Source organism: Balaenoptera physalus (genome assembly GCF_965194825.1).
Source record: "Balaenoptera physalus genome assembly, chromosome: 3".
NCBI lineage: Eukaryota > Metazoa > Chordata > Mammalia > Artiodactyla > Balaenopteridae > Balaenoptera > Balaenoptera physalus.
The window spans coordinates 84,701,606-84,845,784 of NC_138890.1; the positions used below are offsets into that span (position 1 = coordinate 84,701,606).

A 144,179-nucleotide genomic window follows, 5' to 3' on the forward strand; every position below is an offset into this window, starting at 1 on the left:
AATAGTAAAAGGATAAATATGAAGATGTAAAATATGATATCAAAAACACAAAATGTCAGGGAGGGGAATAAATCATGTAGATCTTTTAGAATATGTTTGAACTTAAGTGACTATCAGTTTTTTAAAAAGTAGACATAATCATAGGTCAATATATATGAACCCCAAGGTAACCACTAATCAAAAACCTACAACAGATATACAAAAACTAGAGAGAAAGTAACACAAGCACATCACTAAAGAAAATTATCAAACCACAAGGGAAGAAACTAAAAGATGAAGGAAAGAACAGAGAAGAACTACAAAAACAACCAGAAAACAAGTAGTAAAATGGCAATAAGTACATACCTAGCAATAATTACTTTAAATGCCAATGGACTAAATGTTCCAATCAAAAGATATGGGGTGATTGACTGGATTAAAAAAAAAAAAAGACCCATCTATATGCTGCTTACAAGAGACTAACTTCAAAGCTAAGGACACAAAAAGACTGAAAGTGAGGAGGTAGAAAACGATATTTCATGCAAATGGAAATGACAAGAAAGCATGTAGTGACACTCATATCAGGCAAAGTAGACTTTAAAACAAAGTCTATAACAAACAATAAAGAAGGACATTTTATAATGATAAAGGGATCAATACAACAAGAGGATATAACATACATTAACATATATACACCCAATATAGGAGCACCTAAATATATAAAGCAAGTATTTACAGACATAAAGGGAGAAATTGACAATAACATAATAATAGTAGGAGATTTTAACACCCTACTTACATCATTGGACCAATCACCCTGTAGAAAATCAATAAGGAAACAGTGGTCTTAAATGATATAATAGACCAGTTGGACTTAATTGATATTTAGAGGACATTCCATCCAACAGAATACACATTCTTTTCAAGTGCACGTGGAATGTTCTCCAGGATAGACCACATGCTAGGCCACAAAACAAGTCTCAACAAATTTAAGAGAATAGAAATTATAGGGGGCTTCCCTGGTGGCTCAGTGGTTAAGAATCCACCTGCCAATGCAGGGGACATGGGTTTGAGTCCTGGTCCAGGAAGATCCCACATGCCATGGAACAACTAAGCCCATGCACCACAACTACTGAAGCCCACACATCTAGGGCCCCGCAACAAGAGAAGCCACCACAATGAGAAGCCTGTGCACTGCAACAAACAGTAGCCCCTGCTCGCTGCAACTAGAGAAAGCCCACATGTAGCAACAAAGACCCAATGCAGCCAAAATTAATTAATTAATTAATTAATTAATAATAAATAAATTTATCTTAAAAAAAGAAATTATATCAAGCATTTTTTCCGACCATATCAGTATGAAACCAGAAATCAATTACAGGAAGAAAAATGGGAAAAACACAACACAAACACGTGGAGAGTAAACAACATGCTACCAAAAGACCCGTGGGTCAAAAATAAATCAAAGACGAAATCAGAAAATACTTTGAAACAGATAAAAATAGAAACACAACTTTCCAAAACCTATGCAGTGCAGCAAAACCAGATTTAAGAGGGAGCTTCATAGCGATATAGGCCTACCTGTACACTAGGACACTAGTACACAGCTGGAGGCAATGTAAATTGGTGCAGCTACTATGGCAAATAGTATGGTGGTTCCTCAAAAAACTAAAAATAGAAATACCACATGATCCAGCAGCTCCACTACTGGGCATATATCTGAAGAAAACAAAAAACACTAATTCAAAAAGATACATGCACCCCAATGTTCATAGCAGCATTATTTACAACAGCCAAGATATGGAAGTAACCTAAGTGTCCATTAACAGATGAATGGCTAAAGAAGAAGTGGTTTTTACACACACACACACACACACACACACACACACACACACACACACACAGTGGAATATTACTTAGCCATAAAAAATGAAATTCTGCCATTTGTAAACATGGATGGGCTTAGAGGATATCTTGCTTTGCAAAATAAATCAGAGAAAGACAAATACTCTATGTTTTCACTTATAGGAGGAATCTAAAAAATGAATGAAAATAATAAAATAGAAAGAGATTCACAGATATAGAAAATAAACTAGTGGTTACCAGTGGGGATAGGGTAGAAGGAAGGGACAAGATTAGGATAGGGAATTAAGAGATACAAACAACTATGTATGAAATAAACAAGCAACAAGGATATATTGTGTAGCACAGGAAAATATAGTCATTCTGTAATAATTTTAAATGGAATATAATCTATAAAAACATTATATCACTATATTGTATACCTAAAACATATATTATAATAAATTAGTTATACTTCAATCAATCAATCAATAAAAAATGATTTGCAAAAATATTTTAAAATGCTACTCTTCTCACTAAACTGTTTGCTTTGGAAATTTTAGCTATTTTTCATAAATATGTGTTGTTTATATTTAAATGCAATGGGTTTGTTGTTGTTTTAAAAAAATTTCTAACATGGTAAATATCAATTGATATAACCAACATAAACAAAAGCTCTTTGTAAGTTTCAATAATGTTTAAGGTCATGTAGAGTGTTTTTGAAACCAAAGAGTTTGAGAATCAGTGCACTGGAGAATTGAACTTGAAAGACTCCAGATTTGGGGACATCTTGAACAGCAGAAGGCAAAGATAAGGCATGAAACAAGGAAAGGATTAAGAGTCTACGTACTGATCTATAAAACCTTTCTAACCCTTACTCCCATTGAGCACCCAGGAATCTAGGAACAAGGATTATACCACCTCACCCCAGGCAAAAGATAGGAGAATTCTATTCTGGAGAAACTAACCGACTAAGGGGAAAGTCTAATAAATGACTCCATACTCCCAGGATCATCCTACAGTGAAGTCACCGAACTGACAGGCCCTGGCCATGCACACAGCCAAACCATCTTGTTAATGTCTCATTTAAAGATGAATGGACAGCCCAGGATCACCAACCATTTGGGGAAAGCTTCTAATGTGAAAGATAAGACCAAAACAAGCAAACAAGACAAGAGAAAGGCAATGAAGCAAAAGAAAACTTCAAAAGAAAATTATCATTGCCATCCTAAGTAATTGACATTACTTCAGGAAACAAGGAAGGAATACTTAAAGTAACAGAAGACTTGGAAATTAAAAACAAGATAGCCAAAATTTAAAAGATCAGTGGAGGTTTGGAAAACCTAGTTGAGGAAATGTCCTAGAAAACAGAGCAAAATATAAAAAGATGGGAACTAGGAGAGAAAAGGCAATTAAAGGACTGGTGAAACCAAGTCTAGTCCATTAACTAGTATTAACTTTTGATTTTAAAGCTTTTTTTTTTTCTCTTCCTTTTCTTCTTACCCCTCTGACTTCTATCTCACACTTGCGCAGTAATAATTAACCAGTACCGGATGCCTTAAGAATGTAAGCTGTGATAACATCACTGACGCACAAATCTAAGTTGTTTTCCAGGGCAAGATGACCTTTGCAGATTATGTTAACTCAGACCACCAGGTCACGGACCACAGACCAGAGACACATAAACCGCAGACATCCTGCCTCCTTGTAACTATGATTAAGAAATGTCACAAGATGATTAACCACAAGCTCCCGTTTCTTTCCCCTTTAAAAATCCCTAGCTTGAAGACCAAGCTGGAGTGGATCCCAGACTGTCTCCCACTTCCTTGCTTGGTGCCCTGCAATAAAATCCTTACTTTGTTGCAAACTCTGTCAGTTGGGCTTTCTGCGCTGCAGGCACATGAACCCATTGCTTGGTTTCACTGGTTTAGAATGTGCAGCATCTGACTTAAAGTAGTTTCACTAAAAAAGGAGAAGAAAACTAAAACACAAGAGAGGAAATTATTAAAGAAATAATTCAAAAAAATTTCCCAGAGCTAAATGACATGAATTTCCATATAGAATGGGCTCACACAAGTATAAGCCTCCAGAGAGGAAAAATGTCATAGTCAAAGGATGGGGAATCAAATCTTCGTCACAACTTCACAGGAACACTGGAAGCTCGATGACAAATGACACTTCAAAATATTAAGGAGACTATTATTCAGCCATAAAAAAGAAGGAAATCCTGCCATTTTCAAGAACATGGATGGACTTTGAGGACATTATGCTAAGGGAAATAAGTCAGACAGAGAAAGGCAAATCTCACTTATATGTGGAATCTTTAAAATCAAACAAAAACAAACAAAACTCATGTCCAAAAACCAGCTTTTAAATACCGTTTGATGAAGACCAGCAAGACTGAAATACAAGTATTCTACTTATAAGAATAAATTACAATGAATCAGAACCCCTAATCATTAACAGTTAGCTTTGAGATGGAATCATACATTCAGGAACATCAGCACATATCTATATACATGTATTCTTCACACTAGCCTAAGCCGATCAGGGATTAGCATCTCACCCGATAACTGCAATGAAGCACCAGGAGAGGTTTGCTCATACTTCTAAGACAGAGGCAGCTGCAGCTGTGAGGACATAAATCTTCAGCTACTCCTATCTGCCCCCAAAGGACTGAGTTTGTCTGAGAATGGAGCCCAAGTGGAAGGGACAAAGCTGGCGGATATAAAGAAATTCTGTCTCATTTTCATTACTTAATCCCCTAAGTAAGCCACTGAGCATTCCACTAGGACCTCTCAGTCAATCATCTATTTACCAGTTTGGAGGAGGCCAGTTGGACTTTCTGTCCCAAATGAAAAATTCCTAAATGATACAAATATAAAAGATATTTGAGGCAGAGGAGGTTTTGCTTTAGCTAACGATGATCTGCCAAGCTGTAACTCCAGCCCAGCTCCCCACAATGGGGACATTTGAACCTGAATTACAAAGCTGCCCTGTGGCTATGATTCACGTGTAGCAACAAGCTAGCATTCATCAACTGCATCCCTCATTTTAGCATCTGTTCTCTTACTACAGCAGCATTAGGTAATGTATTTGTTTCCTAGAGCTGTCATAACAAATCACCAAAAACTTAAGTGTCTTAAAACAATGGAAATTTATCCTCTCATAGTTCTGGAGGCCAGAAATCCAAAATCAAAACGTTGGCAGGCCACACTCCATCCAGAGGCTCTAGGGGAACTTCCTTTCCTTGCCTCTCCCAGCTTCTGGTGACCACTGGCATTCCTGGGATTGTGGGCACATCATTGCAATCTCTGCCTCCATGGTCACATGGCCTTCTCCCCTTCTCTCTATCTAATCTCCCTCTGCCTACCTCTCATAAGGTCACTTGTCGTTGAATTTAGGGACCACCCAGATAATCCAAGATGATCTCCTCACTCAAGATCCTTAATTTAATTTCACTTGAAAAGACCCTTTTTTCCAAATAAGGTAACATAGGACATGGACATATGTTTTGGGGAGCCATCACTGAGCACACTACAGGTCACTAATGTCTTTAAAACCTGTCACAGATCATGAAGCATCTTCTTGAGGAAATACTCTTTGACATGGTGGTTCCCAGACTCTGCTTACACACTAGAGTCACATGGGAAACTCCTAATGCCCTGCTGACACCCCATGCCAACTAAATTGCAATATTGGAGAATGAGAACCAGGCATCAGTAGTTTTTAAAGATGCCCCAGGTCATTCCAGTGGGCAACAAAATTTGGGAACCATTACTTTCATAGCAGTTCTTTGTTTCTATATATTTTCAGTAATCTTCAAGTTCAAAACTCTCCAGTTTACTTTTTCTGTTTGTTTATTAAAACTCTTAAACTTTTCCCTTGTGGTATCTGTTATTAAAATGAAGTCATTTTATAAAAATAAGACAAAAGTATATCTTACTGGATATATGGTTATATTTTCCCGTTGATTGTGCTCTGAGATCTTAGGACCTGTTCTCACCCCAGAGATCCACAAATTTGCCAGTCTTTGCCTCAGTATACATATCTCTGCCAAAGGCAAAAGCAAATTGCTTTGGATGTAATTCCTTTGAGTAGATCCTTGTACCCACTGGAATTACATATCATTTTCAAAGAATTGCTCTAAAATGAATGATTAAACATTTAGAGCTTTTAGGTCTATGAAGTATTAACCTCAGAAAAGAAATGAAGAGATCGAGTTTTGAAGGAATCTTGATATGGGTATGGAAAAGAGATGTTCATATTTCTTATATTTTAAAGAAATGGTTTGTAATATTTTCAAATGAGATCCATGATCTTAGAATCTTAGGGCATGGCATTGGTCCTGAGACATAGTGCTTTCAGGAAGATGCTAAGTTTATCTTTACAAAGAGAAGTTCAACTTGAGCCACACATGTAGTTAAACTAGCTCTTAGATATTGAAACCATGAGCCATCTTTCCATTTTTCTTATTAACTTTTTATCAAATTTGCCTACATTCCAGTGAAATATATTAGGTAAAAATATTTCCCAGTATATATCTCTCCTCACACTAAATCTTAAAGATCTCCACAAGGATACAGCCAAAAGTTATTACATAATCCAAAAGCCCAGAACAGATGAGAACATAGCTTATACTTACTAAAAGAAGGAGTTTATACATATTTTATATCCATTTCATATTACTGCAAGTGATTTTTTTCCCATAATATAAGTTTGACCCCTGGAATAAGCTATTTATCAACATGGCTAATTTTAATATGTATTTACTAGATTAATAAGACTCTTTTTACTTTATACACTAATATTTGCTAAAGACTTTAGTAAATCCCAGATACTATACTCTCTGTCTTCCAAGATCTTTTAGCCAGAAGACACAGGAGGATGCAGATTAAAATCTTCCAAGATCTTATAGCCTGAAGACTCAGGAGGACACAGATCAAAATCATCAAGAGCAAATATTTATCAAATGCCTATTTTATGAAATGTGTTTTTCTAAGAATGAGATACCAAGAGGTTTGATGCCATTTCTGGGCTGGAGAGATTTGCTTGGCCTTAGTTGAAGGATAGGACTTGGACAAGGAGAGCTGCTAAGCAAGATAATCAGTTGGAGGAAAGGACCACTGATACGAAAGTACTTGTTGTGGTAGCAGATATCTGGTCATTGTTTACCCAGCATCCTTTTTTCCTTTTCAGGTAATTGCACCCCAACTTTCTTTTGGAGATCTATTCTTCTTTCATTCTCAGTCAGCCACAGTTTACAGATCCTGACAGAAGACACAGAACTCCTGGATCAGAGTCAAAACACTTGGTTACTCACAGCAATAGCAGTTGCCAGAGTATTTGCATTTTCTTGTGTCAGTTACCTGAGCCCTGGTTCCCAGAAGGCAAAGCAAAGAGAGTGAAGGGACACCCGTACACACAGAGGGGTGTGTTGCAAGAACCCAAGCCTTTACAAGGCTGGTAAGCATACCTCCCATTTGTTCCAGAGGGAGACACCGTCTCTATCTTCCAAGGCTGTTTGCTATATAAATGTGAACAAAGAAGAACGAAGAGTGTTGCTCACCACCCGGTTTTGCTAGGGTTAAGTCGTAACCCACTGCTGATCCACAGTGCACTCTAACAGGAAACTGAGACAATAACAGGATGAGGCCCTCTGCTTTGGACAAGCAGTCCCCTTAGATAGTTAGATGTATATCTCAGGCAGAATTTTAATGACCCCAGATTCTTGCATCTTCCCATACACAGAAAAGCACTAAAATCATTCACTTGAGATATCTGTTCTTTGTGATTAGCAGTAATCTTTTGCCAAGATGTATGCTTGACTGTATGTATTCCCTAGCCAAAAATCAGATATAAACTGGTTTCTCCCCTACCTTTTCAGAGCAGTTTCCTCAGAGCTGAGTGATTGTCTGTTGGGCTATAGTCTTCAGCAAGACCCTGAATAAAACTTAAACTCACAACTCTTAAACTGTGTGTTTTCCTTTAGGTTGACACAAACATCATTGAAAACAAAACAAAGTCACTCAGTGCCTCTGCTCACAAGACATGCAGAAACGCACGACACACAAGGAGAATTGTCTGCCAATGGGTACAGTTTTTGTTTTTCAGTTCATTCTTCCCAGGAAGTATACTGAGTATGCAACCACTCAATTAAAAACTGCTAGTCATCTGGAGTTTGTTTCCTTAATTCCCGATCGAAAAGTAAGGACGAGAATATCCACATTGGATGCTGTACTTAACCATGCCTCAGAAATGCATAGAAGCCTTGCTGAGAAATTTTGTCCAAGACAACAATCCCCAAACTTTAACTCTTGGGAGAAGGCTTTGGATGTCACAGTGATAGACAGTACACAGCAATTTTAAGAAATCATCTGTTTTTTACTCAAGTGTAAAGAACAGTGTCTTCTGCATTTTGGTAAATAATCTAGTTCATTTGCCAGGTCACTTTCAAACTATCTCATTTTAAAGATTAGTATGCAACATGAAAGTAAAAATAGCATTTTCCTCATTCCTTTTTTTCTGAAAAACTAACAAAGAAAAACATTTGTGTCTGAGAGTGGTAGTTTTATTACAAATAAAAGGAATTTCTGCACAGTGTGGGCAAAAACTGAAGGAACCCATCCCCTTTAAGAAATTATGCCAGGGGGCTTCCCTGGTGGCACAGTGGTTGAGAATCTGCCTGCTAATGCAGGGGACACGGGTTCGAGCCCTGGTCTGGGAAGATCCCACATGCCACGGAGTAACTAGGCCCGTGAGCCACAACTACTGAGCCTGCGCGTCTGGAGCCTGTGCCCCGCAGCAAGAGAGGCCACGACAGTGAGAGGCCCGCGCACCGTGATGAAGAGTGGCCCCCGCTCGCCGCAACTAGAGAAAGCCCTCGCACAGAAACGAAGACCCAACACAGCCAAAAATAAATAAATAAATAAATAAATTAATTAATTAAAAAAAAAAAAAAAGAAATTATGCCAGTGAATTTTTTCAAAGATTTAGAAAAGTTCATGAGTAAGAAATGCAAAATAAGTTATAGGGAACACTTAAATATTAAAGGAAATAATACCTAACCATGAAATGACCCCTAATGTGACATTAAAAATATACATACTTAATAAAATAGATAACTAGTGAGAACAGACTGTATACACAGGGTGCTCTACTCAGTGCTCTGTGGTGACGTAACTGGGAAGGAAATCCAAGGAAGAGGGGATATATGTATACGTATAGCTGATTCACTTTGCTGTACAGCAGAAACTGACACAACATTGTAAAGCAACTATACTCTAATAAAAATAAATAAATAAATAAAATATACATACTAAGCTAATTCATAACTGGTTTATTGTCTTATGATCTTATTCTGATCTCTGAAAGTGGCATTTAATGTGATGAAACACAATGGAATTCTTGTTAATGAACTATCCATATCATAGTCTTTTTCTGCTCTTTTCTAACCAGGTGAAATAATGATTCGCCATTTCAACTAAAGAATCTGTAGATTTAGAATAAAGCTGCTGCCAAATATATAGACTCAGGACGCTCAAAATGCATCCCTAACAAGACCCCTTTGATTTATTTATTCTCAAGTTTGTTTTCACACAAGGCAATAGATAGTCCACATTTTTAATGAAAGTGAATGTTTATTAGCACTTATTAAATATTACACATATTAACCCATGTGTCTGAAAGCCACTCTCTGAAGACATTTGATTCTTCCCATCTTCAGATGAGGTCACTGATGCAACTTGGCCCAGCTCCAGTGCAGGGAATGGTGGAGCCTGGACTCGAGCCCAGAGCCTGTGCTCTCACCTCTACACCCACTGGCCTTAGGAACAGTAGCTAGTTTTCCCTACTTAGTGGATAGCAGTCAGAATCAACCCCCAAGGTATATAGCATTTCCTCAATACATTTCTAGAATTTAAAAATATCACAAGGGTTTTCTCATCTTAATTTGTTGTGTCTGTCATTTGTCATACTATGTAGTTTGTTTTAAGAGTTTTATTGATTTATTAGAGCTGTAAATTTCTCACCCTTTGCTCAGATGGGCAGAGGAAATGTACATTTTTAAAATCTTGCCTATAACTCTTCTGATAAGTGCTCACAAGCACCCACCAGCTAGTAGCAGGAGGAAGACATTTACATTTCAGTCCAATCTAGTAATCTGTCTGTCTGAGAACATACTTTGAAGTAACTCATTGATCCCTCCTGGGATCATACAGGAGACACAGCCAGACTTCCACTGGGAACTCCCAGGCTGGGACCAAGGCCAGGCTTTCAGAAATTCTCCCTTCTACCACCTCTGCCCTCAGATGGGGTGCATGCTCATGGCAGTGGACAGAGGGATCTAATGATCTGAGTGGTAACTTCTTGCTTCTCTGACCTCTACGTCAACCACCCTAGTCAGACTGGTCACTTATCCCTCTGACAGCATTTACAGCACAAATCCATGCCTGGTGTAATTTGTGGTTTGGTCTCTTTGGCTTGTTCTGGGTCTAGCATTACTCATTGGCTTACTTGGCTTACTTGGAAGTACGTGTGTCTCTTGTATGATCCCAGCCACCGGCTCTGCCTTGCAGCCTTCAGCTACATGGTAACTTCCCCCCACACTCCCCCACTCCAACCTAGAGCAAATTCCTCATCTAAACCCTTAGAAGGGACTTCCCTGGCCATCCAGTGGTTAGGACCCTGTACTTCCACTGCAGGGGGTGCGTGGATTCGATCCCTGGTCAGGGTACTAAGATCCTGCATGCTGTGCAGTGTTGCCAAAAAATAAAAAATAATTTTTTTAATTAAAAAAAATTTTTTAATTAAAAAAATCCTTAGCCAAATGTTGTGTCATTCCTAAAGAATATTAGAAGCTTCTGGACTTGTCTAGGCCATGAACCAAAGGTGAGTGGGAAAACTAAGCTTAGCCCCCCTTTTATGCCTAAAACCACTGTCAACAAGTTTAATTTGATGTGGTTTCTCCCACAAATTAGTGTGTAACTTACAAAAATAACCCCCTACCCCCAACACCAAAATGCCAATCAAGGACACAGCTCCCTGACCTTGGCATTCCCTTCAGATTATTTAACATATTTTAGCCCAGAGAGGAGTGGTTGGGATGTCTCTCACCCCCTACCTACTCTGCCTCTCTCTTCCCTCTTTATCCCACAATCCCTCATGACAAGAGGATTTCATTTCATTCTTAGGGCAGTATGTCTCATGGAATAACTGTCATAGATAGATGGGAATTTACTCTTGTTTACCTTTATTGTAGAAACTCTGATACTCTGATCCAAGTTCTCCCTGTTTGGTTCTTGATGTGCTAAGTTTGAGAAACTTGCCTCTTCCTCATAAAGTTTGTCATGCAAGCCTGTTGCCTTAATGCAAAATCCTGTTTGATATGGCAGAAATTGAACGTTGATTCTTTCTTTCTCTTTTTATTCCTACTGTAATAATCCTATAATTTCATCCCCACCCTCAGCCATATGAATCCCTCAGGCTGTAGAAGGAAAATACATAGAAGGAGACAAAAAATAAAAACACAACATATTTTTAAGAATATTATCCTAGTTGCTCTCATATTTAACATCTATAAGTATATGCATATTTTCATGATTCTTGTATGGAAATAGTGCTTCTACTTTTTTTTCTTTAAAATGTTTTCCTATTCAACCTTGGAGATGTCCTTTTATCACATATGCCACTTATGAGCTGTTAAATTGATCTTTCCCTTGATTAATAATAGGTATATATAAATCTTTACTACTGAGATAAAATTACAAGAAATAATTACATTAATGCCAGAAAGTGCTCTTCATCTTATTTTCATCATTTAGCAACAGTTTGCTTTAGGTATCATTTCATTTCCGAAGCATTTTTACAATGGTTACTGTCTATATTTTACAGTGTATTCAGTTGGTGTGGATATTCATGGATGAGAAATTACCTCCACAGTTTCTCCCAGTATCAGCAACAACAATAGCAAACCAGAAGCAAATGCCTAAGATCTTAACTCTTCTGAAAACAGAAAAATGAATACAAGGCACCAAAGAGAAGCAGCATGATCAACAGTCACTAACCATCAGGGAAATGCAAATCAAAACTACAAGCAGATATCACCTCATGCTGTCAGAATGGCTAGTGCCAAAAAGACAACAAACAACAAATGTTGGCAAGGATATGGAGAAAAGGGAGCCATAGTATGTTGGGAATGCAATTGGTGCAACCACTATGGAAAACAGTATGGAGATTCCTCAAAAAATTTAAAATAGAACTGTCTTATGATCCAGCAATTCCACTTCTGGGTATTTATCCAAAGAAAATGAAAACACTAATTCAAAAAGATACACACCCCCCTATACTCATTGTAGCATTATTCACAAAAGCCAAGGTATGGAAGAAACCTAAGTGCCCATCAATAGATGAATGGATAAAGAAGATGTGCTCCTGTAACTATAGGTAGAAAATGTACAAAAATCCTTAAGTTTATGTAAGTTCCCTGTCACATGTTAGCCCATAGCCCAAAGAAAATCTCTGTAGGGAAGTATTGATAGACGTAGCCTTCCCCCTTCCACTTTCCTGCTGGGCTTTTACTCAGAATTAGCACTTTCCTATGTTTCAGCTTCACTCTTCTAACCACACAGAGAAGTCGCCATAATTGTTCCCTTCCATCACTGCTGCCTCATTCTCTCAGCAAAGTGTGGGGGAGTAAAATAAACAGAGTTCTCAGGACTTCCCTGGTGGTGCAGTGGTTAAGAATCTGCCTGCCAATGCAGGGGACACGGGTTTGATCCCTGGTCCAGGAAGATCCCACATGCCGTGGAGCAACTAAGCCTGTGTGCCACAACTACTGGGCCTGCGCTCTAGAGTCCGCGAGCCACAACTACTGAGCCCTCGTGCCACAACTACTGAAGCCCGCATGCCTAGAGCCCGTGCTCCACAACAAGAGAAGCCACCGCAATGAGAAGCCTGTGCACCACAATGAAGAGTAGCCCCACTCACCGCAACTAGAGAAAGCCTGCGCGCAGCAACGAAGACCCAACGCAGCCAAAAATAAATAAATTAAAAAAAAAATAAGGCCACATCTCGATATAATTTAACAAGTGTTTTAAGAAAAAAAAATACTTAAGTAAACGGAGCTCTCACTTCCTAACAAAGCCTGGAGGCAGGCCCACGTCAGGGACTGTTGGGCACTTGAACCTAAGCTACCTCCTGAAACACTGAAAACTAAGTCAAGAAGATCAGTTAGGAAAGTCAAACCAAGCAACACTTTCAAAAGCTGATTGGCAACACACTAATCTGAGAAAGATTTTGTCATCAGAAAAAAATTTTTAACTAGCATTAATTTACAGGTTCTGTGCTTCAGACTACCAGGCTGTGCCCAGTTTTTCTACTCAAACATTTGAGAATATCCTCCTTTCTCTCACACTGGGACACTCTTCAAGGATGGAAAGGTTAACCCAAATAAGAATACACAATGCTCCAACCCCAAATTGTAGATGTGTAGTTTTTCACAGTAAAAACACTAAGCTCCCAAACAGACATTTGTGCTCTCACATTCATAGCAGCATTATTCACAATAGCCAAAAGTTGGAAGCAAACCAAGCATCCACTGATGGATGGATGAACAAATTATGGTATGTATGTATGTGTTTATATATATAAAATGAAATATTATTCAACCTTAAAAATGAAGGAAATTGTGACACATGCTACAACATGAATGCACCTTAAAGACATGAAATAGGCCATCCACAAAAAGGCAAATATTGGTATGATTCCACTTCTATGAAGTATCCAGAATAGTCAAATTCATAGAGACAGAAAGCAGAATGGTGGTTGCCAGGGACTGAGGAAAAGAAAGAATGGGGAGTCATTATTTAATGGGTACAGAGTTTCAATTTGGGATGAGGAAAAGTTCTGGAGATGCATAGTGGTGATAGTTGCACAGTACTGTGAATGTACCTAGTGCCACTGAACTGTACACTGAAAAATTGTTAAAATAGAAAATTTCATGTGGGATATACATTTTACCACAACGTAAACACACATGCGCGCATGCATGCGTGCGTACGCCCATGCGTGCGTACGCCCGTGCGTGCACACACACACACACACACACACACAAAGCTGTGTCCTTGCTCTGAATATAAAAAGTTCCTCAGCCATGCTCCTATACTTGCTCTGTACTACTTAGGAACTGATTTTCTTTTTAGAAAAATTGAGGCATACTTTCAGCAGTTGCAAACCCCCTTCTTCTGTCTCGAGGTCATGCTTTATGACCATGCGCGTTGGCAGCCTAATCCTCATCCTGGATTGGAGGAGGCAGAGGAGGACCCCAGGACCTCAGCTTGTCCAGCTAAAGCATCTCATTCCACTTGTGCTACCTCCCTGTTTTCCCCAGATGACGGATTCCATTCTTGGTGCCAGCTGAACTTGGTGAACTCCTTGCCCCCTCAGAAAACATCCTGACTGTGAGATGGTATCACGTGGACATGCGTTAAAGATTCTGAGCAAGTTGAAACTTTACAGTGTGAAGCAGGGAGGGAGGAGAGCCAAGATCTCCCAACGCTCATCCCAGCTCCTGACTGAGGAAGGGAAGTAAAGGGTCCTGATCATGAAGTTAGAGACTCCTCTAGGTCTCCCTTCAACACCTGTCCTTGCACCAGACCACATGAATGCCTTCAGGCTTGGACTCTGACCTGTTCTGGAAGTATTATATCACCTCTGGGCTCAAATGCCTTTCCACATGAGTTGGAGTAAGGGTTAAAAACTGAGGCAGTAAGTCCTCTTACCTGCAGCCTTGAGAAAGGGCTTTCTATCTGGAATTGGAACAGAAATAGATGTTGAGGTCCAGTCATCCAGAAAGCCCCACATACCTGATCTTCATTCTGGCCCCTCTGTCAACATATCATCTGAATGAAGGACTCAGAGTTAAGTTTCAGAGATGCACTTCTCCAATGTCATAAAATATTATTGCATGCATCCTCATATCTGGTTATTCTTTCTTAAGGGTTTTATAAGCAGCTTGTAAATTTCAAAAGAAGTTATGGGATGCAAACTTCCTAGCTGAATCAATGTAACAAATGGACTTCTTGACAAGGGTAGGTCAGTCCTGGTGTCTTTGTAGAGTTTGTACATTTCAAATATGTCTTCATTGTTCGAGTGCTCACAGTGACAAGGTCTCAGACCTGAGACCTGTTGTAGGAGATTCAAGGAAAGAGGTAAAAACAACACAATCTGAACTGGAATAGAAAAGCATCTGAGATTGATTCAGCTCAGTCTTGAATTAAACCTCTGAATTAAAGCTCTGAATTTCCTCTAAGCATTTGGCAGCAATTTCACCCACAAATGGCTTGCAGTATCACTTAATTTCCTATTGGAACTTCGGGGGAAATAATGATGCTACCAATAAAGTGAAATAATACATGTGCAAGCACCTAACTCAGCGCCTAGTAACATGTCAGTGCTTCGTTGAATTTGAAAAACAATAATAACTTCTTTTATTAAACCAGTTGTAAAACATTTTTCTATACTTTATAGCAGTGTTGAATGGGGATGATCATTTGTCTGTTGGTTGCTTCATCTGCTTCAAAGTGTTCAGCCTGTAAGAGTGGATCAATCTCAAATAGATATGACTCCTGGATGTGGGAGGGAAGGCATGCACAGGGCTCCTACACCCGACCAGCAGAAAGTAAACTTAGAGGATTCGATTCAACTCTCTTTCCTCAACTCCAAAAATGGTAATGCTTCAGAAATGGGACAAGTCTAAGTCTGGGCAACAGGATGAAAAAAATGATATGAATCCACTCTCCCTCCTCCCCAGTCCAATCCAAAATAGAATTAAAAAAGCTAAAAAGCACAGTAGACCCCATGGAATCACAACCAACTTGTATTACTGACTTAGGGAGAGAGCTTTGGCCTCCTTTCACATCATTTGCACTCTGAGTGCCATCCCAAGTGAAAAAAATTGACAGAGCAAGGCACCTTTATTGATAAAGGCTTGTTTTTTCAAAAGATTAAACCTTAAATGACAGAGCTTGGTTTATGAGTGCTAAATGGAAAAAGATTCCCAAACAGATGTTGAATTCCTCCCTATTCACAACTTGCTCAGCTTTATGACATGCTTCTTGTGTTCCCTGAACTGCTTGAAAGTTTTTATTTTTAATTTAGTCTTTTTGCTTTGAAACAGGCTTCATTTACTGTGTGCTTTTGGCATTACTTATTTTTCTAAATTTTATTTTCTAAAACACTGTGGTCCTAGATTCTACTCTACCCTGGAGCCCATTTTTATGTTTTAAAACTGATTAGGTGGTTTATTTCATTTGTTTGCTTCTGTTTCCTGATTTTATGTTTAGTAGAAATAAAGCATCATGTTAGGGTATGCCTGATGAGATAAGCTGGTGTCCTCTTATTATTGACATTCTTACTTCAGAAGCCTCTAGAACTACTCTAGAGAATGTGCAAGCAGAGAAGAGAGAAACTGCAATGAAGTCATCACTTGTGCAGGATCTGCAGAGGAGACAGAGATGTCTGAATATATTCAGAACTTCTCTCCTGATCACCAGAAGCACACTTATTTTCTAGGGTAAGACATCTTTCTTTATCCCATAACTGTGTTCTCACCTTCTTAGAACCATTTTAAGAAGAGACTGGAGCCTCGATGAATGGCTCTGAGTTTGTGTTGGAGCATACCTTCAACACTCGAGAAGTTACAACTCTGCCTTAGCCTTCACTTTCTGCTTGCCCATGGCCTCAAAGGCAGCCAGAGGGGAGAAAATGAGGCCCTCTCAGGCCTTTCCTGGATATGCTCTCAGTCCCACACATGCACATGGCATGCTAGATTACCAGAAATAAATTAGAGTTTTTCAAAACCCCCTATATATATTTTGTTTCCCAGATTTTCCTCTAAAGTTTCTGGCCAGGCTTGTTTGCCCGAACTGGCAATGGAGCTTCAGGCAGCTGAGATGTTAAAGAATTGCTGCTTATTGTTCTCGACAAATGCCTTGGGGACAGAGCATTTCCCAACAGATCAAGTTCCTGTATCAGGTCAAGTCATAACAATGCCAGTCATCTCACTAATTGTATTTTGTTTGAAATATACATAAGTATGCTATTTATGTTAAAATGTAACTAGTAATTTTTCAATGAAGTAATACAATTATTTTTTAATCTTTTTTCAGTTTTAATATCAATTGCATTAAATATTGATAGACATAATCCACAAAACAGTATCTCTTTAGAGTCCTCAATGATTTTTAAGAATGCAAAGGAGTTCTGAGATCAAAAAGTTTTAGAACAAACAGTTTAGCTAAAAATAAAATTCTAAGTCTAAAGGACTTTTCCTTTAACATTTTGAAGACACTACTTCATTATGTTCTTGCATTCCATGTCATTGAAGAGAAGTTCAGCATTAAATTTACTCTTACCCTTGTACTGTTATGACTTATCTGTTCTTTCTTTCTAGAAGCTTTTAGAATTTTCTCTGGTTCTTATTTGTTCTTAAAGTTTATGATAGTATGTCTAGGTATAGGTATCTTCTTATCTATCCTATTTTATACTGAGTGAATTCTTTCCACTTTCTCTCATTCTGGAAAATTCTCAGTCATTATTTCTTAAAATATTTACTTCTCTGCTTATTTTTTTCTCTCTTTTGGGGCCTCCTATTTTTATACAGACGTTAACACAGTTCCTTCTACTATTGATATCTCTTGTCTTTCTGTTTATATTTCTTACCCTTTTATCTTTTCCTAACCAGTGTGAGCTCCTCAAAGTAATCATATTGAGTTTTAATTCATTCTTTGTTATTTATGAGTTCCCATTTTATTCAGTTATTTTATTTGTTTATTGTGAAACATAGCAAACATAAAAGAAAGTGCATAAAACATAAACACCTAGCTTAACAAATTATTATAGAGTGAATACTCATCCAATCACCACCAAGGCTGACGCATGTGCAGTTACACAGAGACCCACACTAAGGTCCCCATGGTTGATCTAATGTCACTGTCTTGAGATTTTTAATAATCTTTAAAACAAGAGCCTCCACTTTGCATTTTTTTCATTTTGCAATGGCTCTGCAAATTATGTAGCCCATCCTGATCACCAACCATGTCAAGAAACAAAAAAATTGCCACACTTCAGAAGCCCCCAACCTGTCCCTTCCCAATTACAATCCCTTCCCTCCCCACAAAGATAATATCTATCCTGACTGTTATGATAACCACTTCATTGCTTTTCTTATAGTTTCATCACCTACATATGATCCTGAATACTGTAGTTTAGTTTTCCCTGCCTTATGAATGTCTCACGTTGTTGCTCATCAATAAGATGGAGTATACAGAAGCTACTAAAATTTAATTATGAAAGTCACAGGGAATGGAAATAGGGAATTCCTTGTTCCGGACAAGATGGCTAATTATCATAGGCTCTTACTTCCTCCTCCAACTCAACTCTGAAGATAATACATAGAAAAGAGCCGTGAATGAAGCCAAGGCATTAATGTAAAAAGAAGGGGGGAAAAGGCTACAATGTCCCAGGTGGCATGCTGCAATAGTGTACCTAGTAGATAGGGTTCCTGCACAAACACTGAAAAAAATGATCACACAAGGTATATGTCTGATAAATGTTCAAGGAAAAATACCTGGTGCAATAAAAGCACATAGTGGGGATCTGACCAAGCCTGAAATATCTGAGAAGGCTCCAGGAGTAACTTTTGCTCTGAAATCTGAAGATGTGGACTGAGGTGAGCCCTGCTGTGGGAAGGAGCACATCTCAGATGAAGGATTTTAAGACAGTGTGCAGCAAGTGAAGAGGAGGTGTCAGAAAAACCTGGACAGGCAAGCAGGGGCCAGATCAAACAGACTTTTATGCCAACAGCAAAGATTTGAAATAGGTCACTGATGTAATCCAACTTGGTTTTAAAGGGCCACTTGAGTTGCAGAAAGTGGATTGGAATGGAAAAATGGAAATGAAGAGACCAATTAGATGGCTACTGAAGTACTCCAGGTAAAATGTGAGGATGGCTTGTCCAGGGCAGTGACAATGAAGATGGAGAGAAACAGATGGATTTGAAAGATATTAAGAAGTAAAATGGTCAGTTGTGGTTGTAGAAGGTGAGGCAGAGGGATGTATCCAGATTAAGAATAACCCCTAGCTCCTGGCACATGCATCTGAATGAAGTGGGGTGCCATTTGCTGAGTTAGGAAATCAAAAATGAGGAACACCTGGAGGGGGTTGTGGAGTGGGGGAAAAGGGCATCCAAATAGCGAAATTGGTAGTTTTAGACATGGTGATTTGTTTCCTTGGAGACATCCAGTGAAAATAGTGAGTAGGAGGCAGTGTGGACCTTAAGCCTTTCACATGGCCTCTGATCACACTTGGAAGTTTATCATAGAAAAAAAAAAAGAAAGAAAAAGGCACCAAAACAATATTCTTTTCATGTACCTATCTTACTCCTTTCTCCATTTTCCAAGGAAATTAATGAAGCCAGAGGTATGATTCTTACTAGGACAGCCTCAGTCTCAAGCCATGACTCTATCTGAAGGGCACTACAACCTATAATCTCTGATAAACAAAGATTCCTGATCCCTGGACATTAAGTAATAATAATAATTATAATAAAATATTTAATGCAAAACAACTTGAGGAAGCTCTTTAAAAAGCATTGTATACATTCTGAGCTCTTGTTATTGGGTGCCTACAATTGTATTGAACATTGGGTAACTTATTGAGAATGATTATGAGACTATACACAGAGATCTTCCTTACTAAAGGAGAGGGATTATGTAGAAGAATACGACTTTGTACAGCAACAATTTTTCAAAGACAATATAAGCATCACTTTTCCTTAAAAGGCTGCAGATGTATTCTGTATGAATTTAATACTTAAGCACTAATCATTAACAACAATTCAGGAGTTCCCATAATATCACTATTCTAATAAAGCAAGATAACTTCCATAGCATCAGTGATCAGTGTTTAAATGAAGAAGACTTATTTTATCATCAAAAGTGGTGGGAGGTAATCAATCTAATATGCCAGTATGTTAGCCAAGGTCAAATCACCCTTCAAACTTTTCTTTTGTTCTAATTGCATGTCCCTTATAGACGCATGTGTTTCTGACTTGCTGCTTCTGATTCTCCTTTCATGATACATTAAATTCCCTTAGTACCAATTATTTATTAATTATCACCAAGTAAAAATTTGTTAAAAATGCCCAGAGGATATGTACTGTAGGTTCACAGCTGTAGATCCAGCAGAGCTTATGAATTCATTGTCAGTGAATTAGGAGACTTCCATATGCTCAGAGGCCATTATTTGAACGAAAAATAAAATTTCTAATTATTCCCATCCATAAAATGTCCAGCAGAATGCTATGCTATGCTAATTTTAAGAATATAGAGTAATGTAACAGGTGTCATGGGTGGCCTACCACCTAGGAGGGACAAAATCCTTCAGTGAAGGAAGCTTTCTTTTTGGCATTATCATATTTCATTACTTATGAGCTCTTACCACTGAATTAGCAACAATAGTATACTACTAGGATGCCCTCTCTGTCCCAGACTCTGAACCAGGTATTTTCTGTGAAATACTGTTTAATCCTTACAACAAGCTTATGAGGTATATATTATCTGCATTTTACAAAGACAAAACCTGAACACATTGGGAAACTTGCCCCAAGTCACACAGATAAGTAAAGACAGAGCCATAAATTAATACCTTGCCTTTGGACTACAGAATCTCTATAGGAAACAATGGTAAGGAACAACTGGTAACCTGTGTATATTAGAAATCCTAGAAATAGAAAAAGAAAACACCCAATAACAAAGATTTTCAATATGATTTTCACCTCCAGTCAACTCTTGATCATCTCAGGATACAGAAAACAGAAATTACCTAAACGATAGAAATCATAGGAAAATCTTCAAATTTGCTTCACCAGTTCCTTTTCTCACTTAGTGTAAAAAAGTGTTCGGGTTGCAGAGAACTAATGCCACAAAGATCTAACATTAATTATAGGGAAACAATAATCAAACAGAATTAAACTATGCATGTTAGAAAATGATTTCAGAAATTTTTCATTTTTCCTCTTTCTTCATGTCCAAACCAGGAATCAGACATTTCCTCAAGATATAATAGCACTGACTAGTACCACATTTTCACCATTAATTTATTTCTTGATCATTTTATTGTCAAATCTACTTGCTTTAGAATATCTCTGCCACAACCTCCATTTTCCCTTTTTGGAATTTTTGGTTTTTTATTTTTATTTTTTTTGCCTTTCCATAGAAACCTAGGCTTAATATAAAACTTAATATAAAACTCATTAACTCTCTATTGCATAAACATTGTTTCTGTAAGGTAATCTCTTAGGATCCTGGTCATTCTGAAAATTATCCTAGTCTGGGAGCAAATCTTAAACAATAAAGACTGTGTAGGTACATGGTCCCTTTTAACATCATCTCCCTTGTTTTTGGGAATAGAAACGTGCTGCAGTCAAGGTCCTCCCTATTTCTCCTTGATCCACCCATAGGATTAATCCTTACTGCATCAAGTTAAAGGTTACTAGTGGGGCTCTTTTTAATCCACTAATTTACATTTTGAAATCTGCCCCTTTCCCAATATCAGAGGATATAGGAGTCAGCTCTGAGCATCCCTTTTCAATTTAGTTCAAATGATGTTATATCTAGAAGATATTCTTTCATATGTGATGTGGAATTTAGCTGTTTCCTAGCTTCCTCTATATTTGATTCTTTTTGTTCATTTCTGTGGCTTCAGGGAGAGGAATAAGGCAAACCTACTTTTATTTTACCATCCTTCCAGAAACTTATCTAATTTGAATATTTAAATACCTTATCAAATATTCATCAAAATATTGATTAAATAATGCATATTTAAATGGATAGAGGTATATTCTATGGAATTTTTTTTTAAAAAAACAAAAATGCAAACATCTAAAGCCTCTTCTGATATTCATTGTTGAGAGTACTTACCCAAGCTTTGTTCAAAATGTGAACCTTTGACACAGGCATGAGAAATCACATCACTCACTCCCTTACTAACCACTGGCTTAATAGGAGTCTTGGTCTTCTCTACATTACACTAGGACCCTATAAGAACACAGAGATAACAGGGGGGTAACTACTTAACCTGTACATACTATAGATACATATCGACTAACTGGCATGGTGATTAGGTAGGTAACTTTGTTTGAACTATGAGCAGGAACCACAAATGATGGTTTGCACATGATTCAGGAAGAAATAACTTAAAGAGCAGCAGCAATACTTTTTAAGAGTATGAATTGCATGGTTAGGCACTACTTATTAACAGTGCCTGGACCACAATATGAACTTGCCCCAAGACCACTCGGCCTGGGTCACCAGACTACCCCATAACTCTTGTCACAATGGACTACTTATTCCTTTATATGTTGCACAAAAGTGCCTTTCCCCACAAAAGTCTCTACCTGAACATTTCCGATTCTGCCTGCCACTTTTACCCATTGCAATGTCCAATGTAAATGCCTTCTCTTCCATGAAGCCTTTATCATTGTTTTCTCCAGTCAAAATTAACCTTTCCCTACTTTGCATTTCTATTTTTCCATCTGCCCTTTACCCTCATTCATTAATTATTATTCAGCATCTACTATACGCCAAGCACTATTCTAAGGATTATGGATACAGTACTTTAAAGGGCACAATTATTGCTCTATGAGCTCATATTCAAGTGGATGATACAAAGTAACAAACAAAAATAACTGAATTTCAAGTACAGTTTGGTGCTATAAAGAAAAATTAAACTAGGTAAAGAGTTAGATGAATAGAATGACCGTATGGAAAGGGTTGGGGAAGACCCCTCTGACTAAGTGACATTTGAGCAGAGACCCACGTAGTGAGGGAGTGATCATGGTAAACTGAGGGAAGAGCCTCCCAAGCAAAGAGAACAGGTGCAAAGGCCCCACGGCAGGAATTAAATGCTTAGCATACTTAAGGAACAGCAGGAAGGCTAGCGTGGCCTAGAATGTTGGGGAGGGGGACAGTGGAAGGAGACGAAGTTTAGAAAGATAGAGGCCAGGTCAAGTACAGCCTTGTAGGCGGTAATAAGTACTTTAGTAACAAGGACTGCATCTCCAACTGCACCAGACATCTCATTATCCTTTTCTTTGGTGAACTCTCACCCTCCCCCATAGGGTTCTGTTAAATCTCCGTCACAACACCTTGCCAGTTCCCCTGCTGCAAAGTACATGACCCAGGTCAGGTCCAGCACTATCCCCTCTCATCCAGTCCCCAGAGAGTAGATGGTCATGTGACTCAAGCAAGGTCAAAAGTTTTAACAATTGCATCGCTACCTTGTGCCAGGGGCTATCTGCACTCCTTTTACCACCAGTGATGAGAGTCCTCATTGTCAACCAAATGGTGCATAATCCAGAGCCAACATCTTCTGCCAGCATCTACATTTTTGGATCACTCCTGGCACCAAATGTCACAGGTTGGACCTGGACCCAACTCTGAGAAGAATTATGGCATGTAGGAGTGTCCTTGTGATAAATACCTGAAAAGGGGAAGCAAAGAAGCAGAGTTGGGCAGAGGGAGAAGATGAGCCACAGTGCAATCTCAGTGGAGGTCTCAGCCCTCTCTACAGAAAGCCTTGAAGCTGGAATGACCCTTCAGAGTTGTCTCAAGTTGGGACAAGAGGCCTAAACATTTATACCCCAAACATCAATCAGTCACTGGGGATGGGCCACTCTGGAAAGCAGGCATGGCTTGGGCAAGGCAGTTCTCTTCAACTGAGGCAGTACCCACAAGGGGCTGACATCTGAGGGCTTTCTGCCAGCAGCCCACCCAGAAAGGGGACCTGTTTCCTTCCTAAACAGGTATCTGGGTAACATACCAGGGTGCCTACATAGAAACTATGACTAGCAGTAAATAATGGATTTTTATGATAGTGTTTTAAAACACACATACAAATACATACACAATAAAAAATGTCAATGTTCCACTATTATGTTAATGCCTAAGAAGTTTCAGCTATAAAGCCCTCAATTCAGCCTAGAGGGTTGTGATGAGGGTAATACATAATGAGAAACTGAAGTGCCTCATGTTGTCAGGGAGGGGAAAATTTCCCCTTACCCCTCGTGGTTCTTTTGGCTGGTCTAATAATTAAGCTGACACAAGGCAGATTAACAGGAGGAAAAAAAAAAAACATTTAATTTTATATTTAGGATGGTCCCATAGATATAGGATCCATAAAAGTGACAAAAGCAGGCAGCTTTTACACCTTTTAGACAAAGAAACAGTAAATTCGTGAAGAAATGACAAGACAAAGGGGTTTGGGCTTTGAGTAGTAAATTAGTAAAGAAGTAACAAGGTTTGTTTATACAGTCTTCTTGGCCCTGAATTCCCTGTCTCTAGTGGATAAGGATGTCTCTCTCCCTCTTGGTACAGTGATGGTACCTTTCACATGGGAGATTTATTTCCTGCTTTCAGGGGGACAAATGGAGATCAAAGTATCCTTCTTGCACCAGCTGTGTCTTAAATAACTTTAATTCAAAATGATTAATATGCCAAAGGGCATATTTTGAGGCAGCATGGCCTAAGCCTCATCAATGCCATACCTGGCACTCAGTAAATGTTTTCAAACTAAATCTAATAAAACTTGACCATTAATGCTCCAATTTGAAAATTCACATATAAATCCATCATCACAAACAGATGTTAATAAGGAATCTCATACTACAGAAATTCAATAAAGTTTCATTGAACAGGTCAGGGTTTTGACTGAAAACAGATGGAAAGATTGAAGAGATTTTTATGAAGTGCTTATTTACAAAGGAGTCAAGGTTAAGGAAAAACAACAAGGGGGAATGAAGTACCCAGTGACTGGCAAGAGCAGGAGGCTACTACCACCCCTAGACCAGATGGAGCAAAGGAAGGAACAAGAAGTCGCTGGAAACCAGAAAGTCCCAGCTGTAGGAGAGAGCTATCTGACAGGAGCTGTGGCTTTTAGCAGAGGATCAATGACACAGAGAACCTGCCCAGTGACCTAGCAGACAGATGTAGGGAAATAAATTCTCAGCTCTCTGTCTCCTCACCTTCCCATTTCTCGCTGTTGCCTTCCATTGGCCAAGCCCAACAAGAAGTCAGAGGACATAAAAGCCAGTATCCTGGGCACAAAGGAGAGTGATCTGTAGAGTCAAGGACTATCCATCAGAGCAACCTTCACAATTGCTTACTAAAATTTAAGACACAACATTGAGTTTTAGATATAGTTAGGTATGTTTATCAGTGTAAATGAAAAGATTATTCTGTTAAAGGACACTTTATCGACACAATATTATTAGCTTCAGTGGAAAGAGGTATGAACAGTGAGCACTTTAGTTCCTGTCTTGGCTAGAGTGTGGCTGAGGATATTACCAAAGTCAGAAAGGACTGGAGGAAAAAGAGAACAAGGAAGTAGAGGGGAAAATAGCACATCTTTTGGAGATACAGGCACTTCAAGAATTTTGGTGGGAAAAGGGGAATTCCCTGGCAGTCCAGTGGTTAGGACTTGGTGCTTTCACTGCCCTGAGCCCAGGATCCATCCCTGGTTGGGGAATTATTTAGACCTTGCAAGCTACACAGTCTTGGCAAAAAAAAAAAAAAAAAAAAAGAATTTTGGAGAAAGAAATATGGAAGGGTTATACTCTAGAGAGGTGGGTCCTGAGCACACGCCATGGCTCTTCTTCATGCCTTCGTTTAGTGGTCCGTACACAAGGGCTGCTGCAGAGAATCTGTGTAGCCACTCTGCCCAAGTGGTCTCCCCATTTGACTTGGGTTTTCTCTCTCTTCATGTCTGAGGACTCCGAACACCAGTATTTATAATATGTTCTTTATGTGTCATCAATACTCCGTATCCACACATTTACAGAGTTACCTTTGGCTGTGGAGAGAACATAAAGCACATAACTGTAAGGTACGTGAAGGGGGTAGGGAAGGTTAGTTACAAGGAAGGCTCTGGGCAAGCTCCCTCCTTAAACAAAGCCTCTCAGCGTTACTAGGACCCCTTCTGCCTCAGGGGAGAAGGACCGGCTTTTAAGTCATGATTGTAACTGAAATATAGAAATGTCTCAGAGCCAAAGAATCCAAGTCCACAACCAGTATCACCCTAGTCCCTCAGCAGCCAGAGGCATATCCTTAAAGTATGTTATGACTGAAGAAGAGCCCCAGCTCCTAGTCCCTCCCCATCAGGGCATCCTTTTGACTTTTCCAAAGTCCTGTTTTCAGTCAAAGCTCTCCCTTAACCTTTGGGCATTAGGTTCTTCATCTGTTAAAAAAAAAATCATGCACTTTGTGATTTCTTAAATTCCTTCCAACCCTAAAATGTTCTTGAGAACGTGCCATTTAAATCACTGCACTTTTTCATTCACGTCTGTAAAGTTCACGATTGAAGTTAGAAAGCACCATGCAACACCACCATCTAGTGGAAAAAAGGAAATAATACTAGGGATAATTAATACAAACAAAATGAAATTTCACAAGGAGAAAGTAATTATGTAGAACATTCCAGGTAGTATTTCTTTTTTTTTGTTTTAATTAATTTATTTATTTTTGGCTGCATTGGGTCTTCGTTGCTGTGCACGGGCTTTAGTTGCAGAGAGCGGGGGCTACTCTTAATTGCGGTTGGGCGGGCTTCTCATTGCGGTGGCTTCTCTTGTTGCGGAGCACAGGCTCTAGAGCGCAGGTTCAGTAGTTGTGGCGCACGGGCTTAGTTGCTCCGCGGCATGTGGGATCTTCCCGGACCAAGGGCTCTAACCGGTGTCCCCTGCATTGGCAGGCGGATTCTTAACCACTGTGCTACCAGGGAAGCGCCTGTATTTCTTAACTTTTTATACATTGTGGGCCTCTTGGAGGTTCCCCCCAAAATGAAAAAGTCATATATACCTAAATTCTGCATACAATTTCAGGGAACATATGGCCCTGTCCGGGCCTCTCCAATCATGCATGGGCCACAGTTTAAGAACCTCCACTGTTTACATTATTTCAACCATTGGGAAAATAAAAAATGATACTATAATCATCAGGAATCAGTAGATGCTATAACAGATCTATGTCTCCCTTAAAAAAAAAATCTAACCATAATTCAAACCTCTTTGTTCTTGGGAGGGATACATCATTGTATTAGGGTGGTTGGGAGGCAGGGTCCCACCTTCCATGGCAGAAGAGGCCAGATGCTTCTGCTTCCTACTCTTTGACAGGAAGGTTACCCACTTGGCCCATCATTTGCTCCCACCAATTTTGATTCTTGAGAGGGTGGGGGAAAGATACAGGGGAGACTGGAAAAGTCATTGAAGAAAGAAGTGGGAATCTAGCATTGTCAGTGTCCAGTGGCAGCAAAGCCAGTGGTAAGATCCTGGACTGACCTTTCCTTGGCTCAAACTCCATCTACCCACTCCCCTGCCCATTTCCATATCTTTAATCCCATCAGTTCTCTAAACTGTTTTGACATCCTTCCAATAAATTCCTTTACGGCTTAAGTCAGAATGTGTGGCTTACAATTAAGTTACACCAAACTTTTTGATTGATACACACACCAAATTCTTAGGGGTGACCCAAAAGTTAACCTTCATTCAATACAACATATTTTATCATTTACTTACCAGCACTTCTACTTAAAACAAAAGACAAAACTAAAATTTCCAGAAGCCACATCTCTAAAGATGATCAAGTACTGACAGTGCATTACAGCAGTATAGGCCAGTCTTGTATGCACACTTCTCTTAACTGATGACCCTATGTTTTGCTGTTTATACAAGAAGTCATTTCTTATTTTGTTATTTTCCCATATGTTTCACACCAGAATTTGTTTAGTACAATCTCAAATACACTTTGGAACAAGATAAAGGATTCTATATATTTACATATTCACATAAGTGTTTCTGATGGTTAACTAGGATGAATTAAGAGTAGATGAAACATGTTCTGAGAAAAATTAATTGTAACTATAGAATCGTTTTTTAAGAAACTGCCACACGAAAGGGAAAGAACCACCAACAGGTTTGTGTGTGTTTTTCAAACCCAAACAGAATAGGCCTAATTTTTAAAAAGATTATTTTCCTGATATAAAAATAAAATTTTTTGTTCACTAAACTTATTGTGATAATCACTTCAAGATGTATGTAAGTCAAATCATTATGCTGTACACCTTAAACTTATACAGTGCTATATGTCGATTACATCTCAATAAAACTGGAACAATAAATAAATAAAATTTAAAAAATTTATGCAGGTATAGCTAAGACCATTTCCATATCATTCTGTTTAAGGAACTATATCCTCCACTTGTAGCTATGTATACCTTGAAATACACAGTAGAATTGTTCATACCCTCTCACCTAGTAATACTACTCCTGGGTATCTGTCCTAATGAAATTATTTAAAATAAGAAAATATTTGCAATAATACTATTCACAATAGGGAAAAATAAATGAAATGATTTTATTCTAAAAAATGAAATGTATTGAATATTATATAGCCATTACTATGAATGAATCAGAAGTCTGCAATACCATGGGGGAAAATCATCATATATTTTTAAGTGAAAATAAATAAAATATTATACTGTACTATAAAAGAGACTAGGTAAAATTCATATTCAATAATGACTTTTTCTCATTGCTATTTTCTTTATTGATCTTAGTAATTTCTTAGCAAATATTTATTAAATGCATACTAAACACTGGGCAAGAAACTCAGCATATAAAATTGAAAGATTCCCCACCTCCAAGGAATGTCTGTGGACAGAGAAGAAGAAGGCAGACATGAAAATAATGAATCATAAAGCAATTAAAGTATCTGATAATTACTATAATTAAAATATGCAAAACAGTGAGGAAAAATTATGTCAATACCTAGGACTGGAATGTGGTAAGTGTATGTTTAACTTTTTAAGAAAATGCCTAACTATTTTCTAAAGTGGTTGTTATCATTTTACATTGGACGGAGAAATCCAATTTCTCCCTGTCCTTGCCAACATTTGCATGGACAGTCTTTATCAGTTTAGCCATTCTACTAGATACATAATCGTATCTCCTTGTGGTTTTAACTTCCTAATGACTAATGGTATTGTGCATCTTTTTCATGTGCTTATTTGCCTTCTCTGTATCTTCTTTGGTGAACTACCTGTTGAAACTGCCCGATTTCTAAATTGGGTTGTTTTTCCTATTATAGAGTTTGGAGAATTTAAGTGTTCTGGATACCAGTCCTTTATTAAATGTATGTCTTCCAAATGTTTTCTCATGGTCTACAGCTTGTGTTTTCATTCTCTTAATAGTGTCTTTTAAAGAAGAGAAGTTGTAAATTTTGATGAAGCCAAATTTATCCTTTTGTTCTTTTAGAGATAGTGGATCTAAAAATTCTGGAAAACCAAGAAAGATTTTCTCCTGTTTTCTTCTACAAGTTCTATAGTTTTAGCTCTTATATTTTAAACTTATGATCCATTAGGAGTTAATTTTTATATATTATGTGAAGTATGGATCTAAGCTCATTATTTGTATATGGACACCCAATTGTTCCATCACATTTATTGAAAGGGGTATACTTTCTCCACCATACTGCCTTTGTGCCCTTGTTTTTATTTATTTATTTATTTTAACATCTTTATTGGAGTATAATTGCTTCACAATGGTGTGTTAGTTTCTGCTTTATAACAAAGTGATTCAACTATACATATACATACATCTCCATATCTCTTCCATCTTGCATTTCCCTCCCACCCGCCCTATCCCACCTCTCTAGGTGGTCACAAAGCACCAAGCTGATCTCCCTGTGCTATGCAGCTGCTTCCCACTATCTATCTATTTTACATTTGGTAGTATATATAAGTCCATGCCACTCTCTCACTTCGTCCCACCTTACCTTTCCCCCTCCCAGTGTCCTCAAGTCCATTCTCTACGTCTGCGTATTTATTCCTGTCCTGCCCCTGGGTTCTTCAGAACTTTTTCTTTTTTTTTTTACATTCCATATATATGTGTCAGCATATAGTATTTGTTTTTCTCTTTCTGACTTACTTCACTCTGTATGACAGACTCTAGGTCCATCCACCTCACTACAAATAACTCAATTTCATTTCTTTTTATGGCTCAGTAATATTCCATGGTGTATATGTGCCACATCTTCTTTATCCATTCATCTGTCAATGGACACTTAGGTTGCTTCCATGTCCTGGCTATTGTAAATAGAGCTGCAGTGAACATTGTGGTACATGACTCTTTTTGAATTATGGTTTTCTCAGGGTAGATGCCTGGTAGTGGGATTGCTGGGTCATATGGTAGTTATATATTTAGTTTTTAAGGAACCTCCATACTGTTCTCCATAGTGGCTGTATCAATTTACATTCCCACTGACAGTGCAAGAGAGTTCCCTTTTCTCCACACCCTCTCCAGCATTTATTGTTTCTAGATTTTTTGATGATGGCCATTCTGACTGGTGTGAGGTGATATCTCATTGTAGTTTCGATTTGCATTTCTCTAATGATTAGTGATGCTGAGCATTCTTTCACGTGTTTGTTGGCAATCTGTATATCTTCTTTGGAGAAATGTCTGTTTAGATCTTCTGCCCATTTTTGGATTCGGTTGTTTGGTTTTTTGATATTGAGCTGCATGAGGTGCTTGTAAATTTTGGAGATTAATCCTTTGTCAGTTGCTTCATTAGCAAATATTTTCTCCCGTTCTAAAGGTTCTCTTTTTGTCTTGTTTATGGTTTCCTTTGTTGTGCAAAAGCTTTTAAGTTTCATTAGGTCCCATTTGTTTATTTTTGTTTTTATTTCCATTTCTCTAGGAGGTGGGTCAAAAAGGGTCTTGCTGTGATTTATGTCAGAGAATGTTCTGCCTATGTTTTCCTGTAAGAGTTTTATAGTGTCTGGATTTACATTTAGGTTTTTAATCCATTTTGAGTTTATTTTTGTGTATGGTGTTAGGGAATGTTCTAATTTCATTCTTTGACATGCAGCTGTCCAGTTTTCCCAGCACCACTTATTGAAGAGGCTGTCTTTTCTCCATTGTATATTCTTGCCTCCTTTATCAAAAATAAGGTGACCATATGTGCGTGGGTTTAATTCTGGGCTTTCCATCCTGTTCCATTGATCTATATTTGTTTTTGTGCCAGTACCAAACTGTCTTGATTACTGCAGCTTTGTAGTATAGTCTGAAATCAGGGAGCCAGATTCCTCCAGCTCCGTTTTTCTTTCTCAAGACTGCTTTGGCTATTCAGGGTCTTTTGTGTTTCCTTACAAATTGTGAAATTTTTTGTTCTCGTTCTGTGAAAAATGCCATTGGTAGTTTGATAGGGATTGCATTGAATCTGTAGATTGCTTTGGGTAGTAGAGTCATTTTCACAGTGTTGATTCTTCCAGTCCAAGGACATGGTATATCGTCATCTGTTTGTATCATCTTTAATTTCTTTCATCAGTGTTTTATAGTTTTCTGCATACAGGTCTTTTGTCTCCCTAGGTAGGTTTATTCCTAGGTGTTTTATTCTTTTTGTTGCAGTGGTAAGTGGGAGTGTTTCCTTCATTTCTCTTTCAGATTTTTCATCATTAGTGTATAGGAATGCAAGAGATTTCTGTGCATTAATTTTATATTCTGCTCCTATAGCAAATTCTTGGTTAGCTCTAGTAATTTTCTGGTAGCATCTTTAGGATTCTCTACGTATAGTATCATGTCAGCTGCAAACAGTGACAGCTTTACTTCTTCTTTTCTGACTTGGATTCCTTTTATTTCTTTTTCTTTTCTGATTGCTGTGGTTAAAACTTCCAAAACTATGTTGAATAATAGTGGTGAGAGTGGACAACCTTGTCTTGTTCCTGATCTTAGAGGAAACAGTTTCAGTTTTTCACCCTTGAGAATGATGTTGGCTGTGGGTTTGTCATATATGGCCTTTATTATATTGATGTAAGTTTCCTGTATGCCTACTTTCTGGAGGGCTTTTATAATAATTGGGTGTTGAATTTTGTTGAAAGCTTTTTCTGCATCTATTGAGATGATCATATGGTTTTTCTCCTTTAATTTGTTAATATGGTGTATCGCAATGATTGATTTGCATATATTGAAGAATCCTTGCATTCCTGGAATAAACCCCACTTGATCATGGCGTGTGATCCTTTTAATGTGCTGTTGGATTCTGTTTGCTAGTATTTTGTTGGGGATTTTGCATCTATGTTCATCAGTGATATCGGCCTGTAGTTATCCTTCTTTGTGACATCTTTGTCTGGTTTTTGTATCAGGGTGATGGTGGCCTCATAGACTGAGTTTGGGAGTGTTCCTCCCTCTGTTATATTTTGGAAGAGTTTGAGAAGGATAGGTCTTAGCCCTTCTCTAAATGTTTGATAGAATTCACCTGTGAAGCCACCTGATCCTGGGCTTTTGTTTGTTGGAAGATTTTTAATCACAGTCTCAATTTCAGTGCTTGTGATTGGTCTGTTTATATTTTCTGTTTCTTTCTGGTTCAGTCTCAGACGTTGTGCTTTTCTAAGCATTTGTCTATTTCTTCCAGGTTGTCCATTTTATTGGCATAGAGTTGCTTGTAGTAATCTCTCATGATCCTTTGTATTTCTGCAGTGTCAGTTGTTACTTCTCCTTTTTCATTTCTAATTCTATTGATTTGAGTCTTCTCCCTTTTATTCTTGATGAGTCTGGCTAATGGTTTATCAATTTTGTTTATCTTCTCAAAGAACCATCTTTTAGTTTTACTGATCTTTGCAATTGTTTCCTTCACTTCTTCTTCATTTATTTCTGTTCTGATCTTTATGGTTTCTTTCCTTCTGCTAACTTTGGGGATTTTTGTTCATCTTTCTCTAATTGCTTTAGGTGTAAGGTTAGGTTGTTTATTTGAGATGTTTCTTGTTTCTTGAGGTAGGATTGTATTGCTATAAACTTCCCTCTTAGAACTGCATTTGCTACATCCCATAGGTTTTGGGGCATCGTGTTTTTATTGTCATTTGTTTCTAGGTATTTTTTGATTTCCTCTTCGATTTCTTCAGTGATCTCTTGGTTATTAAGTAGTGTATTGTTTAGCCTCCATGTGTTTGTATTTTTTACAGATTTTTTCCTGTAATTGATATCTAGTCTCATAGCATTATGGTCAGAAAAGATACTTGATATGATTTTAATTTTCTTAAATTTACCAAGGCTTGATTTGTGACCCAAGATGTGATCTATCCTGGAGAATGTTCCATGAGCACTTGAGAAGAAAGTGTATTCTGTTGTTTTTGGATGGAATGTCCTATACATAACAATTAAGTCCATCTTGTTTAATGTATCATTTAAAGCTTGTGTTTCCTTATTTATTTTCATTTTGGATGATCTGTCCATTGGTAAAAGTGGGGTGTTAAAGTCCCCTACTATGATGGTGTTACTGTTGATTTCCCCTTTTATGGCTGTTAGCATTTGCCTTATGTATTGAGGTGCTCCTATGTTGGCTGCATAAATATTTACAATGGTTATATCTTCTTCTTAGATTGACCCCTTGATCATTATGTAGTGTCCTTCTTTGTCTCTTGTGATAGTCTTTATTTTAAAGTCTATTTTGTTTGATATGAGAATTGCTACTCCAGTTTTCTTTTGATTTCCATTTGCATGGAATATCTTTTTCCATCCCCTCACTTTCAGTCTGTATGTGTCCCTAGGTCTGAAGTGGGTCTCATGTAGACAGCAAATATATGGGTCTTGTTTTTGTATCCATTCAGACAGTCTCTGTCTTTTGGTTGGAGCATTTAATCCATTTACATTTAAGATAATTATTGATATGTATGTTCCTATTACCATTTTCTTAATTGTTTTGGGTTTGTTATTGTAGGTCTTTTCCTTCTCTTGTGTTTCCTGCCTATAGAAGTTCCTTTAGCATTTGTTGTAAAGCTGGTTTGTGGGTGGTGAATTCTCTTAGCTTTTGCTTGTCTGTAAAGGTTTTAATTTCTCCATCAAATCTGAATGAGATCCTTGCTGGGTAGAGTAATCTTGGTTGTACATTTTTCCCTTTCATCACTTTAAATATGTCCTGCCACTCCCTTCTGGCTTGCAGAGTTTCTGCTGAAAGATCAGCTGTTAACCTTATGGGGTTCCCTTGTATGTTATTTGTTGTTTTTCCCTTGCTGCTTTTTAATATTTTTTTCTTTGTGTTTAATTTTTGATAGTTTGATTAATATGTGTCTTGGCGTGTTTCTCCTTGGATTTATCCTGTATGGGACTCTCTGTGCTTCCTGGACTTGATTGATCATTTCCTTTCCCATATTAGGGAAGTTTCCAACTATAATCTCATCAAATGTTTTCTCAGTCCCTTTCTTTTTCTCTTCTTTTCTGGGACCCTTATTATTCGAATGTTGGTGCCTTTAATGTTGCCCCAGAGGTCTCTGAGACTGTCCTCAATTCTTTTCATTCTTTTTTCTTTATTCTGCTCTGTAGTAGTTATTTCCACTATTTTATCTTCTAGGTCACTTATCCGTTCTTCTGCCTCAGTTATTCTGCTATTAATTCCTTCTAGAGAATTTTTAATTTCATTTATTGTGTTGTTCATCATTGTTTGTTTGTTCTTTAGTTCTTCTAGGTCCTTCTTAAATGTTTCTTGTATTTTCTCCATTCTATTTCCAAGATTTTGTATCTTCTTTATTATCATTTCTCTGAATTCTTTTTCCGGTGTACTGCCTATTTCTTCTTCATTTGTTTGGTCTGGTGGGTTTTTACCTTGCTCCTTCATCTGCTGTGTGCTTCGCTGTCTTGTCATATTGCTTAACTTACTGTGTTTGGGGTCTCCTTTTTGCAGGTTGCAGGTTCATAGTTCCTGTTGTTTTTGGTGTCTGCCCCCAGTGGCTTAGGTTGATTCAGTGGGTTGCATAGGCTTCCTGGTGGAGGGGACTAGTGCCTGGGTTCTGGTGGATGAGGCTGGATCTTGTCTTTCTGGTGGGCAGGACCACGTCCAGTGGTGTGTTTTGGGGTGTCTGTGACCTTATTATTTTAGGCAGCCTCTCTGTTAATGGGTGGGGTTGTGTTCTTGTCTTGCTAGTTGTTTGGCATAGGGTGTCCAGCACTGTAGCTTGCTGGTCATTGAGTGGAGCTGGGTTTTAGCATTGAGATGGAGATCTCTGAGAGAGCTTTCACCATTTGGTATTACATGGAGCCGGGAGGTCTTTGGTGGACCAATGTCCTGAACTCAGCTCTCCCACCTCAGAGGCACAGGCCTGACACCCAGCTAAAGCACCAAGACCCTGTCAGTCCCACGGCTTCATTTCTATAGATTAGGGCTTTCCAGCTGGTAGAATTATAGATGTCCCTCAAGATATTCAGTCTTCTTATCCTTTGGGAAGGCCAAGCAAGTAGCTTGATCCTGGGCTCCTCAAATTTGGGCTGGCTTAAAGGCAGGCAGGCTGGAGATGTTGGGCCGCAATGCGTCTCCTCTGGATAGTGGTTCTCCAAGTGTGATCCCCAGACCAGCAGCCTCAGCCTCCCCTGCGCATTTCTGTGCCCTTGTTTTTTTTTAAAAAATCAGTTATCCTTAGATGTTGGGTTTACTTCTAGACTCTCTATTATGTTCCATTGATCTACCTGTCTATCCGTATGCCAATATCAAGCTGTTTTATGTACTATAGTTTTTTATGAATCTTGAAATCAGGTACTGTGAGTCCTCTAAAGTTGTTCCTTTTCAGAGTTGTTTTGGCTACTCTAGATCCTTTGCAATCCACATGAATTTTGTCAATATCTACAAAAAAGGCTTATGGGATTTTGACTGAGATTTTGTTAAATTAAGAGTCTGAAGAGATCTGACATCTTAACAATACTGAGTCTTCCAACCCATGAACAAGTTTAAGTCGCAATTTGTTTTTTTAAGTCTTCTTTCTCTCAGCAAAATTTTTTACTTTTCAGAGTATAACTTTTTCCACATCTCTTGTCAGTTATTCCTAGGTATTTGATATTTTTAATGTTACTATAAACGGTATTTCTTTTAATATAGAATTGTATAGAAATACACTTTTTAAAAACTGACCCTGTATCCTGCAGCCTCGTTAAACACACTAATTAGTTCTAGTAGCTTTTGGTAGTAGATAGCTAATAATTTTGCCTTCCCCAGAATGCTTATGCTGGTAATATTACTTTGATATCCCTTTAGAGAATCATTTCTCTTCTATTCTTGGTCCATGTGTTTGGGGTGAATATTTGACACAGATTTGGCCAATTAGCATAGTGATTGGTAAAGAGATAAGCACATGACCAATTGATCCAATGAGAGTCAATCCTGGAGCTTATGAGGAAACTAGTGAGACAACGTTGCTTTTTCTAGCTGGTTTAAAGTAGGACATTACTCATTTCTAATTTAAGTCCATTGTGGTTAGAGAACATACTTTGTATGACCGGAAACATTTTTAAATTTATTGAGATTTCTCAAAAATAGAATTATCATATGATCCAGCAATCCCACTTCTGGATATATTCAAGAGAACTGAAATCAGGATCTCAAAGAGACATGTGCACTCTGTGTTTACTGTAGTATTATTCACAATAGCCAAGATACAGAAACAACCTAAATGTCTATCAACAGATGAATGGATAAAGAAAATGTGGTACATACCTACAATGAAATATTATCTAGCCTTGAAAAGGAAGGAAACCCTGCCAAACACAACACCATGAATGAACCTGGAGAACATTATGCTAAGTAAAATAAACCAGTTACAGGAGGACAAATACTGCATCATTCACTTTATGAGGTATTTAAAGTAGTCAAAATCATAGAGACAGAGAATACAATAATGGTTGCCAGGGACTAGGGGGAGTGGGAAATGGAGATGAATAAGTTCTAGAAATCTGCTGTACGACACTGCGCCTATAGTTAACATTATTGTATTGTACACTTAAAAATTTGGTGAGGGTAGACCTCATGTTAAATGCTCTTACCACAAGAAAAAATAAATTAATAAATAAATGTATTGAGATTTGTGTCGTGGTCTATCATGATATTCTGTGTGCACTTGAAAAGAGTGTATATTCTGCTGCTGTTGGGTGGTAAGTTCTATAAATGTTAATTAGGTCAATTTGGTTGATAGTGTTCTTCAAGTCTACAATATATTTGCTGATTTTTTGCTTACTTTTTCTATCAACTATTGAGAGAGAGGTATTGAAATCTGACAATATTGTGAACTTATCTTTTCAGTTCTATCAACTTTCACTTAAGTACTTTGAAGCTCCTTTAATTAGGTGCCTAAATATTTAGGATGTCAATTGATCCTTATATTATTACTAACTGCCTGTCTTCATCCCTGCCTTTATAGTCATTGCTCTGAATTCTACTGCCATTCTAGTTTTTTGTTCGTTTGTTTGTTTACTAATAGTAGCATGGTATAACTTCTCCCATTTTTTAAAACTTTTAACCGATTTGTTTTCATATTTAAAGTACATTTCTTGTAGACATCATGTAATTGAGTCTTGATTTTTTTTATCCAGTCTGACAAGCTCTCCCTTTTAACTGGGATTTTTAGACATTAATATGATTATTGCTTTTGTTAGGTTTGAGTCTATGATCTCATTATTTGTTTTCTATTTATTTTGTTTGTTTCCATTTGTTATTTCCATTTGTTCTTTCTTTTTTCCTCTTTTCTGCCTTCTTTTGAATTTTTACAAGTCTGGCTAGTGAGAACAGATACTACTACTGGCCCTTTATAAGCACCAGTCACTATTCCCTTTAATCCTTTCAGATGGTTCTTTTCCTGACCTCAGGCAGTTTCTGTGCATGCATGACCTGATCGGCACTCTGATGAGTATTCCAGGGAGACCGACAGATCTCTGGGGTTTGCCTGCTATGCAGATCTACCCTCTCTGCTCTTCTGTTCTATGAACTCTAGCTGCTTTGGTTTCCCCACTCTAACCTCTGTCTCTTCAACTCAGAAACCTTCAAGTTCTGCTTCAGTTCCCCTCCCTATGCCACAGCCTGGAAACCCTCTGAGGCAGTAAGCTTGGGCAATTGTAGGACTCACCTTGTTTGTTTCCTGTGTCTCAGGGATTACTGTCCTTCACCTGATGTCCAGTGTCTTGAAAACTGCAGCTTCATGTATTTTGTCTTTTTTTTTTTTAATGTTGTTTCAGGAAAGAAAGTAAATACAGTCCATGTTACTCCCCATCTTGGTTAGAAGCGCAAGTCCTCACTACCCAATTTTTAAAAATTACTCTAAAACACCAATAATCGAGACTTCAGTATTGGTGAAGGACAGATATATAAATCAATGGGACATAATAGAGAGTCCAGAAATAGAGCCAAAGAAATAGGCAAACTGATTTTTGTCAAAGGTGCAAAGACAATTCAATAAAGGTAAAGTCTTCAACAATGGTGTTGAAACCACTGGACATTCATATGCATTAAAAATAAACCTCAACCTAAATATCACAACTTGTACAAATATTAACCCAAAATGGATCATGAATCTAAATATAAGACATATAACTCCAGAACTTTTAGAAGGAAACATAGGAGAAAATCTTCATGACTAAGGATTAGGCAAAAGACTTCTTAGATATGACACCTAAATCATGATTCATAAAAGAAAAAAAACTGTTTTTTTAAAAAAATTTAAAAATACAAAAAATACTGTTAAGAGAATTAAAAGCTACAGAGAGAGAGAAAAAAATTTTTAATCACATATCTGACAAAGAACTTGTATTCCAAAAACATAATGAAATCCCCAAACTCAACAGTAAGAAAACAAATGATTTAATTTTTAAATGGTCAAAACACTTGGACAGGCACTTCACCAAAGATGGAGGGTGACTGCTAGAGGCTGAATGTTTGTGTGCCCCCAAAATTCTTATGTCGAAATTCTAATGCCCAATGTGATGATATTAGGAATCTTTCTGGGACCTTTGGCAGGTGATTAGGTGATGAGGGCTGAGCCCTTATGAATGAGATTAGTGCCTTTATAATCCCCTTCTACCATGTGAAGACACAGCAAGAAGTCAGCAATCTGCAAGCAGGAAGAGGGCTTGCACCCAAACTCAACCATGTTGGCACCTTGATCTTGGCCTTCCAGCCTCCAGAACTATGAGAAATACATTTTGGTTGTTTACAAGCCAAACAGTTTGTAGTATTTTGTTATAGCAGCCTAAAGAGACTAAGAGAGCACATGAAAAGATGGTCAACATTAATAGCCATTAGAGACATACAACTTAAAACGATGATAAGATACTATCACACACCTAATAGAATGATGAAAATAAAATATACTAGGAACAGTAAGTACTGTCAAGTATGTGGAGCAACCAGGTACTCTAAGACATCGCTGGTAGGAATGCAAAATGGTATAGCCACTCTGGAAAACAGTTTGGCAGTTTCTTATAAAATAAAACATACACTTACCATATGATCCAGCAATCCCAGGCCTAGGTATTTACTCAAGAAATGGAAACATATTTCCACACAAAATACTGTACACAAATGTTTAGCTGTTTTACTTATAATCACACACACACACACACACAAAATGGAAAACAATCTAAATATCCTTTGACAAGTAAATGGTTAAAAACAAAATGTGGCACATTCTTTACAATGGAATACTACTCACGATAAAAAAGAAATGAACTTTGATATACACAACTTGGATCACTCTTAAAGGCATTATGATGAGTGAAAGAAACCAGACCCAAAAGGTTACATACTGTATGATTTATTTAAATGATATTCTCAAAAGGAGAAAACTAGAAATGTCAGAGAACAGACCAATGGCTGACAGGTGTTAAGGGTACATAACTACAAAGGGATAGCATGACGGAGTTTTGGAGGTGAGGGAACTGTATCTTGATTGTGGTGGAAGTTACATAAATCTGTACATGTGTTAAAATTCATAGAGCTATACATCTAAGAAAAATTTGATTTTACTGTTTGTTAATTCTACAAATAAATTTTTTTTAAAACTTACAGTAAACTTAACACTAAATGATGACACAACTAGTCGGCCAAACAGATATTCTGAGAAGAGTAGGCAGAGTGAACAGCTAAAACTAGTCTCTGATGCTGGAAGGTGCCTGGTATATTCAGGGAATAGTGAGGAGGTCAATGTGGCTAAAGTGGAATGAGCAGAGGAGGAGAGTAGAGTAGAGAAGTTCAGAGATGTAATGGGGGACCAGATCATAAAAGGTGCTTATACCATTATAAGGACTTTGGCTTTGAGCGAAATGGGGAGCCGCTGAAGGGTTTTGAGCAACAGAGAAATATGAACTGATTTAATGTTTTTAAAGGACTACTGATTTTTGTGTTGAAAACAGATTGGTGGCAAGAGGAACAGGAGAAAAGGGAAGACATCTTAGGAATGATGGTGGCTCAGTCCAGAGTAGTTGTGACACATGTGGTGAGAAACAGCTGGAGTCTAGATATATTTTGAAGGTGAAGCCAAGAAAATTTTCTGATGGATTAGTTTGAGAGAAATAAAGGAATCATGGATGACTCCAAGTTTTCTGGCCTGAACAACCAAAAGAATGAAACTGGCATCAATTGAAGATAGAACAGCTTTAAGTGGAATAGATTGTGGGGAAAGAACTGTAGTTCAATTTTGAATATACAGAATTTGACATTTTATTACACAGCCAAGTAGAAGTTCATTTTTGGCTAGAAAGACCATGATGCATCCAGTGGCCTTGGCCATACTGACTGCACTGTGTGGTCCTCTGGGTAGAGAGGAATCATGGAGAATTCAGGAGCACAGTGAGGATCTGTGCTACGGGAAGCTCACTCGGACTGAGAGGTGTGGTCACTTGTGAATTACGTGTCCAGTTTTTCACCCTGGTGTTGATTCAGGGGTGAAGTTCATTTGACTTATTCCTCAACACTTTCTCTGTCTCAGGATATAAGATTTTAAATGGTGAAGAATGAGTCTCTGAGGACAAATTCTTAAATGAACATGTCTTTTCTTGAAGTACTCATTTGAGATTATTCTTTCCTTATTGTCTATCTTTGCTGTAATGGGTAGAGTGAAGCTGGGTTGTTCAGTGGATGCAATAATTAAGTACCATAATGCAGTATCCTGAGAACAGAAGGTGGATGGCTACATATTCTATTAATAAGCAAAGGATTTTATATTAAAAACACATCTTGGGATTTTCCCCATTCCCCTATCGTAATAAGGCAATTTTTTTCAAGGGGGAGGTATTGATATGAGGTCATCACCTTCTATTGCAATTTAGTATTCTTCAAAGTGTATGAAATTCATTAATATCTCAAGGGGTATTGTTGATCGTTGTTACCTTAGTCCTATTATATAGTGTCAGAAATAACAAAATTTAAATGATTTAACAGAATGTCATTTAATAAGTATGTTTAAAGTTCATCTCTTCCAAAAAACAGCATTTTAATTACATTCAAATTGTGTTTATCTTAAATATCAACAAACTCATCATTTACATACAGGGATATATATTAGAAAACAGATGAAAATTAAAACAAGTTCTATTTTTTAGAAGTTCTTACTTCCAAATTAGGACACTGTGAACTGCTAAATATGTACCTAAACAAAATGTATCCATTATCAGAAAACCACAACTTGCTCTAATAGGAAAAGAACTGTAATATGTATGTAGTGGAACATAATTCACATAGGCTCAATTTACAGGTATGTTTCAAAGTATAAAACAAACAAAAATCCAGTACCTACATATACAGGCAAAAGTCACAGCCGACATTTTAAACTAATGCACCAACATATAATGCTTTCCCAGAGAAAGTAGAAGAGTTCCCAAGGTTTTATGTTGACCCATGATTTTTCACTTCTTTGTTCTCAAATATAGAAGCAGAGGACTTAGAGTTTTCTTTTTGTCTTTAAATCAGATTCATGTTGGTTTTTTGTTACATGGCAATGACTCAACTGCATCATGAGAAGTGCTATCAAACCTGGTCTATTTAGAACTCAGTAACCAAGACATTTCTTTGATTTCTCCCTGAACCTCCATTTCCCTTCACAAAGTGTCTAAGGAAACTTCATAGACAATTGTGGTAAAGAGAGCAAACCAAATAATTCTGAGATGGCAAAGAAATATATGACAGTTGGCACTAACATGGGTTTACAAAAAGTTACTCTCCATTTATTAAACCACAAATGCAAAAAAAGAGAAATCTTACCTGGAAACATAAGTAGAATAAAAAGTACTAGAAAACAAATAGAAGGCATTTAGAATTGTGGTGTTTGGAAGCTTCAGTTTGGAAGACATAGAGAAACCAAGCTACCACTAACTGTTAAGAGCATTTCTTTTCAACTTGTATAACCTGCTTCAATTTTTAACTTGTCTAAATCAAGTTTCTCTAGCCAAAACAAAGAGATCATAATCACTGTTTTTATATCAGAGATGTGTGACGATTGTAATGTAGGAGAAAGGAAGGTTTAGGACACATCAGGTTAAAAGACGTAGCACCAGGAATAAAACTAAGCACTTAATCTGATCTGATCAAAGTCAGGGAAGAATTCTGCCTTTCTTCAGTTTTTACTGCATTTCATAGTTGCAGAAAAAGAACATTCTTTCTTTTTTTTTTTTCTTTAATGTGCCTCAGGTTAAAAATGGCACAATGAATAGTCTTTAATCAGCACACCCTATTTTTAAAAGGGACATTTTTAGATTTTGGTCATTTGCTTTCCTTGCTTGTTTTTTAATGATAAATCTTTAGAGTTGACTCTTCTAAAATGTTGCTCAGATGGACAGATATAGTCAGACCTTTCTTAAAAGTAAACAATTTACTCTGCATTAAAAAAAAATCACCAATAAGAGTTCTAAGTCAGTGTTTCAAACAAATGAAATGTTTAACTTCAAATTAAGTATGTTTAACTGCTATTGTGTTAAATAATGAAACTACTCTATTTCATTCAATTATAAACATATTAATAAACATATAATCATTCCCTATGATCACTATAAAAATTAAATTATCCTTTTCTCTTTTATATGAAGATGGTGGTTCTAAAGCAACACTTTCAACCAGAAAAGCCCATTCAGAATAACACACAACCCCATCTCAGTTTTTGGAAGTCAGTGCATTCAGTGGTTATAAGTAGGCATGATGTTCTTCTGAAGCTAAGAAGTCTGGAAGGGTTAAAAAAAAAAAAAAAAGAAGAAGAGGAAGAAAAAGAAGAAAAAAAGAAAAGATAAATAATCTGAAAGATATCCTTAACGATCACAAATACTGCCAGTACTCAAAGTCAAGTATGGTATTACCTGAATGTCAATCAGTTGTGGTTTTTTCTCCCAATGAAAGGCGTTCCCATAACTGGAGCAACTGTTCACCAACCTGAGGTTCTAGTTCCTAGATAAACCAAAAGTCAGAATAAACACAAAAAGGACTAGACTGAATTTTTTATCATCAAAACCTATACTGATAAAAATGTAAGATAATCAACTCAAATTCCATGTTTCTACAAGAACATGCTAAAATCCTGTGTTCTGCATTGCTCTAATTCTTTTCGTTAAGATTCAGAGTTGACTTCCAGATTTCCAAGATTGTAGTTAACCTGCAAATATTGCAACTATCTGTGACAAAATGGTGAGAAATTTCCAGGGAGTTCTTCTGCAATTTTTTCTATCTGGAAATAATGAATTTTGTTTTCATGGAGATTTAGCAAAAGCACTCAGCTTAAACTTCCAAAGGTTTATGGTGAAACTTAGCATATTAGATGTTTGGGGTATTTTTCTCAAGAAACTATCTTGGATGACTATAAGGAATGTGATTTATTTCAAAATCATTATTATAGAATAAAAATGAAAATATTTTTATATAATTGAAAAGAACATTTATAGTCCCCTTGTGACATCATGTGCACTTAAAAAGAACCTTAACACTTTTCATATGGTGATTTGAACTGAGTCACACTTGTTCAAATAAAGTATTAGATGTGACCTTAGGCAAGACTAGATAGATTCTCTGAATCTATTTTCTCCTATAAAATATTTGGCTAATAACTCATTTTAGGCCTAAGAATTGAACTACCTCATATAAAGAAGCTAGCACAGCAGTCAATATATCAATATATGTTAATTCTCATCACCTTAACTAGTTTAAAATACATATCAGCAGCATCATGAAGGCAAAGCAAAGCATAATAGAAATAAAACAAGCCACAAAAATATAAAAAGGTTATTATTTATGTTATATCATTAGTTAAAGCCATAAAAAACTTAGATACTGTTGTTATCCTTAGACTTTAGTGAAATTACTTCAGAATTACACTAGGTTTTGATCGTATCTTTAGTTAAACAGGAACCTCCAAGAATTGACTTATGAAAGATTTTATATATGCAATGACAGAGAGAAGTCAAATTTACAAAATGTTAAAAAAAACCAATGAGCTCTGTCAGGCACATTTGAAAGTAGGCTTTTAACTAGCTCTTTTACAAATCTGAACCATTATCTCCCCATGTGCACATACAATATACAATTTGTATTCTTGCATTTGCTCCTCAAACAAATCACTGAATAACAGCCAAACAAAACAAAAAGAAGAGTGGAAGAAAAATATTAAATGCCATTGTATACCTGCCCATCTCTGCTTATCTGGACTTTCTTGTTGTCATTCCAAGGATTGAGTAAATGGTGTGCAAACTGAAAGGGAAGACTTTCTTTTCGTATCCACTCCACCTTAAACACTCCTCCTAGTCCAGCTGAACCCCAGTCCTGACTCTTCTCCCTTCCTATCTCAGAAGACATTCTAGAAAATCCCTGTGGGTAAAATGAGGGGAAACAGTGAAGGTGTGGATAACATTAAGACTCTGAATTCAATTTATCTGAGAAACTCTGAGTTTTTTTTTTTATTTTAAGGTAAAAATGTAATATAAAAATAATAGATATATAACAAAAATCCAGAAAGCCACTCATTGTTTTTTATAAAAAGATGAATTAGCAAATTTTAGAGGAAAGACCAATTCCAGCCTTCTAATATAATTTCAAATACAAACAGATATTTTCTAAATAATATATCATAGTTCTAAACCCACATTTATTCCATTATAAATGGATACAATCTAACTTCTAGGTTTTTAGTTCCAAAAATGATAATAATATCAAATAATAAATTCATTATTTTATAAATTCAGATATACATCAAGTAAAGATGGGTTAAGAAACACACTCAGTTGCCTGACAGTCAAAACTAACCTCTTTGGCCTATTTAAAATAAACATTTTATCAAAAAGTCACGCTTCTCATTACTTTTAATCCACCTGAGAAATAGTAAATCTAAAGTTGTCTCAGAAGGAAAAATTGTTTATCTGGAAAGGCTCTGGTAAAACAAGGCAAAAGCAAAGGGATCCCTATACATCATTCCTTTGAAGAGGTGCAATATATTTCTCATCCTCTGTCAAGCACAATGCATTCTTGCATTCCAATGCAATAAAAAGCCAGCTTCTTTATAACCTCCATGATATAAATGATCTAATCTGCAGACAGAACAATGCCCTTTTACTGCTTCAGGATGGCTCACCTGGAAATGTCCAGATCCTTGAACAGAAAATACCAAGTAAACCATGCTGCTTTCCCAAAAGGCTCGGTTTAGCTTCTGCTCATTACTAGGGGTTGTAGACCAGATACCCTTCTGTTGAGAAATTTCAAGGTTTCTCAGATTGCTACTCTTCATTATGAAGTATCGAATAGGCATGTTTGGTCTTGGTGAAGGAGATTTTGAGCCCTAAAAAAGAAAGTATAAATTCTTGAAAGGTAATTTGACCTTTCAAAATCAATAGACTCCATTAAACATCTTCATAAATATATAAACCAAAATATTTTACCAAATAGTCAACAAATGCAAATAGCTCTATCATGCCTGAAAACCTACAAAAGGCTCAATCAAAATGAGGTTAAAGAGCCAAAACCAAGTACTCATTTTCAGAGTATTCAAAATCCCTTATCAAGAAAGGATCCTGGTTTGCCAACTTTGATTTACACTCCAAATGTACTTTCAGAAAATATTTTAATAAACTTGCAAAGTCTGAAAACAAAACAAAAATTGCTCCAGCTTACTGCCTGGATACAGTTTCCAGGCGACAATGCAGGAAGTGAAACACAAACAGAATCCAATGGTCTCACTGAATTGCAGACATAGAACTTAGAGATTAGAGGCCAAGGTAACTAGATTTTCCATGGCAGTGTACTATATAGAAGGAAGCTTCATAGGAAGAGAACTCCCGGGGAACTGCAGAAGGGGTTCCCACAAGTTTTTGGCTAAGTAGTGACCTGCACTTAGGTAAGAAAAAATGACCTGAGGCCAGGAAAGATCCAAAGGAAAATAGTTCTTAGAGCTCACACATGGTTGGGAATATTTCATCTTATTCCAGACAGAAGAGAAAGAACTTGTAATACATAGTGCTATTAGCCCACAGAAGGATCATACCTTAGTACTGGAACTAAATTAGTACCAGAATAAAAACTGCCCTGGATCCACCCTAACACTGCTTAAAAGCAAATCCCGAAAGGATTACACTGATTGCAACTAACTTAACTGTGTATCAGAAAAATGTCTAACACTATTTAAAGAAATACAACAAAAATCTAGCAGCCAAACAAAATTTTAAGGAATGCAAACAACAGGAGAATATGACACACAACCAGAAAAAAATTAATCAACAGGAACAGAGTGAGATCTGACAGATGATGAAATTAGGAGATAAGAATTTAAAGCAGTTATCCTAAATCTATGTGCTATGTTCAAGAAGGTGGAGGAAACATAAATGTGATGAGTGGGGAAATAGAAGGTATTTTTTTAAAGACCCAAAGGAAGTTCTGGAGATGAAAATATAATATTTGAAGTAAAAATACACTAAAAAGAATGCACATAAGATTAGACACTACAAATAAAAAAATCAGTGAATTTAAAGATGTAGCAATAGAAATGATCTCAAATGAAGCAAAGAGACAAAAACAACTGAAAAAAATGAAGAGAATATCAGTGACCCGTGGAACAATATCAAGTAGTCTTACGTTTGTATATCTAGAGTTCCAGACAAGAAGGGGGAGAGGTGACATATAAAAAATATATGAAAAATAATGGTGTTAAATTTCCCAAAATTGATGGAAACTATAAATATACAGATTAAAGAAGAAATATAAAGAGAACCAGACCGAATCATATCAAAATCAAATTGCTGAAAACCAGTGAGAAAAAGAAAATCTTAAAAGCAGCTAGGGAAAAAAAGACAAATTATGTATGGAGAAAGAAAGATAAGAATGATAGTAGACATCCCATGAGAAACTATGTAAACAAAAGCTAGAAGAATTCATTTTCTGCAGATCTGTACTTAAAGAAATGTTAAAAGAAGGTTTTCAGCCAGAAGAATATGATCCAAGACAGAAATTCGTGTCAGCACAAAAGAATAAAAAGCACAGGAAACTGTAAATATTGAGTAAATATAAAGGACATTTTCCTGACTTTTGATAAAAAGATAATTGACTATGTAAGTAAAAAACAATACATTGTGGCATTTATAACATATGTTGAAAAAAAATGTATGAAACCAATAACATAAGGATTGAAGGGTAAAATAAAAGTACACTGTTGCAAGGTTCTCAAACTGTAACTGAAAGGGCATAATACTGATTCAAGATACATTAGGGTAAGGTAAAAATGACTAACTAGTGAATTCTATCAAACATTTAAGGAAGAAATAATACCAAATCTATACATCTCTTCCAAAAAATTGAAGTGGAAGGAACACTTCCCAACTAATCTTTAAGAGGACAGCATTACTCTGAAACCAAAACCATCCAAAGATAACACAAGAAAAGATAACTAGAGAATAATATCCCTCATAAACAAAGATCCCTCATTTAACAAAATTTTTGATTGAACAAAAACAAATCTAGCAATATTTTAAAAGGATAATACATTATGACCAAGAGAGGTATAAACATTAGAAAATCAATCAATGAAATCCATTATATTAACAGACCAAAAAAAAAAAAGAATTGTGTTATCATTTCAATAGATGTAAAAAAAAAAGAGCACTGAGTATAATTCAATGCTTATTCCTAACAAACCTTCTTAGCAAACTAGATCCAAAAGAAAACATCCCACTAAATAGTGAAAGACTTAAGGCTTACCTTCTAAGGTCAAGACAAAGAGGAGGGCTCTCAACATCTTTATTAAATATTTTATTGGAGGTTCTAGCCATAGATATAAGGCAAGAAAAGAAATAAATGGCGTTCACTTTGGAAAGGAAAAAAGTAAAACTACCTTTATTAACAGCATGATTGTCCATGTAGAAAATCCTGAGAAATCTACATAAAAAGCTAATAGAATTAATAAGTGAAGTAAGGTCATAGGATATAGGATAAATATACAAAAATCAAATGTATTTCTATATGCTACCAATGAACTGAAACTTAAAATTTTAAAAAAACAACAGCATCAAAAAGATAAAATATTTAGGAGTAACTGTAACAAAAAAACTGTAATATATGAACTCTGAAATTTACAAAACACTGTTGAGAGAAATTAAAGAATATCTAAATAAATGCAGATATGCTTATGGATTGGAAGACTAAAAATTACTAATTGTAGATTTTCAAGTTGACCTATAGATTTAATGCAATTCCACTCAAAATACCAAAAAAATTTTCTGTAGAAATTGACAAGCTTCTTCTAAGTTTATACAAAAGCACAAAGATTGTAGAAGAGCCAAAACAATTTTGCAAAAGAAGAACAAAGTCAGAGAAAAATCATTAACTGATTTCAAGACTTACTATGAAGCTATTACATAATCAAGTCACTGTAGCACTGGCAAAGGAGAAGTATGCAGATCAATGAAATAGAATAGAGTCCAATAAGTAGAAAACATATTTATGGTCAATTGATTCTTGACAAAGGTGCCAAGGTAATTCAATGAAACAAAGATCTTTTCAACAGATGGTTCTGGAACAACTGTATAGGCAAACACCAAAAAATTATCGTTCACCCACCCATATAATAAACAAAAATTAACTTGAAATTAATTAATTCAAGGTATATGAAATAGATCATATACCTATCAATACATGTAAAAGTTCCAACTGTAAAATCTCTAGAAGAAAGCACAGGAGAAAATCTTGGGTTAGGCAAGGACTTCTTTGGACACCAAAAATATGAACCCTAATACAAAAAACAGATGAAACCAAAATAGAAAAAAATAGATTAAATGGATTTCCATCAATATTTGTTCTTTAAAAGACAACTGAATCACTTTGCTGTACACCTGAAACTGATACAATATTGTAAATCAACTATACTCCAACATATAATAAAAATTAAATTAAAAATATAAAAAATAAAATAAAGTAAATAAGCAACAAGGATACATTGTACAGCACAGGGAAATACAGCCATTATTTTGTAACAACTTTAAGTGGAGTATGATCTATAAAAATATTGAATCACTATGTTGCACACCTAAAACTAATATACTATTGTAAATCAAGCATACCTCAATAAAAAATAAAAAAAACACTCATAAATAAATAAATAAAGTGATGGGTTACATGTTCAAAACATAAAATTAAGACTTGTATCCAGAATACTAAGAAACTCTTACAACTAAATAAAAAAAGACAACCAATAAACAATGTAAAGAGGTTAACAAAATATGAACAGATATTTCACCAAAGAAGATTCAGAAATGGCAAAAAAGCACCTGAAATTATGCTCAACCTCCTTAGTCATTGGGGAAATGCAAATTAAAACTACAGTGGAGTATCACTATATACCCACAAGAATGGCTAAAATTAAGAGACTAGTAATGTTAAGTATTGTTAAGAATACTGAACAAATGGAATTCTCATAGATTATTGAAGGGAATAGAAAATAGTACAGATATTTCGGAAAACAGTTGAGTAGTTTCTTGTAAAGTTTCACTTACCATACAACCCAACAAACCTACTCCTGGGTATGTACCCAAGATTAGAAAACATATCTATACATAAAGATTTGTACCTGAATATTACTCATAATAGTCAAAAAGTAGAAATGATCCAAATGTCCATCAATGGTAAACAGATAAACATACTGTGGTATATCCATACAATGGAATACTACTCAGCAATAAAAAGTAATAAACTAATAATACACTCAATAATACAGATGAATTTCAAAAGTGAAATAGCCAGTAATAAAGATCTATATACATTCCATTACAGGAAGTTCCAAAAAAAAAAACCTCTCAGAACAAAGAGCAGTTTAGTGGTTGCCAGAATCTAGGGGTGATGGGCATGTTCTCTACATGACTATAGTACAGTTATATGATTGTATACATTTGTCAAAATTCACTCAATTGTACAGTTTAAATTGGTGAATTTTATTGTGTAAATTATGCCTTAATAAAGGCACTTTAAAATTAAAAACAAAAAACAAAAAAATCTTAAAACCTAAGAATGCAAATCTTTAAAAACATTTCTTTTCCTCTTATTTAACAAGAGTATTTCAGCAGACATTTTCACCAGAACCACATCATATAGCTAACGAACACTAATCAAATACTCAGGTACTAACAATGCAGGAAAGTAAAAGTAAACATATTCTAAACATTTGAAATCATTCGTATTACAAATTTTTTAAAAGATACATAGTTCTCAATTCTTTATCAACATTTCCTATCTTCCTAACCCCATCCAGTCTTGTATTTTTTAATATAACCATTGAATTGGAGAGATTAAGAATTGAAAGAAACTATTGTTCTTAATTCTGAAGGTATAAACCAAAATTAATTTAAGAAAATCTTCTTGTCATTTGTTTTTAACAAAAAAAGGTTCTAAAGATACAGAAAGGAAATCATGAACTGCCTAGCTACATGCCATCAGTGAATGACCTATTAGGTTTAAAACACCCCAAGATGATAATAACCCAAAATACTTGGCAAGCAGGAAAAAACTAAAAAATTTACTCAGTTTGTCAGCTTCTATTTATATCTAGAACAGAGGCCATGATTAATAACTTAAAAACAGAATTATTTTATAATTTTGTTTAAATATGTAACATCAGATTTGCTACAAATCCTTGATACTCTACCTTTCCTGAGGATGGAGGAGAAGGACTAGCACAAGGACTTGGATAACTATTGCTGTCTGTAGATTTCACAGAAGACTGATCTGACCTGTCATCAGTGCTTCGTTTAGGATGTAAAATTCCTCTATCTTTGTACTTCTGAGGTGGGTGCAGTGCTGGAGATGGAGATTCCATCAATACTCTTGAGTGAAAATGAGGAAGCAAAGATCAGTTATACATAAGTTCATAATACAAAGCAGAGTCCATTTCAAACCAAAGTTCCAATGACACTTTGATTTATGGAATAGTATTTAAAAAGGCAATTTCATTCTTCAATTACATTTAGATGAAGGAGTTGTACTATTACGATATACTTACAAAAACAACATTTAAAACAATACAAAAATACATTTAAAACAACCTACAAAAATCTTTAACTTAATATTAAATACCCAAGTATTATTCCCTTACAAAACTCCTAATCTCTTTTAATGTCAGCCTAGGAGAAGTCCTTAACAATTATAATGTCTTATATTGACATTTAATGTCTTTTAACATTATAAAATTAATTAAATATATCTGTGCTAATGGCCTTTACTAGAATATCACCGACTCCACTTCCGTTCCACTTTCATATATTATCGTAAAGCCAAATACAATAGATTTCAAAAGCATACTAAAAATTACAGTATGGTAAAGTGGAAATAAGACTGGACTAGAGTCAGAAGATTTTTAGGACAGTACTAAATTTACAACTAACGAGGCAGGTGATCCTGGGCAAGTCTTAATTTATCTGAGCTTTAATTTCCTTAACTGTTAGATAAAGGGATTAAACTAGATAAATGCTAAGATTCTTCTGTTTTAAAATTCTATCAATAAATGCAGCAAAAACGGCAGTCAGGAATTTTATAATTTTTTAAAAAGTATACATCTTAGTGGAACAACCAGACATTAAAAAAAAAGACATTAAGTGCTTCCTAAAGTAGTGCAATATAAAGTTCATAGCACTACCTATAAAATATTCTTGCCAAAACACTGGATCTAATCAAGCCCTGAGAGCTAACCACCAGTTTCCATGAAATACATAGGGTATAGCAATAAAAAGAGACAAATACAGAATGTGGTACATCTAATACCACTGACCTCGTTCCCTAAAAAAAGTCAACAGAGGAACTAACTGCTCTAGATCACAAGAGATTCAAGAAACAAGACATGCTAATACAATGCATGAGTCCTCCCTAGATGTTGTTTCAAATAAATCTATAGTTTGAGAATTGGGGAAATGATTATTTTATTGGGACTGATAATTGGATTTTGATTATGTAGGAAAAATGCCTCTATTTTTAAGAGATGCATATTTAAATACGGAAGGGTAAAATGACATGATGTGTGAGACTGATTTTTGAAATATGTAAACAGAAAAAGGAAGCAAGAAAAAAATAATTGGGGTAGATAAAGCAAATAGGTGAAAATCTTGGTAAACTACTGAATCTGAAATATGGAATTCACCATGACATATTTACTTTGCTATGTTTAACAATATTTATAATAAATAAACAAAACAAAAAAGGCCAAGTCATCAATAGTACATAAACTTCCACTGAGTCTTGCAATTATAATTATTCTGCCTTCAAAACAAGTTAAAATAGCTTATCCCCACAATTTGCTTCTTTCAGTAAGTATCTTAGATCCAATACTATTTCGTTCACAAATAAATAAAATAGCTAAAGCCTAAAAATATTAACAAAAATATATAATGAATAAACATCTGAATAATTAATAACAACTTGATAAATGTAAAAAACCAACTTTTCAGGGTTTTTTTCCTCTCGTGAATTGACGTTCAATGAATTATCAAGTTACACCTCTAAAATTCCATCATTCTTTCCCTGGTACTTTATTTACCTGAAAATTAGGTAACAGAACTTAACTGAGTATAATACCTTATTAAAATAAAAATGATGTTTTCAATAGAACTAAATGTCTACTTTTGTGGTTTTCAATTTGATCTTTGACTCTGTGCTCTATTCTAAGCTTTTCTCTCATACTTGGCTTCCCCTCCAAGATTTCATGCACGTAGAAACAAAGCATTCGTGTAAACCCTTCCAACCTAAATTTTTATTTAAGAGGAACAAAGAGTTCTGATAACTCATTTATATCTCATTTTTCTTATAGAAAAGATATGTTTATCCTTTGTAAATGAGCAAGTCATTATTTAGAAAATGACAATTAAAAAACTGGTTTAATTTTAAGTTGTGATGAGGGCAACTTCTATTTTTAAATAGCTTCTTAAACTTTTAAAAAATAGTTTCAATAAAATGCTTTTATTAAAAGAAATTATCTAATCTACATCTTGCCACGTTAGCGTGAAAACTCTAACTATAAATCCCTTTTCTCCAAGAAGTAATCCTAGAAAGATTATGACTTCTCCATTCAAAAATAAATCTTCCTAAGAGTCCTCATTCTATTCCTCACCAAGCTACATCAATTCCAGGCCTTATCTATTAATGCTACCACAAGTCTAAAAGCAGATGAAATTCTGTATCTCATTGTTCAACAGACAAGAGAATGAAGAATGCAAGGCTACAACTTGTAAGGAAAGGAAAATGGTAGACACTGATATCACAGGTGGAAAAATGAATTTATAAGATAATCAGTTTCTAAAGCATAACTAATATTACACTTTATAATTCTGATTTTCTTCTTCTGTATTTCCAAATTTTATTAAATGAGTATGTATTACTTTTATAAAGAAAAAAAATGAAGGTTTTTTTTCCTAAAAATGTATGTGTGTGGTATGTGTGTATGTATATAGACACATATGTGTGCAAAAAGTCTCTGTGAATATAACAGGTTTTTTACAGATTAGTCTATAAATAACTCTACCACATAATTTCTATGCAAATGTATTCACACATTCTAAACAATCATTGTTCAAGTAAACATTTAGAACAATCTTTTTAAAAAGTGAGGCGTGTCTAAGTAGAAAATGTGTTTTTTACTATTTTCCTTTCACTTGGCAGTGTCTACATCAGAGAAAAAGGTTCAGGGACGCATATTATGAGAAGGTTTTCTAAGCAACTGGTTGAATTATTCCTAAAATGCAATATATGAAGAACTTGGAAACCACCATGTATTATTCCTTTTTAACTGAAGTATTAACTGATAACATGCCTTTATGCTTCATTCAAATAAGTAAAATCTGATCAAAAGAAGGCAGGTACTATATACTCCATCTGATCCTTGAAAAACAATAAGCACTACATATCTTTTATGTTTCCATTGTTCCTATTTTCAGGTTTTTAACAATGAAATCATATTCTTACCACAGGGACTATCTACCATACTGCCAAAACTAGCATTCCAAGCAAGAATTTTGTCTCTGTTATCAATTCTAACCTGGTTTAAAAAAAAAAAATTTAACTGATATAAAGAAATTTAAATTTGATTCTAACAAATATTTTTACAACCAGAAACATTTCTGAGTCATGACCAACAATTCATTATAACCACTATTATACCACCAAATACATTTTTGGATAAATAATTTAATATAAGAGCTCTCATTATTATTACTAATCATATAATAAACAAAAAATCACATCTAATTGCCAAATGCTAGAAAGGATAAAAGAATTTAGCTAAACTAAAAAATTTTGCCAAGCAAGACAGTAAATTTATTTACTTTTTTAATATATGTATGCCTCCCCTCAATAAAATGTAAACTCTCTGAAGAAAGAGATTTTGTCTGTCTTACACATTGCCATATCCCTCACACTAAGAACAACAGGCATTCAATGTGTCCCTGTATGAACGAATGAATAAAGTATTTTTCTGTAGGAATACTAGTCAGTGTTATTAATATCTAGGTAAGGCTTGTGGGGAGGCTGTTCTTCTAAATGGCCACAGCCAACGCTTCTCGTTGTGAGGTATCTAGGAAAGATATGGCTTGACATATATCAGCTAAAATACATAATAAAAAATGTTGCTATCTTTTTCTCAGACCCTAAATTTGTAAATTCTGGAAATTAAACGTTTTAAGCTTTTCCTGACAAAAAATTTCCCTGTTAAATAACTCAAGACCCCAGGAGTTTGAAATCCTTAATATTATCTAACACTTGAAAGAATTATCTTTTGAAAGTAAGAAACTCTTCCCATTTTATTGCGACCTTTTTGTGTATCTTAGATTATAAGAAAGTAATTTTTAAATATTATAAAAGCATGTGATTCTATGATAAATAACTATTTTCCTAGAGAAAATATCTCGTTTTGATAATGTTATAAATTTACCTTTCTGCAGTAGTAGACTCAGCAGAAAATTCAGTATCTGCTGAAATTTTCCTACTATTATTTGACCTCCAAGATGATGCCAAAGGAAGTTCTTCTGAAGACATAGGCTTTGGCCTTTGGCCAATTCCAGATGGTTGTTGTAAACCTGCAGACTGTTCTTCAGTGCTTAAAACAGCTATAATTGCTCTTATGGTAGCTTCATCAACTTGAGACCAAGGTTTGGATGGAGCTCTCATTCGGCGTAAAAATAAGCTATGCCACTTCTGTCTAAGCTGCAGCAATAAACTGGCTGCCTATAATAAAATGGTTTCTTCAGTTCAAATAGATACAAGCAAAATATCTATCACACTTGCAGGACAACGATTTGTTTATTAGTTAAGGTCTGAAACTGTTTCCAAAGAACACGTTTCACATTTCATATCATTTACTATCAATTTCAGCCTTTTTGTTGCATGAAAGAAATAAAATTTCTTATTTACCATTTTGAGGCACTAGAGACCCAAAATCAAATGAAACAGCCCAATGAGAGAGAAAGTAAACAATGTGTGGTAGAGTGTGATTAATACTGGAAAAGTAACAGCAGGGTAAATAAAGAAAAATACATTTAGTTCCATTCATACTTTATTTTACTGCCAAATGATGATGTCCATAAGGCAGCTGAATTCATAGGTCCAGAGAAAAGCCTAAGCTAGAGATACAGATAAGATGTACCTGGAAGTTATCAATGCATAAATGGTTACTAAATCTACACACAGAGGTAAGGTCCTTAGAGATTGTGCAGAGACAGAAGAACAGAGTAAAGAACAGACTACTAGAGAACATCTAACATTTAAGGCACAAACACATACAGAAGAGTTAGTGAAAGAACCTAAGAAGGAATGACCTCTCTAGATAGAAGAAGAATCAGGAAAGAGTAATGTCATAGAAACTAGTGTCAAAGAATTTGGGACAGGGGTGAGGAAGAAAAATGGGAAAGGGCAGAATCAATAAAAAGAAGGGTATGGACAATAGCTAAATATGAGAGAAAGGTCAAATTTATCAAGGACAGCAGGCTGGCTTTGACAACCTGGAGGAGACAATATTGACCTTGGCAAGCACAGTTTCAGTGAAGTGAAAGATCGATGGGAATGGAAATGAGACTGCAGTAGGTTGACGTGATAAATGAATGTATGGCAAAAAAGTAAACCTAGCCAGTATCGACTTTTAACAGTTGATACTGTCCCAAAAAAGGATATAGAATGATCTTTAAAAGTAAAGATGGAATTAAGGGAAGGCTTTATCAAGAAAAATTTTAATTTGAAAAAAAAATTCATCTTTCCTACTCCAGAGAAATATGAAAAGAGAAAACAGGATGAACTCACATCTTTCCCTTATAAACAGAGTTTATAAAATAAAAGGATTTCTTGTGTACCCAATACTCAATATTTTCTTATATACACAAAAATATTCAAATATTACCATGCTCAAATACTTAGCCACACCTAGATTTTTCAAATCCTCTACAGAGAATAAACCCCAATATGGCAGAGAATGTATGAAAACTGAAAAACAAGCTGTATTCTCTCATACTAAGGGCTCAATTTTAAAGATATAATTTTCATCACACTGTGTATCACTTCATACAATTGAATAAAAGAAATCTATCACATTACTAAAAAGCAACTTACCTCTGGCTCTAGTTTGAAATTGAGCCACTCATCAAGTTTTAAAGCTGCCAAATTAGCAGTAGTTCTATCTTCCATTTCACTATCACTACTGTCATTAGGAATACCATCGGCTGTTCACACATATTGAAAGGAAAAAAATTTCACTTTTACTATCTTATATCACAGACAAAAAAGTAAGTCAATATAGACACTCTACATTTACACAAATCCTCCTGATATACTAACAATTTGTGTGGGGAGTTCTCCAAACACAACAGGTCACAAATTAAAACTCAGTATCTGGCCATTGTTTATTTCTCTACTCAAATTCTAAATATCAGAATTTTTCAAATTTTGTCAAGAACTCTCTTCTTTTTAATATCATTTACAAGCTGATGATTTCCAAATTTGTATTGCTAGTCCAAACTTTTTCCCTGAGCTCCAGATATGGATAATAAATCCACTGACTCCAAAAGAAAAAATCTTACTTAGGATTCCGTAGCCATCTCAAATTTAACATGTCTAAAAGGACCCCTGACTTCTCCCCTACACAACCTGCTCCTCCCAGCTTTCTGAATCTCAAATAAGTGGCACCAATTATTCAACAAGCTGCCACAGCCAAAAACCCAAAAGTTAATGATTCCTCCCTTTCACTCACCACCCACATTCAATCCAGCCGTTACTAGTACATCCAAAATAATTTTAAATCTACTTATTTTCATATCAGATGCCACCACTGTAGTTCTGAGCCATCATTATCTATCATAAGACCACTGCAAAAGCCTCCTACTTGCCTCTTCTCTTCCATTCTTGCTCCTTCAAGCAATCCATTCTCACAGCCAAAATGATTTTTTTGAACATAAATCACACCATGTTACTCCCTTCTTAAAACCCTTGCATTTCCCTTACAAGTCCATGCCTTTCTTTCAACCTTAGATCATCCCACTTTCACCTTGATCACTGTGGTCCCAATCATACAACCTTTCTGTCTGTTCCTATATCATTTCCTAGTGCAGAATCTTGGTCCTCGCCATCTTCTTCTACCTAGAGCATATTTCTGCATCTTCACATGGCTGATTTCTTCTCATACTTTAGAGCTCAGCTTAAATCTCATCTCCTCAGAGCAACTTGTCTAACGTCCCTTTCTAAAGTAGGTCACTCTTAAGGAGACCCTCTTCATTTTCTTCAAAGTACCATGCATGTTATTTACTTTTTTGCTATATGTCAACACCCACTACCATGTAAACTCCTGAAGACAGAAATACTTTGTATATCTTGTTTTCTGTTATATCCTCAATTCCTAGCACAATAACTGACATGTAATAGTTGCCCAATAAATATCTGCTGAATCACCAAATAGCAAAAAATTGGAAACAATTAAGATGTCCGACTATAAAGGAACATTTCAAATGCATTATGTCACTATAATGTGATAGAATATTTTCCAGCCATTAATATGAAATATTAAAAATGTTTTCTATATTTTGTGAAATGAAAATAGCAGAATATAAACAGTATGGGTAAAATAACCTAAAATATGTAAACATACAGAAAAAATTGTATAATATTAAAAAGGGTTTGCATAAGGGTAGTGGGATTTTTTTTTATGGGTATCATTTCCTTTAAACAATTACTTCTTTTTTTCTTTTTAACATCTTTATTGGAGTATAATTGCTTTACATTGTTGTGTTAGTTTCTGCTGTATAACAAAGTGAATCAGCTATATGTATACATATATCCCCATATCCCCTCCATCTTGCGTCTCCCTCCCACCCTTCCTATCCACCCCTCTAGGTGGTCACAAAGCAAGGAGCTGATTTCCCTGTGCTACGCGGCTGCTTCCCACTAGCTATCTATTTTATATTTGGTAGTTAATCAATTACCTGTTTTTTATGTTAAACTATCATTTAAATTCAAGTGGAAAAAAAAAACAGACTATCAACAAGATTAATCAAAAATGCACAAATGAATATCAAGTTACCTTAGAAATCAATTTCAAGAACAGTGGTACACTTCAGTAATTTTTAATTAGTCTTAATACATCAAAAGGGAGCTACTACCACATAAATTTTTATAATTTCAAAATTTGTTTGGTTTAATAAGAAGAAAAAATTTTATTTCAAATAGATTTGTATTTCCTTCAATAATATATTTACCTCGAAAATATGAAGGTTCCTGAAGAGCATTACTTGCCAACCTAGCTGGTCCACAAAATATCAATACAGTGACAGGTGTCACTGCTGAACAACATCTAATATTAGCTATTCTATGAGCTCTGGTCATTTCATCATAAATAAGCCAATCTGTGGGCAGTGCCTGAATTGCTGCAGCTTGACCATTAGCTGGAGGAATCTATTAGGAAAATAAATTTTAAAAATGTTTAGTAAATTTATCACTTAATTTACTGGTAATATTTTTAAAATGTACGAAGTCCCTCAGCAAAATAGATGTTGTATATTAGTACCCAAACAAAAATTAAAGCAAGTCATTGCTCATGTAGTTTGTACAAAAGTCCTCATTACTTAACACATTACCTCTTCCAACTTTAAGACTCAACCAAAATATTGTTCCAGTGTTGAATTATACATACATAACTAATTAATTTCTTAAAGCAGGTTGGCATTGGGAGCATTTTTTTATTGATCTTCAACTATCTAAATTAGATTAGTTACACCTCAAGGCCTAAGAGCATTCAAAAAGTTTTACCTTTTTATATTGAGGTTGACTGAGAACTGAAGTGGGATGAAATCGTACTTTTTTCTCCTTTGGCCCTGTCAATACTACATTCTCTCTGTCCACATGGACTAAATGAGGATACATGCCTGCAACCAATGCAGCTTTAACGACAGCCCAGTTCTCAGAATTTGTGTTAACATCTCGAATGTCACCACCACCTCGTGCTCTCACAAAACCTAGAAAGAGGAAAGAAACCACACCAACTTTTTCTATTGCACAAAATATACTTTTAAATTTGGGTTTTTAACAAAAAATTGTATAATCCATACAAGTTTAATGATTCAAATGCCACAATAATTCATAAAATCTCCTCTGAAAAGTTTAAAATACAGAGTCAATGTTCTAAGAAAGTTTAAGTTTGCTTAGGCTAAAGTAAGCAGAAGATTCATTGAGGAGTTAGGGACTTCAAAAACAAATACATATTCTTGCAATAAAGTTCTTCATAAGCTGCTATCAGAAACATACTAAAATCATAGCTGAAAACCTAAACTATTCTGCTGAATGGTATTAATAACATCTTGGTTGTGACAGAAACTAATCCTGGAAGTGAAGTCAAGTAAATATAAAGTATTCTTGCTTGAATTTCAAAAGTCCTTCATATTTCCCCATATTTGAGACAACTCTAAATCCTCTGGTTCATTCCTTATATTACTTTGGCACTTCAGCTATTCCATAAATCCAGGCTCAGGTACTTTTCTTCCGTTTCCTCAATGTACTATGCCACTCAAAAAGAAATTCAAAGGAGCAATTCTAAAATGAAATAGCAAAACTGGCATTCTCTTTAAAAAAAAAAAATCAAATGCCTTCAAGTGATTACTAGTTGTTTTATGTTCCAAAAATATAAAGGCCAGCTTTCATATCAATCTACTTAAATTTTTGTAATTTCTCTTTCATAGAGCTAAATATTTATTAATAGTGATAAAATATAACAAGTACAATCTCTAAATTGATTTTTGCCAACAAATATATTATAAATTGCTCATTGCCAACAGTATCAAAAAGCATTCATATATTTCTCAACTATAGCTTCTACAATATCATTTTTTTAATCAACAAACAAAAGCTGAGGTCATGCAGAAGTCTACAAAGCAGTTCATGAACATAAGATATACAACATGATAATGTCATAAAAATAATATAAGATGGCATTAGTTAACACTAGAAATACTATAAGGTCTAGGCAACTCTCAGTAGTTTAAATAGGTTCTTTGGAGGAAAACTTTACCTGATGCTCTAAGTTGACCAAGCAACTGAGTTCTCATGCCTATGATTATTTCCATAGTAGCTTGTGAAAGAAAATTCTTTTCACAAAAGGCTCGCTCCCACCCATCACTTCGAGCTTTCTGCCATGCCTATAAAAATATAATTACATAACAAGATACATTTCTTAGGAAGCAAAGTAACTGAAAATCACCACAATAACCACTCAAGGTCAATTCTCCTTTTTCTAATTATTTTATAAAATCTAAGACTATGAAAAACAAACAAAAACAAACTCATAGATACAGAGAACAGATTAATGGTTGCAAGAGGCAGGGGCTTAGAGGAGTGAGGAGGGTGGATGAAATAAGTGAAGGGGATCAAAAGGTACAAACTTTGAGCTATAAAATAAATAAGTCCTGGGGATGTAATATATAGTATGGTGACTATGGTTTAAAACACTGTACTGTATACTGGAAAGTTGCTAAGAGAGTAATTTTTCGTTTTTCAACATCAACATTTATTTTTTTAATTAATTTTTATTGGAGTACAGTTGATTTACAATGTTGTGTTAGTTACTGTTGCAGAGCAAAATGAATCACTTATACATATACACATATCCACTTTTTTAGATTCTTTTCCCCTATAGGTCATTACAGAGTACTGAGTAGAGTTCCCTGTGCTATACAGTAGGTTCTTATTAGTTATCTATTTTATATATAGTAGTGTGTATATGTCAATCCCAATCTCCCAATTTATCCCTCCCCTCCCTCTTTCCCTCTTGGTAACCATGAGTTTGTTTTCTACATCTGTGACTCTATTTCTGTTTTGTAAAAAGTTCATTTGAGAGAAATATTTTTTTTTTTGGCTCCACCGAGCAGCACGTAGGATCTTAGTTCTCCAATGAGGGATTGCACCTAAACCCCCTGCATTGGAAGCGTGAAGTCTTAACCACTGGATCGCCAGGGAAGTCCCAGAGAGTAATTTGTTTAATAAATATTTTTATTGAGACATAATTGACATATAACATTAGTTTCAGGTGCATAACATAATGATTCAATATTCGTTTGTATTGTGAAATCATCACAACTCTAGTTAACAGACTAGAGAGTAGACCTTAAAAGTTCTCATCACAAGAAAAATTTTTTTAACTATGTGTGGTGATGGATGTTGACTTATTGTAGTGATCATTTCACAATATATATAAATACTGTCATTAGGTTGTACACCTAAAACTAATAGAATGTTATATGTCAATAACATCCAATTTTTTAGAATAATTTTAAAATAAAATCTAAGACTTTATGACCAAATAGAATTTATCATTTTTAATTTATACTCAAATGCTATGAAAGCAACTGAGTTTATAAAATCCCAATGAAAACAAAGTATCAGGTAACCTAAATACCTAGCTATGTAAAAATATTTACCTTTACAAATGTGCCTGCTAAGTTTCCTCCACTGAAGTATAGGAGATTTTCAATTAAGCCGTCATAATACCATTTATATCTAAGAAACCTGCCACTCCAGGCCTCTAAAAATAATCTTTATATCACCCTCCTAATCTGTCTGAGAATGGAAAGTAGGATTCCTAGAAATCACCTATATGTAGTATAATGGAGCTCTCTTTGAAAATGAGTTCTCTTGCTTTGGAATATAACTGAAAGACAAAAGCAGTAATTTACCTTCTCTGTTTTTGAAGGAGCTGGGGAAAAAACAAAGAATAGATAGGAATTCTACTCCAAATCTCCCCCCAGTTATAATCACTCAACTGATCTACTATAATATATGGTATCTAATAGACCAAATTAATAGCAATGCATCAACCACTATTCAATAATGCCCACAAAAGACCTTACAATTATTTTTTTAACTGTATATACTGGAAAAATCCTGTATGCCTGGAAAAGAGTACTTTCTGCAAAAACACAATTTTTTAATATATAGATACAGCCTACATTCAAGAGAATTGAAGGATAAATAACATGTCTACCTTTTCAAGAAATAACATATTCTTCCCCCACATAGCTGAATTTCTAAATTATACATCATTTCCTTTACTCAGGCTCACACTATCCTTATCTTTTCTTTCCCATTTATCACTTTCCTCAATTTTTCACTATTATTATCTTAAAATTTTTAAGTGATTTTTAGATTTTGCTTTATAAAATTAAATTCTTAACATAGTGTCTTGAGCACACAAGAAAGGAATGCACTCTAAAAAATCAATAAATGGATATTAAATTCAAGATAATTTTCTTCTAAGTTTTGTTCTATATACTTTGAATAATATACAATGTTTCTTAACTAAAATTTTAGAGCATTCCTAAACAAGATATGATTAAAGATAAGGAATTTGGGTTTATAAAAAAGAAATATACATATAAGTATAAATAAAAATAAAAATATACATATACATAGTTCTACAAGGAGAAAACTGAGAAAATGAAAGAAAAAAGTAGAGAAAAACATGATAATTTTAACATATTAACAGTTTTGGAAGGTATTTTTCTGAGCAATTAATAAAATGTGACTTTATAATGAAACAAAATTAACAGAATCATATCTATTTTTTAATTTGTTACACTTACCCTAGAAATGTGTTTAACCAGCAACACTTCAAAAATAAAATGACAATAATAGTACCTGGAATGCTCTGAGAAGTGCCATGTGGTCACTGAAAGTCCCTGCAGTGAAACGTTTCCTACAAAGCATAGCTGCACGTTTTTGAGAGGCCTGCGTTGGCAGGACAAAAGGATCTCGATAGGCTAGTGTGCAGGCAATTGTAAGGATGGGGTCCAGACACTTTAACACCACAGCACACAGGACCATTTTACCAAGATGTGGTTCTACTGGCAAGTCAGCCAAATGATATCCAAGTTCAGTGAGATCTTCCCATGCATCCATTGCATCTATTGTCTAAATAAAAGGATATAAAATAGAACTTGACATGACCAAAAACTGTTTAATGAAACCACATACTTAAAAATCCATAAGTAAGATACAAGAACATAAATTTTCTTTTGCTACTGTACCTCATAAAAAATATATTTTGTTTCAAATATATTACGTAAAAATGAACTATACCTACTGTGTTACTATAATTACCACGAGAGTATTATTCAAAATACATAATATGAAGATAATTTTTTTAGGTACAAAATTAGTTAAGACATCTTCTCAATTGGTTTAAATTTCAGGTAAAATGAAACTATTAAGACACCAACCTTAAGCATGTGCACAGCATTTCTTACAATTAAAGCTGGTGGAGGTTCAGGAGCTTTCATAAGGAAATCAGCAATAGGACAATTAACTGGGGCTAAGAGCTTGGTATGTAAACAAAGTTCCTGCAAATAAGAACAGCAAATAATTTTGAAATACTGAAACTTATAATTGATATTTACTTTTTAAAAAATCTTGGGAACTATAGTTTCCCAGCACAGACTAGTAGAGTCTCTGATTAAAATGAACAGCAGAGGGAACAATGTCTTTCTATGAAAGATGGGCTCATACTTTAGTGTGAGAATTTTAATAACCATCCTCCATCAACTGCGGGCAATGTCTCCTCACACACTTCTTATATATAACAATAACAGTCACTGTCCAAAAATCTTTTTTTTCCCTTTATATTACATTCTAGAATCTTTTATCCATTCAACAAATATTTAAGTGCTTGCTAGATGCCAGGCACCACGTATCAAGTTGGAGAAAAAGAAGAGGATAGGCAGACACTGCCCCCATGGATTTTCACTGTGTGTGAAAAACAGAATAATTATATAATTAACTACTTAATTACAACTGGGATAAGTGCTATGAAGGATACAGGGAACTAAAGACGTAAACACAAGTTCAAGAAAGAGTAGGAGGAGGCAGCCATGGGAAGTCAAAGACAACTTCTCTGAGGAAATGACACTTAAATTAAGATGTACAGATTAATTAGGAGTTAAACAGAAAAGGAATAAGGGGGCGGTTTCAATGGAGAGGGGATAGCACATATGAAGGCCCTAAGATAGAAGGGAACAAAATGTGCTTCAGAAATTGAAACTACTGGTATGAGCAGAGAGAAGAGGAAAGGCAAGAATTAAAAAATTAAAACTGGAGACACAAGCAGGAAAGACAATTTAGGCTTTTGTTAAGAACTTTGCATTTTATCCTAAGAAGAATAGAAAATGGCACAGAGGCATGAAGAAGTGGGAAGTGATCCAGGTACCTGGATGCCAAAAATATAACCCAGTGTCTCTTTAAGGTTCGGAAGCCAGCATCTAGCTCAGCACACCAGAGAATCAAATTAATGCACTTCTGATAGTGTTCCCTAGAAAGTACATAGTGTTTGGCTGTTCCATGAAGTCAGAAAACCAAAAGGAAAACCATTCATACAGGCCAGGAAATCTCAGTGAACTCAATTCCAAAACTACCAAGGTAAGCTCAGCATCTTAAACTGAGATTTTGGTATTATCTTTTGTACTTTAAATGATTTGTTTTCTACTTCTCATTGAGAATTTAAAAGGTGAACACTCATGTGGTTGACAGACTCCTAGAATGTTATATTAAAAAAACAATATATCTATAAACCATACTAAAATTCAAATGCACTCAAGTAATTCTTTTAAATTTTGGAGGCTTTTGAGTTAAATTTTCTTATACAGAAAAATATATTAGTTATATATAACCACGCTCCATAATATATATTTTATAATTTTATTTTATAAATTGATTTTTTAAAAGCCCAATCAGTATAAGTTGAAATGGTCCCTCCTCTCCTCCCTCACCCACAAAGAATAGGCTTTTAGATAGAGTTAAGTAAATTTCCACCTGTAATGGCATTCTCAAAAGTTCTGGAGTCTGAAATTCCAACATATTCTGGAATCGAAGTCTACTGAACAGCCGGAAACAAATTCCAGGTCTGCATCGCCCTGCCCTTAAAATTAAAACACAAAATTTAGGTTCAAACAAGGAATAAAGACTATAATAAGGAAACTGTAAAAGCAATATGATTTAGGAGACAGAACAATGAACCAGTATCAGGACATCTGAGTCTGAACCTCTACTCTAATACTGATCCCCTAACCTTTGAAAAGGTACTTCACATTTGTGGGACTCAATTATTTCATTTATAAAGTGAGATTCATGAATGACAAGTAATACTATCTGACAAGTAATACTTCTAAGACAATGGTAAAAATTTACATACCATACATATATATATATATATATATATATATATATATACACACACACACACACAAAAATAAAAGTGAGTAAAAAATAAGGCATGAATAAATATATGGTAATTTAAATTTAATCAATTTTACAGAGCTGATACTAAGCACTGTGTTTAGGCCCACTAAACACAGAGTTGTGGAAGTTATGCATTACACAACTCTAAGGGAGTGTCATTTACCCCACAGTCATAGAGACTTGCATAATTTTCTGGAAAGCACTAGAAATACATCTTGAGGAAAAGCACTTTTAATTTCATCCAAAGTCCCTGTATCAGCTAATAGCAAGGCTGAATATGCCAAGTGACAGAGACACAGAAATATCCCTACGTATCCTCACAAAGCTCATAATCCAAAGAGACAAACCTAACTATAACACAGTGTGATACAAGTTAGAAAATCTGACATTGTTGGACCATTCCTTCCTTCAACAAATATTTCCCTCACTACATACCCATTAGCTTTCCCACCTATCCAGCCTCCTCTGAAAGATTTCTATCCTTCCCAGTCCTTAAATGTTGATGTTCCTCTGAGGTCAGACCTTAGCCCTCTGCTCTCCTTATTCTGCTCTCTCTCAAGTGATATTAATAATCCTAACTTCAAATTCCATCCATCTAGGTCTTCTTATCCTAATTCTAGACCTGTATTTCAGAAGGCTCTTAGCTCCACTTGGATTTTCCACAGTCAACTCAAACAACACAACCAAAAATTAATTCTCCCCACATAACCACGCTTCACATTTTCCCCAATAATAGCACCACCATCCACAAAATTTTCGTAGAAACCTGTAAGACATCCTTCATTCCACTCTATTACTTACCCCCCACCCCCTGGACATACAATCACCAATATTACTCTCCTGAATATCTCTTGAATTAGTTACTCACAGGCACACCTCAGAGATATTTCAGGTTCGGTTCCAGACCATGGCAATAAAGCAAACATTGCAATAAAGTGAATCACAAGAATGTTTTGGTTTCCTAGTACACAGAAAAGTTATGTTTACACTATACTGGAGTACATTAAGCGTGCAATAGAATTATGTCTAAATAAACAATGTGCATACCTTAATTTAAAAAATACTTTATTATTAAAAAACGCTAGCCATCATTTGAGACTTCAAAGTCACAGCCTCTTTGCTGGTGGAGAGTCATGCCTCAGTGTTGATGGCTGCTGACTGACCAGCTGAAGGCTGCAGGCTGTGGCAATTTGTTAAAATAAGACAATAATGAAGTTTACCACATCAACGGCCTCTTCCTTTCATAAACTATTTCCCTGAAGCATGCCATGCTGTTGGATGGATAGCATTTTACCCACAGAACTTCTTTCAAAATCAGAGTCAATTCTCTCAAACCCTGCTGCTGCTTTATCAACTAAGTTTATGTAATATAATCCTTTGTTGTCATTTCAACAATCTTTACAGCATCTTGACCAGGAGTAGATTCTATCTGAAGAAACCACTTTCTTTGCTCATCCATAAAAAGCAACTCCTCATCTGTTAAAGTTTCATCATGTGATTGCAGCAATTTAGTCACATCTTCAGGCTCTGCTTCTAATTCTAGTTCTCCTGCTATTTCCACCACATCTGCAGTTACTTCCTCCCTCAAAGTTATCCATGAGGGTTGGAGTCAACTTCTTCCAAACTCCTGTTAATGTTGATATTTTGACGTCTCCCCATGAATCACAAATGTTCCTAGAGTGGTGAATCCTTTCTAGAAGGTTTTCAATTTACTTTGCCCAGATCCATCAGAGGAATCACTATTTATGGCAATTATAACCTTACAAAATGTATTTCTTAACGAATAAGACTTGAAAGCTGAAGTTACTCTTTGATCTATGGGCTGAAGAATGAATGTTGTGTTAGCAGGCAAGAAAACAATATTAATCTCGTTGCGCATCTCCATTAGAGTTCTTGGGTGACCAGGTGCATTGTCAATGAGCAGTAGTATTTTGAAAGGAGTCACTTTTTCTGAGCAGCAGGCCTCAACAGTGGGCTTAAAATAGTCAGTAAACCATGTTGTAAACAAATGTGCTGTCATCCAGGCTTTGTTGTTCCATTTATAAAGCATAGGCAGAGTAAATTTAACATAATTCTTAAGGACCTTAGGACTTTTAAAATGGTCAATGAGCACTGGCTTCAACTTCAAGTCACCACTTGCATTAGCCCCTAACAAGAGAGTCAGCCTGCCCTAGGTGGCATTTTCTTCCAAGAAATGGCTGTTTTCCAAGGAAAATCTGTTTAATGTAGCCACCCTCATTACCTTAGCTAAATCTTCTGGATAACTTGCTGCAGCTTCTACATCAGCACTTGCTACTTCACCTCCACTTTTATGTTATGGAGTTGGCTTCTGTCCTTAAACCCCATGGACCAACCTCTGCTAGCTTCAAACTTTTCTTCTGCAGCTTCCTCACCTCTCTTAGCCTTCACAGAATTGAAGAGAGTTAGAACCTTGCTCTGGATTAGGCTTTGGCTTGAGAGAATGTTGCGATCTTCTTTCCAGACCACTAAAACTTTCTCCACATCAGCAATAAGGCTGTTTTGATTTCTTATCATTCATGTGTATTTCATTCAAGAACTTTTCCTCCACATTCACAACCTGGCTAACTGGTGCTAAGAGGACTAGCTTTCAGCCTGTCCTACTTTTTGACATCCCCTCCTCACTAAGCTTATTCACTTCTAGCTTTTGATTTAAAGTGAGAGAAGTGAGACTCTTCCTTTTACATGAACACTTAGGTGCCGTTGTAGGGTTATTAATTGGCCTAATTTCAGTACTGTGTCTCAGGAACTAGGGAAGCCCAAGAAGAAGGAGAGAGATGGGGAATGGCTGATTGGTGGAACAGTCAGAACACACACAATATTTATGGATTAAGTTTGCCTTCTTATACGAGCACAGTTCGTGGTACCCCAAAACAATTACAATAATAACATCAAAGACCACTGATCAGAGATCACCATAACAAATATAATAATAATGAAAAAGTTTGAAATATTTCAAGAATTACCAAAATGTGACACAGAGACAAGAAATGAGCCATGCTGTTGGAAAAATAGTGCTGATAGACTTGTTGAACACGGGGTGCACAAGATTGCCATAAACCTTCAATTTGTAAAAAATTCAGTATCTGAGAAGTGCAGTAAGGGGAGGTATGCCTATATTTCTCTTTATTTCAACCACCACTATAATAATTCAGGCTACTCTCATCTCTCCCTTATTGTAAATGACAGGATTAATGAAAAGAGTCTCCTACTGGGGTCCTCCTACCATCATTTCTGTCTCTACCTATTCATTCCTCAAAAAGGTGAAAGAATACTATAACCATGTTATTAAGAAGAAAAAGAAGAGAGAGAAAATACAAAATGGTCCTAAAGGACCAGTCTGCAACTTACCTCTTTCCACTCATTTTTCATTATTCTCCTCTAAACTAAACTCCATCCAAACAACTTTGTCACTCTTGCCTTTAGGCCTCTGTGAATGTTTTCCCTCTGCCAGAAATGCCTTCCCAAATTACCTATTTAATCATATTTGTCTCAGATTCTATCTTAACTCCTCTAGAAGCATTATCCAGTTACAGTGCAGATCACATAGTATTAAAATTGCTTAATTTATTGGATTCCAAGATGGACTGCAACATTTCCCCATCTCAAACTTTACCCATCAGACCATAGTTTATTCATCATTGCATCCCTAACACTTGCACAGTGAAGGCTGCCAAAAAACATCTGTTGAAAAAGATGACAAAGAAAATTTCTATAATTTCTGATTTTTATCCCTGATAATATACTATTAACATGGTGTAAGTCCAGCTCAATGTGCCAAGCCACACTTGTCATAAGAAGACAACTGACACAATAACAACAACAAATAACAACAACAAAGAGCATTCTATGAAGTTATAAAGTACAGAAATCAATGTATCCACCGTCTTCAGTAGACAGCACTCTTAAAGTCAGTATCTGATGTTTTCTTGTTAGTTAAAATGCAAGAAAAATCAGTCAAATAATTACTGAAAAATATGACTCTTTTTAATCTTGCCTTTTTAAAAATGAAAAAGTAATGCAAGTATGTGCTAAAGTAAATAACCGAAATACAAAAAATATAAAATAAAAATTAAGTCTCCTTCCTCCAAGAGCCCCACAAATCCTCCTTCTCAGAGTCAACAATCATTGTTTTGTAATGGTTATCTCAGCCTTGACAACATATGTGTGTCTAAATATACATGCAAACATACACATGCACAGATATTTTTTAGAACAAGAAAATACTAGATACATGTTTTATACCTTACTTTTTTCAATTAATATGAGTTTCTGAGAACTCATTCCATATAAAACACATACATCTATATATTTCCCTTTAACAGTTACTTAGTATGACATTGTGTGGCAATAATATAATTTGCTTAATCACTTCACTACTTATGGATACTACAGTGTTCCTAGACTTTTCACTACTACAAATAATACTGCAAAAAACATTCGTAAACATACATCTTGGCACACATGTGCAAGTATACTCAGGATAAATTATGAGAAGTGGAATCCACTGCTAAAGGGGAGATCTGCATAAACAGTTTCAAATCATCCTCTGAAGAAGTCACATCAATATACACTCCCATCAGCAAACTGTGAAAGCCTATTGGCCCATGCTTTTGTCAACTCTTGTTATGTGTGTTGTTAAAAATTTTCATTGATGCCATTCTGATAAGTAAAAAATAGTACCTCATTAATTTGCATTTCTTTAGGTATATATGAGATATATGTGGTATATGTGAGGTTAATGTAGTGGTCTTTATTTAATTGATTTTCATGGAGCTTTTTTTGTATTGTACAGAAATTAGTCCTACATCTTACACTGCTTTTATTTTTGTTCTTTAAGTTTCTTATGTCTTCTGAGTGTAGATCATACTAGAAAAAAACTTTTATTTTTAACATAACCTAAATTCGACTTTTAAAATAAGTATTAAAATGGTCTGCTTTGCAAAAATAATATAAAAATTAAGACTAACATGAAAGTTTTAACATTTTATAGAAAGTAGAATATACATTAAATATGTAATACATATGAAAATGTTTCCATTTTATAGGCAATTGAATCAATGTCCATTAAATATACATTACCTGCCTTTTCGCTGTATGGCACTAGCTTTGGAAATCCACACCATTTTTAACATTGTAACAAAATTCAGTGCATCAAAGGATTTCTGTAATATTTAAATCACCTTCATGTTAATACAATAAAAGGTACTTAAGAAGAAATAGCAGAAAACATTATGAATATATTTTAGCACATCAAGTTTAATTCAAAGTCCCTTTTGATTAATTAGAACAGGGTACTGATTTAAAAAAAAAAAAAATCCAGATTTCTGGTCACAAACATTCTAAGGAAAAAGAATGAAAACTAAACTTAGAAGAGCTGTAAAACTTCCTCATTCTGTGCCTTGCTAAGTTATCTGTTTTTCTCTGCTACACTTGGATAATGGCAGTCAGTTCTCATAAGGCATCAAGATTGGAGAGAACTGATCTATTCCTTGAGGTCATTTTCTATCAGATTTACATCATTGTGGGTAATAGGAGTGACCAGGGAAAGACGTTTTCTGAAATACTTTCCAGGAAGCTGATTGGAAGAATAACAATAATCACTAAAGTAATTCTATTCCCAACTGAATAATTTTTAACCCCTTCCATTTTACCTCCTGCTGAACTACTAATGCAGTTAGCCTAACCAGAATGTTACAACAGAGAAAGTAAAAAAGAACCATTACTATCCCCATACTTTCACTTCTAAAGTGGAAACTTACGTAGAGAAATATTTTAAAAGAATTCATTGCTAGAATATATACATCAATCATTCAGTGACTTTACACTTTCCTTTTCATAAAATAACTACATAGAGCAAATACAAATGTGTTCTCATAATTGTTTAATTATGGGATTTTTAGAAAAGATGCTGCTTATTTTGTTTTTAATAAAATGTTATATTTAACAATTTTGTATATAAAATAACTTTTGGCACTACCATCACAGTTTACTTGATAAATAACACCTAAAGGTAATTAATATTTTCACATTAAAAATTATCATCTATATCCACTAGAACAGACATAATTTGCTTTCCCAACATGGATAGCATTGCTCTCCTTGAAAAATCAACTACCTCTATCACTTTCAATTATTTCAGTGAAAGGATCGACCAAAATTAAGGGTGCTGAGAACTGCTGGGCATTCCAACACTAAAAGGAAATAAATGCTGCCTTTTATTTATATCAGGAGTTGGCAGTAAATATTTTAGCCTTTGCAGAGGGGGTCTGTTGCAACTACTCAAATCTGCCACTGGAGTGTGAAATCAGCCACAGACAATGGGTAAAAAGTAGACATGGCAGTATTCCAACAAAATTTATTTTTACGAAAGCAGGTGATGGACCCAATTTTACTGCTAGCCATCATTTGCTGAAGCCTGGTTTTATGTTTGTTTTTTTTCTATCAGCATGGTTCTCTTGAACTAAGTATCTTTTGAATACCTACTATATGTGGAGCACTGGAGATATAACAATGAACAAGAGGGACACGGTCCATGCCCATGAGTAGAAAGAAAACATACAAAATATGTAATCAAATTCCCACATTGACAAAATTTTCACTGTAACTAGCCAAATCCTTTATTTTATTCCTAATATTTAGTGAGCAGAGGCTAAATTTTTTGTATAATTTGCTAAAATAACAAGACAGATCCTACAAACTGAATTGTTTAAGGTAGAATATTTACTTTAGTGAAATCAACATTTACTATGTTAAATTCATCCTAGAACCAGAAATTTTCCCATTAAAATGAATTCTGCTTATAAAAGCATTTATTGTTATGGAGCTTAACCTTCGTCATTTAGGTAAAAATACAACTTATCCATACATACCTCTTTCACTTTACCAGAATCAATAACAAAGACAACGTCATTGACTGTGATGCTGGTTTCAGCAATATTGGTGGAAAGGATCTGCAATAGGATATTATGTTATCGTTAATATGAAAGCAAAACCAATGACTAATAAAATGGAAAAAAGAAGATTTTATGAAGCTTACTATTTTTCGAACACCTGCAGGTGGGTTTTTTAATACCTTCTTTTGATCGGACGTTTGCATATTTGAATGAAGCATAAAGACTTGGTATCTGTTGACAATTAAGAGAAAATATATTGTGGTACCTAACTGTTATTTAATGCAATAAATATAAAGCTTTAGCTTTTACCTATGAGTATTGTCAGCGAACCGCCTGTCATCAAACAGGATGCGATCCCTCAGTCCAACAATTTCATCATATCCAGGCAGGAAAATCAATATTGCACCTTGAAGAAGAATGACTTTTTTTAAACATTAAATCTCTTTGTAAAACCAGAATCAATCAAAACAACTAACTATAATGAACTACATCATGTGTTTTCAAGTACTGATAAACTCTAATACTTATAAGATGACACAAGAGATTATTTGTGCATTATTATCAATAAAATTGTATAAAAATTTGTACACACACAAAATACTAAATTTAAGTCAAAGAATATATTTTTGCTTCATTTCTTTTAGACAATACTTATTTACCAGAATCACAACTATGGCAGATATTGTATAGAAGATGCATGATCAAATCCAAGTCTACTTTTTCATCATCAAAACTATGATGATAAGCTTTCAGGAGCTCTCTGTCTTCTGCACTGAGATCACTCCCATTTGTTTGAACCAAAGAACTTTCATCTAAATTTCCAAATTCCAATGAAGCACTAGAAAAGAAAAATACAGACCAAGTCAAATTTCATTAAAAGGAGTAACCCTTAAAGGCCAATGATTCCCATTATGTCCATGTTCAAATTTTCAATGTACTCTAAAGAGGGTAAGTGACAATTAATACTCTAACTATAATGTAATTCATATTTTGGTTTCAAGTATATTATTCAAAGTAAAATTTGGCAATAAGTGTTTTTAAAAAAACTCTATCTGAAGACATTCTCCAAAGGAAATATACAAATAGCCAATAAGCACATGAAAATACGTTCAACATCATTAGTCATGAGAGAAATGAAATTCAAACCACGAGATACCACTTCACACCCACTAGGATGACTATAATAAAAAAGACAGATAATAATAAGTGTGAGAGAGGATGTGAAGAAATTGGAACCCTAATACACTGCTAGTGGGAACATAAAATGGTGCAACCACTTTGGAAAACAATGTGGTAGTTCCTCGAAACTGTTAAACATAGTGTTATCATATGGCCCAGCAGTTAGACTCCTAGGTATACAGACAAGAAGAAATGAAAATATATGTCCACATAAAAATCTGTATACAAATGTTTATACCAGTACTATTCATAACATCCCAAAAGTGTAAACAACCTAAATGTTCATCAATTGATGAATGGATAGACAAACTGTGGTCTATCCATAGAATGGAATATTACTCAGCCATTAAAAAGATGCTACAACATGTACAAACCCTGAAAACATTATGCTAAGTGAAAGAACCAATCACAGAAGATCACATATTATATGATTCCATTTATATGAAATGTCCAGAACAGATAAATCTATAGCAATGGGAAGTAGATGAGTGGTTGCCTAGGGCTGCTAAAGTTGGGGGAAATTAGAAGTGACCTCTAATGAGCACAGATTTCTTTTTGGGGTGATGAAAATGTTCTCAAAATTGGCTGTGGTGATGACTGCATAACTCTTTGAACATACATACTAAAAAACACTGGATTATACACTTAAGTAGGTGAATTATATGGTATGTGAATTTTATCTCAATAAAACTTAAAAAAACACAAACTTTTGGTCATCATTTACATTTTCTTAATAGGTTGTTTCTAATTGTTCATTATTATGAACAATATTCTGGAGAATAGTTCATATATTAAAAAAAAACACTCTACAGGTATCAGCTTAAAATGACTACTAATTCAGTTATCCTATACTAAAAGCAGGTTGATTATGCTATTTCCCGAAAGCCAAAATCAGTAGAAATTACTGAAATAACTCCCTTGCTTCTTCATCCTGTATGTGAAAATATAAAACTGCCATCACTAGTAATTATCAATATGATTTCTAGAAAGTTCAGTTCAGCCCAATCTTTCTTAAAGAGCTTAGCAGAAAAATAACATAAGATTGCTTTCAGGGACTTCCCTGGTGGCGCAGTGGTTAAGAATCTGCCCGCCAATGCAGGGGACACGGGTTCAAGCCCTGATCCGGGAAGATCCCACATGCCACAGAGCAACTAAGCCCGTGCACCACAACTACTGAGCCTGCACTCTAGAGCCCGTGAGCCACAACTACTGAGCACACGAGCCACAACTACTGAAGCCCACACGCCTATAGCCCATGCTCCGCAACAAAGATAAGCCACGGCGATGAGAAGCCCGTGCACCGCAACAAAGAGTAGCCCCCGCTCGCCACAACTAGAGAAAGCCCATGTGCAGCAACAAAGACCCAACGCAGCCAAAAATAAAAAATAAATAATTTTTTTTAAAAAAAGACTGCTTTCAATAGGAAAAATATGAAACTTCTGCAACATTATAATTGTAGTATTTAAAATTTTTAAATCCAATTTAAAACATTCCAAGTTTTTTGTTTTCTTATTTTTACCAGGTAAATTAAGGAGGTATTATGTTCTTTGTTTAATGCTATAAACTTTAGATATCAAGTATCAATAATCCAGCAAACATAATAAATTTAATTTAAATATTTGAAATTTATAGTTGATAACATCATGATCTGTGGAATAAAAAGAAAGCTGACTTAGCCAGGATAATTAAAATATTATCCAGATAACTGTTTTACATGGTAATCTGTAGTACCTATTCAGCTACACCTAACACCGTAACAATATCTGGAACATTCGAAGTGTTAGCATTAAAAGGATTGCAAGTTCTGGTGCTATTAATGAAATGATAATAAAACCCACCACACCAGAATTAGCATTTGGATCTGCCAAGACTTTGAGACTCTACATTATCATTTAATGAAATTAAAATGATAAAACTAATTTCATATTTCAAATGTTTACTTCATCTAATATCCGAGACTTCATCTATAGATTTAAATACAAAAACCCAAGTCAAATAAAACATTTTATATGTTCTTGAATGATAGATGTTTTAATATATTTTAACTTCATACTCTATTATTTTTTTGACAGTCTTATAGGTTGAAAATAGATAAAAGCTATCAATGTACTATAAAATATATTTTCTTTAAATTTCTTCTAAATATCTTTTTTCTTTAAATGTCTAATCTAAAATCTATATAAATATCAAAATTTATCTAAAATAATTATCTAAAAGAAGAATTATAATAGTTTCATAGGATTTTGAAAGTATTGCCCTTTTTTTTTTTAAATCAAAGTAATACATGTACATAGTGTTAATAAACAAGGGTTTTATAGAAGTTATAACAAAAACCCCTCTCCACTCCTAGTCACACTGCCTAGGACCTTTTTCAATTCTTTTAGCCATTTCTTTTGGTATTTACTGACGTATTTCTAAGCAACATGCATCATCTGCTATTTATTGATTTAACAATTTAGTAATTATCTGTGAATCTCCAATTAATGAAAAATGAGGTCACCACCCCCATCCCCATATAGTTTCCACACACACAAACCCATACAATTTTGTTTTCTGTGTACTTAGCACTAATTCTTCCCAAAGTGTCCAACAAATTCATGAAATCTTTTTAATATGATCAAAACCATCAGGAAATCCTTTTTACCCCAGAGGGCCCTTCCTCCTGGAGCTCTCTGTCTTCTGTTTCTATGAGACTAGACCTACTGGGCAGCTGCCATAGTAACAGCCCTGTGCACCAACATACTAAGCATTTCTTTCACTTATCTCCTGTGCTGGATCTACTGTGTTCTTCTCTGTTTTATTTCACTCCTCATTTTTGTAGAACACATTCTCTAACAGCTTCCTCATAAAAAAATACATAGGAAATAAATTTTCCTATCCTTTTTCTACTATTTTCTATTTTTTTGTCTTTTTTCCTACTTTGTCAGCAATTTTTTTCAACTTTATCTTGCAACCCTTCTGAATTACTTTTCTGCTATCATATTTTAATTTTCAAGGGCTCTTTCTTTTTTATTCATTCTTTCAAAAATAATCACTGAACATCTATATCCAGACACTGTCCCTGAACAAAGGAAACAAGGAGCTTACTAAATTCCACTGGAGAGAAGAGACAGACAATAAACCAATAAATACAGTAAATAAGTAAATTATATAGTTTATTAGAGGATGGTAGGTCCTATGGACAAAAGAAAAAGTAGAACAGGTTAAAGAGGATTAACTGTGGGGGGAGGCAGATTGCAATAGATAGGTAAATTTGGGTAGCCCTCATGAAGATGAAATTTGAACAAAGATTTGTGTTCTGTTCCTTTTTTTTTTTTTTTAAGCACACTGTTTTCTGGTTCATGAATGTTATTTTCGATTACTATTTTTGAAGTTTTCTTCTGGTCACTGATGCTCAGTTTTATTCAACTTCTTGGGGTTTTTTGTTGTTACTGTTTATTTGATGTTTGAGTGCTTTTTCCACTCAAATGCCTGGTGATCAATCCTTGGCAGTTTGTTTATTTTTAAAGAGTAAAGCACAAAAACCTCCATGTGTACAAGTGGGGAAAATTGAGTTATCTGGTTTAAAGATGGTCATTTCATTGAAGGAATATCAAACCTCTTAAAGTTCTAAATCTTTTCTCTAGGCTTGGTCTGTTTTTCCAGGAAGGAATTCTCAAGTATTCTGCCGAAGAACATAAGCTTCAAACAGGAAAAGGCGATAGGGACAGCAGGGGAAGGGATTGGATGGTATCTCAACTTTTAGTCTTTAAGTAGCCTTTCACTTAAACCCCTTTTCTGTTTGATACCTTACTCCCACTCTCCCACTGTACCTGGTCACCCCAAGTCCAAACTCTAAATGGTTTAATTTTTCAATAAACTTCCCACATCCTGCTACAGTGGGAAAGCGATATCACCTGAGGGCAGGGGAGAAGGGAATCTGAAATTCCAAATATTCCTCATAGAGAATTTCAACTAACTCTGTTATTGTTTTAGCCCTTTCTTTCATTGTTTCATTCAGAAGTAGTTGAATGAGCCTCTAAGAAGTTCAAAGCTAAAATGAGGTTGTTTCTCACTGGCACTTCCCTCTTTAGGCACTCAGGCTTCAGCTTTCTTAGCTTTGCTAAGTCAAACATCAGTAATCCATTAGCCATATATCATCCAAAAATTTACTAACATCTTTCATCAGTTGCCATATCCTCTTCCATTCTCTTTGACTTTGTTAGTTTACACATTTTATATTCCTTCCTTACCATTTTAGTGAGGTTCTGGGGAAATGCAGAGAGACAAATACCATGTTTAACTGGAAATTCCCCTTCTTCTTTTTTAAGATAAAATAAAAAATAAGATAAATATTATAATACAGTGGATCTTACTAGCAACCTACAAAATAACTGAAAGCTGTTATTAGAAAAACTCCTTAGAACTACAAAAAAAAATCTGGATAAGAGACTATAAATAGCCTTCATTTGTCACATTCTATGATTTATATGGCTAAGTTTCTTAAAAAGGAGTCAGGATTAATTAAAAATAGTATAAAGTGTTACCTGTAAGATTCTAGAAGATCCACAATTTCCGTCTGCCCAAAGTGTTTAGCCCAATCTAAAGCCATCCTGCCAAAATTCAAAGATATCAAATTAAGAAAGAGAAATAATATTCTCAAAATTATAAAACTAGTTACTCAAATTTATTCATTCACCCATTAAAGTAGAGATGTATGAGCAATTATTACAAATAGCTTTTAATATAAAGACATATAAGAAATCAAAAAAGATATGTGTAGTTATACAAAGATATACAAAGAATGAATGCAATTTAAAATTACCAGCCATTTGATGCTTTAATATGAACATTGGCTCCCATACTAATTAACTGTTCTACTTGACTTGAAAAACCTCGTCCTGCAGCAACCATCAACGCTGTTGCACTGGTTTCACTGTGTCTGTAATCCACTAAAAGAAGGAAAAGATACATAAATGTTAAATTTCCAAATTACTTTGGAAAATCATTTTAATTTTCTTGAATGTTAGGAGAATTAACCTGGGACTTGCTCCTTTACCTAAGTATATAACAGCATTGTATAACCTTTAACTCAGTTGATCCAAGAAGATCCGATACTGATGTGTCCTTAGTATAAGGAGGATGAAATAGGTACTATCAGTTGGAAGGCAGGAGAAGGAAAGATAGTTGTTAATTAAAACAGAAAAGGAAAGCTACTAACTTTGTAGAATCCTTAAGTAATCTTCCTAAATCTAGATATTGCCTTGACCAAATGACAAGATATAATTAAAGAAGAATTAAAAAGTTAATTTTCATCAGTATCTGGTAATGAATGCTTAAAAGGGAAAATGAAAAGTTCAAAATGATTTTTTGATGTCCTTTCGTTTTGCTTTTATTACCCCATCATGCCAGGTTCTTACTATCTTAGATGCTTAATGAGAATAACACTGGCAGGAAGTTTACTTCCCATAAAACCCCTCCATGAGAAAAAAATTAAACTTTTATTGAATTTAAATTCCTTCTTAGAATATATTTCAAGCAATGCAACATACTATAATTACTGAGAACTAATTTTCATAAATTACAAAATTACAAAATTTCAGAAAGAAATCACCACTGGAAAAAAACCTCTGTAGTAAAATTTAAATAATTACAAAAGGAAAATTTTAATTTTCCATATATACCCAATTATCCTCATTATTTAACAACCCTCTAAAACATGGTATCCGTTATTAATATAAGCCAACGGTTCTTAAGGTGGGGAGAGGGACCTATGGAGAGAATTACTTCAGGCTTTTTATTTCTGAAAACACAGATAGCTATGCCTTACTCCTAGATTAAGATTCAGTAGGTCTGGGATGGCCAGGAACATGCATTATTACAGAGATCTGCAAAGATTATGATTTGTACTCACTATATGCGAATTACTGTTTCAACGGAATATTCAATTAGGGGTATGGATAAGTGTGGGAGTTTGAAAACATCCAAAAATTCTTTAATACTCTTCCCCTCAAGGGGTGGAGCCTAATTCCCTTCTCCTTGAGTGTGAGTTGGACTAAGTGACTCATTCTAGCAAATAGAATAAAGTGGAAAAGATGGTGCGCAACTTTGGAGACTAGGTCATGAAAGGTACCTATAGCTTCCTGCTTGCTCTTTCTTCTTCTCTTCTGAATCACACACTCTGGGAGAAGCCAGCTGCCACATTCTGGGAAGAATAAGGCAATGCTATGGAGAGGTCCAGATGGCAAAGAACTGAGGCCTTCAGCCAAGAGCCAGAGACAAACTGAGGCCTCTAGCCAACAGCCATGTGAGTGAGCCTTCTTGGAAGCACATCCTCCAGCCCCAGTAAACCTTAAGATGACTGAACCCCTGCCAACAGCTTAACTACTACTCCATGAGTGACTAGGAACCAGAACCACTCAGTTAAGCCACTCCCAGATTCTTGACTCTCAGAAACTATGTGAAATAATAGATGTTTTAGGTTGCTAAGTTTGGGAATCATTTGTTATGCAGCAATAGATGATTAGCATCCAGCGTTCCATAGAATGCCTAGTCTTACTAAACCAGCTAATTACTACCTGGTTATACAAGATCACAGAGGGAAATTGATATGATTAAAAAAAAAATCTACCAAGCCCAAGGCTTCCTGGATCACATGAAGTATTTTCAACTCTGGTGCCAATTAAGAGTTGAGATTTTAGAAGAGAAATAAAAACATGGGAAGTAAATTACTGCTCATAGAGATACCATAACATTTTAGTTTACTACATGCACATGGCCTAAGACATTAGAATACTGGGCTCTGGAAAATGTATAATAAAACTATAAAGGAGAGGGACCTGGGTCCACAGGATGACCATTATCAAAGTAATAGTCTAGTACTCTCTAAAGAAATATCTAGGAAGAGGGTCAAAGAGAATACAAAAATACTTTAAAATGTTTCATAAATATTTTAAAGCAACATGTCTCAGAGTTCAAATTTCCTAACTTATGGATAGAAACCTAAATGAAGTAGGCATTGGGCCATATGAGTATCTGTTGGGACTGCGTTCCAAGCATAGAAAACAACAAAAACAAAGGCCCAAAGATGGGAATGGGCCAGCATATATGAAGAGCAAGAAGACAAGAGTGGCTAAAGCACAGTGAACAAGGAAAAGAGTAGTAGAAAATGAGATAAAAAAGACTGTCAGAGACTAAATCAGGGAAAGAACTTTGATTTTTATTCAAAGTGTAATTGAAAGCCATGGGACAGCTGAGAGAAGAGAAGTGGCATGATCCAATTTCCTTTCAAAAGGATCAATCTGATTGTTCTCTGGAGAACAGACTAGTAACATAAGAATAGAAGCAGTTAATAGGCCACTGTAATAGTCCAGGAAAGAAATGTTGGCTTTGACTAGGATGGCAGCAGTAGAGGAAGTAAAACATGTGAGATTCGGGACTTATTTAGAAGGTAAAACTAACAAGATTTGCTAATGGATTATATGTGGGGTATGAGAGCAAAGTCAAAGATGATTTTATATTTTGTTGCCTTAGCAACTAGGTGAATGGTAGTACCCTAGAGTTAGATTCAGTGTGCCTGGGATGGCCAGGCATATGCATTTTTAAAGAGGTCTACAACTGATAATGATCACTAAGGGAACACTAAGGAAAAAGCAGGTTGAGAGGGAGGTAGAAAAACAGAGAATCAAGTTGTTTGGGGAATATCTAGTTTTATTCCCCTAACGGACTTCCAACCGGAGATGTCAAGTGGTGAGGTGTATTGAAGTGAGGGGGGAGTTCAGGATTGGAGACGTAAAATTAGGAGTCATTTTAAATAAATATTTAAAGCTTCGACTAGATGAGATCCATCTAAGGAGTAAGTGTAAATAGAAGGTCTGAGGATTGAGGCCTGGGACATTCCATATTCAGAGGTCAAGAAAAAGAAAAAAATCCTGCCAAGGAAACCAAGACATACCAGCCAGGGAGATGAGAAGAAAATAAATCAAGTATGGAATATCAGAAGTTAACTGAAGAACATGTTTCAAGAAAGGAGTGATCAAGTATAGTAATAATAATGTTGAGAAGTTCAAGTGAGGGAATAAACTACTTGACATCTAAATCCCTTCCCGTACTGACCTTTTATTATCATCATTCTACCTTTTGCCTAAAAGCCTTCAGGGTCCTAAAACTCACCCCTGATTGCCAATATCCATTATAACCAACTAACGAAATCAGAATAAATCATTAGCGAAAATATGTCATGTGACATAACGCAGGTACATGTGAATCAGAACTTGAACCTATATAACTAAAGGTATACTAAAATTTTCCATTTACTGAATGAATAATCTAGAGCAAAAGTTATTAACATTTTCCCCCTGTTTTGAAATAACAAATCTCTTTGAAAATCCAAGATATTCCAGGGGTAAGGGTGATGCATAGGGGGGAGTATATTTATGTCACAAATTTTATACACATAAAAATACTTTTGCATATAACTGTCATATATTCACAGACTCCATGAAACTATTCTGGAGACATTAGGTTAAGAGTCCCTGATTTAATACAATACTTATTTATTCTACTATGCTAATAAGAAGATCCTGATTTGTACATTTGAAATAAGTACTCCAAAAGAACAAAATATTGGTTGTGAACAAAAAGTGAAGTTTGAATTTTATGAATTAAGCTATACTTCTATCATAATAAATAACTTCAAGGGTAATAAAAAGAAACTTAAATAAATTATACTTACCACTAACATTTTCAGTTAAAATAAGGTGAAAGACCTGAGCAAATGCATCAACATCTTTATGCAGCCATATGTCAGAAAGACAAGCATCCATTTCCTTTATTAACCATGGTTCAAGGCAATTCATATCTTTTTCTGTCTTTAAAAAGAAGCAAAGATTATAAATTACTTAACAGCTTAACCTTTGCTTGCAGAGAACATGAGATGGCCATAACCGCCACAAGAACTACTAACCATTCGGTATTACAGCAAATGCTTTGACATAAAAGTTTCTCATCTCATCACAAACATAATCACTCACAACATTGTATCTTGTTTTCACATTCATCTTTTATCTGAGAATGAGCCTGTCAACAAAGGAGTATGATACAGTCACAATATTAACTGTGCTTCTGACAGAATGTTGCTAAATGTACCCATATATCAGTGGTCTTATGTCCCAATTGCACAACAGAGGAAACATCACCTGGAGCTTTTCAACACCGAAGCCACGTCCCACCCCAGAGCAAGTACTTCAAAATCTCTGGGATGGAGGCCAGATTCCATAGGACTTTAAAAGTTCCTGGGCTTCCCTGGTGGCGCAGTGGTTGAGAATCTGCCTGCTAATGCAGGGAATACGGGTTCGAGCCCTGGTCTGGGAAGATCCCACATGCCGCGGAGCAGCTGGGCCCGTGAGCCACAATTACTGAGCCTGCGCATCTGGAGTCTGTGCTCCCAACAAGAGAGGCCACGATAGTGAGAGGCCCGCGCATAGCGATGAAGAGTGGCCCCCACTTGCCGCAACTACAGAAAGCCCTCGCACAGAAATGAAGACCCAGCACAGCCATAAATAAATAAATAAATAATTAAAAGTTCCTTAGGGGGGCTTCCCTGGTGGCGCAGTGGTTGAGAATCTGCCTGCTAATGCAGGGGACACGGGTTCGAGCCCTGGTCTGGGAAGATCCCACATGCCACGGAGCAACTAGGCCCGTGAGCCACAATTACTGAGCCTGCGCGTCTGGAGCCTGTGCTCCGGAACAAGAGAGGCCGCAATAGTGAGAGGCCCGCGCACCGCGATGAAGAGTGGCCCCGCTTGCCACAACTAGAGAAAGCCCTCGCACAGAAACAAAGACCCAACACAGCCAAAATTAAATAAATAAATAAAAAAGCTTCTTTCCTTCTGCCCCATTTAAAAAAAAAAAAAATGCTATCCTATTTAAAAAAAAAAAAAAAAAAAAAAGTTCCTTAGGGGATGTTAATGTGCAGCCAGGCTTAAGAATCACTAATTAAGGGACTTCCCTGGTGGCACAGTGGTTAAGAATCAGCCTGCCAACGCAGGGGACACGGGTTCAAGCCCTGGTCTGGGAAGATCCTACATGCCGCGGAGCAACTAAGCCCATGCGCCACAACTACTGAGCCTGTGCTCTGGAGCCCGCGAGGCACAACAACTGAGCCCACATGCCACAACTACTGAAGCCCGCACGCCTAGAGCCTGTGCTCCACAACAAAGAGAAGCCACCACAATGAGAAGCCCGCGCACCACAAAACAAAGAGTAGCCCCCACTCGCCGCAACTAGAGAAAGCCCACACGCAGCAATGAAGACCCAATGCAGCCAAAAATAAACAAATAATTAAAAGAAAAAAATCACGAATTTAAATGGTCAAAATGCTGTTCACTGAACCAAATGGATGTTCCCTGCACTAAATAACAATTTTTAAACATTCTTTAAAAGTACACATTCTTTAAAACTATAGTTCATTTGGATGCATCAGAACTTTAAACACTGGGAGAAAACTGCAAGCATATCTGCATTATGTAGCTTCTCATGCTCAAAAGAGTTTAATTCTTTTTCTAAAAAGTGCATAGTCCCAGCCATCTCACTAATCACCAATGCTTTTTTAAGAATTCTAAACCAGAATCAAAGACCAGAAGGGACCTAGGAAATACACTGGTTCCAGTTTTCAAACAGACTCCAAGGAATCCAAAGTAGCAGAAGCCCCACTTAGGGGTGGGGATGGAGAGTGATGGATGAGCAGGCAGTATTTCTACAAAATATTTCATTTGTAAAAGATATTGTAGCAAAATAGAAGGGAGAAAAGCAGAAGAGAAAAAGAAACTGAGGTCTATAGTGGGTAATTGATTTTACAGAGTCACATGGCTTTGTGGTAGAAACATCAGTCTTGATTACTTGCCCTAATACCAACAGGCTTTTCTCAGTTTTTTCCTAACTTAGCTTATCTTGCATTGCTTAGCTCATAGGTTCTTAAACTTTTGAGATGATAAAATATCTAGCAATAATAATGTATGTATATATACATAATATCTACAACTATTTTCTTCACAAAATTTATAGAAAATATTGAAATAATTTTAACTCAGAATGAAACAATAAAAGATGTTGCATTATTTGAAAAAATAAGTGTATAGAAAATTATTCTGAAAAATGTGTTGTAGTCTAAGATAAACTAAGGGAATTATGCCTTAATAATGTAATAAAAAATATAATCTCATAAAACGTTCTTTAAATTACACAATTTTCACTCAAAATAGCAGTGTGAAACCACTGAGGTCTTACCAACTGACTGAAGACGGCATCACCACCATCATCCAATAAATCATATTCTTCAGTCACATTTGGGACAGCTCTCTGTCTCTGAGATTCAGGCTTGAAAGTATTCTCTTGAGCTGAGTACCATTCTGTAAGTGTGGTTTGTTGTCTTTCCTCTAAATTAATTACCAAAGAAAATAAGTAGATAAATTCTTTGCTTTTTGAAATATATTTCTTTGTTTAAAAAAATTAAGTGAAACTGAAAATACCTAAAAGTTGGCCTTATTTTAAAGTTACTTTTTAAAAATATATTAATTAGGAACATTCAATAAAATGTGTTACGCTGAACCAAAAGGAGACATGAAACTGCTTTATAAAACCTCATCTATTCATCTACTAGTAGGAAGTTTACTTCTAAATAAGGACATAATTTAATGAACAGTATTTTAGCCATATAACAAATACTGTTTAAATCAATGACTAATATTCATATAGCACTTTGTAGAAAATCATTTATTGAATTTCTACCACCATGCTAGCTGTTTGAGACACAAGTTATATTCAATTTCCATCTTCAAAAGTTTTGAGAGCCAGAAGTTTTATAATTTACATATTAGTGATTCAGCACTGCACTGTGACACAGGCATTGCTAATTGCTTTTTTCAAGTGAAGAATCCAAAGAAGTTAAGATTATTTGTCCAAGGTTATACTAATTAAACAAAGGAATCAAAGCTTGAAGCCAAGTCTTCCATCATGAATAATGTAGTTAAAAGTAAGCAAAAGGAACTTAACCTTAATTCATAAGCTGAGCTATAGTATAAATCATAAGAGATGTATTAATAGGCAAGTCATGTTAAATTCAAAGTACTGATGCAATTCATAACAATATCAAGATGTGAAAAACTCAACAATTATACCAAAGGTGAGCCTGTTATTACTCATATGCTACTCTTTTCACTCCCTCACCCACTCCCCACTCCCACTCTGTAACACATGCTGGGGACAGCCAGCTCAAATCTTCTGCCTCCTTAAAATAGTGGTTGAATATTTGGATACAGACACACTCAGCCTCCTCATCTCTGGCATCCCCTTTCAATTCCTCCCTATAGATTATAACTTCTGGACATAAACCAGAATGTAGAACATCCATATGGGACAGTATTCTAATATAATATTCTACAACTATACACAGAGAGAAACACTTTCAAGTGTCCTTGTATCTGCATAGTATAAGACTGGAGTACTCCAAAAAGTCAATATCAATAGTAATTTTCTTTTATATTTGTTTGATAAAAAGCTTACCTCGTTGTTTTTCCTTTTTGTATTTTAACATTTCTCTGTTTGTGTATCCAGTAGTTCTTAAAATGTCTTCCAGAAACATTTCTTTTACTTCAAATGGTCTTCCCTGTACTAAATAGGAATTTTTTTAAACAGTCAATTTGCATCTTAGAGATAATTCACGTAAAAACATGAGATTCTCAAATTAATAAATCTAAGTATTAATCCAAGGCAATTCCATAGGTCAAGTGATCCTCATATTATCCTTTAAATATAACTCTGATCTATATTTTAGACAACTGTTCATTTGCATGTTTTTTTCTAGTGTTTACTATTTACTTGATTGTTTGGCATCATGCTAGGCACTAGGAATATAAATGGTAAGCAGAAACAGAGTTCCTCCTGCTCTCTTGAAGCTTGAAGCTTGCAATCTAGCAGGGGAATCTGACACTAATCCAATAATCCAAAACATCAATGTAAAAATAAAGTTGTAAAAAGTTCTATGAGAGAGAAGTACAAGATACCATGACAGTACATAATAGGGGAATTTGAAGGAATCAAGAAAAGCATCCTCACTGCGAAAAATGAGAACCAAGAGAAGGGGGTGAACAAAATGACTAAGCTACGCAGAGAGGAAAGAGTATACTATGAAGAAAAAAACAGTATGTACAAAGCCCCTGTGGTGGGAAAGAGTATGATGTTCTCAAGGAACTAAAAGGCCAAGGGCAAGCTAGTTGGAACATGATGTGAAGAGGGGTGTGAAGAAGGGATTGTAGTTCAAGATGAGGCAGAAGAAATAGATAAGCCTTATTAAGGGTTTAGGTCTTTATTCTGAAGTAAAGGTTGTTCAAAGTTTCAAACTCATAAGAGTATTTAACATCATCAAAATTCCACTTCAGAAATCTGGCTGAAAATTCCACGTTGGCTGCAACATGGGGAACGGATTTAAAAGAAAGCAGAGTGGATGAAACAGACCAAGCAGGAGCAATTACAACAGTTCAGGCTGAAGAGGACAATAACCTGAAAATGGAAGGAGACAGACAGACTCTAGATAGATGGGAAGTAAAATCCACAGAACTCAGCATTAGATTAGATATGGAAGAATGATAAGGAAGTGTCAACCACAGTTCTTGAAAGTCTGGCTTACAAAACTCAATGGATAATGTTGTCATTTTCTGAGGCTGACAAGGAAAGCTAAAAGAAAAACAGGTTGGCTTGTGGGAACTGGGGTTTGGTTTTAGACATGTCAAATGTTAGGTGCCAAAATGACCTTCAATTAGCAGATGCATAAATTTTATGTGCCTTACCACCCAGTAATATTATGAGCAAAAAGACTTACAGGTTTGTGACTTAGGTGATTAGGTCAATGGTATGATTAACCAAAACAGGCAACACAAGAGAAGCGGATTTTTTAGAAAGGATTAAGTATTCAGTTTGGGCGTATTAGAGGTGAACTGCTTATAAGCAACCAAGTCCAAAGCTCTGGAGAACAGTGTGAACTGGGAAATAAAGATTCAGAAGTCATCAGTGCAAGAGAAAGTAGAAGCCAAGGGCAAGAATGAGATCTTCCAGGAAAACTAACTGTGCACCCCCAGTACCTAGTAGAGAACAGCATAGAGCAGGAAAGAGAGAAAAAGCAAAGAAATCAAAGGAGGAAGGGAAAGGGAAGGGGATGGGGAAGGGCGGGGAAGGGCAGGGAAGGGAAGGGAGGGGAAGGAGGAAAGGGAAGGGGAGGGAAGGGAGGAAGAGAAAAAAAAATGGATCATGAGAAAAATCCTCAAAAATATCAATATTTAAGCACCATGCAAAGGAAGGGAAGCCCACAGAGGAGACCAAGAAAGTACAGGCTGTAATACAGAATGAGACTTAGGAGGTAGTTCTGGCAAATAAATTATGGGATACGAGCATTTCACAAAAAAGGGTAACGATTATGAGAAATATATGGAAAATATAAGTAAGATTTTTATGTAAAATTAAATCAGTTTCAAAACAATACTGGTAAGAATGCACAAATGAATAGCCCCATAAACTGCAGAAATGTGAATCATTTCAGCCTCTTGAAAAAGTAAAATGGCAAAACCATCTTACTGTTAAAATTAAAAATAGATACATTCTTTTACTCAACAATTTCACTTTCAGGAATCTATCCTTAGAAATAAGAGCACCAATATATAAGAATATATGTAGAAGGATGCTCATAACAACGATGTTTATAAGTAGGGGAAAGGGAGAATCCAGGACCAATCTAATGTCCAAATATTAAGAAATGGTTAAATAAATCATGGTACATTTATATTAGGAAATATAAAAGCAGCTTTTCAATATAATGAACTACATCTAGAGCTACTAAACTGGAGAACTGTTCATGATATACTGTCATATGAATAAAGTAAATTGCAAAACATTGTATATGGCATGTGCCCATTTATGTAAAAACCATTTTCTATAAACCCAATATATATGTATATATTTACATATGTTGTATGAGCATGGACAAGGTGAGACAGGATATACACTAGGCTTCAACATCAAGTAATCTCAGGGAAGAAAAGATATGAAATGAAAAGAAGACAGGTGACTGTGAACTTTTTCCCTGAATGTTTGTACTATTTCACTGAGGTAAACACATACAACTTTTTCAATTTTTGAGGAGGAAATTAATAATTTTTTTAAAGATTGGTGGAAAAACCAGATTTGATTAAAGGATAAGGACAAAAGTTAAATGGCAACATATTTATAAGTACATGGGAAGTAAACATGGGTGTATAGACTACTCTTTGAAAGAGTCTAGCAATAAAGGCAAAGCTATAGGACAGAATTTAAAGGGTAATACAAAATAAAGCATATCTCCTTTTAAGACTAGAGAACTGGCTCACTACACAATACCAAAGAGTTGTAGATGGAAAAAGAGAGGATGAAAATATATAGAGATGACTGATTAAGCATATCTCAGAGAAAACATAAACGGATGCTCTATACATCAGAACATTCCCCAATTTCTATTATAATAAATAAAATCAAGCCAAAAATGTATTCTTTCATAAAAATCCTAGAAGAAATCTGACAGTTTAACTTACTGTATGTCACTGGACAACTCCCGAAATATCTCATAAAAAGATTTACATCTAAGGCAGCACTAGAAAGAATTAGTTTCAAAGTTGGGTGCTTCTGCAACAAATCTCTTAACTTTGTAAGTAAAAAATCACTAAATCGATCCCTTTCATGTACTTCATCCTGCAGTAAACAAAAACAAAATCATGGAACAGTTAAAACATAAAAATAACTAAAGTCTTTAAAATTATGGAACTACTGGGTTTCACACTAATTCAAGTTAAATATGGACACAGCCAATTAGTGAAAATTTTGTATTATGGACAATTTAGAAATAATCAGACATTAACGACCTACTATGGGTAACAAAACACTGCCCTTTTTCCCACAAAAACTACAACAAATGCTGAATTAGTGGAGTCTAATTTAATGTAATTTTAATAAATACAAAATCTATTTTAATATGCTCCCGTTAGCATCAGAACCAGGTGCGTCCTGTGGTTTGAATGCACAGAACTAATAAGTTTCCAAAAGCTGCTCTATCACAACCTTATAAAACTTAATCTAAGTTTTCTGACACAAACTGGATAAAAGCTTAGAATTCTTTAATAAGGTGGTAATTCATCTACTTATTTCATCAGCAGCTAGTTAATTTAGCAGCTTAACCATGAAGTTAAATGACTTTAAAGTATGCCTCTAAGATTTGGAAGAGAAATCAGATGACTAAGCACAGAGAAAAAAGAAAACTTTCACCATTCTGGAGAACTCTTAAAATACATGTGCCATTTTCATATATAAAAAGCACTTTTTAAAAAACTATCTACTTATTTTATTCTCACTCACAAAACCTGATGGTAAGAATATCTTTATTTAATATAAAATATTTATTTCTAACAATTATGGACAATAAAAAGTAACTTGAGGGACTTCCATGGTGGTCCAGTGCTAAAGAATCCACCTTACAATGCAAGGGACACGGGTTCGATCCCTGGTCAGGGACCTAAGATCCCACATGCTGCAGGGCAACTAAGCCCACACGCCACAACTACTGAGCTCCTGTGCCTCAACTAGAGCCCACATGCTCTGGAACCCGCATGCCACAACTACAGAGTCCACGTGCCCTGGAGCCTGCACGCCACAACTAGAGAAGAGAAAACCTGCAGGCCACAACTGGAGAGAAGCCTGCTCCACAACGAAAGATCCTGCATGTCTCAACGAAGATCCTGCGTACTGCAACTAAGACCCTAAGACCCGACACAGCCAAAAATAAATAAAATAAATAAATAAATAATAAATAAATCTTTAAAAATAAAAATAAAAAATAAAAGTTAAAAAAAAAGTAACTTGATTAGAATAGCCTGTTTTAAAAAAATTGGTCCTCATTTATATCCTATTCTAAAAATTTAATTAGATATTTAAATTTAAATATTCTTACCACAATAACATGTGTCACAGTTGACAATGAACTATCTCCTGCCATCAGAGTACGAAGCAGTACCCCATTGGTGCAAAATGTCAGAAGTGTCTTTGGAGAAACCCTTTTTAAAAAATCAAAATAAATTTCACAATTACAAATCTTTTATGTAATTAAAACAAGGTCATATATTAAATGCTAGTGTCCTTTGTACTTTAATAAGTGTTACTAATATAACAGTGTACTAGTATATATGTTTTATTAGCAAAGTTATGTGAAATATGTATTTTATGCCTGATAATCTCACAAATTTATTATTACTAACAGCCTTTTATTAATTTAGTAATTATTTTGTTAAAGAACTTAAATAGATATTTTTTAAAGATCTTAAACATTTTTTACTTGGGGGAAAAAAGTATATCATAAATGAGATTCGCTTTTTGAATCACTATATCCAAATAACTGTGAGCAAACAAATGGTACTACTTCTCAAGAAGGTACTACTAGCACTACTACTACTACTACTAATAATAATCAATTCATTCACTAACATTTACTGAGTGCTTACTATAAACTTCACATCAAACCTGTGCTCTAGATGCTTTCATTAGCCGCATTTTATAGATGAGGAAACTAAGACTCAAAGAGGCGAAATAACTTGCACTTTATCATGAAACTATGAAACAGGATTTCTATCTGTGGCCCAAACTCTTTTTCAAGCTATTTATTTATTCAAAACCTCACTAAGTTTAGACATGAGCTCAATGTCCTATTATAAACTTACTTGGAGCAAAATGATCATCTAACTTTTCAACTAACACATGCTCTATATTTAGTGAAATATAAATATTTAGTCTTTTCTAAGAATGATAAAAAGCTACAGGTGGATTGTCTTTACCTGCTTTCTAAACGGATCTGGTACCCAATTGTCTGACCAATCCTTTCTCTTCTCTCTGCAGCAACTCTTTCAGCCACAGCAATAGCTGCTAATCGTCTTGGTTGAGTACAAAATATACGGCAGGGGATACCATTTTTAAAGCAATCATCTAAAAGGAACTGAGGAATCTGAAACAAATTTTAAAGTACTATAAGATAACATAATTGTATATCCAGAAAATCCATGTCAATCAACTGAAAAACCATCAGAACTAAAAAAAGTTATGTAACATGTCCAAACATAAAATAATCATAAAACCAACAACTTTCATGTAACTGTTAATAATCAGCTAAAAAACGTAATTTAAAAAGATCTTGTTCACAATAGAAACTAAAACTAAAACACTTAAAAACAAAATCATAAAGAAATAGTTAAGGTTTACATGAAAAAGATTATAAAACACTACAGAAAAACCATTATGAAACACTACTGAAAAACATAAAAGATGGGAATATACTAGAAAAATATGACATATTCCTGGATAGGAATAATCAGTATTACAAAAATGTCAATTCTCCCCAAGTTATCCTATAAAGTCAATAAAACAACAATCAAAATTCCATTGGACTTTTTTAAATAGTGAAAAATATAAAGAAGCCAGAAATAGCCTAATACCAGGATTGCAGACACTTTTCTATAATTAAATTTAAACAGGTCAGAAAAATTTTAAATAAAAAGTAAAAGTCTTCCCCACCCATACCACTACCAATAGTCCTCTCCATGAAAGTAACCACTGTTAAGTTTCTTATAAACTCGTTTGGGGAAAAAAAAAGTTTATACAACTTAAATTATTTGTGTATATAAACAGGTTTTTATTCACACAAAGTCATTATTATACTTAATGTTTGTAATTTGCAGATGTCACTTAATAACATATCAGATCTACCTAATCCATTTTAATAGCTGCACATTCCATCTTATGGATGTGCTATAATTTAACAAATATGACTATACATTAAGTAATTTCCAGTTTGTTTAGGCTTGTTATTTTTGATGCTGTTGCTTACTATTATAAAGAATGCTGCAGTGAACATCTATCTTCACATACTTATGCAAAGACAAATATATGTGGAATCAAAGAGCATATAAATTTAAATTTTCATAGAAAAATTATCAATCTGCCCTTCAAAACAATTTATACTTTTACCAACAGAGCAGAAGACGCTGTTTTCCCAACACCTATGCAAATGCTGGATTTCATCAATTTTTAAATTTCAGCCAATTTAATAGTTGAAAAATATAATTATTGTTTTGATTTCATTTCTTTAACTATGAGTGAAAAGGACATCTTTTCATGCATGTCTTACCCTCCAGGATTTTTTAAACTTGACCAGTTCATCCGGAAGCATAAATGCAAACAAACTGCTAAGAAATATCTAAAAAGAGAAGCTAATAAAGAGGAATATTATGCTACATACTGTAAAACTACAAAATGCAAAAAGTGAGAACTTGGTGTAGGAACAGATAATTAAAAATACATAACAAATATTCCAGAAATATACCCAGGTACTATAGAAATTTAGTATTTGATCAAAAGTAGTATCTCAATACATGCACCCCAATGTTCACAGCAGCACTATTTACAACAGCCAAGACATGTAAGCAACCTAAGTGTCCATCCACAGATGAATGGATAAAGATGTGGTGGGTATACACACACACACATACACATATATATAAACACACACACATACATACACACACACACATATGTACACAATGGAATATTACTCAGCCATAAAAAAAAGACTGAAATGTTGTCATTTGCAGCAATATGGATGGACCTAGAGAATATCATACTAAGTCAGACAGAGAAAGACAAATATTATATGATATCACTTATATGTGGAATCTAAAAAATAATACAAATGGGTCTATTTACAAAACAGAAACAGACTCAAAGACATAGCAAACAAGCATAAGGTTACCAAAGGGAAAAGGGAAGGAGGGATAAGTTAGGAGTATGGGATGCATAGATACACACTACATAAAATAGATAAGCAACAAGGATGTACTATATAACACAGGGAACAATATTCGATATCTTGTAATAACCTATTATGAAAAATAATCTGAAAATAATTATATATATATATATAACTGAATCACTTTGCTGTACACCTGAAACTAACACAATATTGTAAATCAACTACACTTCAACTTTTAAAAAGTAGTATCTTAAAATCGGGGGAAGGGATTATTAAATGAAAATTGTATTGGAACACTAGATACTAACATAAGGAAAAAAGTTAGATTCCTACCTGATATGACACAATAAATAAACTCCAGATGGATTTTTAAAACTACAAATATAAAAGTATTAGAATAAAATATTTGTAGGAAAATGTTTTTTAATCTTGGGGTAGAAAATGATTTTCTGAGCATGGCATGAAGCCCTAAAAAAAGACTGACAGATTTGACTATTTATAAAAATGTAAAACTACTAATCAAGATACCATAAGCAAAGCTAAAAAAGCAACCAAAAAATTGGGAGAAATTGTTTTTAAGATATCTAACACATAACAGCCATGCATCCATAATGTACAAAGCACTATTAAAAATAAATCCAAAATGATTAAACCTAAAGAAAAATAAGATATAAATAAGTACCTCACAGAATATAAATAGATAATAAGCAAACGAAAAGATACTCAACTAAGAATCAGAGAAATGCAAATTAAAACATTATTTTTTGCTTATCAGATTGATAAAGGTAAAAAAAAAATTATATCCATTGTTGCCTAAGTTTTAGAGAAATGGGAACTTTCAATACATTCAGTACTATTTTAATACGATAACTCTTTTTTGAATTAACAGACAGTAACTAGTTAATCTAGCTACTAAAATTTTAAATGCAATATTTTTGATCCAGCATTTCCACTTCTAGGAATTTATCCTATTAAAACATTCCCACAAATTAGAAAAGAAATATTAGGATGCAATATAATAAAGTAAGTACAGAGTAAGAATCCTGCTCTGCCACTTCCTAGTTATGTGAATTTGGGTAGATTAACATCTGTAAGTTTTAGTTTTTATTCCTCATCTGTAAAAAGAGATAATAACAAGCCTACATATCTTGGGTTAATAAGAGGTTTAATTAAGATAACTGTTGTAAAACTTCAGCACGCAGTAAACAGTCATTTATTTTATCACTGTTATTACAAAAATGCTCAGGAATGCTACTCAATTGTTTAAAAAATGAGGTCTATCGCTAGGTACTGACACAGAAAAATATCCAGTATCTATTAAGTGAAAAAGGCAAGATGCAAAGCGTATACATATTATTCCATGTTTGTTTTAAAAATAATCTATATCAATACTGTAAAGAGAATAAAAACAAAACAAACAATCCCCCCAAAAAACCCAGAAACACATACTCCAAGTTTCTGACAATAAACCAGGGAAAGAGCAGGGGGCAAGAGAACTAGAAATCTTTCACTTTCCATAATATTTTCTATAATGTTTGAATTTTATATAATGAACATGAATAATGAATATGAACATTCAAAAGGCAAATAATTTCCTCATGCTACCAAAGGAAAGATGAAAATGTCTAACGATATTAACTTCAAACTATGTCATATTTGTATTTCATAGGACAGGAACATTAGTAATTTTACTTGAACTCCTTGAACAAGATACAATTATTTCTTAGGTTTAAACCCATTTAGATTAATAGTTTCTTTTGAAAAACAAAGAGAATAATATTTAATTCCTAACTAAATTCTCCAGATCTTTTTTCATACCTAGTAAAATGATACACATAATTGTGAAAATAGACATCCATAATTCCAGTATGCAAATATCCTTAGGAAGAACACTCAAATAATTTAAATAAAACCATATTTGTTATATTTTATCAAAACTTTCATAATCTCTATTTGATATAATTAAAATGGCTACAATTAACATCTACTGGCAAAACTTTCTAATACTAAAACAATTATAACAATCTAAGACATCTGAACAGATTCTTTGGCATGACTCCATGGAATTTCACTTAATCATAACCATGTTGAAGAAAAATCTTATACATTGTCTTCATATAAAAATTTCATCACGTTTGTAATTAGTTTTATAGGCTCAAGTTTTAGGTATAAAGAGTTATACTTCTGTGAAAATGATTAAGTCCCACAAGTAAATAACTGGTAAATTTTATAGTCAACCTCTCCTACCACCTTGCCTTATTTATTTGACTAACTTTATGAAACCAACCAATATAAGCATAGGAAATCTTAAGCAATTGTCAAAAGCAAATTTATTTGTCCATAAAAGAAAAGAAGAAAATGTAACATTATACTCACTATTCTATCTGCACCTCAATCAAAAGCAAAGTAATTTTACTGTTTCAACATGCTAACATGTTAAAGAACATAAACAAGAAAAGGTCATATCATCGTACCATGCTTACTTCCAACCTTGTCAGCCTATGAGTGAAACTTCATAACAATGATGTACTATGATTCTAAACATCCAAGTCAAACATGTCATATTAATCTCACTTTATGTTAACTCTGTATTAACACTTCTTGTTGTTATCAATATTACTTTTAATTTAGCTGCTACGTAAAAACACTATGCTAGGCACTTCACAGACATTATCTCTAAACCCCACCTTGAATGGTAGCAATTGTTAGTACCATTTTATAAATGAGGACTCTGGCTTCAAGAGTTACAAGTCTAGCCTAAAATTTCACATTCAATAAATGTGAGAGCTGGAATCTGAACTGAAGGTCAAAGTCCATTTTCCTTTCATGATACCAAATCACAACCTCACCTCTGTTTAAATAAAGCCCTTATGTACTAATTTAAAAATAAATATTTTTAAATATTACCTTTCTACAAATTCTCAAAATGTACTTCCAGTAATAATTTATTTCTGAAATAACCATTAAAATAAACAAAAGTTCCTTTTTCGTTTTTTGTTAAAATACATGTAGTGTAAATTTGATATAAAACTACCACGAGATAAAATAATTTTTTCTTCTATAAACAACAAAGAAGAAACAAACCTGTGTAGTCTTTCCAGACCCAGTTTCTCCTACAATCAAAACTACTTTATTTTCCTTAATTATTTTAACAATTTCTTCTTGTTTCTCAAACACTGGCAGAGACTGCCTGAAAGAATCAAATTCAGATTCTCCTCTTTTCACTGGAATCTGAGGTATGCCATTGTTGAGTCGCCCACTTGTCTTGCTCATTTCCCGGTTTTCTTTGAAAATAAATAAGAGAACAAAAAAATTTATGATCAACAATAAAAAGAGTTAAAAAACAAAAATAAGTAATTTCTAATGTAATTCCTTTCAAGTGTTTCTTCCCTACTCAGTCTAAAGTTAAAAAGCAATGCCTCAGCTGTTGTACTGCCACACAATATTCTTAGAGAATATGTTACACATTTTTATATCAATTAGAAGGCAAATTTCCCAAAAGTATTTCTGGTGCTCAATGTTTAAAACTGAACAAAAGTCAATCATTCAAAAATCATTAAAAATAAAACCCAATTCTGATATCCTAAAATAATTTTCAGGCTTGTTTCTATCAATTATAACACAGAAAATTATAATTTTAGAGTAGGAAACAATGTATATTATACTTATAAATTCTGTTACATACAATATGAAAACACATATGAAAAATAAAAAACCCTCTATGCTTAAAGTTAGCATGTAAGATTATGTGATCAAACAGAATAATATGTGTAAATATAAGGTCCTAATGCTTAACAAATCTCCTAATTGTGCATTTTAGCCAACATCTACATTTAAGCAGATAGGAATACAAAAGTCATGATGTGTTTATACTCTTCACATAACTCAAAATATTTTTATGTGCATGTATTTTTAAAACTCCTTGATAGCTAGCACCATGCATTTCCACATTCTGCAAACGTACTCCACCAATAGAAATTATGCAGGTTCTTTCACTGGAGATAATAAAAGAAATAACTTTCTCATTAGAAAAGTTATTTTTCCAAATAGTAAAATTACTTCATTTTATAACCTAAATATATTTATTTATCTACCTTTGAGCAAGTTAATGTACTGAAGACTCTGTCCTGTCTCTTCCCAGAAGCTAAAGTCCCAATTCAAAATCCCACTCATTAGTGTGTCACGGCAGCATAACATAGGAAAGTTCAGATTTTGGAGTCACATCCCAGCTTTGTGGTTTACTGGCTGGTTGAGTGGCCTTGAACAAATTTAACTTCTCTGAGCCCCAGTTTCTTCACCTGTGAAATAGGGGAAATTCTTACCTTGCAAGGGTTGCTATGAGGCTCTATGTAGAGTTTAGTATACTGTCTAGCACACAATAAGTGCTCAATAAATGTTTAGCTATTACTGTAACACTTTACAAAAAACCCTGTCTAACTTAATGACATGCCTTAACACTGCATTTCATTCCAAAATCTTCACAACTCTTAATCATTTCTAACCAACTATTCAAATTGAGAAATCATATTTCATGTTAGTTTTTAAAAATAAATTTTAAGTGGAAAAAGAACAGTCAAGAAATAATAGGATAAACAAGGAAGCTCCCCAGAAAATACATACCAGCTTCAACTGCAAACACATTTCCTCTTTCTGTTTTAGGCAGAAGTTCAGTACGCTCTTTATTGGTGACAGGAAATCTTTGAATTAGGCTCCTAACAGCATGTTTTGTATTATGAGTCAAATTACAGGTCATCATTGCATGAGCTGTTTCTGATCCATCTTTCTTCTTCACAGTTAGGTATCTACTTGCTCCCTTTCTGAATATTAATAAAAATCATTTATTTACTATATATAGTCAATTTGTTCACATATGATATATGACTACTTAGAAAACATGTCTCAAGCAAAACACTGAAAAAGATCAAAATGCTTTGGGATAAGATGCTGGAAATCCCAGAAAATTCAGTAAAGAGGAATTTAGTACTAAAGTGGCCACAAGACCATTTTCAATTAAAATTTCAAAATGCTGCAAATCCAATTTTAAATCAGCACAAAAAAAGGCTTACTTACCCTAAGTGTTAAAGTTTGTCTTAGCAGGCTTCATGGTGGATGAAACATCACCAGTTAATACATGCTGGGAAACATATAGAGGGAGAAACTCAATTTGAACAACAGAATCTAAAATTGATAATGAAAACATTATGGTGGTCCAATGATAACAGTGGTCCAGACTAATATATCCCACTGAATGTTTCTCCAGTATGCCGGTAATGTCACACTCCCATGAAAACCTGTTAAGAAAGCCAAGTTTAGTGGCTGGACCAAAAAAACACAAATCAGCATTACTGATAAGTATTTTCAGATGTATACTGGGAAAAAAAAAAAGAAGTTTTTCAAAGCTTCTGACTCTAGCCTTCAATTATAAGGTAATGATGATTTATAACTGTTCTCAAGTTACCTGATGTAGTATATTTACTTCTTTAAATGGTCCTAATTATGTCTTTGATGACTTCTGTAGCTTCAGGAGTACTAAGTACAATGTTATACACACAGGAAGTCCTCAAATGTATTTTGAATGATTTAATAATACATGTCTATAATCTAGTACAATGTCGTACTGTAAAGAGCCTGGGTTATGAAAGCACACAGACTTGGATTTGAATCCTATCTCTACCACCTACTAGCTGTGGGACCACAAGCAAATTATTTAATAGCTCTGAGCCTAAGATGATGATGATGATGATGATAATAATAATAATAATAATAATAATAATAATAATAATAATAATAATACCTGCCTCAAAGGACTCTTCATATGATTAAATAAGATAATGTATGTAAAGGGCAGTATCTGCTACAAAGTACACACTAAATAAATGAAAGCTATTATTATAATTATAGCCAGGAAAAAAATATCATTTCTTGTACCAAAAAAAGTTACACAAAACATTTCATAAAATGTTTTGCCATTTGTTAATGCCACTATCATATTACAGAAATGAGCAACAAAGCCACAAATACAATGAAAATTATATATAGAATTTTACTAATTCTAAATTAAATTTTAGAATTTTCCTAATTCCTAAATCTAATTGAAATACTTTCAACAATATCTTCACTATAGAGTGACATGAAACTGAAGATTAACCTATACAGCTTTAGCTATCTAAGTCTTCTAAGTGAGGCTTTCAATTTACCAAGATTTTTAATTTCTGGAAACTCCTCAATGAATTATACCCTTTCTATGCCATCATCTACTCCTGAACAAGTGCTTAGTGATGCTTAAATGATGGCATAAAGATGAACTTATTAAAATTTAACTGATCTAGAAATTTTAGTCATTTTCATGGTAAATCAGAATTATTGGATTCTAGAGATGTTCTCTGTAGTAGGTTCTTTTCCCATGGACCTTTCTGAAACTTCAGTACAGTCATGATAGACTCAATCATTCATTCCCCTTCTGTTCCATGTACTTCATAAAATTTTAACTATAGAAGGCCAGAAGTGTGCTGAAATGAGCGCTAGAGAAACAGTCAGGAGGCTTGTGTTCAGCTAGTAATAATCTTTCAATTAACTAGCTATGTGATCAAAAATAAATCATTTTCCTTCTCTGACACAGAATTTTAAAACCTCTAATATTTCTATCAGCTCCAAGATGCTTTAATTTTCTCAAAAATCATCTCAGGAAAGTTTTGCTATATTTCACCTTTAATTTTCTTTTATTCATTCATTCAATCATTCATCATATATTGAGTACCTACTGTATGCCAGGCACTATGCTAGAAGCTGTGATTACAAAGTTGAGGAAAATATACTCTTTCCTCAATAAGCTCACAACAAAAATAACGGGTCAGATTGAGACTTTCCTAACATAGGTTGCCTAATAATAATTCAGCATTAATCTATAACAATAACTCATACTAAGCAAGTGTGAGTACTTAGTCATTACCATTTACAATTTACTAAATTCAGTTTGAACCCAGATGGTGGGACAGAAAGAGAATATCAACTTGATAGTTTTTACGTTTTGGTAAAAAAATTCTACTATTAGTGCTATTAGGCTATTAGTGCTCATTCCTACCCCATTCAGCACCACAGTGACACTGATATATAATTTTAAAAATTAGTGAAATTTTGGCAAAATATTCACCTCATTATTGTGTGGATGAAAACATTCAATACAGTAGAGTTGTCCCACTATGTAAACTAACACACTGAAATCTCCTCATCATGCTTTCATTCCAAGGTAACCAACACTATAATTTGATGAACATCTAGTCGTTCCCTTTACACAGCAAAATTGACTAGAAACTACCTGCACAACATGGAAAAGATGCTAGATAAATGAACTCCACAAGAATTTTTAAAAATAATAACATGCAAGCCCTATATGCCATATTTAAGTATAAAAGTAAATGGACTAAAAATACAGATAAGAACATCATAACTTCTAACTTTCAAAGGGAAAAGTAATCATGCATGTTATAATGAAGTTATGACATTTCAATAGCTTCTTCTTTTTAAAGAAAAATGATGATATAACTAATCAAATTTGATGCAATTTTAATATTAATAAATGTTTCATTTACACAGCATGTTACTGTATAATTTACCTCAAATACAACCATACACCTTGCTATTCCCCACTTTACAAACCTGAGAACAGTTTAAAAATCTGCTAAAGAGCCAAAATCTGAAATCACTGCTTAAAAAGCTCACAGCCGCCAAGGAGCTAATGCCTCTAAAAAGATAATACACATTTGTTTGATGTCTAGTATATACCTAATTTCATTTCCCTTTAATTTATACTTCCACTAAGCAGACAGATGCAAAGATCTAACTCCAAACCATTTTATCCTCAATACTGTAATACAAAATTACAAATTTATTAAAGTTTGAATCATACAAATTTGTGCTTTTTCACGATTACCTAGAAAATAATAAACCAAACGAGTTAATTTTGTCACTAAACACAATTATTTTCATGTGATGCTGTTTGTGGTAAATTTTTTTCTTTTTGTGACTTAATGGACAATAAGCAACTTAGAGATGAGCCTTATCCAATATCTCTGTCTTAACTCCTCGCAGTTCCTAAAACACTGCTATGAACTCACTGTGAAAAACAAAAATTAATTAGCTAAACATTAACTATGTTTGATTGCTGGCTCTGCCACCTGCTAGCTGTGTGATCTTGGGAAAACTATCTAATTCTCTAAGCTCGGATTGCCTCATCTGTTATACAGGCACCAGGTACTGAAAAAACAGAACCTACCATACAAGACTGTTGTGAGGATCAAATAATCTACTTAAAGCACCTAGCACAATGCCTGTTGCACAAGAGCACTTAATAAATGTTAGCTGCTGTTACTATTATTACTGCGCACTGTAGGGGTTTATTTAATGGATATCCAAAACTTCACTAACAGGGTTCATCACTTTTAACCCATTTTTCCTGTTTTAGCTAGGGGAAGAGAGGTGGAGTGCAGTATGCAATCTCCCATGGCAGGAGGTAAGGGAGGCAGTAACTCAGATCTGAAAGGGGGTCTTGTTGTAGGGTATAGCCTCCTGGTCAGGGTGAGTAGAATACCTGAATACCTATTAAGCAGCACCTTCAGCAATCACAGGATAAAAAACCTGTACTTGGAAAACCTACTTTCATACACTTTATATTTTCTCTTTCCACAAGTTTTTAACAAAGTTCATCTTGTAAATTTCTTTTTGTCTAACTTGGACTAAGAAGAATAGGAAAGAATTTTGTTTTATTCATGAACAAATTAAAGACTCAAAAAGTGTGCTCTTAGAACCAAAACACAGTGACATAGGTTGAGGAAAAACAGAACAAATTACAAGGAGGTGAAATTTTGGGTATGGGAAAACTTGACTGGAATGTCTAAGAAAACGTTAGGATATAGTGAAGAACACAAAATGGGGGTGTTACTCCAACAAGAGTATTTTTACCAAAAGATGAGCAATTATAAAGAAAATAATCAATTCAAAGTAAATTCAATTCTCTAAGAGGAGATGAAAAACAAAATCCAACACATGTGGCTTCATTTTGAAAGAAAGGAGATATAAAAAAATTAAAAAGTGATCAGAAAAAAAAAAAACTGTAAATTATCACACAGTAAGTCTGGAATCTGTTTTTAAAAACCTTGTAAGAAACTCAAAATAAACTACGGGATCACAGAATCTTAACCAACACATAGAGGTTAACTCCTTCATTTTTTACATTTAAGAAAACGGGCCTTTAAAGTTAAGGGACATGACCAAAGCTAAAGAACAAAGCAGTGAGAGACTGGGATTAGAATCCAGGTTTCTTGCCCTTTCCTCCACACCTCTCAAATAGGTATTATGGAATCATAATACCAGGCACAAAAAAAAAAACAAAAACCACACAACAGAAAGACTAACTTAACAATTATTAACTAACTTAACTATCCTAAATTAACAAAGTTAATTCTAGGAGGTTAAAAATAAAAGATCTTTACTCAAGAGTGAACAGAAAAACCCATACAAGTCAGGTACAAATTCTCATATAAATGAAAAGAAAGGATTTAAGAAATATATTCAAAGTGATTTAGTTCTTTATATATGTAAAAAGAAGGAAAGGCATTTGAAAATGACAAGGACCACTAGAAAAACATTGTACTAAGTTTGCTCAGAGATAAAAAGGGATTGGGAAAGAGCTAGGACATTTACTAAGAAGAGGATTTACGGAGCATTAGATATAGGGAGTAGGGATGAGATAATAGGTGGGGTTGCCTTGACTCCCTTAGCATCTCTTTCCTGTTTCCTTTCTGTCTCTTCAACGTTTCTTCATCCCCATTTTTTTGTCCTGATAACTTGCTCTCCCTTTCCCCCCCAGATTTTTTTTCCTCTCTGGACCATCCCTTAAAGGATCATGCTACTGAACAAAAGTAGAGGTAGTCTAGTCCAATGGACTGCTTTTCTAAGAGTAATTTCTAAAGGTCATTTCCAAGTTCACTGTTTAGAATTAAAAACCCATGTAACCACAGAAATGATGTAGCTGCAGAATAGTGCGTTTATAACAGATATTTTCTAGTGCAGGCCCATAATCTCTTATCTACTACCCTTAAATCCAAACAGCTCTGAAAAGTGGCAGACTTCTGTAAGTCTGCAGCAACTTCATTAGGCAGCAAAGCCTGGTTAAATTAACATGAAGCTATTTATGATTTTTATTTTCCTTAGTGTGAATAGTCATACATTTTTCAGCAAGAAATATAACATACTGCTAATATACCCTATTGCCTTTCTGAAATCTGAAAATCTGCATCTCAAAACATATTTGGCCCAGGTGTTTTTGGATAAAGGATTGTGGCCCTGCACCTTATTTCTGTTTTCAAGTGCAATATTTTACCTATCCAGAGGACTATAATATGGGTGGAACCTTCCCAGGATGCCAACACTGGTTTTAGTGACGTTCAAAGTGCACATGCACCTAAGCTACATCCCTTGTCTCAGTCAGTAACTGTATCATCACTATGGTGGACATTCATATGCAAGACATTCCAACCTCAGCTACTTTCACCTTAGGACCTTCTATTTAGTTATTAATATATTCACTTAATTAAGGCTTTGTTTTCCCTCTTCTTAACCTAAAAACTGGAAACTGTAATTTCATCTTTTTTTCCCCCAATCTCAGTGGTTCTCAACCAGGAGCAATTTTGCTCCCAGGGAAGATTTTGGAAATGTCTAAAGGCATTTGTGCCTGTCACAACTGGGGGTGGAAGTGTTACTGGCATGTAGTGGGTAAAGGCTAGGTATGCTACTAAACATCCTACAATGCACAAAATAGCCCTCCCCAATAAAGAATTATCCAGTCCAAAACGTCAATAGCACCAATACTAAGAACTCTATATCAATCCCATCATTCTTATTCCCAAAATGAAATAACTCCACAGAATTTTAGAGTTCTTCAATATGGATGGCTCAAATGACCTTTCCCCACTATGGATAAGTGATCTTCAAAAAATATGTATGTTTCCTCCTGTTCAGTTTTATTTAATCAGTTCTAATCATCAGATTCATGACTTGGTATGAAAAAAACAAGCATGTGTTCTAAAAGCATACCATTATAGTACAGTAGCATTAAAAGAGGTAAGTTCTGTAAATAATTGTACTTATTACTTTTAGTCCAACCATTCTTCAAGAAAAAAGTTTTGGTTTCCATAAAAGAAGAGAATACCTTTCTCAATGCAATCAACTTCAACTTTTAAACCATTCTCTTTACATCTTAAAATTTACCTTCTTCTCCCACTCTCCCCCAATCAGGGAAAACAAAAAAAGGGGGATAGTAAGAAAAGCAAAGAGCTGAGTTTGGTACAGACATGAATCAGATCATCTACACACAATATAATTAAGGATGTGAATCTAAGTAAAGCAGTAATAACTATTTAGTCAAAAACATTTCTCTTTTTTGGTAAATAATTTTTTCAATTAAGAAAACTTATCAGCTTACCCTTTACTTTTAGAAACCAAACCAAGAGACTGACTCAATCGATGAATAAAGGCTCTTTCCGTACTGGTCAAAGAAGAAGGAAATTCCATTTCTACATGGAAAAAAAACACAAAGCATCATTTGTGGATCGGCAATTTTCCTTCAAGGTACTTCAATACACATATATATTTATAAAATATGAAAAATCATATAAACATATAATCAAATTTATTATATTTTATGTGAAAAGAAGATACAAGCATTCCTAGGAGATACTGTGGGTTTGATTCCAGACCCTTGTAATAAAGCGAATATCGTAATAAAGCAAGTCATACAAATTTTTTTGGTTTCCAGGGCCTATGTTGGTTTGTTGGTTTCCAGGGCCTATGTTATGTTTACACTACACTGTAGCCTATTAAGTGTGCAATAGCATTCTGTCTTAAACAACAACGTACACACGTTAATTTAAAAATCCTTTATTGATAAAAAATGCTAACCATCATTTGACAACATGGAGTTGCCACAAACCTTCTATTTGTAAAAAAATACAGTATTTGCAAAGCACAATAAAGTGAAGTGCAATAATGAGATATGCCTGCACTAATTAACCACTGAACGTCTACCAGAATTCTGATATTAATAACATTTAAACCTAAATGTGATAAAGGACCCTGATGTTCACCAAAGATTAGTCCTCTTACTTGTGCTGAAATCTTGAGCTCCTGAAGAACATATTTTACTATCTTAACTTACTTGCTTAACCAACAAACTGTTTATTTCCTTCAAGGATGAGGTATGCTCAAGTAATATGTATGCTCAGCATCAGATTCCATTGTCTTCGCCTTCAAAAACTGCACAGAATCCCTATTTCACTGTCTCAGACTGGATATGATGCTGTATATTTCTGGGGCTTCACCTCTGTTTAATGAAAGTTCAGAATCACTCTGTCCAGGTCCTTTTTTGGGAGGAGAGGGAAGGACTCTAAGCTTCCAGAATAAGGGGTCCTCTACTTAGAGCAGCAAATCGGAATGAGCTCTCAATATACTGTACTGATCACACAGGTCAGCTGCTGGTTCTGCATTGTGTGACCCAAGACAAGTAGCTTTGCAACCTTAAGAGGTATGGAAGACGTTTCGTCTAACTGAACGAGTTTCTTTTTTTTTTTTTAAGTGTTTAGAGGGATACTTCCGGGATGTAAACAAAGCACTACATACTGCCACTGCATTTATTCGTCTGATTTCCTTCTGCTCCTCTACTTCCGAACTCAAACTAAACGTACCTCGATTAAGGCTACCACCACCTCCTTTAAAAAAAAAAAAAAAAAAAAAAAAGTAGGGGCTTAACAATACCTAAAAGTTGTGGCAAAGCTACCGAAAGGCCTCTCCCTGGGGAAAGAAATGCCTCCTGCAGTTGAGCAACCTGATTTTCGTGCCTTCGGACGAGGCAAGTGCCCCGTTACCCGGCTGATCCGCAGGACGCCACGGGGCTCTTCACATCCCCGGGCAAGGCTCAGAACTCTGGCCCCAGCCCCGCGCCCACCTCGCCCGGGCCCGGTGGACCGCCCCCGTCTCTCCTCCCTTCTGTGAGGCAGCCCCTTCCCACGAGGGGTCGGGCTTCCGGGAGGTGGGGCAGCCGGCGGGGTCCATGTCGGGAACCTCACCTCTCTGGTCCCCGTATCGGAAGCGCTCCAGAGCGATATTGACCGCGATCTTCACCTCCTCGTCTATACGAATGTCCTTCAGCCCCTTGGCCCGGCCGCCGCCCGCAAGGCCACACGGCGCCGGGCAGCTGCCGCCGCCCCTTCCAGGAGCCGACGGCCGCGGGGAGACGCTGCTCGGCCTGGACATGGCCCTGAGGAGATGTTCTCCTCGCGGTAGAGCGGCCAGGCCTGCTGGCTGACGGCCAACGACAAGGAAAGTGGGCCTCGGGGGCCTTTGCCGGGGCCAAACGGCTCCACAGGCTATCTGCGCTGGATCGGGCTCACCGGAAAACCCCCGGTGTCCACAACAGGCGATGAGGCGCCGGCGCCACTAGAGCCCCAGCCGGACGGAGAGCGCGGGCGTGATGACGTCACCGGGGCCGGCACCAGTGACGTCAGCGCGCAGGCTGTCTCTGGCATCCTGGGCGCTGCACCCCGATCTCCAGCTCCCTGTCGATCTGGTTCTCCCTGTCGTCTCCTGTCCCCACGCAACCCCCACCCCCGTCCCGAGGGGCTCTTGTTCAACCACTTATTCAGTCGCTCGCTATTTGGTTAAATCATTAATTCATTCGGTAAGCATATGTGGGCTTCTACTATGTGCCCTAGATATACATTGGGGAACCAGACAGAAAGGGCTCCTGCCTTCGTGGAGTTTACATTCTAGTGGGGGTGCAGTTGCCAGATTTAGTAAACAAAAATACAGGATGCCCAGTTTATTGGAATTTCAGATAAGGAACACAATTTCAGTATAGTTATTTCCCATGCAATATTTGGGAGCACACAGAGTAAAGAATTATTCGGTACCTGAATGCAAATTCAACTGAGTGGCCTTACTTTATCTGGCAACCCTATATGGGAATAACAGACAGTAAACAAAAAAATGATTAAAGGTAGTTGTAAGTGCTATGTGAGATGATGAAATAGGAAGATGCAACCCTTTAGTTTGGGATGTCAAGGAAGATTATGAGAATGTCCATTTGCTTGTATACAATTCCACTAACATAAACCTAAACCCAGCCACCCTAATTGCTTCCACTCTAGTCTTCCTATTATCCATTCTCCAGAAAGCAACTAGAGTGATCTTTTTAAAAACACAGTTGGCTTTCAGTGTCTTTGGGTTCCTTATCCACTGCTTCAACCAACCACTAAACCAAAAAAAAATTTTTTTTTAATTCCAGAAAGTTCCAAAAAGCAAAACTTGAATTTACTGTGCACTGCAACTATTTACATAGTATTTACATTGCATTAGGTATTATAAGTAATTTAGAGATTATTTTAAGTACATAAGAGGATGTGCATAGGTTATATGCAAATATTACTGCCATTTTATACAAGGGACTTGAACATCCTTGCATTTTGGTATCCTCAAGGGGTCCTGGAACCAAGCCCCACAGAGAGACAACTGTACAAGCCAAGTAGGTTAACACCCCTACACAAAGCACTCCAATTGCTCCCCATTGCAACTATAAAACACCCTCAATTCCTTACCATGACCCTGAAGACCCTGCCTAATCTGGCCTCTGTCTACCTCGCACCATTCTCATCCTCACAGTGCTCAAATGCACTAATTTCTTTCTGTCCCTTGAACACACCAAGCTTATTACCATCAGGGGAACTTTCCACTTGCACAGTTTTCTCCTGCACATGACAATCTTCCTCCCAGTACTTCACATGGATGCCTCTTTCTCCTCATATAAGCCAGGATTCCATCCCTTACCTAGATAGGCTCTCCTACATCAACCCATTATCATTTACCACTGTTTGAAATTATTTTGTTTATTTCTATATTTATTATTTGCTCTTCCCACTATAACATAAGCTTTTTAGGAGCAGGAACCTTGTTTATCTTGTTTGCCACTGTTTCATCAGTAGCTAGAACTGTATGGTCATACAATAAATATTTATTGGTTTTCCATATTGTAGAATCTGGAATTAAGATTTGTCATCTCTATCCTCTGAAAACTTTCTTCATAATCCTTGGGATCCTAATCAATTTGATTGGCTACTAGAAAGAGTTCTGGATAAGCAGAAATAAGTCCTGTGTCCTGGTCCTGGCATGGTTACCAGTGAACTGTGTGAACATTTTCTACTATGTTGATCCTAATTTCCTTAGCTGTTCAGTAATAATGCCTGCCATTTATTAAGTGCCCAGGGGCACTGTCTTTATTTTTCCAATCCTCACAAAACCATATGAAGTAGTTATATTACCTCATGATACAAATGAGTAAACAGGCTGGATGAGGTTAAAAACTGGTCCAAGGCCATGCTAGTGATAATTAATGACGTAATGGAAAAAAAGCCCAACTGATCATGAGGCCTAGCTTCATTCCAGGACAAATCATAAATAGAAGATAATACCTGGATGCACCAAACATATTGTGATAAAACTGAAAACATTTTATGTGGGGTCAGACACATATTGCTTTCAATCTCACTCGATAACCTCTTTGTTCCACACTTTATTGGCTCCATCATTTATTAGCTTTGTGACTTGACTACTTACTTTGCCTTCTGAGTTTCTGGTTTTCCATTTGTAAAATGGGTATATTTAATATTCATTTTATAGTATTGTGAATTTGACATAATATGTAAGTATTAGGCATTGATCTAATGTGTGCTTCTTCTTTCTTTCTTTCCTTTCTTTTGGAATAAATGCCAAAATATTTGTATTCCTAGTACCTAGTAAACATATAGAATATGTTCATTGAAATAAAAGAGAATATTCACTTAAGTTACATAGCAGTAAATTATAAAGTCAATCAGATTCTACATTATCTAATGTTTTTGCATACTCCTAGAAATTTCTGGTGCTTAGGGTGAACACTGCAATTCTACTTTTTACATGTGCTTCAGAAAAAAATTAAAAATAAGGAAAATATGGAATATTTACAAATGATTTCAAGTTGAACTTAGTGTCAGATAGACCTAAAGTTTTAATCTTTGTTTTTACCACTTTATAGTTATGGCCTTGTGCAAGGATTTAATCTCCCTATGCTTTAATTTAGCCATCCATAAAACGTATGTGATAAAAACACCTATATCACAGCATTATTATGGGAATTAAGTTAGACTGTATTACCTTTATGCAGATGAAGTATTTAGTACAATTCCTGACTCATCCTTAGCATTCAGTACTAACTAGATGCTTTTGACTTCAAGTAACAGGAAACCCAAGACAAAAAAAGGCCCAAAATAAGGACATTTATCATCTTACATAGCAAGAAGTCTTGGGATAGGGTGGTTCCAGGAGTGACTAGTTCAACATTGTACACCAATGCCCTCAGTCATGCAGAATCTGTTCAGCTTAGCACTCTGCCTCCTAAGAGTGTTTGACACTCCCCTTTTGGCTGCAGATCCAAGTAAGCACATCATCACACTGAACCAGATAAAGGCAAGATAAGTGCCCCCATCTGATGTTTCTTTTCAAGATAAAGAAAAACTTTCCTAGAAGTCCCAGGCATAGACATCCTTATGTCTCCTAGCCAGAACATGGCTAACCCAATAACCAGCAAAGAAAAATGGGATTACCATGAAAGGTCTGGTCTTTTTTGAACCAGGTGGTCACCTAGAAGAGAATGGACAAAATTGGGGTTCTCATAGCAAGTAAAAAGGGATGGAGAATGACTACTGGGTAGGCAACCAAAGATATTATGGCAGTCAATAGTGATGTTCCTCAAATATTTCTGGTTTTCTTCCTTCCCAGGGATGTCCCAGAACTGTACTTCCTGGCCCTGTTGCAGTTAGGTGGGAACATAGGATTAGTTCTGGCCAATGAGGAGTGAGTTGGAGTGCTATGTTTCACTTTCATGTTGACCTCACTTTTCACTGCAGTTAGGTGCAAACAACTAACAAAACATGTCTAAGAAAGAAAAGTGAATTTATCTTATTACAAATTATTTAAAAACCCCAAAACTACAAAAGAACATTGCTGAGAAAAACTTAAAGACAAACAAATGAAAACATATACTGTGTTCAGGGACCAGAAGACTCAGTAGTGTTAAGATATCACTTCTCCTCTCATTAGTCTATGAATTCATCATAATCCCAATCAAAATCCCAGCACAATTTTTTTCTAAAGTAGTAACAAGCTGATGCTTCATATGGAAATGCACTAAAATAGCCAAAACAACTTTGAAGCAGAAAAAAAGTTTCAGGGCTAACACAACCTGATTTAAAGACTTATTATAAAGCTGCATTCAACAAGATAGTGTGGTACAGACATAAAGGTGAACAAATAGATCATTGGTACAGAATAGAGTGTCCAAAAATAGACCCACATATATTTGGACAACTGACTTTTGACAAAGGTAAAAAAGATAATTCACTGGAGAAAGGCTGGCCTTTTCAACAAGTGGTGCTGGAACTGAATGGCCAAATGCAAATAAAATTTTAAAAATAATCCCAAACCTGCCCTCACCCCATACACAAAAATTAACTCAAAATGGATTATAGGCATTACCTAAATATAAGAGGTAAAACTACAGAACTTCTCGAAGAAAACATAAGAGAAAATCTTTGTGACCTTGGGTTAGACAAAGATCTTTTTAGATATAACAACAAAAACACAAACCATTAAAGGAAAGAATTGATAAATTGGATTTAATCAAAGTTAGGAATTTTGCTCTTTGAAAGACATTGTTAAAAGAATGAAAAGATAAAACACAGACTGGGGGGAAAATATTTGCAAATCGTATATCTGATAAAAGGCATGTCCAGAATATACAAATAACTCTCAAATACCATAATAAGAAAACAAACAACCCAATTTTTTAAACTGGGCAAAGTTTGAACAGGCACTTCACCAAAGAAGATATATGGGTGGCAAATAAACACATTAAAAATGCTAAATATTATTCATCATTAGAAAAATGCAACTTAAATCCACAAAGGGATGCCACTACATACCTATCAGAATATCTAAAATTAACTGATTTTACAAAGTATTAGAGAGCTAGGTGAGGAACTGGAATTCTCATACACTAGTGATGGGAAAGAAACCACTTTGGAAACAGTATGGCAGCTTCTTTAAAAAGTAAAACACACTTTTACCATAAAATCCAGCCATTCCATTCCTAGGTATTTACCCAAGAAAAATGGAAGCATATACCTGTACATAGACAAGAACACAAATGTTCATAGTAGCTTTGTTTGTAATAGCCCAAACACAGGAAAGAATCCAAATATTCATCAGCAGGTGAATGCATAAACAAATGGTGATACATGCATACAATGCAATACTGCTCAATTATAAAAAGAATGAACTGTATTGTTACACACAGTAATATGGATGAAACTCAAAATAAGTATGCCAAATGAAGGAAGTCAGACAAAAAGAGTACATCTATATAATTTCATTCATGTAACACTCTAGAAAGTGCAAACTAATCTATAGTGACAGAAAGCAAATCAGTGGTTGCCTAGGGATCACATGGAGAGGAAGGAATTTCAAAGGGACATGAGGAAACTCTTTGGGGTGATGGATATATTCATTACCTTGATTTGGGTGATGGTTTCACTTATATATACATATATCAAAGCTTTTAAAATTATACACTGTGAATATGTGCTTTTGAATGTCAATTATACCTTAATAAATTTGCTTTTTAAAAAAAAACCCTACAAGACTCTGAGTCTAGTACTATTTTTTCCTACATAATATCAGAAGACATATTCCCTCCTTTATAAAAGTCATTCTTGGACCTCCAGATAAACAGAGTTGTTATGTGATCTTTTATGTTTTAAACTGAAATATAAATTCAATCCAAACTGAATGATCAAATATTCTGTATTAATTAAATATTCCCTTATACAAGGTACTAAATTGCAGGTCTGTTTAGCTCAGATAATTAATTTATCTAAAGTAAATATGTCTAATTACCCACAAGAAAATATCTCGGATATGGTTATGCTAAAAGGGGAAGAACGGCTATCTTGGAAGGCAGAATATTATAAATCCCAGAAGATACATTAAGACTTTATAAGAAATTAGAAAGTAAGCCACAGAGAACAGCCATCTCCTTTACTAAAGTAGAAACGACCACACAACTCCTAATATATCCATACAGAATTTGAATTAGCAACTCAGTATCAGTTAAAGAATAATTATTGTTCCACCATGTTAGTCACTTTCCTACAGTACCTCACAGGATGTCACAGAGTTAAAAATAATGATAATTTAGAAACTAAAACCCAAAAACCTAACCCAACAAACAGACTTACATACATAAACACTCAGATTTCTATTTGTCTTAGAGATTAAGGTGAACAAAATGTGCCCTGAATCGAAACCTTGAGTCTATTTATTACACTCAAGTTTTGGTGTTTTCCCACTGACTTCATTATTTACATATCAAAAATATTCCCAAATAATAATAATAATAAAATTGTTGTGCTCAGCCCTAATTAGATAATATGATTTAATTGGAAGAAATCTAGCTGCTCCTTAATTTTGACAAGTTATTGAGTCTCTCTAGTACTTCTCAAATTTTTCACTTCCTGGCACACAGAAAATTACAATATTTGCATGGCACTGTGGCTATGGCAAAGATGCTAGTGCTCATAAATTTTCATGTTTCTCCTCTTCTTTCTAAGCACACTAGACCACATTTCTCCCATATTCTCCAATGTTTCTGTCCCTATTTTTGCCGTGAAATTGTGATGCCAAATAGCTGAGTGCCGGTCAATGGAATGTGGACAGAAGTGATTTATCCTACCCCTCCTGTGATTCTCCCTCTTCTCCAGTGTGCAGCCAGATTTTGGAAGAAGGAATTACAAACAAGGAAAGAGGGAAAGCCAGAATGAGGTCTGTGGTGTTGGACTGGAATTAGCAGTATCAGTATGAAATCATGGCTTTTAATATATATACACAGAGGGATAGGTAGAGAAATAAAAATAACTGTGTAAGAATGTATGTGTGAGTGTAAACACTGAGATCGCCTAGAAGCAGACATCCCAATATTATTGTGTACATCTAGCACTCAGATCCTAGTTTCCAAATTCCATTCTCCAATAAAAAGAACCAAGGCTCCCTAAAGAAATGGTTGACTCCAGGGCTGGGACAGGACAGAAACAAGATGAACCTGAAACACTTTTATGTGTCAGAAGGTAAGGAATTGCTCAAAACAGGATACAGTCTTATCAAAAGAACACAGGAGCCAACCTCAAGGAGCTCTTCCCTAGGGGCTAATGCTGGCACAATCTGACTAATAAAATAGTGATAGTATTGGAATATAACCCATAAAATAAAATAAACATCCATGAGCCCACAGTAATATTAATACATAACTGGATGTATAAGTAAAGGAGGGATAGGACAGCTCTTCCTTACAGAAGGATTCTAATTATAAATGGTGATGGGAAAACTGGACATACACAAGCAGAAGAATGAAACTGAACCCCTATCTTACACCATGCACAAAAATTAACTAAAGATGGACTAAAGATTCGCACATAAGACCTGAAACCATAAAACTCCTAGAATAAAACATAGGGAGTAAGCTTTTTGACATTGGCCTTGGCAATGATTTTTTTGGATTAGGCAACAAAAGCTCAAATAAACAAGTGGAACTACATCAATCTAAAAACCTATTCTGCAAAGGAAACTATCAACGAAATGAAAAGGCAACCTATGAAATGGGAGAAAATATTTGCAAACCACATATCCCATAAGGGGTTCATATTCAAAATATATAAGGAACTCACACAATAGCAAAACAACAAATAACCCAAGTAAAAATGGGCAAAAGACCTGAATAAGTATTTCTTCATTTGTATGAAAACATACAAATGGCCAACAGGTACACGAATGGTGGAAATGTAAACTGGTACAGCCACTGTGGAAAAGAGAATTGTTACTTCTCAAGAAATTAAAAGTAGAACTACTATATGATCCAGCAATCCTCCTTCTGGGTAGAAATCCAAAGGAAACAAAACCATTATCTGGAAGAGATATGTGTATTCCCATGTTCATTGTAACATCTTTCACGATAGGAAACAAAGTGTTTGTCAGTGGATGAAAGGATTAAGAAAATATGGCATATATACACACACACACACAATAAAATATTATTCACACTTTTTTAAAAAATAAGGAAATTCTATCATTTGCATCAACATGGATGAACCTGGAGGACATGATGCTAACTGAAATAAGCCAGACAGAGAACGACAAACACTGCATGTGGAATTATAAGCACTTATATGTGGATTTGTTTTTTTTAAGAAAGAAAAAAATGTCAAACTCATCAAAACAGAGAATAGAAAGGTGCTTGTCAGGGGCTGGGAGGTGGAAGAAATGGAGAGACTTGTGGGGAGGAAGAAGTCATGTACTAACATGCCTGTGAGTCACTAAAAAGGATCCTGAGGGAGTTCCCTGGCGGTCCAGTGGTTAGGACTCCAAGCTTCCACTGCAGGGGACACAAATTCGATCCCTGGTTGGGGAACTAAGATCCCGCCTGCTGCATAGCACGGCCAAAAAATTTTTTTAATTTTAATTAATTAATTTTTAAAAAGAATCCTGAGCCCTGCCCTCCTAGAAGAGAACAAAAGAGAAACTCCAGATGGTCTGGGAGATCCTCTAAGAGCCTGACCTGTGCAGCTTTCCCAGGTGGATCCCCAAGGAGGCAGCCTGGGAAAGTGGTGGTGTGGGCTGTCTAGGCGGGGGGCGCTCAGTGTGGTGTAGAACAGCAGGGGATTCCTGGTGTCCAAAAGGGGCCCAGAATTGGCAGAGACATACATCAGACCTGAAGGTTTTGTGCAGCTGGGAACAAGGAATGAAAGACTCAGAAGTGACCAATGTTGTTTGACAACCAAAGAGAGAAACCCTTCCCACATTTCCTGATGCCTTGATACCCCTTAAGTCCTCCAGAGTTTAGAAGCAAGCCTAGGGGTGGACTAGGGGCCACTGAACTGACTGAGATTAAGTTAATTACAGAGAAAGGAAGTCCTGCATATCAGAATCTGTGGAGTGAAATTTGTCCCCACAACCTGAGTTAATTGTGAAATTTCTTCCAGCTCAATCATTTATTACATGTATAATTACACAGACATCAAAAATATATATTTTGCTAATACTCTGTATATCTATCTACCTTCCTATCTACATAAAGGTATATTAATAGGTTGGCCACAAGGTGGTACTAGAAAATGATCTTTTGCTCTAGGCCCTCCTTGACCATCACTGGTTTTAGTATACAACTGTGAACAACTATAATCGCAGTAATCAGAGTAGAGGTTGAGATGGCAGACACTGGGTTCATGTGAGGCAGTGTGCATATTTAAAAATCATAAAAATAAACTCTCTCTCTGAAAGTTTCTATCAACTATTTTGTATTCTTCTTCTTTTTCTTATCCACTATCATGTCATCATAGACTATTCCAATTGTTACCTGAAACATCGAACACTATATATTCAGCACTCAGGGAAAAATTTAAATACACATGGTGTTTTAGATCTCAGAGTGTAAATTTTAAATGATTATTTTTACAGGATGTGCCTCAAAATTATCTGGGACACCCTTAAACCTCTCCCAAATACTAAAGCTCAGCACCAAAATGAGAACACAATAGACCAGCAAATGCGCTGTGTAACTAAAACAGCACCAGCTATCTCATGCTGAGGATAACCGAGGAGAGGAGGAAGGTCACCTCTTCCAGGTGAAGTCTTGCTACGTTTTTTTTTTTTAAGTAGATGTAATTTTAAAGAGATGCACAGTAAAAAAGAGAAGAGGTATGGAAAAGCTCGCAGTTAAGAACTTTCTAAGCAAAGGGGTGGTGGCGAAGACAAAGTACCATGTCACAACCCTGAAGACTACCCACTGGGAACAAGGCGAGGCAGGTTGAAGGAAGCAAGGGAGAAAGCAGTGACCTGAGGGGAGACGTGTAAGTCTAGTCTATGGTCTGGGAGCAGAGGAAATTGATTTTACAGGGAAGCAGAACCACTATGTGGCTTGAAGATAGGAGTGATAAAAATATGTCCACTGGCATACATCCTTGTAGAATTGTAAGGAAATGAAGCTGTTAGGAGGCCTGTCAAGAGTAGGCTTTAAAAATCAAGGATTTAGCTGTGATTGTAAGAAGAATCAGATAAGAATCTATGAGAGGAGATGCAGCAGGGTGAGGAGAATGAGTGCCCCTAAGTTTCTCCCTCAGGAGAATGTTCAAAAGAACTCAGATATGAAGAGGGAGAACCTGTCTATTTGTGGAGCCCTCTCCTGGAAACCACTTTCTGGGACCTTCTGAAGAGAAGAAAACATCAATAAAACTACTGACAGAAAAAAAATTTATCACTAAATATTTACTGTTTCCATTTTATTAAAGAATCTAGTTTTTAAAGCTTAGGCCAAATTTACCTTTACATGTAGTCGAAGAAGAATTAGACACATTTTTCTCTACCTTAACAGTATATTGACACTCCACAAAATAATGACTTTACTTTCCCCATGGCACACTTAGTACTTTGTAAATATAATACTTTGTCTCTCACTGATATTTTTCTTTAAAATCTTCACCAGCAAAATCCCGGTAATCACTGAATCTGGGTAACGATTATAAGAGTTCTCTTTGTACCATTCTCTTTACTTTGGAACATGTTTGAAAATGCTGATAATTTTTTTAAAAGCCTTTCCAGCTCCAACAGGTATCAAGTTAATAAACCTACATCACATGTAGGACAGGTTAAGAGAGTAAAAATTGCTTTAAGAAATGCAACCGTCTTTGGTGGGGCTAATGGCAGACTCTGGGAGGGCTCACGCCTAGGAGTACTTCCCAGAACTTCTGCTGCCAGTGTCCTTGTCCCTTGGTGAGCCACAGCTGCCCCCCGCTTCTGCAGGAGACCCTCCAACACTAGCAGCTTCAACCACCAGAGGGCAGACAGCAGAAGCAAGAAAAACTACAATCCTGCAGCCTGTGGAACAAAAACCACATTTACAGAAAGATAGACAAGATGAAACGGCAGAGGGCTATGTACCAGATGAAGGAACAAGAAAAAAACCCCACACAAACAACTCAATGAAGTGGAGATAGGCAACCTTCCAGAAAAAGAATTCAGAATGATGACAGTGAAGATGATTCAGGACCTCGGAATAAGAATGGAGGCAAAGATTGAGAAGATGCAAGAAATGATTAACAAAGACCTAGAAGAATTAAAGAAGAAACAAACGGAGATGACCAATACAATAACTGAAATGAAAACTACACTAGAAGGAATCAATAGCAGAATAACTGAGGCAGAAGAACGGATAAGTGACCTGGAAGACAGAATGGTGGAAATCACTGCTGTGGAACAGGCTAAAGAAAAAAGAATGAAAAGAAATGAAGACAGCCTAAGAGACCTCTGGGACAACATTAAACACAACAACATTCGCATGCTACGGGTCCCAGAAGGAGAAGAGAGAGAGAAAGGACCAGAGAAAATATTTGAAGAGATTATAGTCGAAAATTTCCCTAACATGGGAAAGGAAATAGCCACCCAAGTCCAGGAAGCGTAGAGAGTCCCATACAGGATAAACCCAAGGAGAAACACGCCGAGACACATAGTAATCAAATTGGCAAAAATTAAAGACAAAGAAAAATTATTGAAAGCAGCAAGGGAAAAACAACAAATAACATACAAGGGAACTCCCATAAGGTTAACAGCTGATTTCTCAGCAGAAACTCTACAACCCAGAAGGGAGTGGCATGATATACTTAAAGTGATGAAAGGGAAGAACCTACAACCAAGATTACTCTACCCGGCAAGGATCTCATTTAGATTTGATGGAGAAATCAAAAGCTTTACAGACAAGCAAAAGCTAAGAGAATTCAACACCACCAAACCAGCTCTACAACAAATGCTAAAGGAACTTCTCTAAGTGGGAAACACAAGAGAAGAAAAGGACCTACAAAAACAAACCCAAAACAATTGAGAAAATGGTCATAGGAACATACATATCGATAATTACCTTAAACGTGAATGGATTAAATGCTCCAACCAAAAGACACAGGCTTGCTGAATGGATACAAAAACAAGACGCATATATATGCTGTCTACAAGAGACCCACTTTAGACCTAGGGACACATACAGACTGAAAGTGAGGGGATGGAAAAAGATATTACACGCAAATGGAAATCAAAAGAAAGCTGGAGTAGCTATACTCATATCAGATTAAATGGGCTTTAAAATAAATAATGTTACAAGAGACAAGGAAGGACACTACATAATGATCAAGGGATCAATCCAAGAAGAAGATATAACAATTATAAATATATATGCACCCAACACAGGAGCACCTCAATACATAAGGCAACTGCTAACAGCTATAAAAGAGGAAATCGAAAGTAACACAATAATAGTGGGGGACTTTAACACCTCACTTACACCAATGGACAGATCATCCAAAATGAAAATAAATAAGGAAACAGAAGCTTTAAATGACACAATAGACCAGATAGATTTAATTGATATTTATAGGCCATTCCATCCAAAAACAGAAGATTACACTTTCTTCTCAAGTGCACACGGAACATTCTCCAGGATAGACCACATCTTGGGTCACAAATCAAGCCTCAGTAAATTTAAGAAAATTGAAATCATATCAAGCATCTTTTCTGACCACAATGCTATGAGATTAGAAATGAATTACAGGGGAAAAAACGAAAAAAACACAAACACATGGAGGCTAAACAGTACGTTACTAAATAACCAAGAGATCACTGAAGAAATCAAAGAGGAAATTAAAAAATACCTAGAGACAAATGACAATGAAAACACGACGACCCAAAACCTATAGGATGCAGCAAAAGCAGTTCTATGAAGGAAGTTTATAGCTATACAAGCCTACCTAAAGAAACAAGAAAAATCTCAAGTAAACAATCTAACCTTACACCTTAAGAAACTAGAGAAAGAAGAACAAACAAAACCCAAAGTTAGCAGAAGGAAAGAAATCATAAAGATCAGAGCAAAAATAAATGAAATAGAATCAAAGAAAACAATAGCAAAGATCAATAAAACTAAAAGCTGGTTCTTTAAGAAGATAAACAAAATTGATAAGCCATTGGCCAGACTCATCAAGAAAAAGAGGGAGAGGACTCAAATCAATAAATTCAGATATGAAAAAGGAGAAGTTACAACAGACACCGCAGAAATACAAAGCATCTTAAGAGACTACTACAAGCAACTCTATGCCAATAAAATAGACAACCTGGAAGAAATGGACAAATTCTTAGAAAGGTATAACCTTCCAAGACTGAACCAGGAAGAAACAGAAAATATGAACAGACCAATCACAAGTAATGAAATTGAAACTGTGATTAAAAGTCTTCCAACAAACAAAAGTCCAGTACCAGATGGCTTCACAGGTGAATTCTATCAAACATTTAGAGAAGAGCTAACACCCATCCTTCTCAAACTCTTCCAAAAATTGCACAGGAAGGAACACTCCCAAACTCACTCTATGAGGCCACCATCACCCTGATACCAAAACCAGACAAAACCAGACAAAGACACTACAAAAACAGAAAATTACAGACCAATATCACTGATGAATATAGATGCAAAAATCCTCAACAAAATACTAGCAAACAGAATCCAACAACACATTAAAAGGATCATACACCACGATCAAGTGGGATTTATCCCAGGGATGCAAGGATTCTTCAATATACGCAAATCAATCAATGTGATACACCATATTAACAAATTGAAGAATAAAAACCATATGATCATCTCAACAAATGCAGAAAAAGCTTTTGACAAAATTCAACACCCATTTATGATAAAAACTCTCCAGAAAGTGGGCATAGAGGGAACCTACCTCAACATAATAAAGGCCATATATGACAAACCCAACGCAAACATCATTCCCAACGGTGAAAAACTGAAAGCATTTCCTCTAAGATCAGGAACAAGACAAGGATGTCCACTCTCACCACTATTATTCAACATAGTTCTGGAAGTCCTAGCCACGGCAATCAGAGAAGAAAAAGAAATAAAAGGAATACAAATTGGAAAAGAAGAAGTAAAACTGTCACTGTTTGCAGATGACATGATACTATACATAGAGAATCCTAAAACTGCCACCAGAAAACTACTAGAGCTAATTAATGAATTTGGTAAAGTTGCAGAATACAAAATTAAGGCACAGAAATCTCTTGCGTTCCTATACACTAATGATGAAAAATCTGAAAGAGAAATTATGGAAACACTCCCATTTACCATTGCAACAAAAAGAATAAAATACCTAGGAATAAACCTACCTAGGGAGACAAAAGACCTGTATGCAGAAAACTATAAGACACTGATGAAAGAAATTAAAGACGATACCAACAGATGGAGAGATATACCATGTTCTTGGATTGGAAGAATCAATATTGTGAAAATGACTATACTACCCAAAGCAATCTACAGATTCAATGCAATCCCTATCAAATTACCAATGGCATTTTTTACGGAACTAGAACAAATCATCTTAAAATTTCTATGGAGACACAAAAGACTCCAAATAGCCAAAGCAGTCTTGAGGGAAAAAAACGGAACTGGAGGAATCAGACGCCCTGACTTCAGACTATACTACAAAGCTACAGTAATCAAGACAATATGGTACTGGCACAAAAACAGAAACATAGATCAATGGAACAAGATAGAAAGCCCAGAGATTAACCCATGCACCTATGGTCAACTTATCTATGACAAAGGAGGCAAAGATATACAATGGAGAAAAGACAGTCTCTTCAATAAGTGGTGCTGGGAAAACTGGACAGCTACATGTAAAAGAATGAAATTAGAATACTCCCTAACACCATACACAAAAATAAACTCAAAATGGATTAGAGACCTAAATGTAAGACTGGACACTATAAAACTCTTAGAGGAAAACATAGGAAGAACACTCTTTGACATAAATCACAGCAAGATCTTTTTTGATCCACCTCCTAGAGTAATGGAAATAAAAACAAAAATAAACAAATGGGACCTAATGAAACTTCAAAGCTTTTGCACAGCAAAGGAAACTACAAACAAGACGAAAAGACAACCCTCAGAATGGGAGAAAATATTTGCAAATGAATCAACGGACAAAGGATTAATCTCCAAAATATATAAACAGCCCATTCAGCTCAATATTAAAGAAACAAACAACCCAATCCAAAAGTGGGCAGAAGACCTAAATAGACATTTCTCCAAAGAAGACATACAGACGGCCACGAAGCACATGAAAAGATGCTCAACATCACTAATTATTAGAGAAATGCAAATGAAAACTACAATGAGGTATCACCTCACACCAGTTAGAATGGGCATCATCAGAAAATCTACAAACAACAAATGCTGGAGAGGGTGTGGAGAAAAGGGGACCCTCTTGCACTGTTGATGGGAATGTAAATGGATACAGCCACTATGGAGAACAGTATGGAGGTTCCTTAAAAAACTAAAAATAAAATTACCATATGATCCAGCAATCCCACTACTGGGCATATACCCAGAGAAAACCGTAATTCAAAAAGACACATGCACCCCAATGTTCATTGTAGCACTATTTACAAGAGCCAGGTCATGGAAGCAACCTAAATGCCCATCGACAGACAAATGGATAAAGAAGATGTGGTACATATATACAATGGAATATTACTCGCCATAAAAAGGAACGAAATTGAGTCATTTGTTGAGACGTGGATGGATCTAGAGACTGTCATACAGAGTGAAGTAAGTCAGAAAGAGAAAAACAAATATCGTATATTAACGCCTGTATGTGGAACCTAGACAAATGGTACAGATGAACCGGGTTGCAGGGCAGAAGTAGAGACACAGATGTAGAGAACAAATGTATGGACACCAAGGGGGGAAAACTGCGGTGGGGTGGGGATGGTGGTGTGCTGAATTGGACGATTGGGATTGACATGTATACAGTGATGTGTATAAAATTGATGACTGATTTAAATAAAGAAAGAAAGAAAGAAAGAAGAAATGCAACCACTTTGTTTGAATCGATCATCTGAAAGTAGTCAACTTCATCCAAAAGTAGTCAACTTCAGCAACAGTTCCAGAAGAAAAACCAGCCTGGTAACCTCTGGTTGAGGAATAATGTTTAAGAATAATGCTTTCAAATGTTTTGAGGATTTTTCTGTCATGCTTACTTTGGCAAACTTTGGCAAACTGGCTCATGGCTAACTCTGGAAGGGAAGGGGGCTACATGATTAAAAGGAGATTGTATTAGTCAGCTCAGGCTGCTGAGACAAAATATCACAGGCTGAGGCTTAAACTAGAAATTAATTTTCTCATAGTGCTGGAGGCTGGAAAGCCTAGAATCAACATCCAGCAGGATCCAGTTCTGGTGAGAGCTCTCTTCCTAGCTTGCAGACAGCCACCTTCTCACCACATGCTTACATGGCCTTTTCTTGGTATGTGTGTGTGGAGAGAGAGAGAGCAAACTCTTTCAAGTCTCCTCTTATGAGGGCACTAATTCCATCGTGAGCGCCCCACCCTACATAGCCTCACTGAACCCTAATTACCTCGCAAATGCTCCATCCCCAAATACCACAGCATTAGGGATTAGAGCTTCAACATGTGAATTTGAGGGGATGCAAACATTCAGTCCATAACAGAGATGGAAGGAATTTCAGAGTCATGTGCTAAAATTCATGTTGACTCCAACTGATTCAACCCTCCGCAAACTATTGTCTAACCTTAATCCCTCTATATCACCTTTCCTATAACAACTAATCCATCACTCAGGGTAGTGGAGCCCAAGAAGTGCAATAGATTCACATTGGTGTTTGGACTCTTCTTCAGCCCCTTCCTCTCCTCCTGCCCACAAGATCTACCTAATGGACTACTTCCATAAAGTTTTGAATCAGCGCTAAGGACTGAGTATCCTTCCAGGGACATTTCCATTTTAATAAGGGAGTCTTAAAGAGAAATCTCCAAAGTGCAAAGAGATAAATCTCTTCTAGTGTAATTCAGGAAGTGCTATAGCTAGTGAAGAGTTTGCAAATTTGGGATTCCATCTTATTATGCCCTAAATCATCACATAGAAGTAATTATTACTCTCCTTGTGAGACTGACTCTTATCTGAAATTAATACAGTATTGTAAATCAACTATACTTCAATTTAAAAAAAAGAATGAGGGTAATGCATGAGCAGAGAACAATTCTGCCTCACTGACAATTTGCCAATATAATGGGTATGGGTGACTGAAACTTTAACTATGGCAAATGAATCATGGAATTTTAGAAATAAAGGGGATCTTTAGAATTCAACCGAATCATTTTACATATGAGGAAAGGAAAGTATAGCTTAGCTGGATGGATTGTCCAATACTGTATGGTTACTTGAAGACTCAAGACTAGAATGCCTTTCTACTACATCATTTCACATCAGTGCTCCAGTTCTGCCTCATATCATTAGACATCAAGATCAGCCTCTGGCAGTACAGAGGACCTGTTAATAAGGAGGTAGATGAGGGGGACCATTTCCTCACCAGCAAGGTTTTATATTCCTAGCCCTGAGCAAGCAATTCTGCAGGTTTCATGCTGCGTTGGGCCTCAAAGATTAGTTTGTGGCTTCCTGTTAGAGCAAACCACATGTGTTGAATTGCCAGCTGTTGCCACCTACCTTCTCTAGTCATAATTCACAACATCGGGTACTTTCTAGGTAGGTATAGGTCTTATTGCCTCCTTAATTATCAATGCACAACTGAAATAACAAGACGAGTCTCTTCTTACCTACATAGACTTCTGGAAAGGTCTGACATTAAAGAGATTTGTGGAGTCCATGGAGAAATGCTGGATTTACTAAATATTTCAGACACAAATCTACTGTCTCTCTTAGATCTCTTCTGATTGCCCAATGTGACTATGGTTGATATGCCTCTCCTAGAGAGCTTGGTCTCTCTTGACTTCAGGACTTGGCTGTTGGGAGCAGTTAAGAATGTGGAAAAAGTGTAACCCATTCATTGCTTCCATGTTGATTTGAGGTTATGGAGAAAAAGGTAATATCAGCCCTTGGATGGATTAATTACAAGGAAGACTATTAAAGGCATTTGAGATATTGTGGAAACTTTCAAACACAAAGTAAACAGAATAGTATAATGAATCCCCATGTACCCATCACCCAGCCTCAAAAATCAGCCATTCTTGACCCATTTGTACCTCCATACATTTCCCACTCTTATTCAATTTTATATCTATATATAACAACAGAAACTTATTTCTCATGGTTCTGGAGGCTGGAATTTCAAGATCAAGGCACCATCATGGTCTCCTTCTCTGGTGAGGACGTCCTCCCCAGTTCATAGCTGGAGCAGTCTCACTGTATCCTCCCATTGTGGGAGGGGCTTATTGTTTTTTAAAGTAAAATGTATACATACTGAAATGCACAATTAGCTATATAATTTGGAAATGGATACGCCCATATAACACACGCCCCTATTATCTCCTTCTGGTCACATTTAAAATATGTAAATGTATAGATAAGGAAACAACTTACAGGTTTTTAGCTTTTCTCATTTTCAGATCATGAAGCATTGCTGTGGATGTTCCTTATTTTGGGAATTCTTCCCTTTAGCCTTCCCTCCTCCTATTTCAACACTGCAAGATCAACCCTTCCAACTCCACTTTTGTTTCGAACATTGTTTGCCTCTGCACGTTGGCTCCAGATTTCTGTCTAGCAACCTAGGTTTGAGGATCCAAATGAGATTTTCTGTAATTTCTTCATTGGTTTCGCCTATCTCAGATAAGACGGCTGCTCCAACCCGCTCCCAGAACCCAACAACCTAGCTCACTCTTGACTGCTTTGCCCCGGAGGAGAGAGAAATGGAGCAGTCCGGCCTTCTAGGCCCGCCTGGAAACCACCTGGAACTGAGACGGGGCATAGGAGGAACAGAAATAAAATGCATTCTTCCTTGATTAACCCAAGTATGATGAACAGAAGGTGAATGAGATGGACAGGATTAAGAAAAATGTCTCAAGCCTTTCCTCATCAAAAGAAAGGAAAGAAAAGTAAGGCTTCCTGGCTCAGAGTGTCAGGGTAATTGTTCTTGCTACAAGTATCTTCTCCCTAAGGTTATGTATTTTGGCCAGATATACAACCAAATACACTCTTTTTACATTGTATCCCAGAAAAAGCAATATGTGTACAAATGAAAAGGTTTTCTGAAACAACATAAGACTACTAGGTTAAATACATTCAGATATTTTCTATTTCTTTAGCTCATTTAAAAAAAAAAAAAAAAGCTGATCACCATCCACGAAAATGATTTGGCATTTTATGGGTCACAATCTAAAGTTTGAAAACCATCGCCCTATGGGCTTTGCCTAAGATGTTGGGTTGGGGTGCTTCTCTCCGGGGCTCTTGGTCTCACTGTTTCCTTCACGGGGGGCCAGTTTGAGCCCTCACAAAGCATGGTTGCTCAGCTTAAATCCGGGATACCTAGGCTCCTTACAAGAGATGATATTTAGCTAGGAATTATTGAAAGCTAACCAACATTGAGTAACTGCCAGATAGAAGGCTCCCCTTCACAGCCTGCCAGTCTCGCCATAGCTGGGGTGGAGGTGGCTGGAGAGCCAGTCGCCATCTGAGGTCAGGAGAGAGCGATGCTGATGCACAGCCGTCCACGCACTCAGTCTGCTCCAAGATTCCCTGGTGTGTTTGCCATACCCTTTAGCTGCAAGAAGACATGCAAGCCTCTTACATACAAGAGGTGCTGTGTGTGCAAAGAAAATACCAGACTGCTTCTCCAGAGATTTGAATCTAAATACTGGATAGCTAACTTCCTATATCTAAACCCAGACAAAAAAAAAAAATAGAAAACATTTTAAAGGAGAAGGTCTGATGATAGCTATCCAACAATAAAGGTCCTGGTAATACTATGATGCATAGCCTGATCCATTTTTTCTAATAAAAAATAATAATAGTTAAGTTCCACTGGGCTCTTCCTAGTGATCCGTATAATATGCTTTACATGAATTATGTCCTGGAATTTCACAATATCCCTAGGAAATAAATAACACTACCATCCCCATTTTACAGATGAGGAAACCCAAAGGCAAAACAGTTAAGTAATTTGTCCAAGATCACCCAGGAAGTAATCAGCATAGACAGGACTTGAACTCAGGCTATCTGATTCTGTGTGGACACAGAGATGTGCCACCCAATCCCCCTTCAAGAGAGGACTTGTTGTCCAGCTGCTGGGAGTGTCATCAGTGGCAGCCTGCAGCTGTCAAACTGTTCAGGGGTTGACTCAGCCTCAAAGAAACTCCTTGACCAGAGTCATGACTTTCTCAGAGCAGCCGAGACCCAGTGACTGATTGAGGTGGAGATATGAAGGCCCAGCCATGACAGACCAACATAGGACAACTCTAAAAGATCACTTTAACTCCAGAGCTTCCTATCAGATTGCCATTAGGCCCATACCAAGCTATACTTCTCCCTTTACCTAATCTTGTTTCCTTTCTCTTTTTCCCACAGTCCTTTCAAGGACAGTCCTTAATAGATATCTTGCACACCATATTCTACCTCCAGGTATCTTCCCTGAGAACCAAAACTGTAGCGAGGAAAAAACTCTTCCCAATGGGCAGAGCTTCAAGTGGTCATCTACTTTGTATAGAGAGAAATGGCCCAAGTTAGAATATATACAACTCATAGGTAGTGGCAAATGGTCTAGCCAGCTGGTCAGGAGCATGAAAGCAGGAAAATTGGAAAAACAGGGAGACAAGAAGGACTAGATAGAGACATATGAAAGGACACGTGGGAGTGGGCAAAAGATGTGAAAACCTTTCTATCACATTTTATAATCCACCAAAGAGGATCAACCACAGAAGAGGCACTAAGCAACAAAGTAGACAAAATAACTCAGCCAGATGACACCAACCAGGCCCTGTCATCAGCCACCCCATTGCCAGCACAATGGGCATATGAATGAAGCAGCCATGGAGACAGAAACGGAGGGTATGCCTGGGCCCAGCAATATAGGCACCCACTTAACAAAGGCTGATGTTGCTGCTACTGCTGCCAGATGTCTAGCCTGGCATTAACAGAGACTAATACTAGAGTTCCAATATGGCACCATTGTTTGAGGAGATGAACTGACCATCAGTTCACCTGTTGGTCAAGTTGACTACACTGGGCCACTATTAGTTTGAAAAGGCCTGTGATTCATACTTACACTAGACACATGTTCTTGGTATGGGTTTGCCTTTCCTACCTGCAGGGCTTCAGCCAGCATTAGTATCCAAGGGCTTACAGAGTGTTTGCTCTATGGGCATGAGATCCCACATAACACTATGTCAAATCACTTAACTCACATTACTTGAAGCACAGGAGGGGGCTTATGATCATGGGATCCACTGGTCATATCACATACTGCACCACCAAGAAGCTTCTGGAAAGAGAAGTAGAACAGCTTCCTGGAAGTACAGCTAAAACACCAGCTTGAGGGTGATACTTTATGAGGACGGTGGAACCCCCTCCAGGACACAGATATACCTTGAATCAAAGGCTTCATATAGTGCTGCATCCCCATTAGGAAGACTACATGGGTCTAGAAGCCAAGGGGTGGAAGCAGAAGTGACCACACTTACCTTGACTCCCCATGACCCCTTTGGGAAATGTGGGCCTCCTGTCCACAAAGCTCTTGCCTTTGCAGGGTTAGAAGTCTTGGTCTTCAATGGAAGAACTCTTCCACCAAGGGATACAGATATCAGCAGGCAAGAAGAAAAGTCAACATCTTTGCTGAGGTCATTGACGCCAGTCATTAAGAAGAGGCAGGGCTATAGTTATACAATAGGGGCAAAGAGGAATATGTTGAGTGATTCATTTGGGCACCACTTTGATACTACCTTGTTCAGTTATTCATTTGGGCACCACTTTCATACTCCCTTATTCAGTTATAATTAAATGAACAAGTGCCACAATCAGAGATGAGGATCTGGGTTGTGCCACGAGGTAAGCCACTGAGGCCAGCTCTCTGAGGGTAAGGGGAATCTAGACTTGCTAGTGGGGGAGGGGGACAATGAGTATCACTTGGGACCCCAAGACCTGCAGCAGTGCTCGGAATTGTACTTTTTCCCATCACTTCCTCTAAGACTCCCCCAGATTAAGAGACCCACCAGAATCCAAAAGGAGCTGTTCCCAAATAGCTATGAAGAAGTGGATCCAGATGGCTCAAAGAGTGAACTGTGATGAACATGGAGATGCACCACGCAGTTCTTCCTTCAAGAAAGGAGCTTATTGTCCGAGCTTCTAAGAGCGCTGTCAGTAGACAACATTCAGCTGTCAGCCCGTCAGGAACCAACTCTGCCGCAGAGACCTCACCAAGGTCACAACCTTCCTGGGGTTTAGATCCAATGGGATGTGGCTCTCCATCCAATAACTGATTGAGGCAGAGGTAGAAAGGTGCAGCCATTTCATTTTAGTACAGGACAATATGGTGGACCATGTGGTAAGCAGAATGATGCCTCTCAAGATATCTACATCCTAATCCCTAGAACCTATGAATATGTTATGTGCATGGCAAGGGGGCTCATAGAAGGTGGGAAGTGAGGGGCAGAGGGAGGCAAGGATTCTAGGGTTTCTGGCTTGGAAGACTAAGTGGATGATGGACATAATAAGAGGAACCAGCTGTGGAGAAAGAGAATAAGTTTAGTTTGATGTGTTTGTGCAATATTCAAGTGAAGATGTGAAGCCACCCAGTGGGAGGCTAGATATATAGATCTAGAACTCAACTGAAAATTACGAGCTGCTGATATAGATTTGGGGATTATTAATATATGAAGATACCCAGGGATAACGGGTAAAGGGATCAGAAGGAAGTAGAAAAGAGGATCCTGGGAAGTGCCAACATTAAAGAGAAAGGCAAAGCAAGAAGGAGAGCTGGAAACCAGGAGAGAATGTTCTCAAGCCATGGGATGAAATGATTTTAAGAAAGAAGGTGTGGCTGTCCATGTTGAAAGGAATGGTTCTCATTTTGGTGAGAAACTTAAACAGCTGTGGAAAATTACCACAGATCATAGAGTAGAACACTGTGGAAGCCCATCTGTTTGATGTTTTATTCAGCTCAGTACACATTTATTAGACCACTCCCCTATCCCTAACGGTGTCTTGGAGAAAAGTATAATCTAGATACAGTTTGTGCTCAAGAAGCTTAAGATCTAAGAGCAGACCCTGAAGTCAAATATAAAAATGACTGCGTGTAAGAAAAACCAGATATATTGGACGGAATTCTTCAATTTTCATTTGAGTATTTATATTTTTTAGATAGAGGCTTTGCCTCTGTTATGTCAAAAATATGACCAACGAATGGAAAGATTAATTTAAAAATTAGACTCTGCAATATCAATTTTCTTTAAAAAAGCAGTTATTTTGGAGTTATATAGATACAGTCATGATATATTCCTATTTGGGATTATACCACAGTTTGATTGGTCATTTCATTATATAGTATCAGATCTTGCCAACATTTAAATGCTTCCAAATTACGTTTATTAAAAAGTCATATGTCGTTATTAAAGTTTTGTAAAGGGACTTCGAAAAAATTTTATAAATCAAACAGTCTGTTTCTGTAGGGTCTATTTCTCCAGTACTTAGATTTATCACATTCCTACATTTTACACTGAAGAGCATTCAGATAGAAATCAAAGAACCCCATTATTAACTCAATTACCTCTGAAGAAACTGCTGAGAACATTTATCAATATTAGTGTAAAGGGGAAGGAATGTGGAATCAGGAATTGGGAAACTGGGTTTTCAGTCTCAACTCAATCACTTACTATTTGGGTAACTTTGGGCAAGACACCCAACTGCACTGAATCCGAGTGTTTTTAATCTATAAAATGGTAGTCACAGTAGAATTGCACTGAGGCTATAACAAGGTGTAAAATTCACTATATTAAATAAATGTGTAGAATTGTTCTACAAACTATAAATTCCTATACAAATATTTATCATATTATCATTACCATTTCCTTGAGAGAAAGGTTAACATGAAAAAAAATGTTCAAATATGAACTCCCACTTGAGGCTTATACATGCATACTTGCATGGTGTTTAAATGGTGTATAGAATCATTGCCAAGTTGTAGACAGAATCACCAAATAACCAATCCCTTTTGGTAGTAAATGGAATAGAAATAGCCACTTGGGGCATTTTGCTGATCTTAATGACCAGATATCACTCTTTGGCACTTGACATTCATGACAGATATAAGAAATTAATTGATACCTAAATAAATCAATTATGTAACTGAGATCTTAGAATTTTTAAAATCATCTCATATGTAGAATTACATGAATATATGTGATATATATATGAATGTTTATCCTAGCTTGGAAATAGATGATAGATATAAGATAGATATTATATTCATATAGCATAACTATCTCAATTTTCATCAACATTTTTACCAAATCTTTTGATTTAAGAGATTGAAGGAAAAAATAAAGATGTGAACAGAAGAATAGCATTTTGAATAATTTTGAATATGAGGCAACATTTTTACCACAGAATCTTTGAATCTTAGAGTTGGAAGGAATCCTAGATTTTGTATAGTCACACCATCCACTAAATTCCTTATCAGTGGTTTTCTGGCCTCTGCTTGCACAGAGAATAAAAGAGTAAATATTCTACAATGTATCTCATTCTTTTTTTTTTTTTAACAGTTTTTCTCTTCCATTTTTAAACAAAATTAAGAAAATTCTTCTCTATATTGAACTGAGATATCATCTTAATACTTTTAAAACTTTCTGTCGACATTTTATGGGGCAAGAAAATCATTCATTCATTCATTCATTGAACATTAATTGCCCGTTACCAGCTGGCATTCATACAAGTAGACCCCACTCACAAGCCAAGGTGCAGTCAAGTTGGAGATAGGTGTAACTCAATTGTAATTGATTTTGTCCAACACCAAACCCCCAGCTTCATCGGAAAACCTCTTTCCCTACAACAAATCTAATTGCCTCTCCTAAAATACTTCCCTCAGTTGATTTTTCAATTTAATCATTATCACATTTTCCTGTTACTTCCCCAAACCAAATATTGAGGTAAAATAGGGATATCCAGAGTGTAGCAGGCAAACAAAACAATTTCTATCCTTTTCCCTTCTAGATTTTCTCTAGCTCTATGTAAAATAAAGAGGAAAATGGATAAACCTGTGATCATTTTACTTGCCCCTCAGGACACAGTGCTCTGAAACTTTAGCAAGCATATCTTCTGTTTGTATTCAGGCTATGCTACCAGAAGGCTATCTGACCAATCGGAAGTTCACCCAACCAGTCAGGAAAAATTCTACACTTTTAGGGGCCAGGGAAGGAGAACTGCTCAAGAGCAGAGGGAAGAGGAAGGAGGCAGAACTCACAGCAGACGTCAGCTCTGCACAAACTAGCTGTGGGATTCTTCCTGCCTCAATCTCCTCATCTGTAAGGGTGGTAATAAGGAATCTTTAAAGCACCTTACAGCTTAAAAAACCTACAATTTCAACTTTTATTTGAATAAAATCAAATAAATTTGGAAAAAAATGCGTTTTCAACATTCCGACATATGGCAAGCTCATTAAGAACTTTTCAGCTTGTTAATATCTTAGAACAGATTTCTTGACACACATTCAAACTAGATATTATTGGAGGAGGTCATCGAGTGGACGTGACTGCCTGGTGACCTGTAAGCTGAACCCAGGCAATCAGAGGCTCCCCACACTCTTCTCCTCCTTGGAATATACATTCCGCCCACCATTCCCACAGCTGGAGCCATTTTCAGGGATGCAGCCTTGAGAGAGTAATGTGTTGTTGAGACCATGTGGATGGTTATGTGACTGAACCCAGTTAAGGCCCCCATATAAGCTCATATTCTGGCTATCAGGTTCAGAGATCTACTGGTCTTGCAGCCACCCAAGACAAGCCTCCTACGTAAGTTTTCTTGCTTATGAAAACTGCCACCTGCCAATCTGGAGTGGTCTGCCTCTTTCTTCAGTTTCTCCTTGTCCTCCTTGCATGGGGGCCAGTTTACAAACCAACAGATATGTAATATTGTTCTTAATAAGATTTCAGCTCCAATGAAGCTCCTCATAGCTCTTTCATCCTGTGACTGACCGTTTATCCCATTTATTCAACTTCTGGTGATTTTCCCTAAAAAATAACTCTATTTTAAAATTTACTTTAATTTCCCCAAATGATCATGCAGTAAATTTGACTTTTTATGTTTTGGAGTAGAATTCTATGAGATTTAACACATGGATAGATTCTTGTACCACCACAATCAGGAAACGGTACTGTCCCATTGCCCAGAAAACTCCCTTTATAGTCACACCCTCATCCCCTAGCCCCTGACAACCGCTAATCTGGTTTCTATCTTTGTCTTTTTGAGAATGTTAAATAAGTAAAATCATACAATATGTAACTTTTAGAGACCAGTTTCTCTTAATCAGCATAATGCTTTCAAAATTTTTCCAAGTTGTTTAGTACATCAATAGTTTGTTCCTGGGCTTCCCTGGTGGCGCAGTGGTTGAGAGTCTGCCTGCCAATGCAGGGGACACGGGTTCGAGCCCTGGTCTGGGAAGATCCCACATGCCGCGGAGCGACTAGGCCCGTGAGCCGCGATTGCTGAGCCTGCGCGCCTGGAGCCTGTGCTCCGCAGCAAGAGAGGCCGCGGTGGTGAGGGGCCCATGCACCGGGATGAAGAGTGGCCCCCGCTTGCCGCAACTGGAGAAAGCCCTCGCACAGAAACAAAGACCCAACACAGCCATAAATAAATAAATAAATAAAATTAAAAAAAAAAAAATAGTTTGTTCCTTTTAACTACTTAGTCGTGTTCCATTGTATGGATATACCACAGTTTGTTTATGCCTTCACTCATTGAAGGACATGGGATATTTCCAGCTATTAGCTATTACAAACAAATCTATCAATATTATGAATATCTGCAGACTTTTGTGAGAACGTAAGTTTTTATTTCTCTATGGTAAATACCCAGGGGTGGGGTTGCGGGGTCAGTGGTTAGAGTCTGTTTAACTTCATACAAAACCACAAAACTGTTTTCCGGAGTGACTGTACTATTTTGCATTCCTACCAGCAATGTATGAGAGTTCCAGTTCCTTGTCAGCACTTGGTATTGTCAGCATTTTTTCTTTTAGCCATTCTGATAGGGGTGTAGTGATATCTAATTGTGGTTTTGTATTTGCATTTATCTAACGGCTAATGATGTTGAGCATTTTTCGTGTGTTTATGTTCACTATCCTTATATCCTCTTTGGCAAAGATTCTGTTCAAGTCCTTTGCTCATTTTTTAATTGGGTTGTTTGCTATCTTATCGTTGAGTTTTGATCTTTTAAAAATACATTCTGAATACATGGCCTTTGTCAGAAAGGTGATTTGCAAATATTTTCTCCCCATCTATAACTTGTCTCTTTATTCTCTTGGTGATATCCTAAGCAGAGCCAAAGTTTTTAAATTGCTGAGGTTCAAATTATTAATTGTTTTCTTTACAGATCCTATTTTGGTGTCATTCTTAAGAACTCTTTGCTTAACCCTAGGTCATAAAAGATTTTCCTTAGAAAATAATTTTAAAGAAAGAAAATGTTATATGCCTAAGGACATTCTTTATGGCACTATTAGTGAACAGTGAAAAAGTGGAAATAATATCATGTTGCCACCATAGAGCAATGGGTACATAAACTATTCCCCTATCATCATAGGGCCATGAAAAATATTTATGGAGAGTACATAATAACATCACAGGGAAACAATTATGGCTTAAGTTAAAGTAAGATACAAACGCTTTGTGCCATATGCCACAATTACAGAAAAAACAAAATACTGCTTAGAAAAAGAGATAAGAAGGAAATATGCTCAAAATATTATCAAAGGCTACAGTGATTCCAGGCCTTTTCTATATTTACTTATTTTTTTTAAATAGGTTCATGAAATAAATCAAATAACAAAATTTTATGTTTAAAAATCCATTTTTGACATTTTGTCTCTGCTGTGAGACCAAGCACTGTCCTATATTGAATCTGACTGCTCTGTCCTTGAGGGTTGACCAGCTGGCCAAGGGATAGATGTTTGAAAAGAAAGATCTTCCTGCCCTGGCTGGAGGAGAGTTTCCCCAGAGTTGGGGCAGGGAACGTGGGGGGTTGGGCGAGAGCAGGAGTACACCTCATAACACATGGAGACAGAGGTTGTAGCCTCCACACTAGCAAACTCCATTCTCTTTTCTCTCTCCAGTCCATTGTCTCAATTTACTACATTCCAAGAGCTCTGGAAAGAGTCTCCATTTCTGTGTGGATCATAGTGATTCAGTCACTATTGAGATCCCTCTGTGTGTCAGAACCTGTGTCCTGGAACACCAAGAGGACGGAGGCACAGCCTCTACCCTGTAGGACCTCAGCATCCAGTGATTCCAACTGCCATCCTACACAGGCAAGCCCCTTGTCACTGCTGCAGCTAAATAAGCTCTCTTCTGCTGGACATGGGCTGCAGTTTTCAAAATTACCTTTCACTTAACATCTCCCCGAGTAGCTACACGATTCGCCTTTCTTGGTCTCCTGCCCTGAGCTGTAAAATTGCGTTGCACTTTGTTTCTTAAACATAGTTGCCCCATTTCACACCAGGGCACTGATGGCTCCAGAGGAGATAGGTAATCACCATACTCTTCTCCAGGAGGAAATCCCCAATCCTCGTGGATCAGGAGTAGAACTGACAGGCTTTCTGGGCCGATTTATCCCAATTCCCCCCTTTCCACATGGCAATCTAAGCAAACTGAAAAGCCTCCGTCCACCAGGCCTGACAAAGGTAATTTGTTCTGAGTTCATCTTAAAATCCTTAGGACTCACTTGAATATTTCACATAGGAACTGCTAGAGCCACCCGCAGTGTCAGAGAGAGGAAACAAAGCACGATGGCACAGAGTCACTGTTCGGAAGGCTGTCACAATAGATTACAAAGTGACAGACCTCCCACCAGAGGGAGGCGCTTTCGGACATGACCTGTGGCTACCTACGCCTTGGTCCCTTTGACCTCAGAGTAGGGCTGTGCTAATAAAAAAGGGAGAGGCTCATTAGCTTTCTTTTCCATTCATGCTTGTTTTGAAAACATTACATGCCTTGCAGATTACATGATAATTATACTTAAGGGCTGCCAAGGAGCTTCAGGAATAATTATCATAAGATTTGCAGGTTTTAGAGCTCATGGTAACACTTTGGTGCTGGGAGGCCTTCTTTAGTGAGTCACAGCAATTACCCTACTCTCACAATCTTAGATTGTTCCTTGAGCCCTGTGAGAAGACAAGGAGGCTAAATATTCAAAGAAGGCAGGGAGATTTGGGGGATGTGAAGCTCCACAGTGGTCCTGACTAGAGGGCTGGTCAAATCAGAGCCTTTTACTGGATCCACGTGAAGGCCAAGAATTAATCAAAACTAAAACCTGCTCAGGGATCTTTCTTGCAATAGACACAAAAGTGCCTACTCCTTCCTTATTCTTCATAGAAGCCTCCAAATGTGATTAAAAGTAACAAGCCAGTCATTTTCACCACTCAACTGAAATTGCTCGTGATAATGTTTCTAACAATGACCACCTAAGTGGTAAAGCCTTTGAGAATTTTGCCTTCTCAGCAGGTGAAGTTTCAGCAGATCATTCCTCTCCTGTGTGATCCCCTTTCCTCCTGTGGTGCTCTAGCCCCAGCTATATTCTACTTCTCTTTAATTTCTCTGTTGATTCCTTTTACACTGTGTCAATTTCTGTGCTTGACACATAGTAGGTGCTGGGTAGTTGTTTACTAAACTGGTGGTGATCAAATACTGCCCAGGAATTGTATTGAATGTGTGTGCATTACTGTTTAAGGAGCGTGTGCAGTGTTAGAGAATGGTGTCTTGTTGTCTGTCACTCATTTATTCATCACCCAACACCTATTTAACACCTATTAAGTGACAGACAACAGGCTGGGCACTGGTGTCACCACCAGGAACAAAATAGGTAGAAACAGTATTTTTGCCTTTGGGGAACCTGGTCTAGTGGGAGATGCTGATAAATAAAAAGGTAATTAAAACAGAATCCAATAAGAGCTATGTCTGGGAAGCAAAGACCACTGTGGGTGCTTGTAGGACATGCCCCAACTCCAGGCTTGGAGGAGGAGAACAGGTCTCCCCAGATTTTTAGGCTGAGACCTGAAGGATCACTAAGATTTGGAGAAGGTTAAGAGGAAGTGTGTTTCAGATAAGGAAAATAGCCTGTGAGAGAGCCTGGAGGCAAAAGCGAGTTGAAAGACTTTGCGGGAATGAAGGGTGAAGGCCAGGGAAGAGGCAAGTAAGGGACAGATTAATTCAGGGTTTTGTGCATTTAGGAGAATTCAGGAAAATGAACGAGGAGGGTGCAAGCAGTTTGTGTTCAGGACACTCACTTTGCCTGACAGGGAACTGGGTTACCGGTTTACAAGGATCTCATAGAATTGAGAAATACACCAGTTCAGCCACAGTGAGAAGAGAGAGGAGAGATCAGTGCTGGATGAGACTTGGTCTTTGAGGCTTTATAGGTAACTTTGGGAATCTTCACAACTGTGCCTTGTGTAAGATGACAGGGTAGGTGGACAGCCCCTTCCCTTGCAAGATAATTAATGAGTTTCCCACAAGAGGGCGCCCTTGCAGAAGAAAGTCCTCATTCATCCACTCATATCCTTTGTGCCTGATGCCTAGTTTCTCAGAAGAAACTAGGCCCCTCAGAGGAGACCAGCAGGAAGACATCCCCTGATGAAGACAGAAATTCCCTGGCTCCCTTAAATTCCTGTGGAGCTGAAGCACAGGTGTTCCTGTGAGTCCAAAACAAAAGACTCCTATTATCACCTCAGGGCTCTATTTTCTTATGTCACATCACTCTTTAGGAGTCTCATACTATTTACAATAGCTCCAGTTAAATTTGTACTTATCCTCTAAGCAATGAGCTGCCTGCCTTTGGCATCTAGAAGGATTCAAAGTGAACCTTTTGGCTTCCTTCAGTTTTATACCATACACATCACCATCAGGTCTGCTACAAGACCAGGAGATTGTGCCTTATTTGAGGTGACATACTATAGTCATGTAGGTGTCTCTAGAAATATGCCCATCACCTTAACGTCGCTTGGTTTCTTAGTGATATTATCTTGGAATTTCAGCCCATTTCCTCAGGAAGTGCTATTAACAGTACAGGATGCAGCATTTAGTCTAATAAGCAGACAACAGTGTGGGTGTTTTAAGCCCAGGCTACGTCTTGGCTGACTGCTTAAATTAAAAAGAATAAATGGACCCTATTTTTTCTTGCCTAAGGGCCCCTCAATGGAAAGGCACTCCCCTGCCCCCGCAGGTGTTGACATAATAATATACGGCAGGTAGTGAATATTATCTGGCGTGCTCCTCGCTTGCCCAGACCCTTTCCAAGGCTCTAGGAGGGTCTTAGCAATTTTGTATTGTAATTCTGTTTTTTTTTCTTTAATGGGGTTTCCCCAATTATATAAACTTCAGGCTGTCCCCACAAAATCTAGATTTCCCCAGATATTACTTACATGAAGCCATACCTAGGACCATCCTTTCAGCAGCAGAACACCTGTCAGTCACTGCTAGATTGACCATGTCTAGGACAATAGCAATTGTTTCAAGTCTCACGCATTTCCACCAGCTTTTCTCCCCTGGTCTTTCTTTAAGGGCCTATTGTATCAAAGAGAAGGAAGGAAGTGACTAAGAGAAGGAAGCTATGCCTAAGTCATTGGAAAAGTGTATTTGTCAAATGACACAACCTTTTCCCAAAGTAGAAGTTTCAGGTGAGGCTAAGGAAACACGAATCTTAGGAGTTGAATTCGTACTCTTCTGCCTATGGATTGTGCTTTGAGCTTTTACAGATTTTCCCAGGATCCCCTATATTCCCAAACTCAATTCATGGTCCATCTACCTCTCTGTTTCCTTTTTCTTCTGTGCCCCCAGAGATATGCATGCCTCATTTTCTGCATAGCTGGCTTCATTTCCATCTTCGGCACATGAGAGTGTCTGCGATGGCTGCAGATAAATTACTTCTGTCTTCCTGGAGTCATTCCCATCCCTGCCTGTCTCAGACAGCTCCCTTCCAAATGATTTTATTCTGTGTCATTCCCCTCAGCCACATAAGCTAGCAAGGCTAACGGAGACAGTGAACTTAGCCTGCTTCTCGTCCGTCCCCGCCATGGGAAATCATTTCCAACGGCACTGACTCTTCACAGTGGAAAAGCAGGAAAGAATCTGGTTCTTTGTGGTCTCAAGCCCACAGTGGCAGAGGCTGACTTACTATGAAACTTCCAGCTTCAGGCAAAGCGGGGAAAGAGTGCAGGGCACGTGTAAAATACAGGAATGCCCACATGTGCACACACATTGAAACATGCCTTAGGTGTTCACGGTGATTGATATGCACATGGGTACAAGCCCCAGTTTCAAGCTCTTTCTACATATTGGATATGCTCTTGTGAGGGAGCCCCCCTTTTTTTTCTTTGACATTCAGTTAAACTAAAAGCAAAAACTGCCATCTGTACTGCCTTTGATACAGTAGATTGCTAAAAGCTGTTCCCTGTCAGACCTCTTCTTTCAGCCTTGGCAGGGAGACACATACACATATGACACTTCTCTCATCCACATATGAGACACAGATTTCTACAGGGTCATAGGTCCTCTATGAAACCATCAGGCTAAATACTAACTTCTTCCCAGTGGCTGGCTTGCCTTCTATGGCCATAGCAGAAAGGAAGGGCTTCATTTTGCTTTCAGGTTTTCTGTTTTGTGTGTTTGTGTGTTTTGTTTTTGCCGCTGAGGGCACCAAACATTCTCTCTGATCCTCAATTGTGTTTCACATTTTTCATTAACACTTGCATTTAAGCAGCTCATTCTAATTCTTTCCGTTGTTCCTGTTCTGTGTGAACTATCTGCTGGCAGTTGCCATGCCAACCCCAAATCCTGGGGTCCTGCTGCTAGATCACAAGCTGCCATTAGCATATTTTTATTAGCACCTGATTGCCCTCCAAAGACCTTCCAGTAGCTGAACCCCATTAGCTCAGAGTGTCACGAGATTTGACTGCATATTTACAGACTGGATCAGGAAGAGAACAGGCTGAACTGCACAGCCCTTCTCCAGGCTTAGTTTCCATAAGTGCCAGGTTGGTTCCCTGGGTCTCATTCACAGGGAAGATCATCACAATTGTGTGGTCCTTGCAGGTATCAGTTCTTGCTTCCGGGAGGTGACTTACAATACTGTGGATGCCTCAAGCTGGTGGAAGACTTCTCTCACTTGTATTGCAAAATAGGCTGCTCTCCACTGTCTAGGGACACGGGCAGGGGGGATGATGCTACCATCTTGCTCTTTCTAACTTTCACCAAACAGAATGGAGCAGGCAATACTGATCAGAAGTCAGTTTCTCTTCAAAAAAGAGTTAGGGAGCAGAGAGTGAATGAGAAGTGTTTCAATAATTAAGAGTTAAGAAGACAGATTATGTCAAGGTATGTCCTTAAGAGCTTTTGAAATTAAGTTGCTTTGAAGTTCTGAAGACTCTCAGCAGCCAGTGAGCTAGGTAAGAGAATGTTGTCACCTAAAGTGAAGACAAGAGGAAGTTTAAAATTGCTACTAAAATCTGAAGAAAGCGAAAAGAGTTAGGTTAAACTGTAGGTAAAAACAATTTAGTGAAAAGGGACCTTGCAAACTCAGATGCTTATGGAGACAAGACAGATAAGGCAAATGGATGAAGTGAAATGCTTGGAAGATGATGGAAGGCATAAGGGCCCTCAGTTTCCGTGCTGTAGAAACACGAGTGACATAAGGACTGGAGCAATCGGAGTGCTGACTCTATCTGGAGTGAGCGTCACTCCTACAGGTAATCAGGAGGGCCCAGTGCTGCCAAATCTTCAGAGAGCTGAAGCAAAGTGAGAAATATATATTTTTGAGGAAAGTTCCAAATTTTAAAATATTGAGCATATAATAATTTGACTTGATTAAAACATTGGGCCACCCAACACTGTGTAGGGCAAAAAAAACCCCACTTCTTGTGTTGAATATGGTCCACAAGCTGCCAGTTTGCAACCCATTTTAAAAGGAAGCCACGCTTAATCCTAGAACTAAGATATCATTAAAATAAAAATCCAAATTCCTAACTAAGGAACTGTATTTTGATAGAAAGCATGCTAGATGAGGTCGTATGTTGATCTGTATCCCCGGGGAAATTCTCATGAGCTTTAATATTTGGTTCATATAATCAAGCAACGCTAGAAGAATGGGAAGGAAAATGAGCAGTACAAAAGCTCAAAAGATAAGACAAAACAAAACATGCTTGGCTGGTAACATCATAGAAGGCTTCAAGGAAGAGGCAGGACTTTCACTGTCCTTCAAGGATGGTTGGATTTGGAAAAACAGAGATGAGAGGGGAAATTTCCTGGGTAGAAGGCACAGTGGAACCACAAACCCAAAGGAAGAAATTATAAGGTGCTTTATTCTCCATTGTGCAGACTGAAACATCACAGAGGCAATGCTGGGCTAAATAAATAGTAAAACAAAATGAAGAAAAACATTACTGCTCACTTACAGCCCTTAACTTCACATATTAGGTCTGAGAGGCGTGAAAAACTGAATTTATCTTGGGAATGCAGACTCGGGTATTTGAATATGTCTGCCTGGAAAGCTGACAATCTGAAAGGCATTGCATTAGTGCTCAGAGTATTTACTTAAATTATGCTCATGTGGATACAATTTCAATTTTCTTCAGAAGACTTGTGTTTCTTCATTTTTTTATTACCACTATATACTGCCACTGTAATCACAAGCCTAGTTGTGAATTCCATTTGTAAGCCTGGGATCTCAAGCCTGGATTTTCTTCAAAGACTTAAAAGTTTACTTGCCCATCGAGGTCAGTTCTTTGACACTTGCCACCTGTGGTCCTCTAAGGGCTTGGTGGTTTCAACATTAATTTGATTAGTCAATAGACTAAATATTATGATAGTCTATTCGTTGATGGAGAATTTGGGTCTGTTAAGTATAACGACTCTGGCTTTCTCATATAACTTGATTACACATCTGTTTCTGCAGAGCTGCTTCCTACAGCCTTCTCAGGCAAAGTCAGATGCGGGAGGGAGGGTGGAGTTAGTTCATCCCCAGTCAGGCTATCCTGGAGAAAAGTCTGCAAGGGTGGGAGGGGGCCTGGAAGGGTGCCAACAGGGGCTTGCATAGGACTATCAGGAGGAAGAAAGCTGATTAAAAGTCCAGTTAAGTTAAGTCAAAAGAATAATAAATCAAAAAGTTCATCAGGCTAGAGGAGCTGAGTGGGACATGAGCCAAAGGATCAAAGTGAGGGTCAGAAACAGGATGATTGGAAACAAAGCCAACTCAGGAACTCACCCTGGGAAAGCTGAGACAATGCTCTGGCATATTGTAGGCACAGATGGGTGAGCCCAGCTGGACAGGACCTGTGTTATGACAGTACCGGAGCCTGGATGGAACCTCCGAACCTGATGTGAAGAAAACAATGTTGAGAGACAATTCTGCAAGCACTAGTTTTGGAGCATTGTTTCCCTAGCCTGTTGAACGAAAGATTTGCACTGACCATCTCTCATGTCCGTGTGAATGACAACGTTCTCTGATGCCATCTGGCTAAGGCACCATTAGGCTCAGGCCCCTCCTGGGACCAGCCAGTCCTCCCTCAGCCTTTGCAAATCTGTCTCTGGTGAACATGCCAATCATCAGCACCGATCCACCTGCAGGTAACATCTGAGGAAAGCAAATAGCCGGAGAAGAGCCCCTGAACACCCATCCTTCCTCGGCAGGGGAAGGTACCTCAGTTAACACCTCCTGCAGGAATGAAACGCCTGTAGAGACTGCCTTTCCATATGCCCCAAGATCAGGCCCTAGGATCTGGAGAAATGCTTGTAATGGGAATGTGCCATCCTATAAATTCAAGTACACAAATCAGGCTGAAAGAAAGCAAGGAAAGTGCATGCCAAGTTTGCCTGTGGTCACATAAGCGAGCCTTAGCTGTTTCCTGAAGATAGGAGCTGGAAGTCTCCTGGGTAAAGCTGACTGAGCTCACACATTTCACCCTTGGCCTACTTTATTTATCTTGAGACCACTGAAGCATTCAGTCTAGACCATACAGTATTTCCAGTATCTCCTGTTACTTCTTTCCCAAGCATCTGGTTTTTCTCAGGCCCCACATGACTCACCCTACATGGCCTCGTGCTGGGATCCAAGAACTCCTGCAGAATGTCCTACCCATGCTTGGGTCACTGCAGACAACTGCTGAAGTCCAGGGTCTGTCCTGCAAGGTGACCTGTCAAACAGTACAAACCTGAGTTTTCTTTCTGGACAGCAAGTTTGGGGCCTTTGACTAGGACTTTATACTGGACTTCAGAATTCGGGGAAGGGAACAGCCCGGGAGCTCCTGCCCTGGGAACTCTGCCTCAGGCCTCGCATCTGGGAACTTCTTGAGAAAGAAGCCCCGAAACTCCTTGGGAGGCCCCAGCTCCCATACAAATTGCCTTTCACATCGTTCATGTCCATTGTGTCACGGTGTTTGTTATTTTGGTTTTTCTTCACTTCTACAATGTTTAAAAACCCACCCATCAACAAGTGTGAGTAGCTGCCACATAGCTGTGCTAAGCTAACTGCTTTGGTGAAGGCTTCCGATCTCAAGAGGTGAGATAATAAAAATAATTCATAAAAAGGAACATTGAGTAACACAAGGCTGTGTGTCATGAAGGTATTCATGTGAGTGGCAGACAAGTTCTGTAAAGATGGAGCCTAAAGGGAGAGCAGTGGATGCTTCCGAGTAGAAACAGATTTATAGTAGGCTTTGTAGGATGGGTAGAAATTGAATGGTGGATGGATACTAAAGGCTTTAATGCAAGAAAAATTATCTGAATTTATTCAGATACATAGAAATAGTGAACTAAGTAAAGCATAGGACAACAGACCAGATTGGGTTGATTTATCATTTTGTCTCATTATCTTGTATTACCTTTTTATATGATGCAAGATAAGGAATTTGATTTCTATTTGATACAGATTCAGATAATCCCTAGGTACTTACTTACATCTGCCCTTTGGGTTTAAGGATGACACTCCCAGTTCTCATAAACTTTGGCCAAAACACCATATGCTCCTTCAATATCATCATTTTCTTTCGGCCAACAATTTTATGCTATTGTGCTGAATATTGTCTATTTGGGATCATTCATTTCCAACCCAGGCTTCGCCCAGT

The 144,179-nt window shown here is 36.3% G+C and overlaps 1 protein-coding gene across 5 annotated transcripts; it reads right to left on the reverse strand.

Moving 5' to 3' along the window:
• Positions 1 to 25,128: 25,128 nt before the first annotated feature.
• On the reverse strand, positions 25,129 to 107,374 carry YTHDC2 (YTH N6-methyladenosine RNA binding protein C2). 5 transcript variants are annotated; one of them, XR_014262230.1, is made up of 31 exons: positions 106,961 to 107,374; positions 105,322 to 105,412; positions 98,463 to 98,659; positions 96,927 to 97,126; positions 91,876 to 92,042; positions 90,999 to 91,101; positions 89,590 to 89,746; positions 86,537 to 86,644; positions 85,262 to 85,410; positions 82,710 to 82,845; positions 78,801 to 78,927; positions 78,523 to 78,588; positions 73,477 to 73,655; positions 73,127 to 73,223; positions 72,961 to 73,051; positions 72,794 to 72,874; positions 71,004 to 71,086; positions 65,478 to 65,583; positions 63,893 to 64,012; positions 63,312 to 63,584; positions 60,691 to 60,817; positions 59,436 to 59,641; positions 58,886 to 59,081; positions 56,751 to 56,860; positions 55,084 to 55,376; positions 50,818 to 50,995; positions 45,271 to 45,474; positions 44,328 to 44,510; positions 43,013 to 43,100; positions 37,801 to 37,883; positions 25,129 to 25,728 (listed from the first exon to the last, which is right to left on the reverse strand). XR_014262230.1 is itself a non-coding variant. In XM_082456967.1 (30 exons), exons 1-29 carry the CDS (start codon positions 107,145 to 107,147, stop codon positions 43,020 to 43,022), a joined length of 4,296 nt encoding a protein of 1,431 aa, XP_082313093.1. In that variant the 5' UTR covers positions 107,148 to 107,373; the 3' UTR covers positions 25,129 to 25,728; positions 43,013 to 43,019. The 5 variants fall into 5 exon arrangements, 4 of the variants coding, with proteins under 4 accessions (XP_082313093.1, XP_082313094.1, XP_082313092.1 ...); XM_082456967.1 differs by lacking the exon at positions 37,801 to 37,883 and having other exon boundaries at positions 106,961 to 107,373; XM_082456968.1 differs by lacking the exons at positions 25,129 to 25,728; positions 37,801 to 37,883 and adding an exon at positions 37,893 to 42,880 and having other exon boundaries at positions 72,961 to 73,048; positions 106,961 to 107,373.
• Positions 107,375 to 144,179: the final 36,805 nt, after the last annotated feature.

Excerpts from the sequence above, each read along its gene's own strand:
- YTHDC2 (XM_082456967.1), bottom strand. The coding sequence starts at position 107,147 with ATGTCCAGGCCGAGCAGCGTCTCCCCGCGGCCGTCGGCTCCTGGAAGG. Across the intron at positions 105,413-106,960 it reads CCGATACGGGGACCAGAGAG|AAATGGAATTTCCTTCTTCT; the intron begins GTGAGGTTCCCG and ends TTTTCCATGTAG. Across the intron at positions 44,511-45,270 it reads AAGGATCTGGACATTTCCAG|GGATTTTCTAGAATGTCTTC; the intron begins GTGAGCCATCCT and ends TTTTACCCACAG.